The sequence below is a fragment of the Aplidium turbinatum genome, chromosome 3 (genome assembly GCF_918807975.1).
Source record: "Aplidium turbinatum chromosome 3, kaAplTurb1.1, whole genome shotgun sequence".
Taxonomy (NCBI): Eukaryota; Metazoa; Chordata; class Ascidiacea; order Aplousobranchia; family Polyclinidae; genus Aplidium; species Aplidium turbinatum.
In genome coordinates, this window is record NC_137474.1 from 9,173,239 (window position 1) to 9,317,417 (window position 144,179).

The 144,179-nt window shown below is 37.1% G+C and overlaps 9 protein-coding genes across 14 annotated transcripts; 5 read left to right on the forward strand and 4 right to left on the reverse strand.

Annotated features, from left to right (window-relative positions):
* The first annotated feature begins 682 nt into the window (after positions 1–682).
* LOC145766477 (uncharacterized) lies at positions 683–29,609 on the forward strand. Of its 4 annotated transcripts, none has more exons than XM_082578200.1 (27): positions 683–1,069; positions 3,351–3,489; positions 4,067–4,278; positions 4,740–4,836; positions 5,399–5,493; positions 6,270–6,378; positions 6,990–7,164; positions 7,435–7,526; positions 8,574–8,667; positions 10,104–10,227; positions 10,866–10,996; positions 13,188–13,239; positions 14,785–14,846; positions 15,481–15,532; positions 15,961–16,013; positions 16,329–16,541; positions 16,959–17,001; positions 17,406–17,472; positions 18,029–18,248; positions 18,724–18,873; positions 22,973–23,239; positions 23,559–23,672; positions 25,846–25,939; positions 26,723–26,874; positions 27,478–27,659; positions 28,098–28,242; positions 29,192–29,609. In XM_082578200.1, the coding sequence occupies exons 2-26, from the start codon at positions 3,368–3,370 to the stop codon at positions 28,228–28,230; spliced, it is 3,105 nt and encodes a 1,034-aa protein (XP_082434326.1). In that variant the 5' UTR covers positions 683–1,069; positions 3,351–3,367; the 3' UTR covers positions 28,231–28,242; positions 29,192–29,609. The 4 variants fall into 4 exon arrangements, with proteins under 4 accessions (XP_082434326.1, XP_082434325.1, XP_082434324.1 ...); XM_082578199.1 differs by having other exon boundaries at positions 683–1,029; XM_082578198.1 differs by lacking the exon at positions 683–1,069 and having other exon boundaries at positions 2,632–3,489.
* Positions 29,610–29,905: 296 nt separating this feature from the next.
* On the reverse strand, positions 29,906–35,079 carry LOC145766479 (E3 ubiquitin-protein ligase RNF103-like). The gene is made up of 6 exons (XM_082578202.1): positions 34,891–35,079; positions 33,776–33,932; positions 33,359–33,478; positions 32,392–32,496; positions 31,817–31,935; positions 29,906–31,550 (listed from the first exon to the last, which is right to left on the reverse strand). The coding sequence occupies exons 1-6, from the start codon at positions 34,971–34,973 to the stop codon at positions 30,185–30,187; spliced, it is 1,950 nt and encodes a 649-aa protein (XP_082434328.1). The 5' UTR covers positions 34,974–35,079; the 3' UTR covers positions 29,906–30,184.
* Positions 35,080–42,794: 7,715 nt separating this feature from the next.
* On the forward strand, positions 42,795–54,340 carry LOC145766960 (cilia- and flagella-associated protein 206-like). Its single transcript, XM_082578681.1, has 14 exons — positions 42,795–43,036; positions 45,742–45,914; positions 46,464–46,570; positions 48,085–48,243; positions 48,754–48,838; positions 49,063–49,192; positions 49,544–49,663; positions 49,816–49,919; positions 50,253–50,347; positions 50,715–50,864; positions 51,047–51,240; positions 52,742–52,882; positions 53,574–53,717; positions 54,069–54,340. The coding sequence occupies exons 1-14, from the start codon at positions 42,845–42,847 to the stop codon at positions 54,150–54,152; spliced, it is 1,878 nt and encodes a 625-aa protein (XP_082434807.1). The 5' UTR covers positions 42,795–42,844; the 3' UTR covers positions 54,153–54,340.
* A 6,580-nt stretch (positions 54,341–60,920) lies between these two features.
* LOC145766353 (zinc finger MYND domain-containing protein 12-like) lies at positions 60,921–71,141 on the forward strand. Of its 2 annotated transcripts, XM_082578047.1 has the most exons (11): positions 60,921–61,064; positions 63,344–63,467; positions 64,381–64,476; positions 65,625–65,738; positions 66,251–66,370; positions 66,749–66,825; positions 67,413–67,582; positions 68,994–69,116; positions 69,196–69,313; positions 70,010–70,155; positions 70,683–71,141. In XM_082578047.1, the coding sequence occupies exons 2-11, from the start codon at positions 63,373–63,375 to the stop codon at positions 70,806–70,808; spliced, it is 1,185 nt and encodes a 394-aa protein (XP_082434173.1). In that variant the 5' UTR covers positions 60,921–61,064; positions 63,344–63,372; the 3' UTR covers positions 70,809–71,141. The 2 variants fall into 2 exon arrangements, with proteins under 2 accessions (XP_082434173.1, XP_082434174.1); XM_082578048.1 differs by lacking the exon at positions 68,994–69,116.
* Positions 71,142–73,199: 2,058 nt separating this feature from the next.
* On the forward strand, positions 73,200–73,646 carry LOC145766522 (uncharacterized). Its single transcript, XM_082578248.1, has one exon. The coding sequence runs from the start codon at positions 73,200–73,202 to the stop codon at positions 73,644–73,646; it is 447 nt and encodes a 148-aa protein (XP_082434374.1).
* A 6,951-nt stretch (positions 73,647–80,597) lies between these two features.
* On the forward strand, positions 80,598–90,752 carry LOC145766142 (kxDL motif-containing protein 1-like). The gene is made up of 4 exons (XM_082577799.1): positions 80,598–80,772; positions 84,033–84,199; positions 84,423–84,562; positions 89,756–90,752. The coding sequence occupies exons 1-3, from the start codon at positions 80,665–80,667 to the stop codon at positions 84,556–84,558; spliced, it is 411 nt and encodes a 136-aa protein (XP_082433925.1). The 5' UTR covers positions 80,598–80,664; the 3' UTR covers positions 84,559–84,562; positions 89,756–90,752.
* A 186-nt stretch (positions 90,753–90,938) lies between these two features.
* On the reverse strand, positions 90,939–104,619 carry LOC145766140 (LIM and senescent cell antigen-like-containing domain protein 1). 2 transcript variants are annotated; one of them, XM_082577797.1, is made up of 9 exons: positions 104,460–104,619; positions 97,125–97,287; positions 96,774–96,840; positions 96,280–96,472; positions 95,975–96,052; positions 93,109–93,249; positions 92,643–92,794; positions 92,115–92,190; positions 90,939–91,762 (listed from the first exon to the last, which is right to left on the reverse strand). In XM_082577797.1, exons 2-9 carry the CDS (start codon positions 97,278–97,280, stop codon positions 91,648–91,650), a joined length of 978 nt encoding a protein of 325 aa, XP_082433923.1. In that variant the 5' UTR covers positions 97,281–97,287; positions 104,460–104,619; the 3' UTR covers positions 90,939–91,647. The 2 variants fall into 2 exon arrangements, with proteins under 2 accessions (XP_082433923.1, XP_082433924.1); XM_082577798.1 differs by lacking the exon at positions 104,460–104,619 and adding an exon at positions 98,022–98,043.
* A 22,173-nt stretch (positions 104,620–126,792) lies between these two features.
* LOC145767612 (uncharacterized) lies at positions 126,793–128,196 on the reverse strand. Its single transcript, XM_082579465.1, has 2 exons — positions 127,942–128,196; positions 126,793–127,203 (listed from the first exon to the last, which is right to left on the reverse strand). Exons 1-2 carry the CDS (start codon positions 128,191–128,193, stop codon positions 127,096–127,098), a joined length of 360 nt encoding a protein of 119 aa, XP_082435591.1. The 5' UTR covers positions 128,194–128,196; the 3' UTR covers positions 126,793–127,095.
* A 4,683-nt stretch (positions 128,197–132,879) lies between these two features.
* LOC145767387 (high affinity copper uptake protein 1-like) lies at positions 132,880–142,027 on the reverse strand. The gene is made up of 4 exons (XM_082579197.1): positions 141,781–142,027; positions 140,807–140,968; positions 136,922–137,001; positions 132,880–133,690 (listed from the first exon to the last, which is right to left on the reverse strand). The coding sequence occupies exons 1-4, from the start codon at positions 141,991–141,993 to the stop codon at positions 133,489–133,491; spliced, it is 657 nt and encodes a 218-aa protein (XP_082435323.1). The 5' UTR covers positions 141,994–142,027; the 3' UTR covers positions 132,880–133,488.
* Between the last annotated feature and the right edge of the window lie 2,152 nt (positions 142,028–144,179).

A 144,179-nucleotide genomic window follows, 5' to 3' on the forward strand; every position in this document is an offset into this window, starting at 1 on the left:
CCAGTGCTATTTTGTTCTGTTCGTCTACCAAAATGATTTGTCACGGCAAAATCAATGAGAAGTGCAGCCAAAATTATTTTCAAACTAATGAAGTTAAAGACAAAATACGCTATTTCAGGTTCAAAAGATGTATTTTTTGACATTTAGTGTACCTGATCGCAAAAACCAAGTTCTAACAGAAGTAACAAGCAGACAACTGGACTCCGTTTCGAACCTCTTCTATTGCAAAAACTAGTCAAAGACAAACTATGTGACTATGCCATTTTTCTGATTTTGCAGCTCGACATTAGTTTTTGTTGATTTTATTTTTGTGTTGAGTATTTTTTATACAAATTAAGCATAGGCCTACAAAGTTATAAACGCTTTTCAAGTAGATGCCATCCGTTTTCAGTGCACTAGTTTTGGGCCAAACTACAAAAAGCGTTTATGAGATTTTGACGTCTCATTTGGATAAAATTTCACATTTTTTAAATTTTGTCTTATGTTTCCGCTATTTTCAGTTTTATAGTAAAAACCTTTGATGGAAAAAAATCAAGAAACATCAATGCCGTGTTTCCTTTTGTTGCCTAGCAACATGTACATGATTTTTAGAGGGAAATTACCTTTTGCAAGAATCAACCTGTACTGTAATGTGAAACTGGTTTAGATTTGAGAAAATAGGCTAGATTGGCCTTCTTCTACTATGGCGTATCTTTAATTGCACCAAAATACCCATAAAGATGTGCCACACTCGTTGTTAGGTCCATTGAGGGTCTGAGAAAACTTTGTAACAAACATAAAAGGTCGTAAATCACCCTAAATGTTATTAGCATTGATATAATCAATCAAGTTAAGCAATCAGATTTAATCAAGTAAAAGCTTGTTTGTTCTTTGTGAGTACAAATACCGAAATATCATGTGCTTCATCATATATAGCCAGAACTTGCAAAGAGGACGTGTTTTATATAGGCTATAAGCTAATGCCATGAAGAAGTTTTTGCTGATCGTGCAGTATACGAAAGACTTGTCTTGAGAGTTTATCATTACATGGTAGAAAATTGGGAGCTGGTATACAAGTCCCCCCCCCTTGGTAACTCATGACAAAGAGGAATTGACCAAAACATGTAGATTGAAGTGTGTGAACAGTAAAGCATAAGGTAAAGTAGTTTCACCCAATATGTTTGGTCGAGTCCTGTCTTTGTCATGAGTTACAGGGGGAGGGGGACTTACATACCAGCTCCGAAAATTGTTACAAATAATAGAATAGCATAGTCAGAGTTAGATGTGGATAGCCTAGTGGAAAAGTAATACGGTAACAATTTTTCTATTTGACAGTCCTCAAAAAGCTTTAGACCTAACTGTTTAAATATTAATAAGCTACTAAAAAGCAGATTGTTTTAAAAGAGATAATACAATAGTCTAACTGAAATCAGTAGCCTAATTTAAAAATGCCCGAATTGCCAGAATCATAATAAAAATATTACTGCATTAAAAACTTAGACAGTTAGGACATTGACATCCACATGATTGTCCAAATATCACATTTTTGCAGCATGGTGATAATTAAAAACAAAATGAGAATTGATTAACAAAAGATTTGTGTATGTTTAACAAGACACAATTTAAAATTAAGAATAGGATTACATCTTGAAAAAGTAGAGGTAGCTATAATGCAAGTATTTAATGTTCATATTTTATAGCTGCAGATTTAAGTATATATTCAATATTCTAAAAGCTGTAAATATATTGAAAATAAATCTAATGAAGCATACTTTCTGCTACATTATATCTGGTATTTGTCTGTGTCACTTTATCTCTATATAAAAACCATCCATATTATTTTAATATTAAATCAAATATAGTTATTACTATCTGAAGCCTTTACAAATTGTTTCACCTAACGGATCATCAGAAGGTCTTATTCAAATAGATTCTATTTGAATAAGACCTTCTGATGATCCATTAGGTGAAACAAGGTCTTATTCAAATAGATTCTATTTGAATAAGACCTTCTGATGATCCATTAGGTGAAACAATTTGTAAAGGCTTCAGATAGTAATAACTATATTTGATTTAATTTGCTCTGCTTTGCTTTTTTTGCTTAGCATTGAGCACTTTTTTGTAGTATTGATAGTTTTCATTGTTTTATTTTAATATTACTGTGTATATACAATAGGCTACTGCATAAAATTTTGCATGTTCATTTTAACAACAAAAAAAAACATTTGTAAAAATTTTCCAGGATGCAACTCTTCTTTTTTTACAACATTAACCTAATAATGATTTTCACTTTTCTTCATAGGTTAAGTACTGTATTTGATAGGCCTAGGAACTAGGGCAGTTATTATAGAGTAGAGGTCAGCAACCTATGACCATGTGTCAGATCAGGCCCTCCAAGCAAAATACAGAATGTCTTGAATGCTTCTAAACAGATGGGATTAACTATTTATTCTACTTAATTTAAAACCATTGTGTAAACACCTTTTTTGTAAATAAAAATCATCAAGGACAAGTAGAGAACAGAAATTACTGATAAAATGAATTGCAAGATACTATCTGCTTGTGATTTTGCTGTAAACTTTTTAATCTGATTAAAATTTGATTGATTGAATCTTTATCCTCAGACTGGGAAAGCTTCTTGCAGAGCTTAATCCTGGCAGTTTCATGTACTTGTAGAGGCTTTGAATTACTGATGCAGGATTGCCGGCCCGGTCACCGAGATTGACAGGGTAAAGTTTCCGATTGTTGAAGTCTTGTTGCTGGGGAATTATTCCATTCATTAGATGTTGCTGAATGGAGAGCAATCTTTATTGTACTTTGATCAAGCACACAACCTGAGAGTCAAACCAGCCCCGCTTAATCTTGAAGCTTCTTTGCTCCAGAAGTCATGTGCTAACCAACTGAGCTATTTGGGCAGATCTAATCAAAATTTCATCAGTTTTAACAAGATCACAAGACACACAAGGAATTGCGAGTGGAATTTTTTTTATAATTTTGAATAGTGCTGGGATCTTGCTAATTTAGCTTTGGTCCACTGCTCGGAAAAAATTCCCAATTTGGTTTACAAGATAGGGGGAATCTGGGTTTTCTTGTTAGAAGATTGCATAGCCTAATTTTTTTCTTTTATAACAATTATAAATCCCAAATCATTGCCAATCATTTACTGAGAATACAAATAATCACATAATGCAGTCACATGCTTACTCAATGCTGGCAAGTTTACTGCGGGATCCACTAAAACATGTTTGTAGGTAGGCTACTGGCAAACACTTTTTCCTCTTGCTTGTGCATGCAGAGCTATACTTTATGCAAAACTAAATGCTTTTATGAAGTGACTGTAAGTTGATATTTTTTCCTGAATTTGTGCTCAGTTTTTTTTACGTGATTCATGACGATGGATCAAGGTTCTTCAGTATGGATGTCGTATGGATATCATGAAAAAGATGCTTGCGCCAAAAATTATCCTAATATGAAACTTAACTATGAGAAAGATTTCGAAGATTCTAAAAGGTACCTATACGTTATGTTACAGTCTTCACTTCTTGAGATGCTATTTAACAAAATTTTATACTTTACTGTTTACAAATTGCAATTTATCATTTGCATTTACTGTATTGATTTGAAGTTGATCATAAAAAAATAATACTTTATTTGTGCTTTAAGTTATATAACTTCAAAAGTTGCAATGGTACATGCTAAATTTAATGGAGAATGCTGTCGTGTCAGGGGCAAACTTCCTGTATTGCTACATTTAGTCCAGGTGCAACCCAATGTGAGATGAACTAAAATTGATATACCAACTCTTGTTGGTATTAGTGATAAAGTAGATGCTGATGTCTTCTGTTCTGGTTTCTGGATGTTATTGAGAATTAAAAGTTAAACAAGGATCCTTCATTTAGGATGCAATTGAACGATTAAGCGTAAAAAGTAAATAAAATCAGTCAGGTTTGGAAACATTTATAATTTATTAATAAAGCTTTCGCCACCATAAAGATGACTTCTTGATGATCTTACACAAGAACATGCATGATTCTAGTATACACTCTAATCACACTTCTAATGTTTATATGATTTGTTTACTTTACAGCTCCATCAAGCCACGTTTACCTTTAAGTCGAGCTGAAAAGCAAAAACGAAGGGTTTTTGATGCAAGTATGAAGCGAGTGATGTTGCAACGAGCCCAAAACCAACGTGAATTTTTACAAGATATCAATGAAGAAAGCATTGAGGGTTCTTTAAAAGAAGAGTTGCTTTTCAATGATTTGGATGACTTTGCTGCATACTATGACCAAGTCAAAGGTTTGTAGGTTACCAGGATAACATTTCGGTCAATTTCAAATCAATTTAATTGTGCGAATCTGTATCCTTGGGCTCAGATAGGCTTTGAAGCATTGACGCAAGCCCGGCCACCGAGATTGACAGAGTGAAGTTTCTGCTTGTTGTTGAAATGTTTTTTTGTAAATTATTAAATTTATTAGATGCTGCTGAATGGAGAGCTGTCCATGAAATGCGTCTTGGCATCGCATTCTGTTGAAAAATAGCATGGTAGTGCACTTGAAGAATACAGTGTTTCAGTTTCTTAGAAAACTTTTAAAACTAGTTTTATTTTACATCCAAGGAAATCTTCAAAACAGTGTAATTGCATGATCTGTAAAAGCATGTGTGGACCACATGTTCCTACATCAAGTCCAAAGGTACCATATGGCAAATAAAATGGAAAATTAGGATTCATATTAATTTGTCGTTACATTGTGATACAGGTTCTCAACAAGAGCCTAAACGATTGAACGCGAGTCATGAAACATCTTCCGTCATTTCATCTGAAATCAGAAAAATTAATTTGGGCCCACAACAGAGGTATTTTCTTCATTTTTTTCTCTCCGTTAATAGATGGACTACATTTTAACAAAAGTACTTAATAAATGTAATTTTTGCAAAGTTTACCTACAAAAAACTTCTCTTTTTTTGTTAGTTTGTATGTTGATTAATATTTTGTTGTATTCATTGTCATGGCAAAACTGTGAGTGCTGATAGGTTGCTGACTAACGTTTGCATTTCTAAGTTAAGTATTGATCAACAATCTGCTGTCTCAAAAGATTTGAGTTGAAAGTACATAGCTTTATAAAAAGATTAAATTTTTTTTAGTTGAGAAACCGAAGTTTTGAATGATGTGGTTTGCAATTATAAATGATACACAGATTGAGAATCACCGTAATAGGCCTACACAAATAAAGCACAATCAATTGTTAAATGTCGTAATTTATCAATCATGCTGCAAACTTGGAAAATTTCACGGACCTGAAAACGCTTCGCCGACCCCCGGTTGAGTTCCGCTGCTTTACACAATTTGCGTAAGTTTAAACTGACTGGACCATGAAAATACATCTGCTAGTGTTATTTTTACACTTGTTGGTTGTAGAATCCGTCCACATAGCGCTGCGAGTCGTCGACAGAGGTCACCGTTTTTTCCTGAGACAGACCCAAGCGTTGACCATGTAACCATTGTAGACGTCGGTATGATTAAACTATAGTTGTTTTATGGAAGAATGTTATTAGGCGAACAATGAACTCTTTTATACAGACTCCATCATGTAGATCGTAGCCTCATTGTACGTTAATCCATGATTAATCCTAATTTTCTTGGGCATCTGATGCGGGTCTGCTACTATTCGGTGAGTCCGATTCGGTGAGTCTGATTTGGTGAGTTCCTAACCTCTAACCCCTAACTCCTAACCCCTAACCCTAAAACGGCAATGATAATTAGGCCACGGTACCCGATATTTAAAAAAAAAAAAAAATCCCCCGTTAAGGGATCGGACTCACCGAATCGGACTCACCGAAACGGGCCATTCCGATCTGATGCAATGTGTATTGTGTAGCCATATAATTTAAGAGCATATGATAATTTTGCTCATATTTTAGAGATTCATCATATTCTATCATTAGTTCTAAAAATTGCGTAAACTTTGTGCAAAATTTCTATATCACAATCAAGAATCACCCATACCCTTCCACATCATCAATTCAACTTATGCAGCATGTTCAGTCTTTTGTAGAAAGTAAAGATGTGTTTAGAAGTGGGTTGGAGTAGAATTCGTTTTCATGTATGAATTTTGTTGTTATCCATTTTTTGCCCAAAAAGGTTAAGAAAAAAGTGTGTGATGCTGTATTTCCATTTCGACAAACTGATTAGAACATAAAATTACAATAGATACATTTAGTAGCCTACCAGTAGCCTACAGTCTCTACTTTGGTACAGTTTGTCCTCACGATCTAACTTCATTTGCAAGGGAAATCTCGTGCTCAAAGCGCCCCATCCTCGCGAAGAAAGCCTCAGAAGGTGCACATGGTTTCCAAAGCTACCCAAGACTATAGTTGCGTGGTTGAATGCGAAAGAAAGTAAATCCATGAGTTGTTGAGAATTAATTTGAACCGATAGAAATGAGAAATTTTACTTAGATATTTGCAGTAGCCCACATTGCTGTTTGCGATAAATCGCCGAAGTACGGGTACCGTACATTGTGCATTCTTGTAGTTACATGCATAGCCTATTCTAGGCTGCGTAGTCTGCAGTGTTTACTCAACCTACAGTCGGAAATTGCGTGTAGCTTACATTAAGTGCACCATCTTAACTAACTTGATGACATGGAGAGTAGTAGACCCTTGTGGGCATGAAGATAACATGACTGATCATAAATGTTTCATCATCAGCCGAAAAACATCATTGTTTTGTCGTCTAAGGTTTAGTTGAAAGCCTACTGTGGATCATACCTTAGTCATTGTCATCATAAACCAGAGAATTCATTTCTTTAATTATTGATGTTTTATGATAAATCAGTGAATTTAGTCTACAATAAAAACGGTTGTCATTTTAACCTTTTGTTGAAACCTTGCTTATATCTTTAACAACTTTCTTTTATAGTAGCTGGATTGGTGGTGGTAGGCCTACTGCAGTAGTTGTATCAATAAAACTCGAAATCAAAAGCTTTCAGCCTAATCTGAATGTTCAGACAAACAAGAGCCGGGTGTCTGTGCTGCCCTGTGGAGTGCCGACCTGTGAGCAACAGCACGTTCAATCACATGTCATCGACTGGGTTGCAGGCGACAGATGGTCCAAATCATTATCAATATTACTATTATGACAAGTATTTCCGATACCACCGCCCTCACTCGGCCATAGCTGAGGTTAGAAGCTTTAATAACTATTTCTGTCTTGTGACATTTAGACATGTTCTTGTTTCTGACAAATAACTATTGATTGATTGACCACGTAAACCTACATTTTACATAAGACATTTCAGTTTGCTGTAGCTTTCAGACCGTTTTACTGTTGAACAATCAGATTTAACCAATATATTGACTCTGACATTGCCTCATTTTTCTTTGTACTTTGCTTGCTGATAAAATACTAATTTACATTTCAACTTTCTTATCTTTTGTAATGTTATTTTGCAGAGACTAGAGTACCTTGAAGCCAATGGAAGAAAATGGATTTATCCCCCCAAATTTAAAAACATCGTTCGGTCTTGCTCAATATTTGAAAGAAGGTTTATTCTAGTTTTAAATACAATTTAGTCGCTGCAATGTGATACTAAATTAAATCACTAGTGATTCAGCCTGGTTTACCAAGCGGGATTCTCATTTGCCACAAAACCGTGTGATTTTCTTTTCTGTTCATTCTCACGAATGGTTAATTATTCCTTCCTCACAATAAACACTTCTCTAAAGATGTAGAATGGCTCAAAGTTAAAACCATAAACATTTACTTCAGGAATGAAAACTATTCATGTTTTTGTATCAATAAATGCATTGTCTCAATGTAAATTTTTTGTGTTTAACGTTGCTGGGACATTTTTAAAAACCCTACATCTACGATGGTTTAGCAAACCAGGGCAACAGTTGTAGCGAGCTTTTGTCCAATAGTGGCAATAGATGTAGAAGACTTTTGAAAAGGCTTCAGCCATACTTTTAACTCAAAAATATTTAAAAAAAAATGTTAAAGCTGACAAGTTTTTTTTATAGGCACTGCTTTTGAGAGGTGGCATAATATTTGCTTAAAATAAAATTTGTACGGCAATTGTTATCAGTAGGCTAGATAATATATTTTACTCATGAGGATACTATGGCAATCAAACGGTAGGTTTTCCGGTTTATTGTAACTAGACTGATTTTTTAATTATGGTAAAATATAGCCTATGCAAGCTAACGTACATACTTGTAGGCTGCTTGCATTTATTTATTGCCGGGTGGAATTTAGATCATTCTAGAATTGTTTGCCGGACCGGTTTTTCGGATCCTTTTCAGGTTGGAGTTTGAAAAAACATCGGGCTTGTAATTTGTAGATTTTGTCTATGTTTATATCGAATAGTTTGTTTTATTTTGTTTCATTCGGTCTGAACAGTTTACTTTCGAGCTTATTTCAGACTTTATATAAGCTCCCGAATCGAGCTTAGGCCTAAAAACCAGATCCCGCTTTGTTGTAATTATCTTATGAATCTTTAAGCGAATTTTGTTGTATGTTGTTAACGCCACCAAGCTTAAGGATTAATATATTAAAGCAAGGAAAATAGATAAGATTTTAACTTTCTTTGCAGCCACACCGATCCCCGCTCACCTAGATCACGACCACCCAAACAAGCGTGGGCTGATGGCAAGCAGAATAATTTCGGATTGGTTGTAACCTCCATGGTGAGAGTTGCTTTGAACCTTGAACAATATTCATCCGCGAGCGCATTTTGATTTAAAATTTATTGAATTAGATTTTAAGGTGATTCTTTAAACCAGCGTTTCTAAAACTGTGTTCTGCAATCCTCCTCAAAGTGCCTCGCCAGTAATAATCCTGTTGTGGCCTGGACTAATGAATAACAAATTAAATTTGTAAGAGGCAATAGTTGTACTGAAAACTGTGATAGCGCATTTTGATTTAAAATTTATTGAATTAGATTTTAAGGTGATTCTTTAAACCAGCGTTTCTAAAACTGTGTTCTGCAATCCTCCTCAAAGTGCCTCGCCAGTAATAATCCTGTTGTGGCCTGGACTAATGAATAACAAATTAAATTTGTAAGAGGCAATAGTTGTACTGAAAACTGTGATAAAAACGGCAACCCTGTTGCCTGTGGTACCCGGTAGCCACTTTAACATAACAACTTTTGTAAGCGCCGGTAAAGCATGAACCAATCAGAAGCTGCGCTGTTTGTGACGTCTCTACGTAGATGGAAGTTAGAGGTAGAACAGAGAAAAAACGCATAAAGTTCTAATGGAAAGTGAATTAAGTGAACCTTCCGCCGTAACCAGCGTGTCTTAGAGGGTTAGGGCTAGAGAATACATGGAATACATTTGAATAGCATGGGTTCGATTCCCACCCCTGTCATAACTCTTTTTTCTTCTGTAATTACCAAACAACATTCAAAGCACTGATCAACTCTGGCTGAGCGCTAGAAGGGTCACAATTGGGCGATAGTCACTTAAACTATATTCTGATTGCTTCATGCCTTACCCTTACATGCTCCCACAAAAGTTGTTGCGTTAAAGTGGCTACCGTTGCACCCGCCACTTACTCGAAGTATCGTTCCAATAAACGTGGCATTATACGCCAACATGACGATGTTTGCCTGGGCTTCGGGTTTACTTGGACACTTTCTGAAGACTATCCGATTCTTAACAAACTCGGTGTCAATTTATTTATTTTTTATTTTTCGTTTTGTTAAACGTTTCGTGAGCTAAAACGTGGTGGTCCGTGAGTACAGAAGTTTAAAAAATATTTCAAATTTATGGGATACTTGATTCAGAGTTTCCTTCCTTTTAGTTTGAATTTTCACAAACAAATTATTTTAAAGAAACATATACGTCTTCTCAATTTCCATTCCAATAAGCTCTCCGAGGCTTTAAATATAATATTTGTTGATTTTCTGTTATTTGATTTTTAACTTTATCCTTACTGGATATCTTTACGGAAATTTAAATCAAATATAGTTATTACTATCTAAAACCTTAACAGCCTGTTTCACCTAAAGGAGGATCATCAGAAAGTCCTTATTCAAATAGAATTTTTATTTTTACGGAAATTTATGTATAACTTTTTCTTTGACAAAAAAAGTGGTTGCAAATGTTTTTTTTTCAATTAGACGGGAAAGCAAGCCGATGGTGACCACCACAGAAGAAGAAGAAAAGGTTCCAGTGATAGTGGTCGGGGCAGCGATGATCAAGGCTTTGAGAAAGATATCAAAGAACAACCTGAGATTGTTGACGGTGAGTTACAGAAGTTATGTGATGCTTTCTCTATTTGTTGCTTTTAGATTGATTTACCGTCTACAAGCGTTAAAAATCAATCTAAAATGACGAATTTTGTTGGCAAGACTTTTATATGCCTTGCTCGGATTGGTTTTGGGCGTGAATTTAAAAAAAGCGTTTACTCTCAGTCTCTTATGTTAACTTTAGTTACGTGATAACATTAAACAATTATGAAATATAAAGATTTTATCAAAGTGCATTTACCTTATCCATTTGCGTCTTAAAAGTATGTATCCTAAAAATAATACAGTTCCTATTCACTAAAACCTTAACAGGCTGTTTCACGTTTCTCGGCAGCCGATCGTGATGGCTAGCGTTGAGGCTACACCGTTATAGTTAGCGAATTGCAATTGCTCGCTTTTCTAGTGAGTGCTCAGCCTTGTGCTGACAGCCAGAAGAATGCTTTTTTCTTTTCACCCTTATATGGATGAAACAGCCTGTTATGGTAATTCTATTTGACGTAATTCGTTCTATTTGGCTTTTTTGCTTGGAATTGAGCACTTTTTTGTGGTAGTAACAGTAAATATTGTTTTATTTTCAAACAATATCGCCCAACATTTCTGTATTGCAAAACGCTGAACTTTTTTCATTTGCAGAAGATGACATGCTCAATGATGACGTCAGACAACAGGCTGAGCGTACTTACGCCATAGCGGCTACGCATGACGCAAACGTTGGGGAATTGCCTGCGGACAATATACCTATCTATGTCGACATTCGAAAATCGGTGAGTGATTTCTTATACATTAATATTAAATACCCATAGAACAAATCAGTCGCTTTTCACATTGATCACATTGGTTGCATTCAACGTGTGCAGACGTTGAATGAATATAAAAAACGACTACTTTGCTGTCTGGGTAGATCATAGCCAACTTGAATAGCAAAGGTTGTTATTTTGTTATTGATTTGACTATGGCAATTGGTGACGTTGAAACGACGTAATACATTTTACCAGCTGGAAAAATTTGGTGATTTTTGTTTAATAATCGCATTTGGGACGACAGAAGTGTTCACAATTTTAAAACAATGGGCAATAAATCAATTCAATATCTTTGCAAACATGAATTTAAAAAAGTTTTCGTTATACTTCAATCGCAAATGCTTTAAATATATTAGCTTGATTTGAAAGTAAATCTGTACACAGATGGATGTATTTAGAGCAATGACAGTGAAATTAGGGTTAGGAATTTACGAAATGACAATAGTTTCAGATTTATTTGGACCAAATATTGTGCATATTAATAAATTGCTGTTAATTCTTTCTTACGACCCAAGTAGATAGATACTTTACTTGGCGACTAGATGCAGAATAGTGATGCATTTTCTCCGGGTTTTTGAAGTTGTTATCTAGGCTCTAAGCTTTTGTGATGGTAGCGCAGCATGCCGTGTGGTCACAATTTCAAACTTCATTAAATTTAAACTGCAAATTTCTGCTCATGGATGCTGTACATACTTTTAAGTAAAGACTGTGTGAAGTACGTCTTCAAAGTTACTTGCTAATTTTAGTAATCGATAAAAATCCATACAGAGAATATCCACAAGAAAAAAATCCGACTAGAATGTACTCACTGGGAAAATATTTCCTCTCTCGAAAAATAGTGATTTTTTCCAGTCGGAATATTTTCCGTATGGATTTTTTCCGTATGAGTTTTTACCTCAAGTTATTCGCTAATTTCTGACTCGTGCCACAAGTTGTTGATTTTTAGTTTATTGATCATTAAATTGACTGATCTATAGTCTTGAAAGTGTTTGAATTAAGGCTTTGCAAACACATTTTAAGACTTGCTTTTGTTTGACAAATCATTCACTTGCTGGGATAGAGCAAACATATTTTTCCTCTGTAGCGGAAACTGACATTTGTGCGTTTGTCTTTTGACGTCAAGACTACGTAAATATGGTCATTTTATCTTGAGTAAATAAGATTTTATCTTCATCTCGACTTTATATCTGTTATGGAGATTTGTGGGAATTATCGCGAGTATATTTGCTGTAGCCTACCAGCTTATGTGTGTATGTTATTCTTGGAGTCTCACAGAGCAACAACGAAAACTTCTTAGCTCTGTCGTGAAAAGTTGCAGCGAAAAGAAGCTGTATGAGATAGGTATCAAAATGTATTGAAAACAGTGTTAGAATGCGTATGAAAATAACTTCTCAAACAATTTAATGATGCTTTGCTATAAGTTTTAGTTAGCTATTGCTTGTCGTTAGTGCTTCCTGAAATAAAACAGTTGTGGCGATGTTTCAAATACAGTATGTTTAATTGGTAGCCTATGGGATGTCTTAAAGATTTGATGCAGTTTAGGTGCTTTCGAAATTTTCAGCTTTTGCGTGTATGCTGCGGTGAAGAAAATGTCAACTTCTGCTGATTTCGAAATATCTAGAATAGTCAAGTCAACTGTCGCAATTCATGTTAAGATCTCTATTGTCAATAGCTTTACTGCAGCATCACCATTAGTTGTCGATTGTGGAAGCCAGATGTTTTGGTCACTGCATATTTGTTTGAGGTATATCTGGTGCGGCATTACATTTTGAATCTGCAAACGACTCTTGATGTATGTAATTCCTCTGCGATCCTTTCAGTGTTTTTAATATAAACCTGTCTCTCTGATTTATTGGTATTCTTTACAAGTGTCATTTGATCAAATTTAGTTGTTTTTTTTACTTTAACCCAGAAATCTGATCTGGATTGATGTCACTGTTGTCGTGCAACCTTTCGAAACCGATAATTCTGTAACGAAAAATAATACGTTGTAAGCAATAGATGACCAAATACTACGGAAACTGGTTACAAAAGCTGGTGTGTTATCTTAGGTTATAGAATGATTTCGGAAATATTTTTTTTGTAAAATTTCGTTTATGCAATGTCATTTATCGTGAAAATGTTTTTTCACTGACTTTTTGTTCCACTATTCCAGGCACCGACTCCTTCTCCTGAAAGTTCCCACTCATTTTTTCAAGATAAAGAAGGTAATCAGGAAAACCACATTAATAGTTTCCGAAGAGATTTTGCTTTTTTGTACCAAAGACAGAACAATGCAACAATGTTGAGCATTATAACAATATATTTTACATATTTACAAATAGTTTTAACATTCGAACGTTTTCGGCTTAAGCCCTCATCAGGAATCTGAAAATATTTATAAAAATGCAACAAATTTCAACTTCCTGAAGGTAACTAGCTGACTAGTTATAAGCATCAAGAAATACGCAGCGATTGAAAACCAACAGTATGAAAAACAGACAGACGGAAAACAGATTGCCATTAGGAAAAAAACAACTACTTAACTACGAATTGATTTGCACAATTGCACCATAGGGTATAACGTGATACATCTAGTAAACGTTGAGGAAAATGGATGCACCTCTCACAACTAATTGTTTGTTTAAATTTGGTTTGTGCCATTTGATTAACAACGCTTCCTGAATTTTTGTATCAAATTGGGATTTGCCTTTGCGTGAAATATTAAATGAGTCAGTCGAGAATTTTTGATCTGCACAAAATGAACTTTCCATGATATGGTCTTTTGATAGTACTTTTCTTTAAGTAATAAAACATATTGTTATAATGCTCAATTCTCTTGTACTGTTGTGTCTTGACTGTCTTGGTACAAAAAATCACATTTATAATGAATTCCTCAAGGTTGTAATAGTTTTGCTATCAGTGATAACTTTGTATCCTTTGTTTTTCTGCTGGTATTTTACATACCGTCGCTATACCCAGCCAGCAAAAGTTGTCTTCTGTCGAACAAAAAAATGGGTGAAGACCTTCATGCTTGCGTAAAAAGACATTTAGAACATGAGAAAGTCCATCGTGGAACTGCAATCAGTGTAGCATAATTAGCGGTATATAGATAAAGAAAAAATCTCGGGTTCTGCGCTTAAGCAACGTATTTCAGGACAGCTCTCCATTCAGCGGCATCTAGTGCATGGAATAATTCACAAACAACAACACTTCAACAAAGGCAAACTTCACTCTGTCAAACTCAGCGACCAGGCCTTCGTTGGTGGTTCAAAGCCTCTACAAGTATGCGAAACTGCCAAGATTGAGCTTTCAAAGAAGCTTTTCTTGTCCAAGGATAAATATTCCCTTAATCAAGTGCTGAGAGCGCCCGCGTGACGGTTGAAAGGACGTTGGTTCCTCCCTCCCCAAGAGCACTTTGTTTTGGCAAAACAGTTAACGGCATGTCCAAATAAATGGGAGTAGCTGACTCGATGACTACACGTCTCTTCCATGCTCCCACCTGCCTGTTAGATTGCGTATGTGATTCGCAGCATGCCAGTGTATAGCATGGGACGTAATGTAAAAGAATGATTATTTTTACGCCTAACCATTGCTTTTGCCCATGCTAGGCTGTTACATTACGTCTACGTTACGTTGATTGGAACAGAGCGGTGTTCAGGGATATTAGCATGTCAGTTTTGTAGAATACTACTTGAGCTATACAGAATTGTAATGGCCTACTTTGAATTGATCACGATGGTTGTGTTGCCATATTTTTTGTTTTATTGCAGGCACAGGTCCCATAAGCCCCATAGATAAACCTGAACCGATTTCAACACCGCCACCCACTGACGTAAGCAGATTGTGAAAGCACTTCTTCTTTTGTTTGAACCTGTTTTCTTTGCCACTTCAAGGGTCGAGGGGCTTTACCTTTCACCCTTGAGCAGTAACGGTGACTCAGGCTAGGTATTTGGGTAGATGTCGACCTGAAGGAGTCAAATGCTTGGATCACTGCATATTTATTTCAAATACTGAGAACCATCCTGGTTGTTTCAAATACTGTGTATCTAATACAACATCACATTCAAATCTACAACGTTCATTGATGCATGGAATACCTTTACGGTCCTTTGAGTGCTTTCACATTAAGCCTGTCTCCCTTTTTTACTGGTAGCATTAATTTTGCAAGTGTCAGTTTTTATCACATTATTAAATTTAGTTTTTCTTTCCTTTGATCCAGAAATTTGATCTGAATTTATGTTACTGTTGTCGTTAAACTTTCAGAAGAGATATTGCTCTGTTCTAATGAAACGTAATCCAATGTAAGCAATAGGTTACAAAATACTTAACAGGTTGGTGAGAAAAGCTCATTTTATCTCAAGTTATAGAACTTTACATAGTTTCTGAGATATTTTAGTCTAATATTTTGTTTTATCATGTTGTTTGTGATAAAAACATTTTCACGAATCTTTTATTTACTGTCGCAGGCACCGACTCCCTCTCCTAAAAGATCCCTCTCACCTTCTCAAGATATAGAAGGTATTCATGGAAACCACATTTGTAATGAATCCCTCAAGGTTGCTATAGTATTGCTATCAGTGATAAAATCCTGCCCCTTTGTTTTTCTGCTTATAGTTTGCATAATGTCGCTATAGCCTACCCAGCTATTATATCTAAAGACGTTAAAGCAACGTGAAATGACAACTTTATATTCATCTGAGGCTCACATCGAGTACATTTGGAAAGAACGTTGCGAAACATAGTTTGAATTTTTGCCGCTCAAATGTTGGCATCTGTTTGTTTCTTTCTTGAGTCACTTGAATGGAGCGGTAGTTTGGCGATTTAGCATGCCGGTTTTGTGGAATAATGTTTTATTGACTTTTCCTTAAGCTTGTATGTGTAGAATTGTAATGGCCTACTTTAAATTGATCACAAACGAAGTGTTGTCATATTTTATTTTATTGCAGACACAGGACCCGTAGATCAGCCTGTACCGGTGTCACCACCACCACCTACTTACGTAAGCAGAGTGTAAAAATGTTATACACAAAAAAGATATATTAATTATCAAACAAGATATGTTACATGAAGACGTTTTAATTGACTTGAATAGCCTAAGTATGCTTTAATTTGCATTTAATATTTTTATCATTAAATTACCTGATTTAAACAATAAACTTCACACCTTCTAAGTGATTAAAAACTTCTTTCGTTTTCTGAACAAACTTTTCTCTCTCCTGGGCTTACTGGTGTCCACTTTGCACGATAGAGACGCATTTCTTACAGCTGTGAGTGTTGCCATCTATAAAAATTAATATTGCAATTTATTTCCTAGTCCACCGACATGCTTACCGGAAGAGTCCAGCAACCGGACAATGAAATAGACGCTCTTCCTTCACCTACAGAAGAGATGATAGACGATTTTATTCCTATGCATGTAACAGTCACTATTCCTGACCCTTTGCCCATCAAAAGAGTTTCTCATCCTGAGGTCCACGTAGTTGACGTTGTTCAACCACGAGAAGAATTGAAGCTTATGGATTCGGATGTAAGATGAAGTTGCGTTTGTTTAATCATATTATTACATTTTCCTTAGTTTTATAAAACCAGGCATCTTTGAGATTATAAATGCCCTGAACCATCTACATATGGCACAGAGTTAATGCAGTTGCTTCAATACGTGCAGTTCAGTGCATCTTCAAATATTGGAGCATTTCTTTGCACATTATATTTACGATTCTCTTTACTTGTTAATATGTACTGTTGTGTCCTAAAAGACTCTTTTTTTGAAAACGTTTAGTCGTAGTTACAATAGGGAGATGGGAAGAGATTTTTATAGCACAAGGAGCATTCGTGCAAGATTGTACACCTCTCTCTTTTATCAATTTTTGTCTGAATTTACTGCAATATTAGGGTATCATGATTTTTAACCAGTAGAAAGAATTCATTTAAATTCTTGTTTCAGCTTGAATTTGCCGAAGAAGGGTCCACTGGCGGTGTACCAACAGGTATTGTCTACTTAAATATTACTTTCCTTCCCACAAATAACAACGAACTTGGAGTAATGTTTCACTTAATGCTATTTTTATGCCTAATAAATGCTGAATGCTTGCTAAAGTTTAGTTTTTTAGAGACAGCCACGGTTGTTGAAACTGGACATAACTTATGCGAAAAGCCTTATTTTTGCCAATAGATGTGGTACAGCTTTTGTGTGGCATTCGTTTATAAAAAATTTAAGTTTAATAGCTCTTAAAATAACAACCCCATGTCAGTCAAGCACTACACTAATGAGACTTAGAAAGCCGCAACATCTGTTTGCCACTATTGGCCTTTTTACAGTCGACTGCCAACATACATGGCCAATAAATCAAGTTAGGCTACCTACGATAATCTGATAATCACCACATTTCAGACAGAACTGGGACTTACTACTCTGGGTCGGAATCTGGACTTGATGACATCAAAGAACCAGCTGACAGGTGAGAAAAATACTCGTTTGCAATCCACAAGGCACAATAACAACTTTAAGTTATATGACAACGTCCATTTTACTTGTAATATAAATGAGTCCATTAAATAATGCTGATCAAGTGACAACAGCTGCCTGAATTGTCGATGGCGGTATGGGGAAGCAAACCGCTGATCAAGTTATTCCAATGTTTTATCTATCAAGAATGCAGGGTTTGATGCCCCATACATAAAGTGCCCACCAAACAAAATGCATGACATAGCAGCACTGGGCATGGCTAGTAGCTACCCCACCTGGTTTTGTACAACGGGCATAAACTCAAGTTTGTTATATACGAGAGAAAAAGTCGACTGAAAAAGACACATTTATGAGAAGCAAATGACAAAATCTCTTTTACAACTGTAAGATTTTCATGTATTATATTTACAACAAAGATGGAGCAATATGGCTGACAAAAGTCTCCAAACCTCAAATCGGGGATGACATTGGTTGGTGTCTATCAAGAACAGTTATTGTGCCAAAAAGGACAGCACCATTTTGAATAATTTTTCTTTTCTTTGATATAGACCTCCTGTTTCTATTCTAAAGTCGGTTTCTCAAGACTTCTCCAAGGAAAGACAAGATAGTGATTCAAAGGTGACTTTTGAAATTCCTCCTACGTCGAAAGAAGAAGCAGTTGATGAAGACGAAAATGCAGCATCTTTTGTCGTTGCTTCTTTTGCAACAAACGACGATGAAAAGCAAAAGGAGGAGGAAACAAAGCAGATCGTTGTAGAGATTCCAGAGGTAGCCTCCTGCTATTTGTCATATTCCACATTTTAATAGAACAAGTCTGCATTGATTTGAACACGCGCGGTACTGATGAGAGTTGAATCGTTGAAATAATTGACTTAGATATGTGTTTGATACTATTTTTTTAATTCTAAATATTTTTTTCACATTTTAACCGGTTCAAAATGAATTGTAAAGCTTCAGTAAACTTTTGTCAGTGCGGTTAATAGTGCTGGACACAAGTATAAAGACACTTAAAGAGTCAATGGAAAATCTAGTAGGCTATGCAGGACTGTCGTGATTAAGCTGCTTCAGACGAGGTTTTCTTTACCGAAAGATAAAAATGTCAACACTGTATACTTTAATCATAAAATTTTCATTACACATAGTTTTCATTGCTATTAAAAACAAGCTGTTATCTAAATCAGGAAAAAGTGCAAAAAATGTTCCCGTAAAATTTTGTAAATTGAAACCTAGTTTGTGTTCTCAGGTTGGAGAACTTGAAGAAGATTACGTTGCGGAGGAGGAACCAGCAGAGGTTGGAGTGAAACAAGTGATACTGAAACAAACTGACAAATCAACAGATGTGACTGTGGTTCATGTCACCCAATCTGCCTTGATAAAAACACCATCAACTGAAGTAAGTATCATAATCATCCAAATTCGTTTTTGCCCTCACCAGTACGGGTGGCTGATTTTTTCCTTGCAGCCATTGTCTTCACGCCTGTTCTTCGTCTCGTTCTGTTCATCGCATCTTCTTCAGTACGAGTATTGTGTATATATAAACAGGGAAACACTTTGCAGAAATTGCGAACAAAAATGTTGATGACGTCACCTCAGCTATATCGTCGTACAATGTCAACAATAATTTAATGATCAAAATTATAGATATATGTTTCATGTGTGGCACTTATGAAGGTAATCGTATGTTCTGTTTTTATATGTTGAGTTTCCTAATCTTTTTCCAGCTAAAAATCAAGATCAACGATAGAAAGAGATTCACCTACAAATGAGCACTCAAACGATCGCCTACCGTGTTCTTTTATGCATAGTACTAAAATAATTCAATACTAATCAACTGACTTTCGCGCATTGATATTAACTATGCAAACGTTTAAAGAAACTTAAAAGTATCTACTGACTCCAGTTCGCCATCCTTGGAGAAATTTTGTTTTCTCATTAACTTTTCGAGTTGTTTATGGAATCAAATGGTAGCCTATTGACTTTCTAATTTATTTTTTATTACACTGGTTTACAAAAAAGCATTTTTTTTTCTGCAGTTTGGACTTTGAAAACTGCTTACTGAATCCGAATCTGAACTCAGACTTTTACTATCACATCGAATTTTGAGATATGATAACAAAAACACTTTATTTTTGCCAAAAGTGGAAGATTTGGCATTGCGTTCACCACCTATATATGCAGTGCCATAGCGAAAGGTTAATGTGAGACAGACCAAAATAGCTTAAATAAGGTTACTGGACAAGCATTGCCGTGGGCTTGGTTCAATCTTTGTGATTTCATGTAAAACATTGACAGAGGGTGGCCAGTTATACGTTTAGCTTCCCTTTTAGCTTGTCATTACTGCTTTGTAGGTAATGTTGCGTCGAAAACAAATAGGTATCATAACTGTAGTTTGTGGGTGGATTTCAGCTATATATTCACCCCATGGCACGGATTACTGGATATATAGCACATTGTGTATGTGCAATAAGCGAAACTTTAAATCTTCCACTTTCGACAAAAATAAAGTGTTTTTGTTATCATATCTCAAAAACCTGACGTGATAGATTAAATCTGAGGTAAGATAGGGATTCAGCATCTTAAAATTACTTTAAATCAGTTTTCAAAGTGTATACCGCGAAAATCGTGTAGACAAGTGGTATCTTTTCATTTCTTTCGGTGATGTGATAATAATCGTCTGCGGCTAGTTAAAAAAAAGTGAAATGACTTAGAGACTGTTCATTACACTTACATCCTACTATTTCAAATTTAAAGTGCGTTTAGCAGAAGCTCGTTGTAAGCCAATTTTATGTTATTTTAATCGTTTTTGTTTTTTCGGAATTTTTTGGCTTTTTGTTGGAATAGAAACACAAAATGTTTCAATTATTGACAAAATCACACCTGAAAATTTTGAACTTCGTAATCTTTCCTGTTGTTAAAATGATCATCGGTGAAGCAAATGACATTTGAAAGATATCTTTTTGGAAACGTTGAAACAATCGTCCAGCTGAACAAGTAGCTTTTTAAACAATTTACAAACTTCAATAGCTTCCCAAGGACCTGTGGCCAAATAAAGCAGCAACTTATGTGCGCCAGCTTTCACTGTTTGAGTGGTCATTGAAGGACCACCTGGGATAATATACAATTTTACATCAATTTACGGTGAACTTACGTAAAAAAGCAAATATTTTTTCCAGTACGTAATGTTGGTCTGTTAACTTATTTCTAGTTATAGTTGAACTAGAAAGAGTTGGCCATTTCTGAACAGAAGTGTGCTTCCAGTAAGAATAAAGTTGCTTCAATAATGTTCTGCATTACTGGTTCTTGAACAATTAATTGCAACTAGACAGAGCATAGCTAAAAGAATACAAACAATAAAACCAGTCTATGAAATTGAAAAAAACGTTTTTAAGATTTATTGCTAATTTTAAGCGAATTTAAGATTTATTGAAGCTCTGCATCGTTTGTCAGTTTCATGTGATGGTTTGTGATGAACTACTGTCTAGAAAGTAAAATTATTTTTTTCTTTTATGTTTTATGATTAGTCATGAGCATTTGAAAAGTAAGGCAGTTAATAAACGTAACATGGCGCACCAATGAAAGAAAATGTTGCTGCTGTTTAAAGGGATTGTAGATCATAGGGATACGAAACTACATCCGCTTTTGGCTTATCCGCAACACTAGAAGGGTCACGTTTTTTTTTATTTACAACATATTGTACTTTTTATAGGTTATGTAAGAAGAGTGAAGTTGGTTTTAAAGTAATTTAAGGCTTTTGGTTGGAAGCAAGCCACCAGCAAAGCGTAAAAAATGTCAAATTGGCAATTGACCCTTCTAATGTTAGTGGAACAACGGAGTTGCGCGTCCCGTAATGTACTGTCTTAGTTTAAGCATGCAAAAAATGAACACTTATCACGAAAAAGTCGTCTACATTTCCGCCTACTGCTTTAGCTTCCCTTTTTTTTTAAATATATTGTTTTTGATTTCTTGCTCAATATTATGAGAACGAACGATTCTATTTGAATTTGTAACTAATGAGATTCTGTATAAACCAGATTGGAAAAGGTGCAGTCTGCTTTTAGTTTGTGTATCTCTTCCATCCCTTCTTTGACATCTGCTGGGCTTTGAGTCTTTGAAGTAAGGGCAAAACAATTTTTGTAGATGTACATTGTTTTTCCGATAATATAAGTAACATTGGTTAACGTTAAATTTGTAAAATAATAAACTTAGTTTGCTGTTACACATGCATCTCTTAAACCACTTCAAATTCGGCTTTACACGTTTGAAGGTTAAAACAACTTGAAAATATTGTTTTGTTCTTCCCCAGTCAGGGTTTCTTATCTGTTGTTTTTGTCTCTTTCACCAAATCGTATCTTGTCACTAGGAAAGTCTTGTTTTCACTGAGTCCAAGCGCTTGTGTAAGCAAAAACTGTATCTTCTTCTTGTTTTTATGCTTTTTTGGATTTCTTTTTTCTAAAGTATCTTCAAAAACCTATTCATATTTTTTAAAGATTTTGCACAATATGAATGCGCAAAATTTATAGCCGAAGTCAAAAATGTTAGTTATACTGTAGCTACATTTTGCGACTGGCAGTGATTCAGGAAACTGTAAATACTCAGACAGCAAATCCGTCATTTTTACATCGATTCAACGTCTGCAGACGTTGAATCGATGTAAAAATGACGGATTTTGTTGTTTGGGACAATGTAGGGCTGCGGGGCCTAGTGTGATAAAAAAATCTAAATAAAAAAAATAGTATTGGAGCATCCCTGTCTACCAGAAGTAAAATAACATAATTTAATTTTAATGCTAATGTGTATTTTTAAATATAGCGATTCATCCGTCGCAGACGTGAATTGCTTTTAGTGTTTTACAAAGCAGACAGTTACAAGCAGCCGTTCAGAGGCGCATCCTATCAGTATCACGTTAGTTTTTTAAATTCATTCTCTCAAAACTTAAGCAGGAACGAAATTGAGTGCCACGTTTGATAACGTCTTTACCATGACCCGACAGGGCTGACTCAGAGATCACTTTTTTCTTGCCAGTGAGCCTGTTTTGGTATACTTTAAAAAAATAGTGAATAGCTTTTGCTTGGGCTACAGGGTGAGTTTTTTAAAACTAAACAACAACAGCCGATTACGGTTTTCATAATGTTACGAGTAGTGAAGAAAAAGCTTTGCTCAAGGCGCGCTACAATTGCCTTTATGTTAAAGTAGAGAATTCATACCAACTCTAAGTGTGTAAATCAGCACAGTGAAAACAATGGGTTTCATTGGTTGTTCAAAAATACCTATGATAAGTTTTAGTGGTGTGATTCTGGAAATGCTAAAACTACATTTTCTGTGAAACAATAAGGTGTTTTGACCTGAGAAGGTTCTGGAGAAATCTATGTATTAGACTTTCAAAATTGAGTTTCTATTAAAAATCAAAAAAAAAAATAACTTGAAAATATATTAAGACGTTTGGTTCTGCTCATGAAGTATTGTGAATACATGGCTGATTTATTTTATTGTAGGAACATTTTAAAAAGGAGATAATAAAACCAGATAAACCTCTATACCAAGAACCTCTTGATGAAGATTTGAAAAGATTACTTGCTCCTCCTGATCTCAATGGATTTGTGACTCCAGTATTTGATACTCCTTTGAAAACAAAGAAGGGTAAGAAGGTTAAAGGATCTTCAGGAAAGAAGAAAAAGGGAAAAAAGAAGAAAAAGAAAGCCACTGTCACCAACCCTAAGCCAGAACCCCCAGCAGAGCCCTTGTTCACATATGTGCCACGAGTGAGTACAAGAACGCTTGCGTGTTTGTCAGCTTGATGTCGTATTTTGACTCTTTTCTAGTTTTTGTCGAAATATATGCTTAATTTTTACTAATGTCTTACTTTTTCATGGTTGTCCCACATGGCATTGGACTTGCGCCACCAGTAACTGAGCACTCCACCATCATTTCTCACAATCTAAAATCGTCCCTAGGCGTACAGACTGCTGTCTCTGTCTTTAGCGATATGTCTTCATGGGTTAAAAGCTGCTCCTAAACAACTGTAATTTATCCGGCTTTGAACGTTCCTATTGGCTTAAAAACTACGTTTATATTTTCCAGTCTGCATCTGCTATTGACGTTGCGAAGAATCGTCTTGCCGCAATGAAGCCAGAAAACACAGAACTCATGTCAGTTATGGCGTCTGTGAGAAAATTTGACAAAGAATGTCAAGAGGTAACTTGGAAATAGTTAGAAAGATGTTAAATAGATATCCCTGACATTTATATTGAATGTTCTTGTGCGTTTTTGTTCATCTTGTAAAAACTTTTCCATCTTCTAAAACACTGACGAGAATAAAATAGGTTATCCCAGCCCAGTTTCTACGGCGCCCATAGCTTTCTGTTTGTAGCCAATTTCGTAAATGAGCATACCGTAAATGTACCTGCTGTATTCCTACCCGGTATACAAAAACAAAACATTTGCACGTGATAATTTGATAAGACTGTAGGCCTACGTTAGACGTGTAGGCTAAAGTTTACAAATATTTTGTTAGTCTAAATGTTCATTCAAACTGTTTTAGATCATATACAATGTTTTAATTCAAACTATATGGTATGTCGCTACAGAAGAGTAAACCAGTAATAACAATATGAAATTTTAATAAAACAAAATTTGGGTGATATTTTTTGTTGCGCACTGTAGTAGACTTACCTTTAAAGACAAGCTTTTCACATTTCTTCGCAATTCGCATTCACTCGCAGCTGTTTCTCCCCGTTTATTGATTTAGCGAAATCAACGCAACGGATTCAGGTTATTGTTGTTGTACGTGCTGGGGAAAAGAATAGAATGGCTTTTAATAGAAGGCAGCTTTTGAGGATATTATAAATGTAGGCCTACTGGCACTTGAACAGCCGTGTGACCACTCAAGCACGGTTTACGACAGAAATTTTTGTGTTATTGAGTGATTTACTGTCGGTTTTAAGAAAATGTTACTTAGAAAAATGTTCAGAAGCAGTGTATTTTAGATATAGCCTATTGCTGGAAGTAGATTTTAAATACACGACTATTGAAACTTGTTGGAAATTTTTTATCGCACTAGTAAGAAAAAATTCTTTGTTTGGTTCGCCAAAAACAGCAATGCAGACGAAAACGCAGCATACCTTAGACATGCAAAACATATAAACGAAACAGCGCACCAGGAGGCCTCGAAAAAACGCAAGGTTATCGAGCCAAGGCCCACTTCAAAACAAATTCACAAACGCGAATATAATTTGGTTTACCTTTTTTGACCATTCTTAATGATGATAATTTTGATGCTTTAATACCCGGTATTACTTTGATTTGTAGCATTTTCTGCCTTATGTTTTGCTTTCTTGATTCTGTCGACCGAAAAATAGTATCAACAGGTTTTACCTATTGGTTATCTACTTGAGCTACATCTTACTGCAATCGCTTTTTTGAGATGTTTTCTTGGTCTATGCTGTTTCATTTTCTTGTAAAATGTAAACGCAGGCCATCAGAGAAAACGAAACTGAGTCATAATAAGGGTATCAGCAAGTTATCTTTTCAGGCTTATGGTAACAAAGCGTAGGCTAAGCACTCATTTTGTAGAAATCTATTCGAGTTTCTTTTACAGCTAGCTTTTTAATGAGTCGGAAAATAGTCTAAAACTTTTATCACCACTTTTGATTTTTATTTTAATCTGACGTTGGTTCTTTTTGCAATGACGTCATTGAAGCTCCACGAAGAGGCAGGTTTTTAATTAATTTTCAGAATATGTGCAGAAGAAAAAAAAAATACTTCTTACCAATTCTGGAAACTAGACATGGTTCTGCAAAGCGCTATGGTTCAAGTTTCTAATGTTGTAGCTAAAATTTAATTGTGTGTAAATTGTAAAGTTTATTTTGATGTGTACAGCTGAATTTCAGCACCGAAGATGAAAAGGGTTTAGGTATTTTCGTCGTATGAGCTTCAGCTTCTGGGGCCGAGAGTCTATCCTTTTACCACCCCAGAGTCTCGATGTTTCCGGATTACCCTGGAAGGCTACTAGAGAACCTAGAGAACAGTCAGTCTTTGGTTTCATCATCCAAGCGCGATTATTATCAAAACGTTTACAATACTATAAATCTATACTGAAACCATGTAATGGGAAAGCAATTATTAACCTGATCCTTGGTAACCTCGTGGTCCCCAGTGAAAAGTTGGGGTGGCCCCAATAGGAATGCCAAATGTTCTTTCGCCATGTACTTACGTAGTATGTTGCGTAGACGTGAAGGTCTCAAACCCATATCGTTTGGATTATAGGGTCCAGTCTGCAGACGTTGAATCAATGTAAAAAATGACGGATTTTGCTGTCTGAGAACTTCTTTTTTATGAAATACTTTTATTACTTTTTTTATTATTCCAGAAAATGAAACACCAGCCATGGCTATTTGGAAGAATGGCTCTTTCAAAGCAAATTTGCCGATTTTGGCTTCCAATGGATCTTAGAGATCTTGAAGGTAATTAGCTAAATGAACGAATCAAATTATGACAACGAATGGGTTATCCGATTTTTAGCACTGATGATAAAAACAGGAGGCTATAGCTCGCTCTCAAACGTCTGCTGAAGATGAGATTAGTTTTATGTAACTGATTGTGAGATTTTCTTGTCAGGAAAAATCTCCCTTGAAGCTTCATCCTGGCAGTTTCACATACTTGTAGCAGACTTTGCACCACTGAAACAGGCCGGCCACCGCCAATGAGGTTTTCCCTTGTTCTTGAAATGTTGTCTTTGTATTATGCCATGAACTAGGTGCCGCTAAATGAAGATCTGTTCTAAGAATAATGTCATGGTCAAGCGCACAATCCGACAGTCGAACCGGCGCAGTTTAATCAGCTGTGATACCTGGGCTGACTAATGACTATGTAATCAGTTTATGCATTTTGGCTCTGTATTTTTCATCAGATTTTGAAACAAATTTTTCTTCTGACTTTAATCTCATTATGTTAAGTCTCAGCTGTAAATTTTCGGTTTTAATTACGCATCCTGCTCTTTTAAATTCACACTTTTTTTTATCCTCTTATATGCTGTTCCTTTACCTTCTTGCAGGATTTCCCTATCTTTTTCTTTCTTACCATCAATCGTTGAACAGTTTTACCTACCTTATCATTCTTTTTACATATTTTTTCCTAAAACACATTCATGGAATTTAAAGATATGCTAATAATTGGCAACGATTTTTCTGCCTCTATGTTGCAAGCAAGTTTACTAATCATTATGAGTGGGTATATTTTACCTTCAGGCGTGAGTCCGTCCAACTATTTGACAAACTACTGCGCTGTGTGTAAAAGAAGACTCAAGCTCTATTCCTCCACGTTTGAACGTCAACTATCAAAGCGAAAGCACACCAAGGAAATTCAAACTGATCTGGACAAGAAAACACTCGTTGGTTCTGTGAGTTGAACTTCACAAGTCACTTGCTTTTTGGTTGATTGATTGAATCTTTATCCTCGGACTGGAAGAGCGTCTTTGAGAGCTTAATCCTGGTAGTTTCGTATAGCCTATTTGTAGTGCGGTCACCGAGATTGACAGAGTGAAGTTTCCGGTTGATATCGAAGTGTTGTCTGTGAATTATTCCACCCACTAGGTTCCGCTTAATGGAGAACAGTCCTTGAAATGCGTTGCTCAAGCGCACGCTCCGAGAGTCGAACCAGAGCCGCTTGATCTTGAAGTTTCTTTGTTCATGAAGGCACGCGCTAACCAATTATCGGGGCGGGCCTGCGTTTATCTCCGCTTGCTGGTTTCCGCCAGTTTCCAGCATTTGAGGTTGATTCCACCTAGTTTCCTTGCTTCAGTGTTTTCTTTTAATCCTTAAAATATCAATCATACACAGGAATGTTAAATATACATATTAAGAACGGTCGATCTTATTTTTAAAAATCTTGTCAGTATTAGGCCTAGTAGCCTTTACTTTTTACTCTTAGTATTGATATTCTCAGTAGTTTTTTTGTTTAGTAGTAGACTAGTATTTTTGTTATTTGAAAGAATATTTTGTAGGAAGTGGAAAAAGCATTACAGACACTCCATTCAGACTCCATAGATCCACAACACATTGCTCATGTGTTTGAACTTGTTGGCATCAGTACTGAAGATATTCATCGCAGTGTTTCCAGAGTCGACTCACAACTTTTCTCTGCAGTCTGTGCGTTAACGGAAAGACTTTTTTACAGTCATTTTGTGTAAGTTGAAGTAAGTTTTATTGTTCCGATATTTGATTGGCAGATTGTTTAATGAATACTGAAAAGTTTGGGTGTTTATCAGGACAATTATCCTTTGTAGCACTAGTTGTAACGTTCAGCACTTTGTTTGTAGCACTAGTTGCAACGTTCATCTGATGAGATTGAAAGTAAAAGCAATAATAAACAGTCAGTGAAGCAATAAACCATCCTGTTTATTGTTGCTTTTACTTTCAATCTCATCAGATGAACGTTGCAACTAGTGCTACAAACGAAGATTGTTTTATAATGAACAAAATTTCTTCTTGACCACTTCGATTTTCTGTGTAATTATTGCTGTGGTAGCTTACTTTCTGGAGACACTGAGCGCAACCCATTTTCTGTAAAAACGGTTGTCACTTCAGCTTGAAGATTCTTTTTTCAATGTCATGTTATTGGCAGCACTGAGGATGCAGAAGAAACAGAAAGCTCACTTCGGCACCGAATAGAATCGGCCGATTTCGATGGCTTGAAATGGAAACTTCAAAATATAAAAATCACCCATAAATTGCGGACTCTTTTGTTCTCACTGTAGGTTGCTCTTATGGTGAGTAAATCCCAAGTTTAATTTGCAATTTTTTAGTGTGGCCAGTTCGGAACAGCTGACTAGATGACCAAATGGTCTTTTCCTGCTCTTGGCTGATCAAATTAAATTGTCAACACTGAACGTTCAACCTTTTTCTATGTTCGTGAATTGTGTGTTATTGGTTGGTTTTGAATCGTTATCCTTCGACTAACAAAGCCTCTGATATTTCTGGTAGTTTCGCATGCTTGTAGAGGCTTTTAACGCAGGACCGGTTACCGAAATTGGCAGAGTGAAGTGTTCCGATAGTTGTTGCTGGGGAATTATTCCATTCACTCGGCGCTGCTGAATGGAGAGCAGTCCTGAAATGCATTGCTCAAACGCACACCCCGAGAGCCACAGCACCGTGTGATCTTGAGTCGGGTACTCAACCACTGAGCTAACGGGTCAGGCAGCAAGCTCATTGTTTTATCATTATAAAATCTGATCAGCAATTTACCAACGTTTTGTTAAACTGCGTGGATTGTTGAAGCTTGGTTTTTTTCTCGCACTTAGCATCGATTATTCCATACTCAGATCACTAGTTTTACTCCACTGAAGCGAACAATCATACTTGCCATGACGTAGCTGGGTCTACAAGTTCGGACAGAAAACATTAAATCAGGCCAAATTTTATATGTTGTGTCTAACGGCTAGAAAATTATTTGGACATATATTTGTGCCAATGTTTAATTTCTTGTGACATCAGTGAAGTAATGGACCATAAATAGAATATTTTTTTCTTATTTGTCCCAAAATATCCGAAGTTTAGACTAATTGGCGTACTGTCCGAGTACCTCCCTGATTACCTAGCAACCCTGGCTTTGGAAAATGTACTGTTTCTTTGGTGAGAAAAGTGTCAGTTTATTTCAAAGAAAACAAACTATTTTAACTGGTGTCTTCACAAGTACTAATAAGTACACGTCTGTTTTAGATACGATTGCTTCCTGAAACTTCTTACGAACTTTCTCAACCGTTTACATCCTTCGGGCAACGCAATTACCCACAAGCTTTCTAACAACATGCAGTCGACATTTTGGTGGTCGCTGGGATATTTTATGCAGTTCTGTAACTGCAAAGTATTAGGCAAATATATCGTGTTTTTTACTTTGTTTTCTATCTGTAACATATCACAAGAAGTCGTTTCTGTTTGAATTATGTTACAGACTTCAATGCTAGTGCTGTGACACATTGAGCATACCAACAACAAAAAACTATAGCCTACGACTGACTGTAGCCCAGCTACGCAACTATTTTTTGTTTTGGTAGAAGGTATATTTTACTTTTTGTGTGTGCATACTGCATATCGTCCAAATAAAATAAATATTAGGAGAACGTGACTGCGTTCATTTGATCCCACGTCAGATCTAAATGTCGCTAATGGCCAGCAATACAATCAATAGAAGCTGACAATAATAATTATGTGTTTTTATATGCGTTGTTCTCAGCGCTTCACAAAGCAGTCAGTGTAGCCGTATAGAGGCACAGCCGAGGACGTTATTATCCATTCATTCTTTTATTCAGTTATCGATTCATTTCAAGCAGAAATAAGATTCAGTAGCCTACGGTACCGCTTTTTAAAAAGTTGGTGTTATGACTGGACAGGGCGTCGAACCCATGCCTACCGCGATTCAGAGGCGACAGGGCGTGATTTAGGCATCTTTTTATTCCTTCTACTTCAAAAAGCACTCACAAACATATGTGACTGTTAATATCACTTTAGCAAACTGAAAACGATGACACTAAGATAGCTTATCCCAAAATAAAAATAGTTTTGGTTTCTAAAGAAAATATTGTTGACTTACAGAGATAAAACAATCAGATGAGAAAAATCAACACATCTCATAAAACTTACATCAGATTAAAGTTGGACACCGTGGGAAAGGAAAAAGAATCTTGTAGAGAAAAGAAAAGAACAATATGGAATTTAAGGCTGAAATTGGTTGACTTTCACCTGGTAAGCTGGCCATCTACATATGGGACAACAATGACGGTCCCCATGCAACCAGGACAAGATACACTCGTGATGAAAGACGTGACCACATGGAAGTCCGCTCACTAAAGAGAGAGGTTTATAGTTGTCTAGACAAATCGAGCATGAAAGCTCCTCCCGCATCCCTTTTGGGGGCCCTGGAGTTTTCCTGATGCGAGGGCTCCGGCCACGAAAGCATGATCTGATGGACCACCAAAGGCCTCGATTGATGCGAGAAGACTCCCGCCTGGAAGATGAAGATAAGCAAGATCTCCCTCTAGGTACATCAGTGCAATGAGACACCCAAGTACGAAATGGAGAAGAAGATGAAGTCCTTGTGGAGTGGACACTGCATTCCATGTCAGAATCATCTGAACTTGAAACACAAACTCCAGTATATTCCCACACCGGTAAATTATCAATGTAGTCGCTAGGAACAAGCGGTTGCAGCCATAAACCAGGCGTGGCAAGCCGCTCTATCCATCTTCTTGATATGTCACTGTCACCAACAAACCTGTAGTTATCGTTCGACAGGAGAATTTCCGATAAAACTGTATCCGAGTCGGGTTCATTGTCAACTAGCTTTAACTTTTGTAACAACAAAAATACAAGGCAAACAAATATCACAAAACCTATGACCACAGCACTAGGAAAGTAGAAGATTTGCAGGAGATAATGGCGGAAGACAGCAGCGTATTCTGTAGTCGCTGACAGTTCAACATACGTAAAAATAAACTCTGATATAAGGTTTGAAACAGTGGGCTTGTAACTGGAAAAAAGAAGCCAAAAGCCAAGTAAAGCCGCGTTGTATACAACGAATGACTTCACCGCGCTAACAATTCGTGTAAAGACATTACTTGACGTCGTAAATAAAGACAAAGCTGCCAAGAGATTACAGATATATATACTCCAGGTGAACAAAAGATTTACGTCCGGACAAACATTCAATAAAAACATATACAAATTTAAATAGTGTAGCACTTCTTTTCTTTGCCGATTTCCGTAGATATACGTCTGTCGTGGCGTTATCAAACATACAAAAGTATCGGGAACATTTAACTTGGAATGCAACAGACTTTTTAACTTGGATGTGTCCTGGGTCCAATGTAAACTGCCAAGTCGAATTCCATTTTTGAACTTCATTTGTAGGGACGAGAAAATAACAGGCGTGTGAGTATTTTTCCACACATAAACCAACTGAACAGGAAACTTTTTTCTCGCATTGGGACTTAACCAGTTGTCTTGCATGCTAACAGGACCGGGAATTTTTTCTAAGGTACCTTGCAGGGAATTTGAAATCCAATTGTAAGCCGAACTTTCACTGCAACACAAAAGTTCAACTTGTACTTATTTCTGACTATCAAAGCAAAAAATGATAACAGTTGCTATGACGTAGAATAGCTCGATAAAATGCGAACTTTAAAGTGTGATTCTAACAAGGCAAAAAAATACTGTACTTAACTACGTAAAATTAACGTTTGATCTCCTTATTTTTAATTGTTTTTTTTGTGAGATTTATAGGTAAAGAATCCAATGAGCTGGCAAATTGTCCTTAACTGTTCAAACAGGCATTTCGCCAACACTTACTCTGTTGTTCTTGTGAGGTAGTGCTTCTTGTGAATTCCTTTATATTTCTTCTTGTAATGATAACTAACAAGCAGTTGCGAGGTAATGAATGAATTGCTGCGGCAAATACTCGGGCTATGCTGCAATGTAAGATCGTAATTACATTGTCGGTAAAATTTTAGCAACATAATATCTCTTCCAGCAGTAACTTTAGTTCGTCCAGTAAATTGAAAAGAAAAACAGAAAACGCATATTTCTGCTTTTACTTAAATTGGTAGAGAAGAGAATAATCTTGGTGGGCTTCCATGTTATTCAGTAATCAATATTATATTTGCCTTTTCTTGGTGTTCAATCTCAAAAATAGTCAATACATTGAATTGATACATGAGAGTTTCGACAATACAGCACAAACATACGAATCAATTTATAATAAAGAGGAAAATAACTTTAAGATTTCAGTTTGAACTTTCTGGAGCAATTTTTATGACAGTGAGTACTTAGTGACGTGGATACTTAATCTATAGAACAAGTGCTGTGCGTAGAATAGGACAAAGACATTGAAAGTAAAATTAAACAGCTCAACAAACAATAATTACTTGACAAGAAATCTGTCCGGTTTGAATTCCAGCCAAGTGCACACGTTTCACTAACTTCTTCCATTCTCCAGGACTGATGATAGGAGTACTTTGCTCAGAGACAATCTACGATAAACAAATAACATATAGCCCAAATCGAAAGCTGTTCTGGCTAAAGGCTTAATATGTAGACTGGGGTGTTGCAGCCGCCCTGACCATTTCAGATGTTACTAGACAATTTTGCTTTTTTGTTAATGCATCTATAACAGAAATCCAAAGTTTAAAATAAATTTCCTTTTTTGCCACAAGAGGACGCTGTCTGTCAATGTTTCATTAAACTAATGCTATAAATACGGAAAATGGAAAGCACCTGTCTCAACGCAGCTATGGCATACTGACAGATAATGATATTTGTCTGTTTTAATTAAGTAGTGGTGCGTTTGATTTCAGTTGATTAAATCTCGAATTAATTTGTTGTTTTCTAAGCACAGAGCTCATAAATCTCATTAAGAAAAACTCTATTAACTCTTTGACGTTCTTAGTGTCATACAATTTTACGCAAGAAAATTGCTGTAGGGCACGTAATCTTAAAATTGATATTAATTACTAAGCATATTGTACAAAATTATATGCTCCAGAAATGTTTGGTTAGCAAGGATTTATAACAATTTTTAGGGTTGTGCCAACGAGTATTTACCCACCCCTGCCTAATGTACACAGAACATAGAAATGAAATGCCATGCAATGATAACTTGACATTGGTCATAACATTATAATGTATTGTTAATTTCAAATACTAAAATGACAGTAGGTGAAGAGATCACAATATAATTATATAAATGATAGCCTACTGTTCAACCTAAATTCAAGGGCCTTGCAGGTAGTAAGGTACTTTTAGGGTATGGTGCATAGGTACTAGCCTACCACCTAAAGCCAGTACAGGACAAAACTGGAATAAAATTAGACTGTTTTGTTTTCATAAAACTACCTGGACAAGCCATATGTCTTCAGAATTGTCAATGGACTGTTTCAGATCATTCTCATTGGTAAACGTCTTTGTTTCATACATTGAGCAAGAATCGGCATCTTCAGCAGCTTTTACTTCATCCTAAATAGAAAACAGTGTTTAGATGCAAGATAATTACCATGTTAGAAAGAAGCATCAGAGCAGTGTTTAAAACGTTCATAAAGTGGTTGACATAAGTAAACAATGCATTGGATGTCTTTTTTAAATAACAATTATGTAAGAACATTAAGTGGTACAAAAAAGCACTATGCAACATCACAATTTTTTACGAAGATGTTTAGCTTCATGTCTGACAACATGTGGTCTCAATAGAATAAGGATTGGTAAATATAAGCTTAAGTGCAATAAAAGGAGTTGTTGCACTGTACTGAAGCTTACACTTGTCAACACTCCAGATGATGCCACGAGATCACTTAAGTCCTTCTTTTCTATTGCATTGTGATAATTTATTCCTCTTGCATGAAGTAACCATCGCAATTGTCGCAAGCTCAATTGAATCGGATCCACAAGTGTTACTGCACTGCTTGCATCTGACCTGATATAGAAACAAATTACAGCCAGGTCACTCAATAACAGCAGCAATGCTACAATAAACATGTTACAGCAAGCCATGATTTAATTAATTGTTATTGACATATATTCAAGTTTAACATTGTGTATTTTATTGCTGTTCATGATGTGGTCGTGTATTAAAAATAATTTTACCTGTGTCCAAAGGATTGATTTTAAATAGAACATTTTATATATTTGGATAGTAGGCTGTTTATAATATAAAAGAAAAAATCTACAATGATACATAATACATATGGCAGGAAAATGAATTATGTTTTGTTATTTTGACATATTGTATACAATGTTGTTAAAGTCTTGAAATCCCTATCAACAATAGGAATATATACAATTATACAATCATATAATTCAATTGTGCTGATTTTTTTTAAGTTGCTCATGGTTATGCATGAATGACCACTAGAGATTTTTACTTTCAATAAAGAAAATATTAAATTCTCCACAGTATAGGCTAATCAAGTTGCGTAAGCTAGATGTACAATGCTTTTACAAAATCATTTTATCATAATGCAATTTTGGAATTACGCATCAATTTTTAGCACATGCTACTTGTGTATTAATACAATGGTAGTCAATTTCTTATAATAGTGTTTAATAGATGGTGCAATAGTATACAATAGCATGTCAACGGTATGGTATGTACAATAGTATTTAATAGATGTAGATACAAGAAATTACTAAAAGGGCAATACGAGATAACTGAATAAGTCAAAAAGCGTTTAAAGGCCAATTACTTTATATTATGCTCAATTTTTTATGACTACACTATGTCATATTTTTTAAAGGTTTATATCAACTTACATACTGTGCAGTACTACTTCATATACATTTGAAGCAATATATACTCGTTTATTTTTACACTTATCAGCTACGGTACACTGATAAACTTTTGTGTTTATATATCATGTATAAAGTACTGTTACCATGAGATGAAATCCACAAGTCGAAAAATGATGGTAAGTAACAGCAGGTACACAACCAAGAGAAAAATTTTAAGAAAGATCATTCTTCTGATTAATCACCAATAAATCAGTTGCAAACTACCGGCCATAAACGTACAACCACACAACAATGACTTAAGATCAAAACATTAAGGCCACGTCCTATCTATTGTAGAAACTGTTGGATGCAAATAACCCAATATTATAGACTCACAATAATTATGCATGTCTTTAGGCTTACCGTACTAATAGTGATTTCTGTTGTATTTGTTAATTTACGTATTTTTTGAAGAACACTGGTCCTTAATATAGACAGCGTATGAGTCTATGATTAACAAATTGAATACAGGAGCTATATAACTAGTTTTTTTAGGCAGTGGCTATATTTCAACAGTGCTGCCAGATAAGGAATGCTGCTCTAATTTAAGAAAAGCTTGAAGCCGTTGAAAACAAAAACTTGTAATTTGGAAAATTTTGAAATCTTGAGATGAGAATAAAACCCTAACCTTAACTCTACCCTATACCTTAACCTTCTATTTAATTCTAACACTGGCAATAACTGCCACAATACAATGTTTTTTGAGTGCAACCATGGCAACAAGTGGGTGAAAAATAGTCACTTTGTTTTTTTCTCTTTTAGCACAGGGACTGGCCTATTTTGTTTAAAATCACTTCCCTAAAACAATCCTGATCCTGTGCATTCCACACGATGCAACCTAGTTCGTACCCTCAGTTCGTACCCTGAAAAGATCGAGAGAAAAAATTAAAATAGCTGAAGTTGCTGAACTCAGTTTCCGCAAACATTTTGAAATTTTCCCTCTGAAAAAATCGAGAGAAAAAATAGCACTAAGCCGAAGTCGCTGATTGCAGTTTCCGCAAACAAACAGAAACTCTCAGGATCATTACCAGAAATTTTAAAATGTTTGCGGAAACTCCGATCTCAACCCTAACCCTTTTAAAATGTTTATGGAAACTGCGCTCAGCGACTTCGGCAAACTCTTAGGATCATTACCGGAAATTTTAAAATGTTTGCGGAAACTGCAGAAAAACGGAAACTGCGATCAGCGACTTCGGCTTTGTTCTATTTTTTCCTATCGATCTTTTCAGTTTGTTTGTTTGCGGAAACTCCAAACACTTCCGCTTTTTTGAATTTTTTCTCTCGATCTTTTCAGGGTACAAACTGTTGAGGGTACGAACTAGGTTGCACCCCATTCCACACCCCTTTGTGCATTGTGCAATGCTACATAGTACATACTAATATCTATCACAGCAATTCTGTATTACAATTACAGACTTACAACCTTGTTATTACGGTATCCACTTGAAAATGCATTATATTTTTAATCCTTATGTGTACATACCTATATTATCCATCTCAATTACCCCTTTCTATGCAGTCTTCGAAATTAGCATATTTTTACTTCGGCAAAAACGGCAAAAGTTGAAATTGCCTCGGCAATTGCTGTGAACGTTTACTACGAAAAAAATTGTAGGCTACCACAACATGTATAACGAGAAGCGAAAAATATAATAGAGTAGTCTATCAAGACCGCATTGTTTGATTTGTTGTGATGTAATAATACCAAAAGTAGCGATAAAGCGAGCAACGCGATGCGCACGCTGTTACGATAATTCATGTTAAATAACTCACGGGGGGGGGGAGTACTATGTTAATTTTGGGTTGATTCAACGTTCGAGTCAGCACAAATCGATTGATTTTCCCGACCGGTTGTATTGCCTAACAACAATGCCCATCGACGTCGTCGTCATTTCTTAAGACGCTTGAAGCTTAAGCTTGAAGACGCAAAACTGCCCGTTCATGAACGTGCAATGTCATATGATCGGAAGCATTACTTTTCTTTACTGCCGAAGTACCATTTATCCAATTTCGTACTACTTTTTTAACTGGGCCCCGTAGCTTTTCTAATTCCGATTTGTTTCCGTCATAAAATTCTTTACAAATTTTGCAAAATACTACACTAACTTTTCCTTCTGTCCCTTCTGTTTCATAACCTATAGCAGGTAAATTCCACTTTTTAACTGTATCTTCCTTTACCATGATTTATATTGGCAATGACACTGGTAAAGAACCAGCATTCGATGAAAGAATAACTTTTGCGTAACAATTAAGCCAGTATTTATAAGGTTGCAAACTTTTTTTATAGTTCACATGAGCATTGTCAGCGCATAATATTGCACCTGTTGTTGTTACATAACCAGACATCTATCACAAACCGCCATTAACAAAGCTCACTCTAAAGGTGAACGCGTTAACTTATTATTTACATGTATTCGACGTCTGTTGATGTTGTGTGGTTCGTTGTGAAAGCGGCGCGATTGTTTCTGATAGCTGGACGAGATAACGGAAGACGAAGCGCGATAAGGAGTAAATGCTTACAATAATTTGACGTCTACTGGCATTGAATCAATGCAAATAGGGTGATATTTCTATAAAAGATTCAATTCTCCCAGCTGGGCACGTGTCTAAGCGGCGGCGAATTAGAAAGTAACCCAAATAAAAATATCAAGCAATAGTAAGATTGAATCAACCTCCTAGTCTGGTGTGGTCTAAGAAAATTAGGGTTATTTTTGTAATCTTGTGGTCCTTACAAGCGCTCGTGTGGCCTCGGCATTTTTATTGCCGAGGCTAATGTGCCATTCATGTATCTGCCTCGGCAATCACCTCGGCAATTGCCGATTGCCGAGGCTAATTTCGAAGACTGCTATGCATATTAAAAGCAGGGTTAATGTCAAACTATCCAACAATTTTTCAGTTCGCAAATTCTCCCTTTGCAATATATTGTACCACTCATCCTTCATAGAACCCTTTTATACTATCTCAAACGTCAACATATTTTGCTGTACCAAGTTTAAATTAAAGATTTGACAACAATGCTTACGTCCTACCCCCGCAATATGGGTAACAAAGGATGTAAAACTGTGCACTAACTTTGTACATGAAACTACATAAATTTACAAGTTTTCCTGTGGTATGCCATTATGATTGATTGATTGAATCTTTATCCTCGGACTGGGAAAGCTTCTTGCAGAGCTTAATCCTGGCAGTTTCGCATACTTGTAGAGGCTTTGAATCACTGACGCAGGCCCGGTCACCGAGATTGACAGAGTGAAGTTTCCGATTGTTGAAGGCTTGTTGTCGGGGAATTATTCCATCCATTAGATGCCGCTGAATGGATTCCATCATTCCATTGATGGAGTCATCATTCCATTCAGAAATGATTACCATTCCATCCATTAGATGCCGCTGAATAGTTGCTCAAGCGCACACCCCGAGAGTATGAAGAGGTTTTAAGATATGATATGAAGAGATATGAAGAGGTTTACAATGCATTGCTTTTTATTTACTCTGCTTGTTTGTTGAAATGTGGCACTATTGAAACAAAATAAATTGACTTGACTTTGTGATTGGTTGAAAAAAATTGACTGTAAGGCTGGCACTAGAAGCAAAACTAAGCCTATTGCAACATTTTACATATCCTACTTATATAGGCTAGTGGTAGCCTGGTAATTTTTTAAACATAGTCTTATTATCCTAAAGCTTTGCTCACCGAATACAAGCGTATTCACTGCTGACTTTTGCAAAAATACGTTACCCAACAATCACGTAGGCAAGAAAAATTAGACCTTGACTTGTATACGTCAGAACTGAGAACAACAAAGAGTTGCCAAATAAAAAAAAATATTTAATAACAAACTTTATTACAAAAAAATTGAGCTGAAAGTATCATCACAACGAAAAACAATATATGCCAAACATAGCAAAGATTTAGCACAAGATGACTTGGCTATTTTAGTCTTATTATATAGTTAAACTTGCGTGAAAAAACTTCAAGAAAGCTTAAGCTATTCAAAAATTACTTGTTGAATTGTTTAAATCAAAAATAAACAAGCTAAATCTTCCTTGAAATAATCCCATCTAAGTATTACATCATGCACCAAACATACTAATATATAAAAGATATATAAAAATATATATATATATAGATATATATAAATATATTTTTGATTTAAAAGATATATATATATACATATATATATATTTTTTTTTGCCCAGCAATGATAAGCCAATGTGTGTAGATTTATTAGCAAAATAGTAAGATTGTAAGTATTCCTACTGGCCTTCTGGTTCTTGTGTTTTTTTGTCCACAGAAGTTCTACAGAGTCTGCAGAAGTTTTTCCATCCTTTTTGACCAATCTCCATCTTTCGGTGAAGCGGTGGCCAGTTGTTTTATTTCAATATCTTGGACTGGATCGTCATGCTATTGTCTGATTGTTTATCTATTTTTATTTTTATTTTTTTTTAACGTAATATGCCAAATTGGATATTTTTTGTCACTTTAATATGGTTTAACGTGTAAAACATACGGTAACCCAAATTTATCATATTACTGGGACATACCACTACTACATCCCAGCTGGCGATGCCTGTCATTTTTGCATTAATACAACGTTAGCTAACGTTGGATCGGTGTGGAAGTGGCGAGTTTAGCTGACTGGGGTCTAAAATTATCGCTTTATCAACGCAACTTTTATCAAAGCACGCTTGATATCTTTAAGACATAACTTCCCTGGGTATAATTGAATTTCCGCAAGATGATGATGTTGTTTTTTGCTAGTTTGTTTTTTTGTCATTGTTTCATGTCGTCAAGTTATAGCCTATCTATTTTGTGAGTCGTGCAAGGCCTGGTGCGTTGCGCTTGAAATGGCTTTGCCCGTGGTAGGATTTCTTTGTGGGGTTTTCTTTGCCTGCCTTGCTCTTTGCTATGAGCTAAACGCATCAAGACGTGTTCCCCTTACGACCATCAGCACTCTTGATAACGCACCATGGCCGATCTTCATAGCAACTGTCCATACAAATTTTCAATATATCAGCTAAAGTTATGTAGGCTAATAAAGTTATAGCCTATAGGCTATATGTTTATTTGTTTTGTAACATTTTTTATTTTTTTAATTTTCCCTTTATATCTTAAATTTTACTGAAGGTGTTGCGACCGTGCCAAATTTTTTTCAACTCAATAACTTACTTCGATCACAAGCACGTTTTAACGTTCGCGTTTTGTCGCTTCTACCTTTTTCTTGACCTTTGCTATGTTGATGTGTATTGTGTTGATATGATGGTCAGAAATAAAAAAACAACTGAACTGAACTGAACTGAACTGATTGCACTGTTTTTACAATGATGGTCAGAAATAAAGCTAAAGGGTTTTCAACTATGTAAATGATAACCGTATGTCGTGGCGACCCAAGGAAAGAAAAGAGGAGGAACAAAACAGGCTGTTGAAGATTTTTGAGCAGTTATAGGTTTTTTGTCTTTGGCTAAAAATAAAGAAATATCCTGTTTGAAAAGTGCAATTATAGATTATTGTCAACAATACAAAAACGGCTCTGTCCAGTTTTTATATTTCAAACCTAATTGATTTACAAACGAAGCAATCAATGAGCACTTAGTTTTAGAAAAAAAGTACTAACAAAAATCGCAATGACCAAAAAACAAATCATAAGAACCAAACTCAGAGGGCTAATGCATTGAGCTCCAACCTCCAACATATATAAACTATGTGTTTGTGTGTTTTGTTTTACCAGCCGGTGAAGAAAGTGAGACTTTTCAGACCACTGTATCATTGAGTTACGAAAAATATAAGCTACCTATAAGTGGACTATCAAAACATAAAAATAGAGTCACTTGGATATTGAGAACACGTTTAAAATCTCCACAAGTATGCTAACCTGTCAAGACTGAGATCACTTTGATATTGAGAAAGGGAATATTCCAATACAACATTATTATTTACACTATTAATTACAAATTATTAGTTAATTACTTGTTAATCATTTTAAAATTTAATTATAGCACTATTAACAACATTTTTACAACAACATATTCCAAATGAGTGTTGTATTTTTCTGTTAAATTTTTTTGTATGTTTGACATGACAAAATTATCATTTCTGAAAGGTGGCAATTGATTAGTAAACCGTATTGTCGTTTAGTTGTATCCCTGTCCGTATGAGAACTTGTGCCACTTTTGCAGTGTATATACAGCTTGGATATTTTCAACATGCACAGTTCCTGTTTTTAGCAAATAAATTATTGATTGAAAAATTATCTATCAACCAGAGCCTAGTGGCTATGTATCAACACAACTAGATTCAAAAAGTTAATTGGAAAGTCGGCCTGATCAAAGATAGTTGAAATAAAATGCAATTTAAATTGCACTTTTCAAATGTTTGCTAAACCTGGGTTGATTATTTTTATTTTGGAAATTTTATTTTATGAAGTGATTGACCAGGCGTTACCTCAAGGTTACTGCTATTTTACTTTTAATTGTAGTCCTTTTTACAATGAAAAAAAAAATTGTTCACTACGGTTCAATCACCAATGGATCGGATGAGTGTTGTTTCATTTACAATCTCTATGGCAATATTGCAAGCATGAATCAATAATTATGAAAATATGTCAGTTCAAAGCAAAGAAAGTGCTACTTTTAGCACTCTGTGGGTAATTTACAATTACAGCTCACCTAAAAAAATAAAGGTCAATCATTGCAGTTGAAGTTTACTTGACTAAACTGTAACCGCTTTAATTGACTGCAAGAATTTCAATTCATCAGATAGAAAAATGTTTCTTTTATTTTTTTTACTTCATATAAATGTTTGATTGATTTAGTCAATGAAATTGCGGTTGAGATAAGCTTGAGAAACGTTTACTCTATATTTTTTGCTTACAAGCTTACTGGTAGTTCAGGTTAAGTCAATTATCTTGTTGTCTGACACTTGTTTAGTTAGTGAAAGATTTTTAAAAAGTTTCAATTACCGTACCGGTAGGCTACTTTGAGAAAAAGCTTAGGCAACCACTTTTTTCAGTAGTTGTTATGGAGCTGGTATACAAGTCCCCCCCTTGGTAACTCATGACAAAGACAGGACTCAACCAAACATATAGGGTGAAACTACTTTACCTTTGCTTTACTGTTCACACACTTCAATCCACATGTTTTGGTCAATTTTTCTTTGTCATGACTTGCCGGGGGGGGGGGGGGGACTTGTCATGACTTTGTCATGACTTGCCATCTCACCTTTTCTAAATGTTATGTGAAAAAATTGAATTTAGCATCACCCTAACTTAATTCTTTTTAGTTGAATGTATGGTAGCCTACTGTAAGTTGAGTTTGTTGTTATTTCAGTTCTAGTTTTATCAAGTTTGGGATTTCTAATCTAACTTTCCTTAAGCCTAAGTAGGTTATTTGAATTTAAGTTTAATGAGATGAATTGGTAAGTAGCGTACTGTTGATGTAATTTCTGTGTTTTTACAACTTAACACAGCTTGATAGGCTAAACACATCATTGACTATAGGTCTGTGCTATTCAACAATTGTTAAACGTATATAGTATCCAAGTTTATATTTTCTCAACCCATTAACATCAATAAATATAATAGCTATTTTGTAGGCTTTACCAACAAACTGTTCTGCTTCAACGACTGGTTCATTTTCTGTTTGTTAATTTAAAGATCCAGTTTATTTGTATCCATCACTGGATGTCATCATCATCAGCCGGTCATGCCACTGCTGGCAGATGGCCTCCACATATGTTTCCACATCATTCTATCTTTTGCTGTTCTCATCCAGGTGATGCCAATCTTTTCTTCTATGTCATCTCGCCATCTTATTTTTGGTCTCCCTCTAGTTCTTCTTGCATATCTTGGTGTCCATTCTGTGGTTATCTTGGCCCATCTGTTGTCTTTCATTCTTGCTACATGTCCCGCCCATTGCCACTTTAGGTTTGTTGCTGTTTCTATGACATCTTTGATACAAGTTTTGTTTCTGATGACTTCATTTCTGGATGCAATGATATGCAATTTATTTTCAGAATCAAGGTTTTAGAATTTGTTGCTCGTAATAGTCCCAAATCATTGCATAATGTCTCGTGCTCAAGCTGAAAGTGTGATAAAAAACATTATCCGAGAAATCGTGCAAGAATGTGCCAGTAAAGGTCATAGCTTGTCAGAAACTCTTGTAGCATTTATGGTCAAAGCAGTGGTTTTAGATCCTCAAAATGAATTCAATGTGGATAGAACACTTACAAAAGATGATGTTCGAAAACTTATAAAGGTCAGTATTGTTTGATTGTTAATAAATGTAACATTTCTCGTTATAAAAAGCAGCACTTATTAAAATTTCTGGCAGTATGAAAACATAATAGAATAACTTTGGGAGAAAAATATGGCACTATATTTTCATTTTTAATCAACTTTTTATGACACCACACAGCAAACTATGAATTTAAAGCTATAGTTTTGTTTTTTTGGATAGGCTACGGTATACTGCGCTTACCTTCATACAGGGCTGCGATTTTTTCTTTCTTGTTGAACGACCAAAAATTCTGCGTTTGTTTGTCGAATAGTAATATGACGTCACAAGAGTCAGATAAGCGTTTGGCCACGAATTACCGCACAAGTTGTGTGGATGTACGTCAGAGTCACGTAAGTTTTAATCACATGCTGATTGAGTGATTGCAAAGGAGTATCAAGCACTAAGTTGTCTACCTACCGGACGTGTATATTATTTGTTTTGCTCCGGGAAGAGAACTGTTTTAAACGCAAAACTGAGGATTGCAAAAGAAAAAAGCCCTTAGGCTATACCGCTAACGTAACCTACTGCGTGATAAAGATTTTTCTTCCTTGGCATCTTTTTAGTCTCGCTTAGTACGTAAACAGTTATGTACGTACCCGGTCCCGTACGCAAACACACTTAGGAGCAAAATATGCAAGTTACCAAGAAACACAGCGAAGATAAAGCGAAAAATGAAGTACCGGTAGGCCTACAGATAAAAGAAAACAGAACAATACTACGATAATAAGAAACAACGGCGTAATGTTACAGCATTTAAGGTGTGCCGAGATGGCGGACAAGCCTCTTCATACAACAATGCAACAAACTAAATGCAATCACGTACGAATCACGAAATTAAATGCACACAAGAACGAATTAATTAATAACAGTGAAAGGAACGAACATTTGTAACAAGACAAGCATTAATGTCAGGGCATGCTTGCTACTAGATCTTGATTTTGCTGCCTCTGCACGACTTTAGACCAAAGATTTGCGTTATTTCTTTTTTTTTAAAGATAAAAATGCCAATCGTTTTGGAACAGGCAGTCAAGTGCTTTTCGCAACAATGGTTTCGCCAGTGAATTCGGTGGGTCGCATATTCCAACGATCTTGAATAGCTTCGTCAGACAGCGGCCTTAATCGCGAGTTGTGCAGTGCGTAGCTGGAGCAGAAACAATCGACGATACATTCGTTACAACAGCGCAACAGGTACTTCAAGCAGAAGTGCATGAGCTCACTTAAATCCTGGTAAAAAAAATTCTTTGTGAAGACGTTGTACCAAAAACTTTCAATCGAAGGAAACAGCTTTTCCGATACTAGGCGCTGATGAAGCGTGCGGTAAAGCGAAATGAGGCGTTCCTGATAAAATCCGCACCCGTAGACTCTAGAAGATGGTGAAAACCAGAGAGCTCATCACTTGTAGGTGTTGAAGAGCGTGCTGACGTGCTGCTGTTGCCATAAGTATCTCACAGAGTCAATTTTGTTAATTGGCTCACACGGCGAAATGCAAACTGGAATAGACGTTCACAACTAAAAGTAGCCTACTTCGGTTATTTTATCGATAAAAGAAACCCGTTGAGTCAAAAAGCACACAACGTGTGTGGCGAAATGTTTGATGCCAGGTGTTAGAAATTCGATCAAAGCATTTTCTTGTAGTGTTCAAAATGTTCTTCTGGAAGACAACTTCTTTCCATAAAAATAGCGGCTTTTTCATCTGTATTTCTAAAAGTCTGGTTGGAAATTAGGCTGTTTTCTAGATGTGAAAAACTTTCGTAACAAGTAGGCCTATCCAACAGATTCATTTTAACAGAGCAATATTGTTTTGGCTTATACGACGAAATACAAACTGGCACAGACATTCACAACTAAAAGTAGCCTAAGTTACTTCATCTATAAAAGAAACCCGTTGTGTCGAATAACACGAAATGTGTGTGGCGAAATGTTTGATGCCAGGCGTGAGAACTTTGATCAAAGCATTCTCCCGCAGTGTTCAAAATGGCGGCGCGGACGCCTTGGGAGTTTTTTGCGTGAAGCATCGCTTTTAGGCTTTGCCTTGAATTACCTGGCGCAAGAAAATTTACGTAAGTCGGCACTCTAATGATTGCATCACGTGATGCCCCCCCCCCCCAGATTGTTGCTCGACCTGACGACGTTCAGTCCACTCTCAGTTTTTTTTTTCCGTAAGGCAAGGTGCTTGTCGAATAGTCACGGCGCGTGTCGAGCGACGTCGTCGCCGAAAAAGGCAAAAATCGTAGCCCTGCTGACGACGTTTAGTCCTCACTCAGTTTTTTTCCTTTTTATTTTCCTTTTTTTTCGTTTTTTTTTCTGTAAGGCACAGCGTTTGTCGAATAGTGATGGCTCGTGTCGAGTGACCTCGTTACCGAAAAAGGCAAAAATCGCAGCCCTGCCTTCATATTTATAAGTGTTTTGCTTTCATCTCAAAGTGGTCATACATCATAATATTGAGAAGACTTTTTGATAATATCAGTTGCACTCACTGTTTGGGGAAGAAAACAAATACTTGCATATTTATTTCAAGTCATAAAATTGCACAGGAAACTACAGTAACCTTTGTTGTCATCGTAATTGAATTATTTTCGTATTAATAAAGTTTGTTGCAGTTTTCTGTGCAATTTTATGACTTGAAATAAATGTGTTCAAAAATCCAAAAGTGCGGTGTAAATGAATTGTGCTTTGTTATTTAGCACTGTATCGAAAGGTTGGTTGATGTAAGATCTCCAAGTTTGGACACTATAAAGATGCAGGTGTATTTTGACATGAACTACACCAGCAGAAGAGAATTCCTAGAAGAACACAGAAGAGTTTTAGAGTCTCGACTTACTCCAGTAACCAGGGAAATAACGGATAGTAGAGCACGGTAAATATATGATCCTGTGACTTTTAACACTGTAGGTATGTACAGTATAGTGTATATTGCATATGTGGTCAGTTCTATGACCTGAGGTGTTAAAAGCATAGACTCTCCACCCAGAGGTTCAAACAACAATGGGAATGTATATAATGATTTTTAGTTCAAAAGGTATCATATTACTTATATCAACAATGCCATTTTTGAGGTAATTTATATTTTATTTTTTACTGTTGCTGTTTTGCTTTTAATAACTTAGTCAATATGTGCGAGGAAAAGATCCTGTTTTTTTGGAGATATGATTTTTTACAAAACATAAGAGAAAGTTCAAAGACTGAAGCAATCTTTACCACTTAATACAAACTAGCAGTCAATACCGTACATAAAATAAAAACTATGATTTTTTAAGTAAAATACCTGCCCTGGCAATTATTTAAATAGCCTACCCATTTCTGATTATCAGACCATTATACAGACTTTTTTCATGTTTCTATGATTTAAAAATTACGGTCATCTATTGTAGCTTACTTTGTTCTATTAATGTTTCTTTGTTTTTAGAACAAGAGAGGAATTAGAAAGTTTATATCGCAAGATAGTTTCTTATGTCTTACTTCGATCCGGGTTGGGTTCTCCGACTGATATTGCTGTTGTTAGAGAAGCCACAGGTAAGTCAATAAGTAACATCACGTATTTACACACTTAGGAAACTTACTGTGCATTTGTGGGAAAAATATATTTCACGATGTACTATACTATTACCAGAGATGGGCGTGATCTTGATCTTGAAGATCACTTTTTTTTTTGGTGATTTTGATCTTGATCTAAGATCACTTTTTTTTGTGTGATCTTGATCTTGAAGAACAATAAGATCAAGCTAACTTTAAAATTGAATTTTACTTCCTAAATAAAGGCATTTTTTTAGAACTCGTACTGTACAAAGCAGTTAGTGGCAACTACTAACATTAAGCCACTCTTAATATAATATGTGTCCAACAAAAAACGGTAGTCTCCGTCTAATCTGGTCAGTGTTGCCATTTCAAAATTGAAAAAGTTTTCTGTGTTGATCGTAATAAAGAAGTCAACTACCGTGTACTGTATGTTGACGTATAATAAAAAATGATTTAACTTTGTTCACAATTTCCATGTGTGAATTTTAAAAAAATGTTTTCTTTCTTTGACCCAATTTTAGATGTTTCAAAACTCTAGAATGGCGGCGTTAAAAAATCTGGACTCTAGGACGTCGACTTTGATCATGTAAAGTGGCTTATTGCAGCAAATCAACCAGACCAAGACTTGTTTAGCCAGTTTAGGGTCTGAGTATGGAGCGGTTTGTCTGACCGCAGGCCTCTGAACTTTTTTGATAGCAGACAACAGCATCAAGGTTGCCAGATAGGTAAATGGTGCAATAAACATTGATTTAATACAGTGAAAGTTAAAACTGCTTAGTAACACGAATAAAAACTCCCACATGAACCAGACAAAAATTTGGTAAAAAATGATGCAGTTCAAAGTTTATTTTTATTTATTTATTATAAATAAAACGTATAAAACTAATTGCAAATTTTGCGACTTTTTCAGAACTACTGTAATTAACCTCGGCCTTGGGTGTGACGTTGCGATTCTACGCAAACTACATCAACAATTGATAGGCCTAATAGCAACAGTCACTAACTTATCACAATTCATAGGCCAGCGATCGAGTAGTTAAAAGTAAAAGTTAGCAATACCAACTATATACCTTTACCCAGGTTGCTTATAGTAATTATTTTTTGCAACATCACTGATCAAAAACTTCATTTTTTTTTCAAGTACACAAAAAGTGATCTTGAAAGTGATCTTGATCTTCAAGATCACATAGTTTGGTGATCTTGATCTTGATCTTCAAGATCACCTATTGTTGGTGATCTTGATCTTGATCTTCAAGATCACCAATACTGGCGATCTTGCCCATCTCTGACTATTACTAGCAGGTATTGATTAGATTTATTTTTTGGTTTATCATCAATATATTATAAGATATTGAAAATAGTTACATTTTGTTGCCTTGTTTGTGTTTTGTTAATTTAAAAAAATGTTGATGTTACATTGTCGAAGCACAGCATAAAATCATGCATATATGTTAAGTTATCGCAAATCTACGCTATCCATTTTTTCCTCAGCTGCATTTGTATTTTTCCAGCTGCTTTACAAAGCGTTTTCCCTCAGACTGAACTTGGCACCTTCATGTCCTTAACAAAGCGTGATAAAGAAAGGCAACTTCAAGAGCTGACGTTCATTGTGTCGGGGATTCGCTTGTTTAACAAAGAATGTGGAAAAGGCGGTGAAGGAATTGATGACTGTAAGCGCACCTTTCTTGTCGATAATAATTAGTAATATAAATGTATCTTTCTATCAGCTCTTGTTTAATTTGCAAATCTAGAAAAATAAAACCGTTATAAAATTGTGTAGTTGTAGTTGAAATGAAAATTTTGTGCAAACGTGCATTGAGCATCAATTAAGGAAATGGCGTGAAAAAGGTTTTTCATTGCTCGAAGCTGCGGTACTTTTCGTCTGACTCTCTGCAGGAGGTTGTCGTCAGAGTAGTCGAAGAGAGTCAGACGAAAAGTAGCCTACAACTTTGAGCAATGCCAATGGCAAACCTTTGCCAAATATTCAAGATCTGTACTACAAATCTACTCCTCAATTATGTAAGTATAATACGGTACTGACACACAGTTGTTCGGCCAGTGCGCGCGCCAATACTAACCATTTGATGTCGACCACCAATTTATGTGCTTAATTATTTTATTTTCTAACTTATTAAGCTTTTATGGAGTGTTGCAGTGTGAATTTCCTTGTGTATTCGCAGTACCAGGAATCTTAAATGAAGCCATCCCCGCCACCACACAAAACGTTGATATTGAAATTCAAAACAGCCAGCAAGCCGCATTCAGGTCAGTGAAAGTCAAGATTAGCTTGCTTCTTAAAAGTATTGTCAGTGTATTTTTAACTTTGAAAACTACATAATTTGCTTTCAGCTTTGCTCTGGAAATTAGATAATTTGCTTTATGTTGAAGAAAAACATTCATTTCGATATTATATTGCAGTAGTATTTTCGTATTATGAAAAGGAATTGAAACACACCTTTTGTTGCGGTATTCTCACTAGCTCTTTTCAGGTATACGGCCTTGGTAGAGAAGTTTCAAATCTATGAGCCACCAGCCTCACCAAACGACATACCTGTGCAATTGTTAAAGGATTCTCTCATCAATGTTCGGCAACATGAGGCCTTTCTCAGGATACTATTGGTTCGTGCTAGTTTTAGCATTGTTTCTTAGGCTTCTACCGTTCCGGTAGTCTCAGTTTTTTTTGTTTTTTTTAACGCCTGTAGCTACAGGTGATGGGCTAATCTTGGTAAAGAATTATGGTAAAAAGACTTTTTTTGTTTATGCCCCTTTTTAATGAAACTTTCCTTGCATAATAACACCTTGTGATGTAAATATTACGTCTGCTTTTTGTGGTTTGTTTGTATTTTTATTGTCGTCTTTGAAATAGTATTACAACTCCTGTGAAAGTTTTCTTTGCCCTTTTCTGCCTCGAAACGCTCATTTTGAAATCATGGACCTGAGTTTTAACTGATTGTTGGGATGCTTTTGCAGAATGATATCATTGGATGCGCACAGCAAGTTGAAATGTTGGTGAACCAACTCACGGCAAGAATGGACCAATTGCAACAAACAGTTCAGTCGAAAACCGCCGTGCCTACAGCTCAAGTTTACGTAAGTGTGGTCTTTGAGTGACCTAGCCTATATCGCGGTTTCGTTTGGAAACTGCAACTTTCGGTGTAAAGCTTGTATATACTGTACAGTGCTGAAAATAGTGATTCCAATAAAATTTTTATTTATTTAAGTTGGAAAATTTTCTTTTTCAGCCCCAGTTCATCAGCATATCTCACTTGTGGACATGCTTCCAGGACGAGATGGTTCTTCTCAGTGTTCTCAGTAACATCCTCGCCAGCATTGAACCATTCACGAGGTGAATTGTATATCTTAAAACGTTATTATTCAGTTACTAGTTAGGTTGAAAACATTCAAACTAACATCTGTATTTTTAACATGAGCTTTCTGTTTCACGCAACTATCTTTGCAAACTGCAGCGAAAATAACTTTGTTTTATTCTGTCTATGCTATTTTCTTGGGACCAGTGATTTGGCTTTTATCACATTGGATCTCAGCAACGCGTCCTCTGATCACATAGCAAGTCTGTGCTGGCCACCTCCATACTCAAAAACACTTTTTCTGAACCCTTATATGAGCTTGATCTGTAGAACAGCAGCAGAACTTCATTGATTGCAATGTATTTTTAAAGAACTCAAAGAGATTTGTTCCCAGAGGATTTACTTGCGCCGCACTTAGAAGGAATGTCTGTGAAAACGGACGAGGAAAGAATATTGGAGACAATGCGTAAGAATAATTTACTTTTTATTTTTTTTTGTCAAAACATCATTTTGTTTTATGATTTGATACAGAATAGTCATCGTCAAACTAGCCTAACGTATTTTGACTCTCAGCGTGTGCAGCTAAGGCGCTTACTTCTACTTCTATCAACTCCTACCTGGTGCCTATAGCCGTCTGCAATCGAACCGCTCTAGTAGCAACTTGAGTTCTACAGTTAGCGATTGAGAACCACTGATAGTGATATTATTGCAAAAACGTCAAAATTTGCCTTTATCGGGAGAAGTTGCCTCAATTTTAGCAAAGTATTTCTAATAACAGAAGTTTATTGAATGAAAGGGAAGACTTCCATCACCTCCTATGTTTTCTTTTGCAGGAAATCGGGTAGACCCGGCTGACTTTAGTGACAAGCCAGACATCGAGTGGCTCTTCCCTGAAACTACCAAGAACTACGATCGCCTGTTGCTTCAGTACAGAGGCTGTTGTGGATACTCCATAGTAAAACATGACAGGCTGCTTCTTCCAGGTATCTTTGTTGTAAGGTAAACGTAACTCATTTTATAACTGCGCAGGTAAAATCTTACGTCACAGCATGTTGGGTCATTTACCGATTAAACAAATCGGCAGATTAAGAAGTTTAATCTGAGAATTATTTGTTTTCCTTATGCCCTAATAATCGCAATTCGCATCATATCAAATAATTTACAGGAAATCCGGACATTGGAATTTTGCAGTACCAAGAAAAGTTGTACGTGTTCAGTTCTAGAAAGGCAGCTTACGAATTTGCGAACCAGGCCAGCAGTTACATTATCCATGTTGCCGAAGCAGCCAAGAAGTCACCTGAACTGATTCAACTACTTGAACTTCACCAGCAATTTGCTGCTATTTCTCCCTACGCACAGGTAGCTTTTGCTTTCCTGAAAATGTACGTTTCATCATCAAGTTTAGTAGTTTCTTAACGAATTACATTAAAGATTCCTAATATTGCGAATTAATTTTAGGCTATTTCATTAAGGTTCACTGAAGATACCTAATTTTACTTGAATGTGATTAAGGTAATTCTTGTGCAAGTACGTTGATTTGTATCATCGCACAAGGCATGTAACCGAGTCGTTTATCGAACATTGTTGTAAGTTTGACATCTTTTAGAAGGTCTGTTTTTCTAATACATCACATAAATTTTCTGTTAAAATATGTTTTGTCAACGAAATGTATTTCATATATTGTTAAAGTATACTTTACATGTAGGCCTATAAGCCTTGTTACTCAATGCAACAAACAGTGTACCAGCACGACCTACTAGAACACGGCCAAATATGTTGCTATTTGAGGAAATTTCTAAGAGTTTGAATTGTTACAATCATAGCTATGATAAGCCTGTCATCTTCCCATTACCAGAAGTAAGTAAAATAAGCAATATTTGTACCTAGACATATGTTTGGCTTGTTTAACCGGAGATTAGGTATGTACGTTGAGCACAGTTTACACAATAATAATATAATATGTAAGACTTTTCAACTGCACCCTGGAGGTAGTATCGTTTGGTGTAATTGCATGTTCCATTTAAAATAGCAAGGATTTTTTGTGGATTCTATGTTGTAAGTTGTTCATTTCATGTGACAATTTAAATTTTAATTCGTTTCGCCAAGTTTAGTTTTGCAAGTAAAGTATGGTTATAAAACCTAACGACTGTATGATGAGACTACCTCCAGGATGCAGATTGGAAAGTCTTACATATTTTACATTATTATTGCATAAATTGTGCTTAACATACATATCTAATCTCTGGCAAAACAAGCCAAAAATATGTCTAGATGCAAATGTTGCTTGTTTTATATACTTCTGTAAGTGGAAAAATGACAGGTTTATCATGGCTATGATCGTAACAGTTCAGACTCTTTGAAATTTTCCCAAATAGCAACATGCTTGGCCGTGTTTCAGTAGGCCGTGGTACCAGCCTCATAATCATAGATAAATTTCGCTATCACAGCATCTTCATTCTTCAGTACGCTCATGTCAAGAGCAGGTTTGTTCATCATGTCAGTAGCATCAATGTCAAGAGATATGATTAAAAAATGAAGCTGGTTCACTGTTTGTTACATTGACTAACAAGGCTAGTAATGATACTATACGAGACAGTCAACCGCTTCGAGTGGACAGTTTGCTGGGTTGGTTCACAAAAAACAGAAAAGTTTTATTACTTTACATGTAAGCATAGGCTGCAGTTTGTAAAAAAAAGCTTTTAATGGAAATTGTTTCCAACGAAAATAATAATTGCTCAGTTATTTTTCAAAAGCAGAGTGACAAGTGAAGTAAGTGTCTTAACTTTGATACATTCCAATTGCATATATTTTAATGCAAGTCATCATCATCATCAACACTTGTGTTCTTCCATCACTACAGAACGATGCTGGAAAGCTGATCGAGAAGCCGATCACAAAATCCGACAGCGGAACACAAACTGACACGCACATACTTGAGTCTAATATCGTGAAAGAGTATGAATGGAATGAGTGGGAGTTCCGACGAAAAGCTTTGAAACTGGTTCGTGTTGATTGGAATTTGACTACGTTTGGTTGACTAGCTACTCTTACAGTTTGGTTTTTGATTATGGCTGCAATGAATGATTGTTATGTTTCCCATAAAAAGGAATAATCGGCTGTAAATAGCGGTGATCGCTGAACTGTAGTTAGGATGGTGCAACCGAGTAGCCTACTAGAAGTTTCATTCTTGCAGCTGAATCCGTTTCATACTCGCATTTTTCTCACCGATCGCCCTGCCAACGCAGTAGGCCTATTAATATATCGACGTTTTCACGGTCCGACGGACTGGCTATGTCACCGGTCAGAATAATTTATAGGATATTTTGGGCCCGGTACCTATAAAATCTCTAGGCCCCATAACACGACTCCTCGTGAAAGAGGAGAAAATACGAAAAAGCCGATGGTCACCAAAGAAACAGGCATTTTTCTACCAAACCAAGGATTTTCTCGAAGACAACATGGATTGGATGTAAACGCATCGACTATAGAAAATATGCTGTGTTTTAAAAGTCCAAAGAAAGGTTTCGGGCCCCAAAAAGTATCCTCTGGACACCTTGCCAAAGCTATTACCATGATTGCTCACATTATGAAAAATTGTTGCCAATAGACTTGTAAATCTATATTAAATGGCCACTGCACAGTATGTACTGTAGAGTAGACAGTTGCAAATAACATGCGTGTTATTTCCTCAGGCGAACTTGCGAACAAAACTCACTAAATCGAGTCAAACCCATCTGAGCAACTTGAGACGAGATAACGCGTCACAAGTTTACTTGCCTAAGGACAACGGCACTCAAACAAAACGGGAGGGCAGAAGCAACGTCCCGAAACCCCAGGTATGAAATTTGACATGTGCATAATAGGCTATTGTTTTCTTAACATTGGTATCGATTGAGAAGCGTAGTAGGAGGATTCACAGTTTGATCTCACTCGTCGCCAGGGCCGGGTCCAGCATGTAGCCTTAAGGGGGTGGGCGATTTCCATAAAACACAATAATGTGTAGATGTAAGTTACATTAATTAGACCTTGCAAATACGCTGTGAATAACGTTACTTTTCTGTGTTTTAACGTCCTAATCGCCTCCCCATGGATAGCCACTGCCCCCGCAGAACAAAAACCATCTTCATGAAAGTCTCCCGAAATGCCTTGAACCTGCCACCTTAACGCTTTTGTAAATCGCTTTTCAGACTTTCCTGGCGGGTCTCCGTGGAGTACGTGGTGTTCGGACTTTTGTTAAAATGGATCTCACCAGAGGTGTCGAAGAAGATTAACTTCATGTGGATTTGTTTTGTCTCATTCATTTTTTGCGCTTTTTTTCTCTGTGAAACGATTTTAATCTTGTATTAGGCTACAGACAGCCTAATTGTATTTGAAAGGTTAATTATAAACCAATTAAGACCAAAATTTGCAACAAATTTAGGCTTACCGGTACAGTAGGCCCTAAATTATATTTACGACACTTCGTGTGCATTTGAGCTCAAAGATTTCTGTTCCAAGGTTATAGGCTATTTGTCTTAGACTATTTATAGGTATATCGCTTTACTGTGGCTGTTACTCATTGTCGAATAAAATATTGTATAATTCATTTTTTTAAAACCTTCGTGAATTTTCTGTCTCTCTCCACGCCAGATTAGTTAGGCTATATCCTAAGTAATTACAGTGGTTACTTGGCCGACAGCGTGATTAAAATGAAAAGGAAAAAAAGAAATTAAGCTTACTTTAAACGATTTGTGAGTTAGTTTTGACATAATTTTTCAACGTTGTGATCCCAATCCTTTCAATTTGTTTACACGATTTTGGCGCATTGTGGATCTTTTGAGATATAGTAAAACTATAGCCTAATCGGTCTTTAAATAGCTTATGGACTACCGTTTTGTATTATTTTGTTGTTTACTTTAAACTTCCCACTTCGTGGTTAATTGAACATTAACAACCACTCATAAGTTTTTGTAATATTCTTCTTTGGGAACCTAACTGATTAACTATGGCATTAGAAAAATGGTTCGACAGGCAAAAACCTTTCTTCATCAATAACAAGACACTGAAGTACGGTAACGAGTACAAAACATGAACTGTTAAATTTGATGATGGACAGGGACAGATGTTTGGAGTAACTATATTGATGGTGTCCGGGTACACCCGAATTGATGATGTTGCAAGACGTTGCTACGAACAGAACTTCATATTTAAAATAAAAGTTTCATCTTTTTAAAAATTGGCACACAAAATTCACATGGTCATTTATCCTTCCCACAACTTCTCTTAGCCAGGGAGTTGAAAGGAGACACGACCATTAATTGAAATCGCCATAAAGTTGTACCAACAGTAGGAAATTTTACAATGTTTTCCCACTTGTAGACTAAATAAGTTTCATCTTTAAAATCATCCCTATTTAAAGTTTATTGCAGTCAGAAAATGAATTGACACCACCACAAAAAAGGAGATGACCAGTCTAACGGCAAAAACTAAATCATTATTGTAGAACAGAACGCTGATTGTGATAGAAATCAAACTTGAAAACTGAGTGATGATACCTGGATGATAGTGATAGCCTACTCATACCAAAGCATGCTAGAAAAATATAGCCAACTGTTATACGGCTGTAGCTTACTGCCGTCTAGATACGATGAGGTGTAGCCTATCCTACTTTCTGTCGGCAGCAATGGCCGAGTGGTTAGCGCGTTGGGCTCGCAGTCGAGAGCCGGCATGTTCGACTCCAGCCACCCGCACTTGCTGTTGTTTCTCTGGGCAAGAAACTTTACGATAATTGCCTCTACCCAGTGATCGATTTCGAGTAATGAGTAGTACCAAATTTAAGTCATAAATAGAGTAGACAGCCGGAAACAGACATTGCCGTCGGCTGCAGCGTGGGTCAGGTGTACGTCGGAAGCCGTACACCGATGCATAGCGCTCAAGTCCGCTTTCCCGCAATGCAGGATAAAGATAAACAAACAAAACAAACTCTGATGTATAGGCTATAATATAAGCATGATAGACTAATACTCATAGACTAGGCTACTAATAAAAGCATGATAGACTACATTTTGGTACATATTGAAACTAAATGCTCCCGCTTAATAAACTTGTCTTGGTTAAAAACGTGTGTCTGCGACACATTAATTAGGCTATAATTAGCCTATAAGCGGCAAGCAACAAACTAACAATGTATACGGACGCAAAACTATTTTATATGTAACGCAATTGGCCAAGTAGCCTATGACCTAGAGTAGCCTATGGCCAAGTACTCGCAGGAACTGCAATGACCGAGTCTGTGTTGATGGTTAAAAGACTTTAAAAGCATGCGAAACAACTAGGATTAAGGCTGCTAATAAACTTTTTCAGTGCGGAGGATAAGCTTTCTGAATTCTTTGCGTCACACGGTAATTGGACCTTTTTTAATTTTGTAAAATAATGTCCACATGCGAAGCAAGTAACCATAGCGAAGTCGCCATGTAAGCAAGCAGAGATTACCGTACTTAGAAGTATTAGGGTAAGTTTTTATTGAAGTCGAAAAAAATGACTTTATAATTTCGAAAATTGACTTTATTCACCTAACGAAAATTTAACTAAATGAACCATTGTTTCTTGCATTTTATAATTAAAATAAGACTACATTAACGATAAAAGAAATGTAAATCAGCTAAACGAATGTTTATTGAAATCTTTAAAATAGTATAAGGTATTAAGCTCATTTGAAGGCTGTATAAGCAGGTAACTAACTCCGCGACGACCATCACGTTCACCAAGAACAAGAGTTAAAATGTGACATAATGTTAAGTTTAGCATATTAACTCTAGGAAAGGATAGCGCAAATTGCCTAAAAACTTTACGGCGTAAAATACTGCGTAAGCTCGTAAAGAAATTGACGGCGTCAGCATCAGCGCTAATTTCTAGCGCTATTTTAGCCAGGGTCTCACAAAACAGAAGTATTTCAACCAAGTTTAGGCTAACAATAGCTATCATCAATCAATCATTTTATTTTTCGTCATTAGCGTGTCCAGGACGAAAAAGATACTAACTACAAAAATGGATAGGCCTATAAACCTACCAGCACGTTAACGAACGGAAAAAGGTGGCAAAACCTTGAAAGGTTTAAAACGTGCCTGAATGAAAAATTATGTAGTAGGCTATATATCAGTAAGAAATAAATAAATATTAAAAATTAATCAATTCCCGTTTATATATTTGATACGTACTTTACTGCCGCTTGGTTTAGGTTATATTCAACAATTATTTTCAATATTTACGCTCATGTTTTGGCATTATTGCGTCACTGTGTTGTTAATTTAAAACATTACGTGTAGGTTTTAACTGCCCTTCATCAGAACTGAAGATGTACTGAATAAGTGCGAAATATATTTTCTGTAACATCTACTGACAACTGATCCCTGTTACCTTAGCAATTGAGGTTTTAGCTTTTTAGATGTGGAACAGGGATCGTTTCAGAACAAGACTAGGTCAGAAAGCAAGGCAGACTCCGACGCAGCTCAGCATCAGCCTAGAGCAGTTAGCTATATATCAGTAGTTAGCACGGCCACAAAACCCAAAAAAAACAAATAGCAAAAAATAAAACAAAAACCGAGAGAAGCACACATGTTGTAATGAATGACAGCCTATTGAAAAGTGTTGTGAAATGAATTTGCCAGTTCCAGTATTGATGTGGATGAGCAGTCATAATAATAATAATAGGATGGAGACAGAAAACCGGACATAAAAGAAACCCATCCTCAGGCAAAAGCCCGTTTCAATGTGGCCCAGGAGAGCAAGTGTTGAGCTCTTTCTATGGTTAGACTGCACATCACACAGTAACCTAAGACGATTGAGGTTTGATATCCAGTTTAAGTTATTGTTTCTTGTCCTGGTGGGTGATGGAATGGATGAGCTGGAAGATGATGATGTCCTCATGGTGTTGATGAAGCTCTCATCCCCTTTTGCGACGTGTCGTGTTGATTATGGAGTATTGCGTTTTCTGTTAATATCTACAAACATAAAAGTACAGCACAAGCAATCGATATTATTGTTAGGTAAGCTTAATCTTTTGTAAATAATTTCGAATTTCCACTAAAATCTTCACAAGAATGCAAGAAAGCCTTTCTACGTTGTCTTTCTATTGTGTGTCCATTTTGCTTAAATGTTGTTTTAGTTTGTGAATAAAAAGTGACTTTGTATCAGTCTTTCTAATTGAAGAAGGAAATTCGTTCCATGTTTTCGCACCTGTGAATTCTATTGAATGTTGAGTAAGCGTTTTTGAGTAGTATGGAATGTTTAGAGAATCATTATCATGGTTTCTTGTAGACAGGCTGTGAACCTCTTTGACATATTTAAAAAGGTTGGTGAAGCAATCTGGTAGTAAATTGTTGTGAAATTTAAACACGAAAACACCAATTTCCAGTTTGAACAATTGCTCAATTGATATCGGGATCTTGCTACAACTATCATTGTTGGGACGGAAAATACGATGAAATTTGTCACAGATTTTTAGAAGTTTTTGTATAAGTCCTTCGTTGCCATATTTCCAATTCGTAATGCAATACCTCACCTCAGGTTACTTTCAATTAAAGAATGGTATAAGCAGATCAAATTTGACAAATTAAGACAGGGTCTAATCTTGGTAATTATGCCAAAATTCCTTCAAAGTTTTTGCAGCAAATGTTGCATGTGTGGTTTCAATGAAAGATTTTCATTCAGAGTCAGGCCAAGGAAACTGATATTTTGTACTCTCTCAATTGGTTGATCATTTATACTTAAGATTCGCTTACACTTATTCGCACGTAAACTGTTAGTATCAAATACCATGTATTTTGTTTTGTTTACATTGAGTGATAATTTATTTGCTACAAGCCATTTGACAACTTCTTGCATTTCTGTATTGGCCGCTTCATGCAATTCATCCACACTCTTACCTGACATCAGAAGATTTGTGTCATCCGCAAAAATGATAAAATCAGTATATACAATTTAAACAATTTGGGAAGTCGTTAATGTAAATTATGAATAATAGGGGGCCAAAAATAGAACCTTGGGGCACACCACACTTTGTCTCTAATGGGGTTGAAACACTACCAAAAATTTCTACTGTCTGAAAACGATTATTTAAGTAGCTTCGAAACCACTGGAGGGGTGTTCCTCTGATATCATAGTGATAAAGTTTTGTCAGAAGTATTTCATGATTTACTGTGTCAAAAGCCTTTGATAAATCTAGAAAGATACCAATGGTTGCTTCTTTATTTTCCATTGCTTTGTAGACCTTGTTGGTTAGCAGTGTAGTAGCCTGGTTCATGGAGTGGTTATGTCTACAACCAAACTGCTGGGTGTAAAAGAAATTACGCTGATCAAGGAAATAGTATAATCTTGAGTACATGACTTTTTGTAAGATTTTTGAGAAGCAAGACAAAAGACTAACTGGTCTATATGATAGTTACTGCAATTGCTTGGGTCTCCTTTTTTATAGATTGGCACTACTTTACCGATTTTAAATGCTTTTATGAAGTCACCATGTACCAAAGATAAGTTTAAAATATGTGTTAGTACTTTTATTATGTTATCGGGGGTATGCCTTAAAATTTTGCCTGGAATGCCATCAGTACCACAACTTAACTTTGGTTTCAAAGATTTAATAAATCCGTAAATTTCTTCAAAACTTGCAAGTAAATAAATAAAGAGCAAGTGTTATGTTTTGAGACTGTATTGTAACTATAGCTGCTTTAGCTTATTAGTTATTTACTTGTAGAAACACAAGCATTTCAAAACGTTTGTTTGACAATCTGCTGCGTTTGGAACGCATAGTGTCCTTTCCAAGTTAAAACATGCGTTCCACAGCAGCGCTGAATGGTATTGGGGTGTTGTATTTCAAAATCAAGCCTTGAAAACGTTTACTCGGAAAGGTATCACTGTTCCAAGCATGCTGTGATGGCTTAGCATATATAAATCTTTTAACGAGGTCCACTGCACCAACATCGTTCTTTTCAAGGGCATAGAACTCTTGAAATAAAGTAGGCCTACCTTCAACCACCGCGATGACATTTATTGATTTTTCGCTTTCTCTCTCTGATCCCTCGTTCTCGATACTGATCACGAGATGAGTGATCACTATTTGGCAAACTTCTTCCGTTTCTATTCCAGGTAGCTATTCCAACCAACGCAAAAGCCGGTAGTTTGGGTGAGTCGCGCTGGCCAGAATACATTGTGAAACTAGATTTTCCATGAAAACAAAAAAATGATGCTTAAAATCGGCAAAATAATTGACGGTGCTATCACTTCCGTCAACTAAAAAATAAACTGACGGCGCTAGCCTCAGCGTCAACGTATAACACTGATAATCAAGAGCTATTGTCGAAGGGGGGCCACTGCGCAATCCATGTCACCTATTTCAGTGTCTTGCCAAAGACTCCACGTCATGCTTTTGAGCGGTGTCGAACCGGTGCTTAATTGACTTTCTGGTCTTTTAGTGTTCATTATTCTAGAAATATTGTCATTGTTTGCAGTGTTTTTAATGTTAAGATGCTAAAGGAAAGTCAAATTGAGATTGATGAGAACAATTTGTTAAAATATCAGTTTTTTTCGAAATATTTGAACTGGACATGTCAATTACATAAAATTGACTTTATTGACCTAAAAATTCAAAATTGACCAAGCGATAAAAAATTGGCTGATCAAATTAAGAATTTTAAACATACTCCTTGTGTCCAGAATTCCTACTTGAAACCACACCACAATAACTTACTAAAAAAAACTTGGCTTTATTGACTTTACTTGGCCTACTTATAAGTCATCCATGATGTCAGCACAGTAATCGAGGTGTAGAGGAGCCAGAGTTTTGCAGTATTTAGAAGCTGGAGTCTTGGGTTTCGGCTAGAATCTGAAATTGTTGGCAAAAACTGGAGTCAGGGTCTAATTTTTTACCAGGTGATACTTTTAACATGCAAATATTTATACTGTATTTGGCGCAGTTATTATTTTTGTACACTTTTATAGTTTCATTTTTGAAGCAGGCTATTTTTTTTTTATTACAAAATATGCTTTTCGTTCATGACAAGGCTAAGAAAAATAAAAGTGTTATATGTAGTGGGCTATAAAAATCTGGTGTATGTTTTGTGTTTGGAGTCAATATTTTCAAAATATTTGGAGTAGAAAACTTTGAAGTAAAGCAGAAGTCCAGAAAAACTTGACTTCGTACACCTCTGGTAAGTAAACATCGAAACACATAGCGTTTGGCTTGCTTAAGAAGATTTTTAGTCTTAGGAAAACTCATAATCTTGCCACTGGAATATGCTTCCTTGACCATATAAAACATTTGACATACAACACTAAAACCTATTGTATCTTGTGTGTGAAAACATGACAAAAACAAGTATAATACAGTTAGGTACCCTGTAAAGGATGCAACCTATTCCGTCCCCTGAACACTTTGTCCCCCAATTTCATCCCCTGAAAAAATCGAGAAAAATATAACAAAGCCGATGTCGCTGATCGGAAATTTTGCAAACATTTTAAAATTTTTCCCTTGAATTAATCATTGAATTTTTATGGTGTGTGACTAACAAACTAACTGTGACTAACCCTAATTCTAACCGTAACACTAATTTTAATTCGATAACCCTAACCCAAAAGTGAGGCTCGATTTATCAACTAGCCTACTATTTCAAGATACTTAGCGTGGTCAACTGTTTCGGCAACTCCAATCAGCAACTTCAGCGCTTCTGTATTTTCTCGACCTGTTGAAAGGAAAATTTTAAAATGTTTGCGGCAACTCCGATCAGCGACTTCAGCTCTGTTGTATTTCTTTCTCAATCTTTTCAGGGGACGAAATAGGTTGCACCCCCCCTGTAAATCTGTAGAAATATAACATTGTATATACAGTAGGCTATAGCGGCTGTAGCCTGTTATCAGAGGTGGGCACCCGCTACTTTTAAAGTAGCGCGCTACCCGCTACCGCTACTTGGGCCAAAGTAGCGCGCGCTACCGCTACCCGCTACCAACTTACAAAAGTAGCGCGCTACCCGCTACCGCTACTCAGGCCAAAGTAGCGCGCGCTACCGCTACTTCTTCCGCTACTTTTGTCTAAAATGACACTAGGAAACACTCAAGTCCCTAGTGACGCAAAAATGACCTTGAAAACGAATGTTATTATTCGTTTACGCTGTCATTTTAACGTCGTTATAGAAAACACATTCTAAGGGAAATTTATTGTTACGCATCTTTCAAAAACATGAGCATTTCAAAATGAGAGTCACCAAGTCCTGCCCGCGATTTCGCTTAAGCACATCTTTTCCAATAGAGAAAAGTCTCTCCACCGCAGCACTGGAAGGAATGGGGGTGTTGTATTTAATAAACAGATGTTTTAACTCGGTATTCGAAAAGCTCAAGGACTCTTGTTCGAAAAAAAGGCGTCCACAATAATTGTTGCTTCCTTCTGCACCGACGTTTTACGGGATGGCGCAAACACTCCAAAAAATAAATTCTCGGAGTCATGACTGGTGTTGGTGTCACTCTTCTCGGTATCAACCTGGCTTGATATCTCCCGCAAGAGTCGAATTACATCTGTCTTGACTTTTTCTCGCAGTGCGTCAGCATCAACCGTGGAAACGTAGTGCAGAAATTGTAGCCACGACGTCTTGAAGGAGGGATGAAGACATGATGCCACAATGCATTTCATGCTGTTGAAGCACTTGTTGAATCGTTTCTTCACCCCTTCAAGGACTTTCACTTTCAACTCCTCACAGGTCACAAGATCACTGATCTCGGTCAACTTCTTCCCGCAAATTGTGATGGTTGGAAGCAAGACTCCGTAATATGCCTTGGACTCGCCCTGGAGAATGTCTAAAGCCTAGCAGATAGGCTTCATCACACGGAGATATTCGCCGAAGAAGTTGACGTCAGCTAGAAAAGACCAAAACTTTGCAACTAAGCCGATTATATAGCTGCTTGACCCCGCCAGTAATGCAAAAAAAACAAGCACTTTTTTCAATTTAAATTAAAAAGTAGCGGGTAGCGGAAGTGCGACTGAAAAAAAGTAGCGCCTCTCCCGCTACCGCTACTTTGGAATAAAAATAGCGCCGCTACTGCAGCCGCTACTCCAACTAAAAAGTAGCGCCGCTACCGCTACTTTTACTAAAAAAGTAGCGCCGCTAAAAAAGTAGCGCGCTACTGCCCACTTCTGCCTGTTATCAATCATTACCGATACCTATCCACTATCCAGTAGCAATTTCAGGGGGCACTTGGTCATGTGCCTCCCAAAATCAAGAAAAAATGCAATTTTGTTTTCAAGCTTAATCAAATTTTCAATCCCTTGTGGCATTAGGGAAGGTAGGGACACTTCAGGCAATTTTCCAAATTTCACTGAAAGACTATAGCTGCAGAAATCAAAGGTTGGCATCTGCTACTTTGAAAGTAGTGCACTACCGCCACAATTAATTTTAATTTTTTTTTACGTTTGTAGAATTGTCAGTTGTGTTGCTTGCAGGTAATTGTGAATGGTGTTTTTGACTGGTCATGGCACAAGATACAAAAAATTTGAATCAAACACAAGAAGAACTTGAAAGAAGTCGACAAAAAATAGCAGCAGCATTAAAATCTGCTAAAGAGATGTAAGTTTTACGAATTCAAACAAATGAAAATCAACATTAGCAAGAATTTGTCTGAATATATATGTACCGTACTTGTACACAACTTTTGGTGTAACGTTTTTTTGACCATTTTTATTACATTACATTGTTAGTTTTCATAGATGATATCGCTTACAGTATGAGGAACCATCATTTTAAACCGTTGTTTTATACATTGACCATGTACATAACAGGCCTAAAGTGCAATTAAAGCAAATAAAATAGTAACACAGTATCAAATATAGTTATTTAGTTATTACTATCTGAATCCTTAACAGCTTGTTTCACCTACACGGATCATCAGAAAGTTCTTATTCAAATAGAATACTATTTAGAATAATTTATTATTTAATAATTTATTTATTTTAAATAGATTCTATTTGAATAAGAACCTTCTGATGATCCGTGTAGGTGAAACAGGCTGTTAAGAATTCAGATAGTAATAACTATATTTGATTTAATTCGCTCTGCTTTGCTTTTTTGCTTAGCATTGAGCACTTTTTGTAGTATTAATAGTTTTCATTGTTGTAACACAGTACCATATGTCTTGCATTCTTAACAATTAACACATCATAATTCAATGTCAGACAACGTTATTTTAACGAACATCAATGGTGTTTGTATCAATCAGTTTTATTAGTGTGACCTTCGATATTGAACTCATCCCATGTTAGTTATTAATTAATGTTATACCAATGACTGCTTAAAGCAGAACAGAAACTTAACAAATGACATCAATTTATTAACATATCAATAATAATCTGAATCATTTTTAACTCGAAAAGAGGATTATACAAATTTCTAAAAAAAAGTGGAAAGATATCTCAGTAACTTTTAAAGGAACTGTATTATAAACGTATGGTCTGTCATCTTTGTTCTTAATAATTGTTATCAGATCACGAAAAAATTCCTGTAAGCGAGATGACATCGATACGAAGTTTAATGAACTTCAAGTGTTAGGAGTAAAATTGTTGGAAATTTTAAGAGATTCGTAAGTAATAAATATTGTTGTATTTCTTTTCTTGGTTTAATGTCATTTTAAATCCAATGATCAGCAATCTGTATATCATGTTCCAGGAGATATTTTTATATGTATAGTGTTTTATAAGTTTCGACCTCATCTCTGTACATGTGCACTAAAACTGTCTGCCCTATGAAGTGCTAAGAGCAACGTATATCTGTCTGTCTGTCTATACTCTATATCTGTCGTATATCTGTCTAACACACGTACACTGTTACTATATTTCCACTATTCAAGTGTATTTATATTAAATTGCTACTATGGTTACTTTACTCCACATTCTTATCATGTGGCTTTAGTTTAAAATTTTGTTATTGATTACAAATCAATGTACTAAACACACAACACACAATTCAGTTTAAATATCTTGGATCAGTAATTGGAAGACCTGGCTCAGACATTCAAGATCAACAACACAAAGCAAATACAGTAGTAGCAAATTTACATAACAAGTGGAACAGTACTTTATCATCAACTTTAAAACTCAAGCTATACCAAACACTTGTTCTGCCCGTTTTTACTATGCCTGTGAAGCATGAAAACCAACATTAATAACAATAATATGTTGGATGTTGCAAGCACCGAGGTGCTTTTTTATCTGTGTGATGTACATAATGCAGTTGCTGTCGAGTTAGGTTAACAGCTACACTTTTATAACAAATAACAATTAATGGTATCAAAACTTCAAAATATCATTTACACATTCCACACACAATCATTAAGAAGAATTTTCAAAACTTCCAAGACTGAACATATTCCCAATGACTTGAGTGTAATATGGTGCTGTAGGAAAAGCTTCCCTGCTTCAACAAATCAGCAAACGTTAACTTCTCTGGTTGGGACGTGGAATACGACATCCCGTAAAATCAGTGTATAATGAAACTCTCCTATTACGGTATCAAAAATGATCAAAGGCAAACGAAATCAAGGAAGACCAGCAGAAACATTCATGCGAAGGGTTCGATCTCTCACTAAGCACAGCCCGGAAGAACTGCAATTGTTGGCTGAAAATCGCCAATTATGGAGACTTTTTATTGACGCTATTTTGCACCCAACTGGCGCGAAATAAATTATTATCATCGTTATACATTTTTATGCATTAATTTTATGTGCTGCAGGGGGACTGATCAAACGGCCGATTGGCTGTATCTAAGTGAGCGATTGTGTCAGCTTTTACAGTCGCTAGAAAGCTCTGTCAATTTCAGAGGAGCCAATGAAGAACGGGAAATTAGGTATAACCCTAACAAAACACTTTGTAATCTTTGTAAGGATGTCACAGAAGTGTTATATGCTACAATAAATAGATATGTACCAAACTTGTTGCAGGGATACCAAACAATGTTTAGAAATCTCTGACTTGTTGAGAAGGAGCGATCTTCCTGGCGTCAGGACTACCTGACTACTCATTATAGAACAGCGAGCATTGTGTTTCGCTAACCATACCGGTGTAGCCTCCACACTAGCCATCAAGACTTTTCCAAAAACATGTGTTTCTCGGAGTTTCTGCTACAGTCGACTGCCGAGAAACAATCTCTGACTTGTTGTAACATTTTGATTTATCAATTGATCAGAATTAATGATTTCTAAACTGAGTTTTGCTCATCCCTGGTTTTGCAGAACGAAGCATTTGGATAAGTTTGCTAAGATTAAATTACAAGTGTTGCAGGGAAACAACTTAATTTTTTATTCTGATCAATGCGCCTTTTTACATTTCTCAATTTAACTTTATTTTTATGTTTCTCAGACAAAAAGACCTTCTGTATCGGCAAAAAAGCATGATAGATCTGACTAGAATCATTGGTCGAAAGTTGCTTTTTGAAGGGAAGCACCACCACGCTGTATCTGCAGCAATACAATCTCTGAGGTAGGGGATAATTTCTGATTAAAAATATTCTTTTTAACCTTGTTTTTAGCACTTTTGTTTTGGTACAACATCAAAAACTTGCTATCGATGGAAATTGATTGTTTACACATGTCGTGCGGAAGTGGTAAACAGAAAGCAAAACACGTTTCGAGCAACGCAATGTAGGTCTACAATTTCAGACCAAATGTACGTTTTTGTCATATTGAAGAGGCATCAATCTCACCTCTTAACTCTTGCTTTTTAGCAGATGTCAAACGTGCCAAATGCTGACTATGTGCGTCACTGCATGGTGTATAGCCTACAATTATGTACATTATATTGAGTCTGTGCAAGTCACTCCACAATTTTTAAGTTCTCACGTAAGCTTTTATGTTTCAGGTTTAGCATTGACATTCACGGTTTAAATTCCGTCAATCTTGTGCCATCTTATATCATCCTTGGTGAAGCTAGCATAGGTTGGCTTAGTTGTTATATTTCATGTTCAAAGGCATAGGCAAAAGCCTCATGCCGTTTGAAATAATATCCAGAAGATTTCCTAGTGGGTAACCAAATTTTGTTAAACTCTATGAACACAAATGTGGTTGCCATTTTTCACGTCAGAGGTTATTTAGTTTTGTTTCAACTATCTGCAAGAAGAACGTCTCAAGCCAACCTTTTTGATATGACAATTTTCATACTTTGTTAAAAGCTTGCCTTCAAGCTGAAGAACCAAAAACTTTACAATAAAAGCTGGTGTCGCTAGTTCGATATGTTGTATTAAAAGCAGCTTTCAACCGAATCAAAACGATTTTCTTTATAGTTAGTTAGGTAGTCAAAACGTGGTCACCCCCTACTCTAAAATCATGATGGCACCCATTTTGATCGACGGACTGCACATTTATCATGAGACAGTGGTATTTCTAAAAAAAAAAATAAAGAAACGCTCCAGCACTGGACTACATCAATACCTGCAACTTCGTATTTTTTCACAGCTTTTCAGTAAATCTACCCCAGATTTGCAGAAAAACTGCAACACCGATCCAATACTTTTTTTTGCATGCAGGTCTTGGTAAGCTGAGTCAAGCGGATGAATATTTGTCTCAGGCTGAATGGACTGTGCTTAAATCAACGGATGCAACTAACGGTATCAAGTCGACTTTATATCGCAATCTTGGGCTACTATATGCTGCCAAAGGAGATTATTCTTCCGCCCTGCGAATGTTTTCGGAAGATGTATGTAGGTTTACGTTTATTGTATTGATCTTCTTCGTTTGAACCTTCTTCGCCACTCCAAGGGTCGAGGGGCTCTGCCTTTTACCACCCTTAGGCAGTGGCGGCGACGCGGTCTAGATGTTTGGGCAGGTGTCGAGCAGCCATTCAATTGATTTGTCATCCAGTTCACGCAGACCACGCACACCATTTGGCGCATGGTAGATGGCGCAATTACAAATGGTGTGGTCTACGGTTTGTTCCTCCTTGCCACACTCACAAATCGCGGATGGAGCCATCCCCCATTTGTGCATGTTCGAGCGGAATAGTCCGACGCCAGTACGCAGGCGGTTGAGCCGCACCCAGGCTTTCCTTGGCAAATGCATTCCGGTTGGGTGGTTGCTGGTGTCGGAGATGAAACTTTGGAGTCTTGAGGAGTTCTTCTTCCACTCCGAGCTCCATTGGTGGTCCGCCCAGGTAGCCGCACTGGTGGATTGGTCTTCAGCAGTTTTCATCAGGAGTTGTGCGGCACGTACAAATGGGTGTCTCGATTTCAGTCGCTGAGGTTTCTCGTTCACAGACTCATAGAGACTTGGGATGACAAGAGCTCGGTCCTTATGAGCGAGCTGCTCGATCACATCAATCTTGCTGGATGTGATGCCCTCAGCGTTCAGCTGTAAGATGGTGGGACGACGGTACTTGTCGACAGTGGAACTGCCGCGCTCTGAAAAGAGCGGTTCTCGTGGGGTCCTGTACTGAGCGTTCCGGGTCGAGGTTCGGTTTTGACAGTCTTCGTTTCGCATTTTTTATGATGCTACTTACAGGGGGGACCGCGTGAAGGTGACTGTTCTTCCCCCCCAAGTATTGATTTACGCATCAGACGCGAAATCAATAGAAACTATTGCACAACAGCTATTACCATGTATTGTGTATATAAAATAGCCTTGATTCTACTCTTCATTCGTTCGTTGTGCATATAGATTCTATAATCTATATACACAACGAGTGAATGAAGTGATTAGCACATTGCTAGCCAAGTTCCCGATTTTACGAACGAAGAAACTTCAAGATAAAGCGACGCTAGCTCGGCTCCCGGGTGTGCGCTTGAGGACAGCTCACCATTTCAACAATCAGAAACTTTACTCTGTCAAACTCGGTGCCCGGGCCTGCTTCAGTAGTTCAAAGTATGGATGTATGTAAAACTGCCGGGATTAAGCTCTCAAAGAAACTTTCTCAATCCGAGAATGAAGATTTCCTCAGTCAATAAAGTACGTTTTCAATCATTTTACTGAACACAGTAAAAAACAACTGAACTAGTAGCTATCCCTCTATCCATAACATTTCACGTCTCATTTTATATTGAAAACAATGAGCGAATAAAGTAATTGAGTTTGGTTGACGAATCTAATGATCAAATTTGAGGTTGTTATCACAGATTTACCACTCAAGCAAGGAGTGGGGATCTGTGGATATACACACCGCCGGTGGTTACTTCCATATGGCCAACGTCTTTTTTAGGAAACATAAAAAGGATATAGCTGATTCATTGTACTCACAGGTCAGTCAAATGCTTTGTATTGCATCAACAGAGATAATGCAAAATAAAAAAAATCATAGGCCAATTCATGTTTCGCCAGGTAACAGATATATGGTTTGACTTTCTGAACGAATTTGTGAAGGAAAAACCGGAAAAATCAAAATCTCATGCTTCATTGCTTGGGTTATCCAAAGAAGAAGCTCACGTAAAAGTTCTTGGTAAATTTTTTTTATTCAATGTGGTATTTTTTTTATAGAAAGTTAATCTTTTTGAAATGGACTTTCATTGTGTGTTTAGCCTACCGTTCATGGTATGTATATTTATTGGTGATAGACAAATCTACTTATTATGGAATGTAATTTGCTCTGCTTGGCTTTTTTGCTTGGCATTGAGCACTTTTTGTAGTATTAATAGTAGGCTATTTATTGCTTATTTAGTGATAGAAATAAGCCGAAAAATTGTTTCCATTGCAGGATTTTCATAAGTCTTGATGTTACATGTTAACTAAGCAAACTTATATTTTATACTTTTTGATTAGTTTTAAAGACACAAACGCTTTGTAAATACAGAGAAAATCGATATTAGCTTACAGTAGGCCTATAGATATAAATCATAAATGTGCCGCATCAATGCAGATAAACCTAGACTTACAATGAACTGGGCTACATAAATATCCAGTAAAGTTTTATTTCTCACATTCCCAACCAGAAAAATTTGCCATTATTAAGGTAAGGGTGGCACATTAAAGTAAGTTTGGCACTGTCACAAGTCACCCTCATGTACGATTGTACGTGCACGACCTCTGCACATGAATAAACCTCTAGTTAAACTTATTGTTTAGTTAAAGGCATTACAGTGCGTAGGCTATCCCCACCAAAGTTAAATATAAATTTTCTTCTTGGTGTTTTTACCAGATGAGGTGCAAGAAGTGGAAGCTACTCACATGTTGAATGCAGTGTATGAGATAAGAGAGCAATCGGTCAAACCAAATCATGCCGCAACCTCAAAGATATGTCACACTTTAAGCATGCTTTACTTTATGCTCGACGACATGAAGAAAGTAAGATTTGATTATTTAATGAATTTATCATTTTCAGCTTGTGGTAGCCCACTGCCGAGCGAAAGCCTTCCCCTGTGTTAGCCAATCCAGTCGACCGTAGGCTATATTTTTGTATACCAGTTTGTTGTTCCGCATTCTTTGTCAATCTCGTTTCTCCATCTCATTTTTGGCTTTCGTTTAGATTTGTTTTCCCGTGGTGTCCAAGTTGTTAATTTGCTACTAAATTAGGTAGGCTACATCAAATCTTTGTGTGATAAAAATCATAGGAAGTCAGGGAAGGTATTGAATATTGCTCCCGTTTTTACAGCAAATATTCGGCCGCAATGCAGCCGAATAACTTACAGTGAGAATTAAATAATATTGTACGGTTTGAACCTGGTCTTATTACAAGACTTACCGTAACAATAACAACGCTATAGCGGCCTTGAGATAAGTGCAAATTTCAAAAATCAGGTACAAAATAATAAGAAAAATATAAAAGCTTTTAATTGTTCTCTGATGTGAACCTAATTGGGAATATTTTGAAGGCCCAGGAAATGGGGAAAAGAGCAATATTTGCCAAGGAAAAGCTACCCCCAAAATCTACAACTAAACTTTCCATCAGCTTCTTGCCTCCGATGACAGACAGCACTGCCTCAATACCAGAATCATAGTCATGTGACGTTTCAATAAGAGCGATAACTCAGAGATGGAGTTGTTTGCAGTAGCCTACAGAATCATCCAGATTTACATTATTGTTATTTGCTTGTTATTTTACTACCAGTTATCTTATTTACTGTTTTTCACACACTGCTGAATGTCGATTTTTTTAAATGACTGCTTCTCCGTGCTATTGCTGTACCAGCTAGAAATTCATAAACGAAACCGTTTGTTACACATTTAAGTTAATTTTTATTTATGCCGCTAGTAGGCTATTCATTTGCAATTTTTGGAAAAGTTCTTGTATTTATTGCACTGGATGGCGTGAATAAACTTTTACGCAGGTGTTCTGCTGCTTGTCTAGTTTAGTTTACGCTTATTGTCATTGCGGTGATTTAATACGTAGGCGGCTATTAAGCCTTTAAGTGAATTGTAGAAATATTTTTCTCGGTCTGGAACAGGGGTCACCAAACTTTTTTCTCTGAGGGCCGGATTGCTGCGAGATTAACAGCTGCGGGCCGGATGCAAATTGCGAAAAGATATACAATTTAGAATCTCCATTGACTTGAATTGAGCGTATGAATTAACAAAGTGAGCGGTGGAATAGCAAAGTTGTGATGAAAATCGAAAGGTTCCTGGAAAACTTATCCCCTGCTGTGATACGCTACAGGGCATCGTGCTCTTGAAAAAACATTACATCTTTCCAAATTTGGCCTAGGCTGTCCCCATTTGTGGTGGCCAAATGAAAAACAGCAACGTCAGTCCTTTACAAAAAGTTTGGTAACTTTTTTCCTCAACAGTTATAGTGCAGCTGTTATTTTCGCAGCACGTGGCCGGCCGGATGAAATCAGTTTGGGGGCCGATTCCGGCCCGCGGGCCGTAGTTTGGTGACCCCTGGTCTGGAATAACTGCTTAGCGGTTTTTCTTAAGCTACTTGCAAACCACATAGGCTCACAACATCTCAACAAAAATTATAGTGGATATATGAGTCAGGAAAGCATGAACAAACCGAAAGTTTAGGGTTGAATGCACCAAGAGAGGATTGTTTACTAATCGACCGATTAAAATATGCATTTCGTGAACTTTTTTGAGCATCAACCGTCACTTGCCGATTGGAGTCGCTAATTACTGATCCACACAAGAAATTCGCGCCAAGTGATTCACGATCAGCTAATGAAACGGTTAGTTTAATTAACCGCTGAACAAAGCAACTTTTTTCTTTGGCATCAATTGTAGGCCTAATCCGTTGATTTGAATCGCCGGTTAGCCTAATAATTTAAAGTTCACTAAACTTTGCGCATAGGTTAGGCCTACTGATTCTTGACTAGGCTAGTAGCCTATTTAGTCAGGCGCTGAGTTTGATCGTTCGATCGAATAAGACCTGCTGTTTGTGTTTGTTGAACAATTTAGGTTCCTTTTAAGTAGCCTACCGTACTAAGTTAAGTTGAAGGCGTCTCGGGTCACAATTAGTCTAACTCCCGGTAGGCCTACCGGGTTTTTGAAGGAGTCCTTGTCTGAACGCAAATCGTTCAGCCCACAATGGAGCAGGCATAGCCTATCCACAGAGTAGGGTGGAGTGTTTAGTGGTTGCGAACGACTTCGGGGAAATAGGTTCAACGAGCAGCCTACCATTCTTTAAAAGGTTTTTGGTAGGCTGTAATCTGAATTCCCCTCTCAAAATTTTTTTTGTGCTGGCTATGCTCCTGAGGAGGGGGTCTATAGGGATCTTACTCTCCGCACAATTTTAACTAATAGTTTATTGGTAGGCTATAGCCTACCCATCAGCGGATGTACATACGCTGAGGTTGTCATTACTCACAGTCTTTTTCTGTCAGCAATGGTGTCAAACAGGGTGGTGTCCTCAGTCCTTACATATTTGCCATGTAGGCTATAGGCCTATGGATGATCTATCGACTGTGTTAAGCAAAACCAAGGTGTAGTATACCTTAAGTGATTGTACGGCATGCAACGTGATCTTGCCTGTAGCTGCTAGCCGTTTGTTGCATTGTTACAACAAACTGTACGTGTTTCACAGTAGCCTTGTAGTCAACCTACCGTCAGGTTGTCTGTTTTCTTAGTTTATGTATCTTTGTTAAATGGAGGTTTAATTCATGTTTTGTTTTCTAGACTTTCGTTATAAGTTAGTTTAAGCTTTAATAAAGCAAATACAATGTAAAGAATAGTTTCATTTCAATTAAACTAACTTATAACTTACTATGGCAACTAGCACGCTGAAAGACATATTGAAGCCGGCAAGGTTTGATGCAGAGCCTAACGCGCAAAATGCAACAAAGGTCTAGAAGCATTGGTTGAACATCTTCAACCTATTCTTACAAAAATGCCAGATTGCAGAAGAAGACAAGCTCAGCGTGTTGTTCGCCAATATTAACCCAGATGTCTATGAAATGGTAGAAGACTCTCCTAGCTACGAAGCAGCAATCTCGAAACTAAATGGAGTGTACATAAAGACCCCAAATTCGATATTTGCAAGACATCTGTTAGCTACAAGGAGACAACAGCCAGCGGAGTCTCTCCATGATTTTAAGAGAGTATTACATTCGCTTAGTAAAGACTGCAAACTAAGGGATGTCACTGCCGAGAGGTACCGTGAGGAACTCATTCGAGATGCTTTTATAAATGGGTTGGCTGCAAACCATATCCGCCAGCGATTATTGGAAAGCACGGAACTGACTCTTGAGGCTGCCTTTAATATCGCAAACTCTTTAAGCACGGCACAGGCAAACTCTGCAGCCTATACGCCAAGAGTGGATGACCTCGCTGTACTAACTCCCGTCCATGATGAACCTAACCAAGACAGCGCTTTGGGAAATTGGAACATGTCTGCAGCCTAGGGATGCTGCAGCCATATCAAAATCTAAGTCTTGCTACTTCTGTGGTCAAAAATATCAGAATTTATCAAAGAAGAGCAGTTAAAGGACGTATTTCCATATTTGGATAATGTTACCGTGGCGGGACGTGATCAAGAACAGCATGATAAAAATGTGCAAGCTTTTCTAGAGGCGATCCGAAAACGAAAGTTTACTCTAAATGAGACCAAAACTATTTCCTCGGTATCGAGTATTCAGATTCTTGGATACGTGGTAGGAAACGATGTCATAAAACCAGACCCTGAGCGCATGCGTCCCTTACAAGATTTTCCGCCGCCAAATAGCGCTGCTTCACTAAAACGCGTGCTTGGGATGTTTGCGTATTATGCGAAGTGGATACACTGTTTTGCGGACAAAATTCGGCCTCTTGCCCACACAAAGCAATTTCCCCTTTCAAATGAAGCTATGAAAGCGTTTTTGCAGCTGAAACTGGAACTGGAAAATACAGGTCTGAAATCAATAGACGAACGTCTACCTTTTGTCGTTGAGTGTGACGCTTCTAATATTGCTTTGTCTGCTACACTTAATCAAGGTGGCCGCCCTGTTGCATTCATGTCGCGGACCTTACAAGGGAGTGAGCTAAACTATCCCGCGTACGAGAAAGAAGCTACAGCCGTAATTGAGGCCGTCAGGAAATGGTCGCATTTGTTGGCCAGAAAAACGTTCACACTGATTACTGACCAAAGGTCTGTTGCCTTTATGCTGGACAGCCGTCGCCGTTCCAAAATAAAAGCTAATAAAATTCAGCAATGGCGGTTGGAAATGGGTTCTTTTTTCTTACGAAATGAAATATCGCCCCGGCCAGAGAAATGTTGGCCCGGACACTTTCACCAGAGCATTTTGCTCATCATTGTCTTGTTCAAGCACACTTCATGACATACACGACAGCCTTTGCCACCCAGGAGTGACTAGGATGCTACACTTCGTTCGATCCAAAAATTTGCCCTTCTCGACAAACGACGTAAAGAAAATGGTCTCAGCATGTAAAATATGTGCAGAAGTTAAACCGCATTTTTTTCGCCAAAATCGTGGAACATTAATCAAGGCAACCCAGCCAATGGAACGACTAAGTATAGACTTCAAAGGCCCGGTACTGTCAGCAACGAATAATAAGTACCTGTTGGTAGTGATCGACGAATATTCACGCTTCCCTTTCGCCTTTCCCTGTAAGGACATGACAACAACTTCTGTGATACGAGCGCTTGATAGTTTATTTTCATTGTGTGGAACACCAGGATTCATTCACTCCGACAATGGATCGGCATTTACCTCGACGCAGTTCAAACAGTATCTGACACAACGCCGAATTGCATCGAGTAAATCAAGCATCTACCATCCGTCTGGAAATGGGCAAGTTGAACGAACTGTAGGCACAGTGTGGAAAACAGTCCAATTAGCTCTAAAAACTGGTCAAGTTCCGTTATCGCGCTGGGAAACTGTATTAGACAACGCCCTGCATTCTATTCGATCGCTTATTTGCACATCCACAAATGCTATTCCACATGAACGCTTTTTTAAGTTTCAGCGACGGTCATGCACTGGAGAATCGCTTCCCTCGTGGATGACTGTTCCTGGAAAAGTATATCTCAAACGTTTTGTTCGCACTGATAAGAGCGCTCCATTGGTGGACGAAGTCGAATTGCTTGGTGTTAATCCAACGTATGCGAATGTACGTTATTCCAATGGTCGGGAAGCGACTGTCTCACTTCGCGATATCGCTCCATGCCCAAGCACTCCTGATCCTCCAACTGACCATCATTCAAATAACGAAATTGAAATCTCGGAAGTAGATGCACCAACTGTAAACCCAATTGAAATAAATGATCCGCCCCTTGTATCGCCCGGCCGTCATGATGACGAAGACGATGTTGAAAAATGTTATCCGAGACGGTCATCTCGTTGCAACAAAGGGGTGCCTCCTCTACGATACGGAGATGTTTAACAACCATTGTCAATACATTGTTCTTGTATTTTGCCGATATTTTGTATTTTAAGCGAACCTTATTGTTTGGAATATTGATCACTTTAACCGTAAAATTGTAAACTACCTGTTACTCTTCGGTAGGCTATATGTGTTTGTGTTTTCTATGTGTTTGTGTTTTCTTTTAGGAGGGGTAAATGTAGTATACCTTAAGTGATTGTACGGCATGCAACGTGATCTTGCCTGTAGCTGCTAGCCGTTTGTTGCATTGTTACAACAAACTGTACGTGTTTCACAGTAGCCTTGTAGTCAACCTACCGTCAGGTTGTCTGTTTTCTTAGTTTATGTATCTTTGTTAAATGGAGGTTTAATTCATGTTTTGTTTTCTAGACTTTCGTTATAAGTTAGTTTAAGCTTTAATAAAGCAAATACAATGTAAAGAATAGTTTCATTTCACAAGGCAGGCTGTTAGCCTACATAGGTAATACACTTGTTAATCATCTCATGTTTGCTGGTGATATTTGTTGTATTTCTCCAAGTGTACATGGTCTGCAAAGTATCTTGAATGTGTGTGAAGATTATGTGCTTTTTAACGATGTCATTTTTAACTGCAAAAAGTCATTTGCTGTGTAGGCTACTTCCAAACCAATCACTTTAAAGTTAAATTTGAATCCAATTGTAGGCTACGGCTCAATGGAAGTGAGATCAAATTCGTAGACAGTGTCAAATATTTGGGTGTTTTTCTTGACACGGCAATGTGTGACGACAAGGATATAAATCGACAAGTGCGATCAATCTACTGTTCTGCCAACAAATTAAAATCAAAATTTTACAAGTGCTCCAGTGATATTAAAAATGTTCTATTCCGTTCATATTGTAGCCTACTCCAATGTATGCAATATGCATGTCATCTGTGGGAAAATTATCATCAACGTGACATCAATCGCCTGCGTGTTGCCTTCAATAATGCATTTAGAATTCAGGGATATCTAAAGCAGGGGATACGAAGGCTTTTATTACGTCTGACAATAGAAGGGCTTTTGTTTATCGTAAATAATCTGTGTTTATTGTAAATTGACAATTGACAGCGATAGTAATTTAATAAATCTTGTTATGATAACTTGCATTGCGCTATTAACATCATGCCTGGATATTCACAGCATGCTCGTGGTTGCTTGTTAATTCAACTACCCATATACTTGCTTTACATCTAGCCTCCTGCAAAGGCTTTGTTATAAAAAACAGCTTAGCCTACTGGTAACTTTTCAACTGTCTTTGCAAACAAGTATTCTTTACTCTACGTAACATTTGCTAACTGTCTTCTGTAGCTCATTGTACCAGCTGTTCAGTTCAGTTGTTTTTTTATTTCTGACCATCATATCAAAACAATACACGTCAACATAGCAAAGGTCAAGAAAAAGGTAGAAGTGACAAAACGCGAACGTTAAAACGTGCTTGTGATCGAAGTAAGTCATTGAGTTGAAAAAAATTTGGCACGGTCGCAACACCTTCTGCACTACAAAACTTTCTACGATTTTAAAAAGAACCACAAAGCACTACAAACTACCACCCTGGTAGTGTCATGAGAATAAGGCGATCGTTGCGAGCCTTCATATCCCCTTCTCTAAATATCCCTGTTAGAATTATACACAATTTGCCTAAACACTATAGCGTACGTGAACATCAAGTCTTGTGCAACATTATAACATTTGATGCATTACTTCGGAAATATGTTTTTTCTTTTGTTGGAAGATGCGAAGTATCGTCTAACTCTATTGTTGCTTCCTTGATGAGGTCCGATTGCTATTGTATATCAAATTACCGTCTTCATTATAATAATTCTATGTATGCTATTATCTAGTTTTCATGGCTGCCATGTCATCTGATTGTTTTTATCGTTATGAATAGGCTACTTTCAGTTTTTCTAACTTGTAACACTACCGTACCATTGTCTGCAAACTTGTAACAGTTGATAGCATATTTAGTGAGATTTTGTGCATTTGCAGTTTGTGTCTTATTTTGGTTTAGTTTGGTTGGTTTGGTTTGGTTTTGAATCTTTATCCTCGGACTGACAAAGCCTTGATAGGTTATTCCGGGTACTTGTTCGCATACTTGGGGGAAGGTGGGGTTAGTTGAGTCAGTGGGTTGGTTGAGTCACCATTGTTTTCTGACTAACTAAGCATGACTTCGTGAAGATTAATTGCTTGAAATAATAAGCATTATGGGTAACTGCGTCCATCTTGTTTTAGCAGCTGTGTAAGTTATACAGGTTATACAGTCAGCAAAATGCCATTTTTTGGACTAAAAAGTAAATATTTTCAGCTCAAAGTTGATTAGGATGCTGAAGCTATGATTGGCGTAAGCGAAGATAGCGTCGAAGTTTCATATAGTTTATAGCTATCTTATGCACAGTGCATTTTGTGTAAAACTGATAAAGCTTTACGTATAGATAATACTTTCAATAATTGTCACGAGGAAGGATTGGGGTTGGTTGAGTCAATAGCTGCGGGACTAGTTGAGGCAGTGACTCAACTAACCCTACCTCAAGTTGCAGGCTGCTCAAATCTTATTTCTGAATTTTATTGCTAAACGCGAATTATTAATTCAGTTACTTGGATAAAATGAGCTATTATTTGATTATTACTTTTCTGTTTAGCTTTAAAATATTTTCAAATTAAGTCTTAAAAATTATAAAAAAAAAACTGGTCGTGGACAATGGCTTATGGAGACTTTTGAAGCTGGTTTGAAGTTAGTGCAAGATGGTATGTCGTTAAGAAAGGCAGCACAAAGAGTTGGTGTGGACAAAGAAACGTTTCGTAGATGTTTGAAGAAGATAAATGAAACTGGAGCTGATGCTTCTAAAGTAAAGATGGGATGCTCAAACCACAAACAAGGCATGAAACAAGTTGGGTCTATTGTTTTTAGGGATAGAGGAGATTTAGTGACTATAATCGGCACCATCAATACTCTTGGAATTGCTCGATTCGTTATTGCTGCACTTGATGCAACTCGTGCTGCCCTATGGTGGAAGTAGTAGTTCTACATGTTTCCAATGCAACAGTTGGGCACATTTGGCGTGCACCGACAACAGTGCTGTTTTTACACGTCCACTTGTGATTAATTTAGAGGTAGGGAACTTACGGCCGGCGGGCCAAATGTGATTCGCAAAGCAATATAATGTGGCCTGTGGGAGCATGAAAAGTATTAGATTTCATGTCACTTTCGATAATACGTGTGAAATTTGGGTCTGGGCGATATGAAGACCTTTATTTTAAAAAAATGGCATGAAGTCGGGCGAAATCGAGAGAAATTTGGGCCTGGTTGCGGTGAAGACCTTTTTTTAAATTTTTTTTAGAGAAATGGCATGAAGTTGGGCAAATTCGAAGAAAATTTGTGACTGGTTGCTGTGAAAACTCTTTTTCTATGAAAAGTTTGTGGAAACGGGCGAATTTGGAGGAGCCATGTGGCCCGCCTGGTATTTTTAATATTTCTTGTGGCCCATAGTACAAAGTATAGGTTATTCCCCACTTCTGGATACAATAAACGTTCATTGATGGTATAGATCAGAGGTGCCAGTCTGCCAGATGGGGACGGTGCCCAATAGCCCTAAAAAATTATGCATCTCATGAATGCCACTGCGCCTCAACTAACCCCACCCACTGACTCAACTAACCCTGCATGCGGGGTTGGTTGAGTCAAACGGTGCTCTGTGTTCAAGGTAATAAAAATGACAATTAAACGTGAGATAGCATTTTAATAAATGGGAAGTAGCAAGCATAATTCATTACCTTTGTTTCACTTAGACTTTGATAGGTGTATCTACAATAGGTAAAAAATTATAAAGAAAAATCTGAAACCTGACTCAACTAACCCCACCTTCCCCTAGAGGCACTTGACGCAGGGCCGGTTACCGAGATTGGCAGAGTGAAGTTTTCCGATTGTTGAAGTCTTGTTGCCGAGAAATTATTCCATTCACTAGGTGCCGCTGAATGGAGAGCAGTCCTGAAATGCGTTGCTCAAACGCACACCCCGAGAGTCGAACCAGCGCCATGTGATCTTGAGCCCGGCGCGTAACCACTGAGCTATCGGGGCGGATTGTTGTTATTTCGTTGTTGTTGTTCGTTGTTTGTGCATTTGCAGTTTGTGTATTATTTCGTTGTTTTGTTTTGGATATGGACAGCTTTGTCTGATGCAAATAAATATTATCAACAAATTTACTTTTTCTTTGGTCGCTTTTTGTGCTATTTTTATGCACAAAATTTCTGTTTGTCAAAGGCGCACACACACCTTGTTTCACAGATGTGGCTTACCGGATCGTGGATGGGACTTAGATCTCGTTTTTTGTTTGAATCTGGATCCTTCATTTGCGTGAGTTTTAATTATGAATAGCCTATTCTATATAACTTTAACTTGTCATGAAGTGAGTTTTTTTCAGAAGTAAAATTAATTCGGATTTGAGATATCCAAAACAAATTGTCGGATTGAGAAATCCTGAAATTCTAAAACCAACAGACTGCAAGGTGTAGAGAGGAAAGCTTCGCTCTTGACAGACAGACAGGCCACACACTCAACATAAGGATTAATTTATGGCCTGTATAATCAAATTAGCTACAAATCTAAAACGTGTCTGGCAGCACTGGTCATAGAGAAAGGTTTGTCATTTTGCACAAAAGGTTTTGCATTTGCATTTTGCAATTATTTGAGATTGAGAGTCAGTGATTAGGCTACTGTTCTGCAGTTTGGATTCTGTGTAACAATACATTGGCAAGGCCTGTGTATATGGATCGCTATAGGTTTTACCTTTTCATATATTGCTAAATCATAGGCAGGTTTTTTGATATTTTATGATGCTTTCTGTCCAAAAAGGTACGGTATGTTGAAAGTTCAATTCCATGGCAATGTATTTTGCGTTATATGATACCATTTTTGTCATAACTTGATTTCATGGTGGAAAATCATACTGTTGACAATGTTTATATTTTCAGTACTGTGATGTTACTTTCAGTTGCTTATGAACTGAAAATAATTTTTTAAATAATGCTATAAGATAGTAGGCTAACTATGGCTGATGGTCCCACATCGTCTGAACCTGATACACCAAGTGCAGCAAAAAAGTGTGATCATGTTAGAAACTTAATTAATCAAGAAGACCTGTCAGCTATTACACAGGTAATTTATATATGTTTTAAAGTGCCAACTTCGATTGTGGTATAGAATACCATACTTTTTTGCTTGATTGTTTAACGACAATGAAGAGTTTTAGCTTCTTTAAAAGTTGTTGCTGTATGGTATGTATGTTTTAATACTAATGGGTACTAATTGTACTTACTATAGAATTTTTCAAATAACAATTTTTTGAATGGGAGTTTGTTAAAAGAAAAGTAATGTTCATCGCACCAGTGTTTGCTGTGACATCTATTTAAGAAAACTATAAACTGACTCTAAAACAATTAGTAGCTTTTTTTCTGAATCTAAGGATGTTGGACCACTTTTGTTGCAAACTCTTTTTCAATGCTTATCACAATCAAGTCTTTAAAGTGGTTGTTTGTGAGAAACTGCTTGAAGTTTGGCCCAACAGGTCCGCCCCGATAGCTCAATTGGTTAGCACGTCACTTCTGGAACGAAGAAGCTTCAAGATCAAGCGACGCTGGTTCGACTCTCGGGGTGTGCGCTTAAGCAACGCACGTTAAGGACTGCTCTCCATTCAGCGACATCTAATGGATGGAATAGTTCCCCGGCAACAAGACTTCAACAATCGGAAACTTCACTCTGTCAATCTCGGTGACCGGGCCTGCGTCAGTGATTTAAAGCCTCTACAAGTATGCAAAACTGCCAGGATTAAGCTCTGCAAGAAGCTTTCCCAGTCTGAGGATAAAGATTCAATCAATCAACATCCTTTTATTTTTCATTTATTGGCTGCCAGGTTTGATTTGTTAGGCAATTGTCATATATAAAAATCAGCAAGAATTCTTGAAAAGTAGCACTTGTAGAGTGGACGTTATTAGTAGATAGAGCTCGACCGATATATCGGCCGATATCAGGTGTAGCCGATATATTGTATCGGCTATTTTTCGCCGATAAACATCGGCCAGGAAAAGCACACTCAAAACCAGCCATACATGCCTTTAGAAGAAACACAAGCTGCTCAAACATGCTTGCATAGCACGAACAATTGTTGTGAGAATATAATTTCTCGCCCATTCTAGTGCGCGCATCTAGAAAATGTTAATCCTGTATCCCTTAGCTTCCATTCAAGCAGGAAAACTTTCGAGTTTTACGTTACTTCAACGATTGATGACATTGAATCAGTGTAACAAAGGTGAATTTTTTGCTAAGAATCGATGGGAGTACCGGTGTACTTATACACTAACCACGCGCAACTTATTTCAAGTCTTACGTCACAATGTCTGGCTTTGATCTCCGAGTGATATTGATAAGGCAAAATTCATTACAAAATTAGATTATACGAGTAGGCTATCACAGCAAGATGCAGCAAAATTTGTCAAGTTTTGGTATTACAGTAAGAAAGAAAAGGCCCATGGAAACTTAACTTTCGCTCACATAACACGCAAAAATATACCTAAAGAAAAATGCCCACATTGCCCAGTGAAACTTTGCACAGCAGAAAATAGTACGGTAGCGGTAGTGTAGAAGTTTTCCGACTCGTGCCCAAAGCATTGTGACGCAAAAATCCACACGACCTCGTTCAGTGGAAGTTAATCAGTTATGCGCCGTATTGCAGCTACACGGCGCTTTGACTCTCCAAGTGCACCTCGGTCTGATGAAAGCCTTTGCTGAAATTTTAAAAAGCCTTCCAAACCGTAGCCATAGCTCTTAAATGGCAAAGAATTCAGACCAGACAGTCGGACACGTTTGTCCGCCGTCAGTAAAAACGAATTTCGAGGCCTGGGTTGTTTCTTCGTTGTTTGATGTTTTTTTGTGATTAGTGTTGAATGATTTTTCCATTACAGCAACTAATAATGCATAAACTTTCTTGGACTGGTTTGTTGCTTAATAACTTTGTTGGTAACAAATTTTTCGTAGCTGATATATATCGGTATCGGCCTAAAAATTTCATAAATATCGGTATCGGCCTGAAAAAGTGATATCGGTCGAGCTCTATTGGTAGATCTGCATTTGTCTATAATCCATATTAAATTAAAGCAAACCAAAAACTTGATGTGCCAGTTTTCTTGACATAGACAATTTCTCATACACATGCATAGAAAAACATAAACGTTGCCTAGGGTTTGAAAAGAGCTGATTGTGATGCAAGTCATGCACTCATTTGTTGACCTTGTGTATGCTTATGTCAGCATCATGTAAAAGTTGAGTTTCAACCATGTAAGATGATTGTTAGGGGTGTTATTTTTCTCTAAAAATCAATTTTCATTTTCGGAAAATAAAAATGCTTTGAAATATTTGCTGTTTATATTTTTGCCAATCTATTTGAATGGTTTTCTGATGAACTCAAAACCTAGGGTCAACCTCAGCCAAAACATTTAAACATGTAAATCATATCTGTAAAAACATTAAGGTTGCAATCAGGGTTGAGAAAAACCTGGGTTTTTTTAAAAAAGCCCAACCCGCCCGGGTTTTTTTTAAAAAAAACAAGTTTTTTTGTTTTTTTTCAAAAAATATGCAAAAAAAGGTAGATTCATGCTTATTTCACCTCAAAACTACTTTTTACGAATGAAGTGCCTTTCACTCACAGTATATGATACATGCTTGCAGCATAACTCAATAAAATAATGCACTAGGGCTGTTGTTGCTTGAATGTTGCATCATCCATTAATTTCAAGATCAAGTTGGATGTTGCATCATCCACTGATTTTTATACCAAGTTGATGCTAGCTACCGTGGTAGAAATCACATTATTGCACCATTTGCTTTAGATTTGAAGGCAAGGAGCATTTATGCCATCATGTTTAAATATTTTTTATCATATATGTATATATTATATAGTAATGGATGAGCAATTGAGCGATTGCGTTGCCATACTTTCATCAGTTTAACTATAAGGCCTTCTTGCATAAATGAGTTTTAGTGTAGTACAAAGTGGCATTACCCGGTACTTGATTTTTGTGTACTGTACAATATCCACTGCGTTTTCAATTTATCCTTGGAAATTTCCTTCACAATCACATCCTTAAGTCCTAATTTGAAGTTTGTTTTAAGTGCCTTGTAGTGTTTTTGTTCTTTTTTTAAATTTTTTAATAAAAACTGGACAAATATGATGCTCTGGGTTTTTTTATGGGTTTTTTTTTTAACGGTTTTTTTTTTTAACGGTTTTTTTTTGGGTCGGGTAAAATACCGACAACCCTGGTTGCAATGCACAGTGCACACTTGCATGGAAAAGTAAAATATAAGCTTTTGAGAACCTAACCACAAATAAAATGACATACCAAATAAGCACACTTTTTCAAAAGGAGCAAAAATCCATGTTGGAACAATTGGAGAAGATGAATCAGATGCTGATCAATTGCAACAACATTTCAGAGCGTCAATACAACACGCTAGTGTCTCGCTTTCAACGACACACCAACATGTTGTGTGACATGAAAAAGGACCTACATTCTATCCACTCCCGAGTAAAGTATGACTACTTTTATGTTTTATTGTGCCCAAAATTCTCATACCGAGATCGCTAACACATGTTGTTGATGCGTTTGTTTATGACGTGTTTGTTATATAATACCCTAGCTATTAATCAAAACCATACAAAACGGTAACGCCGACGACATTAGCTTTTGTTGTTGTTTGATTGTGTCACCGATGGTTGGTCAAATACAATATGAACTTAAGATCCTTTATTGCAGGCGATTAAAAACCCTTGTGCACGAGAAACAACCGGAGTCAACATGGTCAGTTGTTGAACAAGATGGGAAAGTAAACACTACCGATTTACTTTCTCTTGATAATCCTTCCATTAATGACGAAACAGATGACCATTGATTATTATTAGGCGAGTAAGAAGTGACATTGGACCCGGACATTTTTGATAACAACTATTTTTGATAACAACCATTTTTTAGTTACAGGAGGCTTGTCTGGTAGTCAAACCGACGATTCTAAAATTCTGCAAAAATCGGACCTAAGGAACTGCCCCAAACCGCAGTTTAAATTTGCATAGCGCGCCAACTAGCGGTTGTAAATATCTGCTCGAAATAAAATGCAACATATGACGCATATATTCACGTAATTAACAGTCACAAGAAGATAAGTGTATTAAAATTATTTAAAAAGGTTGTGATCATAGGTGTCGCAGTAAAGAGGCACTAAACCCTCAACCGGATTTTGATTTTACATGTAACTTGCTTGCAAGAGTGCAATTTTCCAAAATCGGATTCGCCTTCCAGGCAAATACTTTCCCATCAGGTTTTCAACCAACCCTATTTTATTTTTTTGATTTCTCTAAAAAGTTTTCCGCCGTAGGCTCAACAACCACTTACACCAGAAAACGTTAACAGTAGTTTTTTTCACAATTCTCGCACCTCAACACTCAAATGTTACTTTAAATTGAGAACTTTTCTTACTTATGTTGCAACTTACAACATGAATTTGGCTTCAAAAATTGTGTCTTTGCAACCCCCGCCTCTCCCATACCCTTGCATTTTTTTATGCCGACACGCATGTTTGTGACGTATTTCGTCATTTCTTACAGTTTAATGATTTTCACGCAATTATAATCGCCTACATTAAATTGTAATTCAATGTTGGCTATATGACACTGCAACAACACTAGCAACTGAAACAAATGATGATACAACGTTGGCAGATGTAGAATCAACGTATAATAGGCTAATAAAACGATGAACATCAGCAATTTGAGCGATTAATGCTTCAAGAGAAAAAGACAATATTTAGTATACACTTTCATTAACAAATCGTTCATTGCAAAAAATATTTTACTTGCAAAAACTACCACAGTAACAATTTGAGTTCCCGTTCTAGAGATACAACTATTTTTATTAAAGTAGGCCTAAATATACTTCTACACTTACAGCTCTTGGGTATCTAACACTTTAAAAGTGATGACTTTTCACACTGAGCTTCACAAGCACAGTGAATAAGTTACTGCACTTAAAGCCTTTCTTGGAGCAACCACAAGATGTGCATAAACGTTTAGCGCTCCTGCAATTGCACCTAATTTCTTTCAGAAAGGTTTTGGGTGCACATTCATTATCTGTCATTATTGGGACCAGACCAGAAATTGTTTCCTTGTATCCATAGAAAGTAGGATTCAGCACAGTTTTTAAATGACGCCATGTTGACAATTGATGATGCACACGAAGGCTGTGAAAGTAGCATGCTCTACTTGTTGGAGGCATTCTTTCAACTGATATATGTTTGGGGATAAAGCGTAATTGTAGCGCAACAAATTCAAAGTATTCATGGAAAACTCTTGCTTGTACAGAATTTGGGCAAATTCTTTTTTAATTCTGGAAATGTCTTCTTTTAAAACTTTCTTGTTTCCGAAGGCGGCACATTTACGTTGCACTTTGTCTAGTCTAGACCTTTTAAGATTTTAAAAACTTTTACTTTTTCTATTCTGTAAAAGCAGGATGTTGTATCGCAGCCAGAGAACGCGTGGCAAAATAGCAACGTTCGGCACATATTTTCTCCGAGAGCAAGTTGCTGCAAGCAAGCTGCTCCGAGAAAGGACATCAGTTGATGAAAACCACCAAGTCGTAAGCAAACATTTTTGAAAATACGAAAATTGTCCTGTTTAATTTTGAATGCTCTGAAGTAGAGGGGTTGGTCAAACGTTAGCGGTGCACAACATATGCTCATTTTCCTTGCTTGGTCTTAAAGGAATATCATTGTACTGTGAACAGCTTCATCTGTTGCGGGATTAAGCGGTATCATAGGATTAAATGATACTGACGAAACTTGAAACTCACGTTTAACTACATTGGCCATGAACCCTTGCCATTTTACTGGCTTAGAATTGAATATATTTGAACACAGCCACAGAGTGTCAAGCAATTCATAGTGCGTAAATAACACAGCAGAGCAGGGATGGAGGAACCATTTTAAAAGTAGGTGGGCCCAGAGGCGCAGAAGTCAAAGTCAATCCAACTTCTGGGGGGCTTCGCCCCCCACACACCCCATAGCATTGTTGCATTCCTAATATTTGAAATCGTTTACACCAGGAGTCGGCAACCTACGGCCCGCCAAGAAAAATCATCCGGCCCGCCGCTCCCAAATTATAATAATATGTGGCCAGGCCATATGTGGCCAGGTCGAATGGAAGAACAAGTACTTTTCATTAATCATTTTAGTAGGTCCACGTCTTTGATTTGCAGCGTTTCTGTTTGTATAAACAAATAATTCCAGATAAAGCGCTGTGATACAAAACATATTATTTTTTCCAGATTAATGGGTCAAACAAGGAACGGCAAAGTTAATCTACTCAAAAATAGCTTTAAAACAGCAAATTTATCTATTACAAAGGAAAGGAAAACCAATGAATCAGAAAATTCTTTTGCTAGCTACAAGGTAGCACAATCAATAGCAAAAGACAAGAAATCGTATAGTGATGGAGAATTTGGGAAAAGGTGTAAGATGGATGTTATTGAAAACATATGTCCAGAGAAAAAAAAAGCAAACTACTTTTCAGATATAGGCCTAAATCTTTCAACAAGAACCGTAACTCGACGAAAAGAAGAGATATCGAAGAACGTAACATCAAGGAAAAAGTTATTGTATATCTACAGTTCTTCGCAATGGCGATAGATGAGAGCACAGATACGACAGATAGGCTATCCTAAGCCTACAGCTGAGCTGGCGTGCAGTAAACAAAGATTTTGATGTTTAAGAATTTGTTCAGCTGATTCCCGTCAAGGATATTAGTCTACTAGCCGATATTCTGAAGACATTAGGTTACGTCAACGCCTTGAAATCATGCCTCTGAATCTATCAAAACTGGTATTAATAGGCTACGGCCCGCCAAGACCATGTAAAGTTTGGCTTTGGACCGTTGTTAGAAAAAGGTTACCGACCCCTGGTTTACACATTGCGTTTTCATAATTGCCTTTCGTGCCAACAGGCAAAATTTTCCATTTTTGGGTCGGATTTGGTCAAAAAAAATTACAAAATTGTTGAATTGCTCTATAGCGCTGTACAAAATGTGGCGATGTACACATAAATAAAAAGGCAACAATACACACACAGTTATAATACCACCTGGGAGCAATGATATGCAGCATTATACAGTAGCCTACGTGCATATGTAATGATATCATTGTTCTAACCATAGAGAGCATAGAGAATAATTATATTGATTGATAGATTGCTCCACCAGTCACACGCAACCACACCTACACGTGCTGCACATCAATAATGGACTCAACAGAAACGTTTGAAGATTGGATTTCATCGTTGAGCTATCAAAGAGAATCAAACTACTGTGTATCAATTGAGTAACGACCTTTTTTTGGAACTCCCTCTCTGATTGCCGTTTTCGCTACCTTTTTAAAGAAATTTGGCTTTCAAAAGTGGGTGGGCCAGGCCCACCCAGAAAATAAAGTAGGTGGGCCCAGGCCCACGAGGCCTACGTGGTTCCTCCATCCCTGCAGCAGAGACATTCAGCTGCTTGATTCGTACGCTTTCCAAGTACCCATGTTTGCAGCAGTATACGGTTTGACTAAATTGCCAAAATTACCTAATTCCAGTAGTTCAGTTGCACTGACGTGTCGTTTTTCAATAACTAGTGGTCGAGTTGCCATTTTTAGATGAAGTTTGCCATCGCTAGATGAAAATGTCGACATATGATCGCGTAGCTCTTGCAATGTATATTGCCTACCTACTCGATTAATATCATTCATCCACAAACAGCGTTTTTTGAATGCTTCTTCCTTCAACAAATCTGAGTTGCGGAAGTTGAGCATGCTTCCACCAACCTGATGAGATTTTATAGTACGGTTACTGAGAAATCTCTGAAGACAATCTCTGTGATATGTAGCTTCTACAGCTCGTATATCTCCTGCACAAAGTATCCTAGATTTTATTTGAATTGAAATGTCATCTGTCCTGTTTTCACATTCCGCTATTAATGCATCCTGTAGCAAACTTTTCTTTTGTTTTTTGTCAACAATTTCCGCATTTCTTATCGAGAAAACTTGCTTTGGATTCTGTTTGAGTTTTTAAAGATCTATTTCTTCACCGCAAATCAAACAATGGGTTTTATAGTCGAATGTAGTTCTCCTTAATCGCGAAGCTGTAGATTGCGGTTTGTGCGCATCTGCTTGGTTTCAAGCGAAAGCTTTCGATTCGTATAATTTCTGTAGCAGATATTATGGACTGCAGTTTCCCGTTGGTCGCCAATATTCTCATTTATTTGATCACGATACTTAACAGACCACTGGGTTAGTGTTGATACTGCTTTTCAACCTAGCGTTCTGCCATCTTTTCCACAGACAACCACTTTCTGACAAATTTCGCAGATTTTACTTACATTGCTTTCCATATTGGCTCAAAAACTCAATGTTTTAAACTACTTGCTTGCACGCGTAATAGAAGTTAGAACTGAAGAATTGGTCATGCAACTTACTGTCCCATAGCTCCGGCCACGTGTCAATATGAAATCAAGTTGACCGGGCCATTTTCTAAAATCTTTTCTTTGTAAAAGTTCAAGGTATAAATGATTACCAAATTTTATGTGCCCGTAGTTTTCATGTTCGTCAAATACGTTGTAACAAACAAAATTACGTTTTCCGAAATCAATCTTAGTTAATTAGTATTTTGCATAATTTTACAACCACTGCACTATCATTGCAGCCTAGTTTCTGTTACATGAGGCACTCAGAAAACAAAATATGTTATTTTGCGTCGATTCAACGTCGCCAGACGTTGAATCAACGTAAAATAGCAAATTCTGCTGAAGGGTAATTCTAGACACTATGTTAATCATCCTTGTTTCACTTGAAATTCGCGAATTAGCAAGACGGAAAATACTTATGTTTTTCTTCCGCTAGACGGCGCGCCGTTCAATAATTGCTCCCCTCAAAAAGGCCTTTCCTTATGTCCGAATTTTGCCGAATTTTAGATTTGGGGTCTCAAACAGGTAACCTATCTTTTTATGAAGAAAAATGGTTGTTATCAAAAATGTCCGGGTCCGGCTATTTTTATGTCAATTCTTACTCGCCTATATTATACAAATTTCTCTATGATTCTGTGAGTGCACTTTTTGGTTCTCGGGAGGTTTTTGTCCACTGTTTGATCAAAAAACTAGACTTCGTCAGTTTGCTGCTATTCAAATAAATGCATCGCATCGAAAGTAATTTAATTTTGTGTTCGTTTTGTTAACCTCGACTTCATGCCAATAGATGTTATTCATGCTGTATTTTGTTACTTTTGTGCAATTATGTTTTCCCTAGTTCTGTGGTCTAATTCAGTGCTTCTCAACCATTTTTGCGATGACCAAAATATACGTTAGTTTTAATATACTGACAAAAACAGTTTTTAACGCATCGAATTGAATCGACAAGATTCTTGATTTTGTATACTTCAAGTCTCATTCTGATTATATATCACATTCGAATAAAGCGTTGCTCTGTAGTGCAAGCAAGCAATTATTATTGTTAGAAAATGGCAACACAGCTTGTGGCACGTGTCCGCTTCTTGGGTTACACGTCGCTCGCATGCAATCTTAGTTACGAACGTGACTTGTTTAACAGTATTTGCCTTACCTCCCAATGAAAGCTATTTATGATCATTTTCAATGCTGCAAAAGTTTATTGTGTTTGTGTTCTTTTGGACAACTCAGACTGTGGTAGCCTCCAACGCTACGGGGCTATCGGAGAGCAGCCAGCCTTTGGTCTCACCATTTAAGGCAAACCTTTTGCTTCATGTGAAATAAGAATAATGGTGCGACCGCCAATCTGTTCAGGACCGAATAATTAAATGATGTACTGTTTCGGAAGATTATTGTTCCGCTCCGTGTTGCAGCGACCTGGCACATTTTTTTTCTTCGAACTTATTACAGAATTGTTATTCTTGCCATACTACAGTTTCTTACGTCGTAATCGAAAGCGTGGTTTGTGCTACTGCTAGCTAAAGTCTATTATGCTTTGAAGACAAAATCATGTTTATTGGCTACCAGTAAATTTGTCAAACCGCTTACCTCTGTTGATGATTGAATAATAAGCTTACAACAAAGTGGAAGCTGATTGCACAAAAACCCAAAGGTGATTACTTATTGCAGCAGCCAGCAGCTTAAACTTCACTAATATTTGAAAAGATTATTCCGACCTGTCCAATGTGACACTCTAACCTCACCACAACTCTTATGCTCCTTCCCTTCCTGAAAGGCGTCATGACATTTGAACAGCCATTGTTATCAAAATTTATTTCAATGTGTCCGGAAAAACTGGTTATGTAATTGAGTACGTTGTTAAGAAAACTGCAACATTAAAATGAGATAGGGTTTCTCTGTACTAGTGAGTGCTCAGCCTTGTGCTGATAGCCGGGAAGAACGCCCCTTTCTTCACAATGAGATAGGGTTGTTATAAAAACACTAGAAAATGGCAATGAAATGCACACAGCCTGGTGAAATCAATTCGGTGATGAAAATTGTTAACATGACTTGAATTGCGATCACACAAATTCAAAAACGTCTATTTCGAACAGTAGCGTATTAACAATCTTGCATCATTACAATAGTGTAATGGGCGATTCCTTGTGATTAAAGAGTTCATTATTAAAATATAGTACACAAATAGCGCATGGAATACTGATTGATTATATTTGAAGTATAAACTTGCTGCCCTTCAGATTACAGCTTGTATTCACAAGAAACTAAAATGCCTGTAAACAGCAGCAGCCACTCATTAAAGGCACACGTTTTGTTACGACAGCTGAAATAATGTCGACACACAAGGTACTAATTGCCAACATTGCAGGTGGCGAACTTAATGATATCTCAGTACTATTTGTCTCTTCAATACTTCATAAAACTATTTGTACCCGGATCTTCTTAGAGCAGAAAAAGAGGAAGCTTTCTTGCAGGGCGGAACAATGATGTGTCGACTGTGATATGATTTACTTGCCTCTCTCGGTTTCAGCAGCCTTTTTTAATCTTTTTTTCAGCTCCAGCGGAAATTTTTCGTAACACTTCCTGCATACCGGCTTCATATCATATTCAACAAATTTGTTCCTGCAAAAAAAGAGACACCAAATATGAATACACAAAAAGTGCGACAACTCACTGTTGCACATCAACCAATGAACCTTTCGATCTGTAGACAACATTTAACACATAAACCGGGTTCATTTTCGTGTTTTGCTATTTTTAAGCCATTGACGGGTGTTTCGGATCGGTTTAAGTTACTTAAAAGAAAAACATTGTGTATCCGGCTATAAAAACTTGGCAGGTAGTCGCTCCGGCAATCAAGTACGCTGATGCGACGACTTCCAAGCACTCCAGAAGGTGTACAGTAGGAGGAAGTAGTTGTTTTTTTTCATCAGATTTTTAACGACAGAAAGGCATGTACAAAAGCAGATCTTACTTGAGAGTGAGCTTGGCATTGCAACTTGTACACTGAAAATGCTTCACGCACCAAGATTTGTTCAACGCAGACACAACTGAAATACAACATGATCAGTGAGTGATCACTTCACCAGAAACTGAGAGTTTTGGCAAGATCAATCATGTAAAAACGTGAGTAAACTATGTTGAAGGTTGCTTTAATGCAACCGTCAAGAAGTGCATACATTTCTACTTTGTACACTGCTCTTCCATTGATTCTAGACGTTGAATCAATGTAAAAATGACGGTTGCTACAAACTGGGTAGGAGCAGCATGCACGTGAAATTGTCGAGTCATTTGTGATCGTGCCAGTGTGACGTTTAACGAAATTAAAAATCAGCGTCTTCAGGAAATAATGCCAATTAGTAGATTGATGAAAACATTGAGCGTAAATGAAACTACCCTTCAACAAGTCGCTGTCATCTTCAGACAGCTAAACCTTCAGTGTGATCGCGCCTACCATATGAACTACAAGATATTGTCATTCGAATAAATAATACAAACATACCATCTCCATCTATGACCTCATTGCAGTGGTAGCAGACATCGCCAAACAACTGGTTGTAATGAGTCTCACAATATGCCAAGCCATTCTTTTCGTAGTGCTTTTGGCCAAGAAATGGTTTTTCACACTGAGCGCATACAAAGTGTTCTACATGCCTGTAAATGAAATTGGAATAGTGTGTTAAAAGAATAAAAGTGTTAAGCATAATGTATTTCAATTTTAACTCATCGACAAAAAAGCTATACGCGTGGAACATGTCGCTCATCAACGTGTGGCATCCTGAAAGAGACCACCAAGTTGCAAAAAATTAAAAAAACATTATGACAAGAAGAATCAATACAATAGCTGCATAGCAATCTGTCTCAGCAACTTAATGACATAAAGGCAACAACTTTCTGTGATCTACCAAGTTTCAACATTATAATCTCATTCTGCAATAATTTTCAACGTACAACCAACTGTTTCTTACCAGTGTTTTCCCATTGCACTGACCACTCTCTCCTCAATTGGTCGCCTGCAAGCTCCACAAATCGGAATACCATGTTTGTCGTGGCATGGTAGACAAAACAGTTCACCTCTTAACTCCCTGGCATCGGAAGTGAGTTCTTTCCTAAGAAATAGTTAGATATCTAAAATCATCAGCTTTGCAGAGCAGAAATTTGAAGCAAACCCCTGCGATGTTAGTCGAAAAACCGACACCCTATCGCAACTTTATGTAAAACATTAAATAATCAGCTAAAAACAAACGTGCAGCCTACATTTTCTGCGGGGATGGGGGGCAGCAAATGGTTTTCATGGTCAAAGCATTATGTTTGTTACCGATAGTGACTACAAAGTTTCAAAGCATTTTATTCAACGTTTTCAAAGCATTCATTCATTTCAAAGCATTTTTTCAAAGCATTCATTTCATAGCAAAGCACGTTTCAAAGCATTTTATTCAACTTTAGCTGTGTTCATTAGGGTGGCTCTTATTTGGCAAAAAATGAAAAAAATTTGAATTTTGTGTGGGACACCCTTTTAAAAGGTGAGGAGTGAGGTTGTCAGAAAAAATAACTCCTGCAAAAAATTTTTGAATTTGAAATTGATTTAGAGGTGGCCCTCCCCCCCTAAAGTTTTGCGCCCTCCTCCAAAATACCAAATCTGCATATCTCAAAAACTGCTTGAGCTAGAGATACGGTTTTTGTGTCAAAAGATGCAGAAAGCATGATTTCCTATCTGCTTTCTTAACAGTGATTGCGTCTATCTTGAGTAGAAAAGCAGTTATTTAGAAAAAACCTGTTTTCGGTATTCTAGCACAAAACAGTGCTAAACAAGTATTGTGGCCCAAGCTATTTAATAAACAAAGTTCATAAACTAACCTGTAAAACTGGTAAATCAATAAACAAAATAAGTATTCCTAAACTTTTATGCATTCATGCATAGCTAAAATGCCCGTTTTTTATCACATTCCTTGGAGAAACTCCTGAGCGTGGAATCCGCTTTCAAGCTTCAGGTGCTATGCATCGCACTTGTTGGATGGCGAAGGCGATTTATGCAAAAAGCTTGGTCTGCATTTATGGTATCTGTCCGAAGAAATAGTTGGACTAGCCTTGTTTGATTCTCGATTGTCTGTGGAAAGTAAAAAGCTAATGGTGGCAACCATGTTAGATGAAAAAGGAGAACGTCCACCAAGGAGACCAAGCATCAAAGTAGCTGCGTTTCTTAGCAATAAGGGTCTAGAACAGTATTGCACCTCTAATTCAAAATGGCTTCTTCGGCTGTTGGGTGAAGATGAAGTAATAATTATACTTTCAAAGGATCCTGTCATCCTGCTCATTGGACTGAAGATGGTGCATTTATTCAAGCTTTACACATGGCGAAGAGACTTTCAGTAGTGAATGACAGAGCAGAGAGAGGAGTTGCTCTAAGTCTAATCCAGGATTTTAACAAAATCTTAACTGAAGATGAGTACCAACTTCAGTTTCTTTTGCAAGTTGTTACTGAACACAGGAAACTGTTTCCAAATTCCAACAAGAACAATATTGTCGAATGTCGATTCTTCTTCATTTAAACCTTCTTTGTTACTCCAGGGGTCAAGGGCTCTGTCTTTTACCACTCTTGGGCAGTGGTGATGCCGTTTAGATGCTTGAGCAGGTGTCGAGCAGCAATCCTTTGATTCGTCCATTGATTCGTCGTCCAGTTCAAGCAGACCACGCACAGTCACACACCATTTGGCGCAGTTACAGATGGTGTGATCTGTGGTTTGTTCCTCTTTGCCACACTCACAGATTGCGGAATGCGGATGGAGCCATCCCCCATTTGTGCATGTTGGAGCGGAATAGTCTGACTCCAGTACGTAGGCGGTTGAGATGCACCCAGGCCTTCCTTGGCAAATTATGCATTCCGGTTGGATGGGGGCTGGTGTCGGAGATACAACTTTAGAGTCTTGAGGAGTTCTTCTTCTACTCTGAGCTCCATTTGTTGTCCTCCCAGGTAGCCGCGCTGATAGATTGGTCTTCAGCGGTTTTCATCAGGAGTTGTGCGTTACATACAAATGGGTGTCTCGATTTCAGTTGCCGAGGATGCTCGATTGCTCACTCACAGACTCGTAGAGACTTGAGTGGAGCAAGTGGTTGGGGTTCGTAGTGCGACGAGAAAGAGACAGGATGGTTCTTTGCGACGAAACTCAGCTGGTTGGTTGCCTGCAAGGACAGGGAAATTGTCCGATGGTGTAGGTCGCAGACATCCTGTCACGATACGCAAGGCAATATGTAAAATATTGTCGATAATATTGCTTCTTCCAGTACTGACCAGAATTACATTTTGAAATGAATATCGTTACCAGTGTTCCCTCTAAGGTGCAAAAATTAAGACAAAAAAAACAAATTTTGTAGACGGTTTCGTGGTCACAAAAAAGGTTGTAAAATCAAGATTTGGTCAAATGCGTTTTTTCTAAATAACTGCTTTTCTACTCAAGATAGATGCATTCAATGTTCAGAAAGCAGATAGAAAACCATGTTTTCTGCATCTTTTAACACAATAACTGTATCTCTAGCTCAAGTGGTTTTCGAGATACGCAGATTTGGTATTTCGAGGGAGGGCACAGAACTTTAGGGGGGGAGGGCCACCTCTAAATCAACTTCAAATTAAAAAAAAAATTGCAAAAGTTATTTTTTCTGGCAACCTCACCATTTGAAAGGGTGTCCCAAGCAAAATTCAAAAACTCAATTTTAAGAGCCACCCTAGTGTTCATAGTCCAGTGTACCATGTCTTCCATGCATACTTTGTGGCTAAATGTAACAATCGTTAATAACGCTGTATATTACAGTAAAATAAACAAACAAAAATTTACAAACCCGCAGTTGTCACAATTAAAGTGAAAAGGGTGATATGGGTCCCCTTTGAAGCGAAGAGGTTCTTCTTCAATGATGGTGCTACAAAAAAAACGTAAGTAAATACTACAGAAGAACGAAGGTTGGATCTATGCTGTATTTTACTTTTCAACGACAAACTAAACCAATTAACATACGATTTTCATCGAATGGTGTAATGTCCATTCCTTGACGAAGACAATGTTTGTTATAGTGAGCAAACTTTCTTGTTCGTATCAACGCTCAGTAATATTCAATTAATATAAATTATTCGTCGCTACTGCACTCACTGGCATTTGTTGCAAACGTATTTTCCTAATCCGAGAGCCTTCTCTCTGTTGTGGCACGGCCGACATAGACTCCGGCCTGCATTCTTCACAAAACCAACATCAGCCAGTGGTGCGTCGCATAGTTGGCAAGTGAAGCACTCGGGATGCCAGTTATTGTTCATAGCCTTAATTACTCGACCAATAATGAATTCCTCTGTGACACCACAAAAAATCATCACTTACAATGAAGGTAATCGTTAGAAAGCAATAAAGAATGATGGCTTTTAGAAATCACTTTCTGTTTTGTGGAATGTCAAGTTAAAACATACCTGCTAATGCAGTAAGTCAAGGAAACAAAGTTCGCCAAGTTTTAAAATCATAAATAACATTGAAATCCAACTTAACCAGTATTTGATTAAATCGCTTAGAATTAGATTGTAAAGTTCATGACACAAAACAAACAGTACCGTAGCGCTAAGCACAGCATTCAGAAAAAACTAGCAGCGATGACTTACCGCATTTCCCGCAGCATGGAGCAAAAAGCATGTGAAAATCATGTTCACAATATTTCACTCCCTCAAACTGAAAAAGCAACATAGTCTCTCTAAATCATGAGTAGCTCAGATGAATGTTAACTTTTATGCGATTCATTGGACAATAGTTAATTCAACACTGCGTTGTGAGAAAGCTCAACCATGAAAACACACGAAGTGATATGCAACAAATAGTTTAGGTATTTTGTTCATCTTGCAATAGGATAGCCCAAAAACACAGAATCTAAAAAAGAATTGATAAATTTGTTGAATTCTGTTTTTTCCTGCATATAAGAACACCTTCTAGGCGTAAGGTGACATAAAAGTTTGCACCTCGTAAAACAAGCCCTCCGGAAATTTTTGGAAACACTGCGCACACACAAAGCATTCCTCGTGGTAGATTTCGCCGTTGGAGTTGACCATTTGCTCGTTAGGATTGAAGCCTGCTTTGCAGCGCACGCAAGCTGCTTGAGAAAGCTGGCTAGTCATGTTGACACTGAAACAAAAATAAGTTGAATAATGAATATGCTTCCTTGCTAAACCTGGAGTGTATTGGTAAACTGGCTATGAAAGTCCATCTTTTCTGTATCAACATACGTAGGCCTATATTCAAAATTCATCCACCAGTAACCAGTATTCTACATCAGAAAGGATGGGTCTAGCTAAGAAGTGCTTTAACAAGGTGGGATAACAAGATAGGCGAAATTGCATGACGAACATCACTTGACTTTTTCTTACTTAATACACTGCGGTGCTAAAGAAAACCAAGTAGCCTACTACACTAAGGGTTGGTACACCCACAGTGGATAGTCGTGTATCGATCGTAGATTTGCGTTATCTTAAATGCCTTACAAACGACACAGTGTGTGAGTGCAGCCGTATAGAGGCACAGCCCAATGCAATATCACCCTGAACCCATTCCTTTGCTGAGCGCCAAGCAGGAATAAGGTTGGTACTTTTAAAAAGTCTTTAGTGTGACCCGACAGGGTTTCGAACCCATACCTACTGATTCATAGGCGGTCAATCTAACCACCGATTAGAAAAATGGGCCGATTAAGAGTTTTAAATTGTGGGCTGTTTTCCCCTCATGCATCAACCATAATCTGCTGATTAAAACTGCCGACTACTGATCCACACATGGACCTCGATTAACCAATCACAAGGATAGCTTAATCGGCTAACGATGAAACGTTTCGCTGTTGGTGTATTCAACTTTAATATCATACACACCCTTTTGCAACAACAGGAAGTAGTTCACACAACTCTAAAACATCATCACTACCGTTGCTTTACGTCGTTGTAGCTGATACATCATCCTGTCAAAAGCACTGTCACTGTCTGAATACATTTTGTACATCATACTGAAATCAATCACTTGATCGATATCATTCGGAAGCTGTCAATACACTACAAACGCTATCAGAAGTGAACTTCAAAAAGAATGTGCCACATCAAAGGCGAAGTTTGAAAAGTAAACTTTTATAATATAATAAAGCTACACTATATATTATATAGTGTAGCTTTACCGCATTTTCAAGCAATGATTCAACCAAAATAAGACTTGTACCTGGTTGCTGGCCCTTTACTGCCCTCGGTTCGTCTTCGAAACAAACTAGAATCACTCAACTCAAACCCCCTCCAATGAGCGTTGCTTGCCATTGCAGTGGCGAAACTTGACGTGATCTTACAAGCGAAGTAACGGAATGCCTCACTTAAGCAAATTGAATCGATCCAAAAACAAGGAAATAATTTCAGTTACAGGATTCGGTTGCTGAAGTAGGTTATTTTTCAAACGGGCTTGAAGTTTGTTACAAACCTCCTCAAAAAAGTGTGAAAAGTTAGAACTTTCATGCATGATACACCACTAGTTTCCGTGCGACAAACTACTAACATAAAATCAACTCAAAAGTGCTGTTTAAAAAACAGTAATTACAGCGCAACGCAAATGATTTGCTTGGCACGAAGAATCAAGAGGCGCCTCTACCTTTAAACTTTTACGTGTGAGACAAAATCACCATTTCATAATGGTGTTCTGCTTTTCACTTCTAAAGTAAAACAGCTGCTTTATTGCCTAAGTATTTTTATTACGAAGGAAGGCAGTAAAACTCGACCATGATTTCAAATAATTTATTAGTACAAAAAGGTCACGTTGTTTGCGGCCCACGGCTTATCCTTTGTCGTGAATTTTTAGAACTAAAAAATGTAAAAAATAACCAAAGCGAAATAAACTAACTAAACTATGAACTAGGCTGCCCGTCAACGATCAACCAAATACGTAGCCTATCATAAAACGTTTAAATCGTTGTTTCTTACCACCCTACTACAAAATTTTGTCAGCATATGAATGACCTATCAGTTTACCCTTCGACGAAACTGCCGAATACTCTGACACAGTCAGCACAAACAGTTTGTGAACTTGCCCTCGACGCAAGCTTCAATTCTAACCGCACAAAAAAAATCAATATTGGAAATCATAAATCAAACAAAACGTTTACTCTGAAGTGATAGCATTTTCTTTTCAGCACTTAAGTGACAAACCTTTTCCATTAGCGTTAAGCCGTCATGAGTTACGATCCTGTGATTGGCACACTGTATTTACAATCTCCAAGAAAGGAGTTACATCTAATACAGGGGTCGGCAACATTTTTGCACTACGGATCGGTTTCAGGCAGGCGTTATTTTGCGGACCGGTCATCAATAAAAAGCAACTGCTTGATGTATGCACACTGACAATTGCACATATATTACAACTCATTCAGTCACCGTAATGCTAAAAGTCCTGGGCTAATTTTGTAGCAACAAGCTACTTCCACCTAGTCCTAGGGATTACATTGTAGTAGTCAATGACACTCAGTGTGTTCGTTTTGCACAACCTAGGCTACTTTGCATTTTTTTTTGTCCGCTGTTGTGTTGCTATTTTAAAAGGAAACTTTAAGAAATTCTTGTTTTTTTTTGTTTGAGTATTTTTTACAGCAAACGTTTACTAATTATTAAAAATAAAAGTTATATATATTTTAAAACTAACACGGTTGATAAAAAAAATTGCAATTTTTTTATACCAATTTAGCCTTGGTTTTGCGTGATCCAATAACAAATTCCGCACGGACCGCGGCCCGATTGTTGTCGACCCCTGGTCTAATATGATGCCTGTTCTTACTCTTATCAATGTGGCAACAAATTGGATAAAATGCGTTATTTTGTTGTTGACCTGTGTGATGAGCTTCAACACCGAGAAGTGTACGACTGTACTGTACGTTTACAGTTGTCCCAGACGGCAAATCAATCGTTTTTTACCTTGGTTCATCGGCTTCAGACGTCGAATCCATGTAAAAATGACTGATTTGCTGTCTGGGGTGATAAACACACTCTTCAGTTAATATAGTTCAATCAATATGTTATGACATGTACAGTTGTACACTTCCTGTATTGTCTTTAATAAGAAATCTGAATCAATAAAATATTATCTTCTGACAGGTGCCACACCCACTACAATGCTTGATATGAACGACTCGGTAACATCTCTTGTACCGGTAATACAAACAAATTTATTTTTACACGAGTCAGTTCAATCATGAACAGTTAAAAATCGATTTTTAGCAGCTGGATCATCTTCAGTTAAGCTTATTCAAATGGCAAGGCTGAATATGCAAAGTGAAGCAATGTTGATGTAAAAACGTCTGGCAAAAAGCATTCCTTCGGAAACAAGTAAAAGTTTTCAGTTGTTAATACCTTGGAATTTTAGGTTCAAAAGAGTTGATTGGACGAATTCCGCTGTTATTCGAGTCGCTTTCCTTACTGTTTTGTCGCGATTTTTCCTGCTCATATTCGAAGTTCTCTGCAGCAACAGCTGACCCAGGCTCTTTTGCTTTGCGTATCATAAGTACAACACTATCATAGGATGAGTTGGACCCATTAGTAATTACCTCAGGTTCTCTATCTACCATTGTGGTCATCATCAATCCTATATGTTCTGTATTTCTCTCATCAATACGATACTACAACCGGTTTATACGACCAAAATTTGAGATAAAACTCTTCAACATGCAAAAGTACAGCCTTCACACTATGGATGGTCGTACTTGCAAATGCATACAAACACAGTTCCAATTATTTTTGAGTTGTCCGCCTCAGCTCAACGTGTTATCTGAACAATTCTATCAACGTACAATAATATAAAAGTTAAAACACTTTTATTTAGAAAATCTTACGTTCAACCACTAGCTAGGCGACCAAATTGTACCCTTACAATAAACTACTTGTAACAATAATTTTTTTTAAACGCAATCTGTTTGTTGCTTTGCTAAAATAACAATTTACACTTCTCTCAAAGCATGTCTCACTCATAGTAAAGCAAGCATACAGACAAGCGTAGGCATGTTAATTTTGTTGTTATTTTCGTGGTAAGGAAGTTATAGTTACCGTCTCAAATCTTCATTCCCTGCGGCAAATTTTTGCAACGTAGTTGGTGTTTGTAAGTTATTGAATTGAGAATGTCATTTCAAAAAACAATTATAGCTGCCGACTACAAAGGCATAGACACCAGACAGGGATATCTTGTTGAAATTAGTAGAAGAAAGCAACCACTAAGTGACAAAATACTCTTCTCTCGGCAATGAGATTAGTGCGCTTGGAGTGCAGCCAGCTCGCAAAGTCCAACGTTAAGTCAGGACTGCCACTAGTTGGGGGTCCACCGAAATACAGTATGTCTGTTTCACTTCAAATATCCCCAAAAGTAAAATCACTATTGTGATGTGGAAAAACTAAACAGAAACGTATTACCGGTACTGCAATGCGACAGAGGCTTCTCTTTCATAATAATTAACAACATCCCGTTTTCATTGCTTATAACGGGTCTGCTACTATTCGGTGAGTTCGATTCGGTGATTCCGATTCGGTGAGTTCCTAACCTCTAACCCCTAACCCTAAAACGGCAATAATAATTAGGCTACGGTACCCAATAATTTTAAAAAAAAATTAAAAAAATCCCCCATTAAGGGATCGGACTCACCGAAACGGGCCATTCCGGCTTATAACAAAGCAGATCGATACACACATCTGACTAAAATGACCGCATATTGTATAAAGTTGTCAAAAGCATTGTTGTAGGATGAACGTTCAAATGATAAGTAGAATGTGCAATTATTTCATGTCAAATCGAAAAAAGCAAAGCTTGTTCATAAAGCGCAAACAGTAAAAGTCCTTGTAAACTAACTAACTGAAGCTATTAGTTCAGGAACCAAAGCATTGCAAATGCCTCTGCATTTACTGAGAAAACATAAGACCGTTGAGAATAGCTTAGCAAGCTAACAAACACAAAAAAGGAAGTCAACAGCAGTTACCGGTACTAACTCATCAAAACGCCGATCTGATGGCACATAAAATTTACTGAGAGTTACATTGGTATTTCGTACCCAATATATATACCATCACTAAATTCCATGAAATGGACCTTGCCAATAATTTACCTAACTAAGGCAATACGAAATATTTCATTAACCACTCTTCTGGTAAGTCCAAATAAAAAGAAATTAATGCCAAGGCAATATTTACTTTAAAAACCTCTCACTCTGTAGACCATTCACTAAAGCTACTTCCTACGATGTAGGACTTGGGACAATTTTGGCATGTTGTTCTCTCTAATTAAGCTAAAATGTTAATTATTCTCTTTAATAATCAATAAAATCTCAACACATAATATCACACAATTAACAATAATTATATTTTAGTACATTGTGTTAACACAAAATTTTGTCAACAAATACAAACAAAAGATTTCCAACCAGACTTTTCAATTAAATCTTTAATTTCACACTCAGAGATAGTTCAACAATTAGAGTAGCCTAGGCCAACAAGATTTCAAAGTCCAAACTCGACTAAACAGCAATCATTTAGACACTGATACAGTGATAGACATTGGCGACCATAGTCTTTCAAACTTCTTTGTCATTTGACAATCACACATCAGTAACGTAGCCAGGAATTGTGAAAGGGGGAGGTGGTGACGGCAGGCGATGCCCCACGGTGTGTTTGCTGAAGGCAACACCCAACGGAGGGGGGTCTGGGGCCTCCCCCAGAAAATTTTGAAAAATTACTTTGAACTTGGTGCATTCTGAGAGCATTTTCAACAAAAATGGGTATGAATATTCCTGTAAAATGGTGCTGTCCGGTGGCGGAATGGCCCGTTTCAGTGAGTCCAATTCGGTGAGTTCCCTATTCGGTGAGAGCCCTATTTGGTGATTTTTTTTTTAATTATTGGGTACCGTAGCCTAATTACCGTTATAGGGTTAGGGGTTAAGGGTGAGGGTTAGGGATTAAGGGTTAGGGAACGTTCAAATATTACATAACGCTTTTTTTCCGAATTTTTGACCCCCCCTCCCCCATGTAACGCCAACGTAACGTTTTTTCAACTCCCCCCCTCCCCCATGTAACGCTTTTTCACTACGAAATCAGCACAAAAAACTACCATTCCGTACTCGAAAACGTTACGTTTTGCTTGAACCCCCTCCCCCCCGATGTGACGCTAACGTAACGCTTTGCATAAACCCCCCCTCCCCCTCGAAGGCGTTACGTAATATTTGAACGTTCCCTTACGGTATTATTTCTACGTTTAGCGACGTTAAAACGATGTAAAAGCGGCAATGATAATTAGACTACGGTACCGATAATTTTCAAAAAAATCACCAAATAGGGCTCTCACCGAAAAAGGCTCTCACCGAATCGGACTCACCGAATAGTAGCAGACCCGTCCGGTGGCATATCAAAAGGATAAGATCAGAATGTTTTCTTCAGCATTTTTCAAAAATAAAGCTAAGTCTCTATGTTTTCTTTGTTGCTAATTCCTGACTGAGATATTTGATATTGGCAAAACTCGCTCTTTTAATGCAGTTTCGTTTAAAATTAAGAAACCTTGTTTTTAGAGACATAAGTTGATTGCTTTTTTGCAAGATTATCACAGTTTTATTATTTTTATGTCCACCGCTCACGTAAAGCCGCTACGTAGCGTATGAGAAATTCTTTGTGTGCACATCGCACACACAGGTAGACATGCGCAAGAGCACCAAAGCGAAACGATGAGACTTTAATCTAGAAGATTCTAGATCGAACAAGCAATCTCAGCACTCAGCAGTTAACAGATGGCTTGCACAGTTTGACGTAAAATTACATCATAAACCTTTTCTTGCAAACAATGTATTAACATCTGTAAATTCAATTGTTACATTATATATCCTATATCGTACTAATTTAGTGTTGATTAGAAAATTAGAAAGCACAAAATACTGAAAGCATCATTCTCAATATCATGACATCACACACGTTCCAAAAGGAGGGGTTGAAACCCCAACCCTCCTGGCTACGTCACTGCACAAACTCATTAGTTTTAACTGTTGTGTTTTTTGGCCCATTGATTCAAGCTGTTTGATATGTTAATCTTTGTCATTCTCTGCTTCTTTTTCCTTGTATCATGCCCTATTGGTCCTTGTATCATGCGAATAGTGCAAGCCTAAATGGCAACATAAACACCCAAAATAGCCCAGTAGCACAAAATACTAATATTAAACTTGTAAATTTATAAACCTAAATAAATAATAAATCGTTTGATTACATAGAAGTAAATAACATTCACATCTTTAATTACATCTAATTAAATATATAAGAATTCAAACTTACCTAAACTATTTCTTGCAATAATGTTGTATCGTGTAATCAATAATTAATCATCAATAGAGCAGGTCTACATTGAGTTGTGTACAATTTCAAAATCCAGTAGCAAACAAAATAACATTATAAAACAATAAGCTTCATGGTACTGTATATACTACACAGTAGAACCCCTGTAAAAACAAGTTGAAATTTCTAGTTATAACACGAATTTAGGACAAAGAAAGACATTAATAAAAAATACCAAATCAATATCTTCTGAGAGGCCTAAAGTTTAATTAAAAAAGAGTTTGGTTTGCGACACTTTTTAACCTTCAAATTAACACGTACTTTAAAGGGTAGACGTTAATATCTTCAAATTGAATCAAATACTTTTTTCACTATAAAGTTTAATGCTTGAAATTTCTCCTTAAATATTCATGACTTCTAATTTGAAAAATATTTTGATTGGTTGAACCTTTATCCTCTGACAGGGAAAGCTTCTTGTAGAGCTCAATCCTGGCAGTTTCGCATACTTGTAGAGGCTTTGAATCACTGACGCAGACCCAGTCACTAAGATTGACAAAGTGAAGTTTCCGATTGTTGAAGTCTTGTTGCCGGGGAATTATTCGATCCATTAGATGCTGCTGAATGGAGAGCAGTCCTTAACGTGCGTTGCTCAAGTGCATGCCCTGAGAGTCGAACCAGCGCCGCTTGATATTGAAAAGCTCTTCTTCATTTCAGAAGTTACTCGCCAACCAACTGAGCTATGAAGGAAAGAACCTTGCCATAATCCAAATGAGCGGCACAAAAAAATCTAAAATAAAGACTGTGTGTACCGTATTTTTCTCATACTAGTGTTGCCAGATAAGGAATTCTGCCCTAAATTGAGAGAAGTTTAAAGTTGTTGAAGAAAAATACTTGTAATTTTGGATATTTTGAAGTCTTGGGCAAAAAATAAAATTTTAAACCTAACCCCAGGGTTGCAAGTATTGGTTCCATATCGCTATTCGATAGCACTATTATCTACTTTTTCAATATCGATTACCCGTACGTCCAAGTCTTTTCTTTTTTCCGCCAATATCGTTTATGGTTCTTTCTTTACTTTATTTGACTGAATCGATATTCTTTATTCGATTGTTTTGCAACTTTGTTCAAGCCTTTAATTCTACTTAATAACATACGATGGACAAAGATATCGTAGCTATCATAGCATATTTTAAAGCTTATGCGAGAAAAACGATAATTGAACAATACCAATCAAGCGGAATTGAAAGAATAAGCAATAAGCATTTTGTTTGAAGTTATGCATGATTGAGCAGAAAGAGAACACTGGTAGGCAGTATAAAATCAGATACTTGATTTGTATTTTATTAATTGCGTTTAATATCGATTACCCTATTTTTCATTCTCTACTTTTTTGGGAGGCTATTGAAATCGGATATTTCTCTACTTTTTTGGGAAGCTATCGAAATCGGATGTTTCTCTACTTTTTTGGGAGGTTATCAAAATCGGATATTTCTCTACTTTTTTGTTTGACTATCGATATCGATTTATCCCCTACTTTTTTCAATATTGACTTGCAACCCTGCCTAACCCTTATACTAATTTTAACCTTCACCCTAACCCTGGCAAAACCTGCCACAAAGCACACCTTGGCAAGCAATGGTTGGAAACAACCACTTTGAAAAAATGTGGACCTATGAGATTGAGATATGATACTGTAGATTTTGGACATGTTTTAGTAGCTTAGCCTACCAGTGCTGCATTGTTGCCATCTTATTTGCAAAGTTTTTTAAGTGGCAATTTGATTGATTGAGGAAATGTTAGGATAGTCTTTAGACTGAGAAAGCCCCTTGTGAAGCTTAATTTTACCACTTTTGCACCTTTGTTGCACAGTTTTGCTCTTGTAAATACTTCAAACCACTGACACAGGTCCAGTTGCCTTGGTTAAAAGTGTTAAACTTCTACATACATGTTGTAAGGGATTGGTGTCTATATTTTTGGCAGCATGATTTACTGCATTACAACAATCTGTCTTGACGACGACGTCTCAGCCTAACTGAAATGTTGTATTGCCACAGTCAAGGTGTATTTGCAAGTTCGCATTAATATGGACTTACATATCATCAGGTTTTGTAGAAATCGTCCACCCTAAGGCTACTTGGTAGGCTAGATCTTCCTTTTTACAGTCTGCAACAAAATCCTTTCATTTTTTAGCTTAAAAATATCGTACATATGGTAGCCTATTCTATAAGATTGTCTCCATCAGTTCAAGTACATCAACCTTCATTTGTTTTCATAAAGCAAGGCATGCTTTCACTTGACTGTCGCAGCAGTAAACAACTTTTTGTTTTCATTTTTATGGAACTTAAGCTTATCTTGTTTTCAACGTAATGCCGATGCTTTACATTTGTCACAAAAAAAACTCGATGACTAATATTGCTATTCGCTGCTTCCGTTTGTTGTTGAATATATTTGTACCGTATACTATTTTTGCAACAGACAAAATAAAAGGTTTCTCTCTCTCTCACCCAGCAACTAAAACTGGCTTAGCAATTAAGTTTCTATGACAAGAACAAGAACCAACAGAATTAGTCAGATCTTTAGATGAGAGAGAGAGATCACATTCACAACCAGGGCTCTCACAAATGAAAACCAGACAATCCCTAAAGCTATGTCAAAAAATCCCTAGATTGCATGAAAAATCCCTAAACAAAAATAGCGCGTTATATTGGATTTCAAATGAAATGTAGCCCACTGCATTTCCTTTTGTTCAATCGTTTCAACACTATTTTCAATTTGGCATGCATATGATGCACACAAATGACAAATGTATCATATGATAGCTACATTTCACTGTCACAACATCAGGATAGTCTTTCTTTAACAAAGCAACTACACTGTTGCTGCCAAACATTACTTAGTCGGCTGTATAGCCGAGTGGTGAGAGCCCTGGAACGACATTCGAAAGAGCACCGGTTCGACAAGCTCAAGAGCATGCGGCTGTGTCTTTGGCAAGACATTTGAAGGCATGCCTGAAGATGGACACGAATATTGGCTTCTTTGCCTTCTCGTCCACTTAATCTACGGTATATCTTCAACCACCAGGTGTAAGCCTGGATACGACAAACAAATTACGGTGCTGGTTTAGCATCGGCCGCCTTGGTCAGTGACGTCATTAAAATGTGTGACGTCATGCAAAAAAACGCAACTACTTTTAAAAAGGGTGCAAAAACGCGGAACAGAAGTAAAAGCGGAAAGGCTATTGACTTTTTAATATTTGTAGTGAATAGTGCCTCCTAGCTTTCTCATTTCTGCTCGGATTTTGGATTTTAACAACTTTCCTATCGTTGGAAAGCATAATGCCTCATCTACCCGAATGGATTAATTGTCAGTCTAAAGTAGGCATTACATTTATGTAGCGCTAACTTAAACTTTACTATTTTGTACCAATTCTTAGAAATTCATTTTTTACAATAAAAATACCAAACCAACACAAATTAAAAGAGTATGTCTTGGTTTATTCATATGTTAACTTTCACATTTATATCTAATCCACAAAACGAGCAATCGTTGTTCAAACGTAACCGCTCGACGAAGCTTTTTTCCAATGCATTTTTCAAGGCGATTCGATCGTGGTTCAGTAGCCTATAAGCCGCCCACAGTTTGCAGTGATCGATGAATACTGCCTCCACCAAATGTGTTGTAGCTTTCTCATTTCTGCTCGGACTTTAACAGTTTTACCATCGTTGGAAAGCACGATACTGCATCTATCCGATTAAATTGGTTGCAAGTTTAAAGTATGCATTATATTGACCTAGCACTAACTTAAACTTTACTATTTTGTACCAATTCTCAGCAATTCAATTTTTACAATAAAAATACCAAATCAACACAAATTAAAAGAGTGTGTCTTGCTTTATTCACCTAACAACTTTCACGTTTATATGTTATCTACAAAATGAAAAATCGTTGTTCAAACGTAACCGCTCGACGAAGCTTTTTTCCAATGCATTTTTCAAGGCGATTCGATCGTGGTTCAGTATAAGCCGCCCACAGTTTGCTGTGATCGATGAATACTGCCTCCACCAAATATGCTGTAGCTTTCTCATTTCTGCTCGGATTCTAACAATTTTACTATCGTTGGATGGCATTATGCTTCATCTACCCGAATGGATTAATTGCCAATCTAAAGTATGCATTGTATTTATGTAGCATTAACTTAAACTTTACTATTTTGTACCAATTCTCCGCAACTTATTTTTTACAATAAAAATACCAAACCAACACAAATTAAAAGAGTATGTCTTGGTTTAATCATATGTTAACTTTCACATTCATATTTAATCAACAAAACGAGCAATCGTTGTTCAAACGTAACCGCTCGACGAAGCTTTTTTCCAATGCATTTTTCAAGGCGATTCGATCGTGGTTCAGTATACGCCGCCCACAGTTTGCTGTGATCGATGAATACTGCCTCCACCAAATATGCTGTAGCTTTCTCATTTCTGCTCGGATTCTAACAATTTTACTATCGTTGGACGGTATTATGCTTCATCTACCCGAATAGATTAATTGCCAATCCAAAGTAGGCATTATATGTATGTAGCGTTAACTTAAACTTTACTATTTTGTACCAACTTTCCGCAATTCATTTTTTACAATAAAAATACCAAACCAACACAAATTAAAAGAGTATGTCTTGGTTTATTCATATGTTAACTTTCACATTTATATCTAATCAACAAAACGAGCAATCGTTGTTCAAACGTAACCGCTCGACGAAGCTTTTTTCCAATGCATTTTTCAAGGCGATTCGATCGTGGTTCAGTATAAGCCGCCCACAGTTTGCAGTGATCGATGAATACTGCCTCCACCAAATATGCTGTAGCTTTCTCATTTCTGCTCGGATTTTAACAATTTTCCTATCGTTGGATGGCATTATGTTTCATCTACCCGAATGGATTAATTGCCAGTCTAAAGTATGCATTATATTTATGTAGCGCTAACTTAAACTTTACTATTTTGTACCAATTCTCAGCAACTCATTTTTTACAATAAAAATACCAAATCAACACAAATTAAAAGAGTATGTCTTGCTTTATTACCCTAACAACTTTCACGTTTATATGTTATCTAAAAAACGAGAAATCGTTGTTCAAACGTAACCGCTCGACGAAGCTTTTTACCAAAACAATGCAAACACAAAGCGATCAGTTTCGAGTGTTCATTACAAGCCGCCCACAGTTTGAAGCGATCGGTGATAGTGCCTCCACCAAATATGCTGTAGCTTTCTCATTTCTGCTCGGATTCTAACAATTTTACTATCGTTGGATGGCATTATGCTTCATCTACCCGAATGGATTAATTGCCAATCTAAAGTATGCATTGTATTTATGTAGCATTAACTTAAACTTTACTATTTTGTACCAATTCTCCGCAACTTATTTTTTACAATAAAAATACCAAACCAACACAAATTAAAAGAGTATGTCTTGGTTTAATCATATGTTAACTTTCACATTTATATCTAATCAACAAAACGAGCAATCGTTGTTCAAACGTAACCGCTCGACGAAGCTTTTTTCCAATGCATTTTTCAAGGCGATTCGATCGTGGTTCAGTATACGCCGCCCACAGTTTGCTGTGATCGATGAATACTGCCTCCACCAAATATGCTGTAGCTTTCTCATTTCTGCTCGGATTTTAACAATTTTCCTATCGTTGGATGGCATTATGTTTCATCTACCCGAATGGATTAATTGCCAGTCTAAAGTATGCATTATATTTATGTAGCGCTAACTTAAACTTTACTATTTTGTACCAATTCTCAGCAACTCATTTTTTACAATAAAAATACCAAATCAACACAAATTAAAAGAGTATGTCTTGCTTTATTACCCTAACAACTTTCACGTTTATATGTTATCTAAAAAACGAGAAATCGTTGTTCAAACGTAACCGCTCGACGAAGCTTTTTACCAAAACAATGCAAACACAAAGCGATCAGTTTCGAGTGTTCATTACAAGCCGCCCACAGTTTGAAGCGATCGGTGATAGTGCCTCCACCAAATATGCTGTAGCTTTCTCATTTCTGCTCGGATTCTAACAATTTTACTATCGTTGGATGGCATTATGCTTCATCTACCCGAATGGATTAATTGCCAATCTAAAGTATGCATTGTATTTATGTAGCATTAACTTAAACTTTACTATTTTGTACCAATTCTCCGCAACTTATTTTTTACAATAAAAATACCAAACCAACACAAATTAAAAGAGTATGTCTTGGTTTAATCATATGTTAACTTTCACATTCATATTTAATCAACAAAACGAGCAATCGTTGTTCAAACGTAACCGCTCGACGAAGCTTTTTTCCAATGCATTTTTCAAGGCGATTCGATCGTGGTTCAGTATACGCCGCCCACAGTTTGCTGTGATCGATGAATACTGCCTCCACCAAATATGCTGTAGCTTTCTCATTTCTGCTCGGATTCTAACAATTTTACTATCGTTGGATGGTATTATGCTTCATCTACCCGAATAGATTAATTGCCAATCCAAAGTAGGCATTATATGTATGTAGCGTTAACTTAAACTTTACTATTTTGTACCAACTTTCCGCAATTCATTTTTTACAATAAAAATACCAAACCAACACAAATTAAAAGAGTATGTCTTGGTTTATTCATATGTTAACTTTCACATTTATATCTAATCAACAAAACGAGCAATCGTTGTTCAAACGTAACCGCTCGACGAAGCTTTTTTCCAATGCATTTTTCAAGGCGATTCGATCGTGGTTCAGTATAAGCCGCCCACAGTTTGCAGTGATCGATGAATACTGCCTCCACCAAATATGCTGTAGCTTTCTCATTTCTGCTCGGATTTTAACAATTTTCCTATCGTTGGATGGCATTATGTTTCATCTACCCGAATGGATTAATTGCCAGTCTAAAGTATGCATTATATTTATGTAGCGCTAACTTAAACTTTACTATTTTGTACCAATTCTCAGCAACTCATTTTTTACAATAAAAATACCAAATCAACACAAATTAAAAGAGTATGTCTTGCTTTATTACCCTAACAACTTTCACGTTTATATGTTATCTAAAAAACGAGAAATCGTTGTTCAAACGTAACCGCTCGACGAAGCTTTTTACCAAAACAATGCAAACACAAAGCGATCAGTTTCGAGTGTTCATTACAAGCCGCCCACAGTTTGAAGCGATCGGTGATAGTGCCTCCACCAAATATGCTGTAGCTTTCTCATTTCTGCTCGGATTCTAACAATTTTACTATCGTTGGATGGCATTATGCTTCATCTACCCGAATGGATTAATTGCCAATCTAAAGTATGCATTGTATTTATGTAGCATTAACTTAAACTTTACTATTTTGTACCAATTCTCCGCAACTTATTTTTTACAATAAAAATACCAAACCAACACAAATTAAAAGAGTATGTCTTGGTTTAATCATATGTTAACTTTCACATTCATATTTAATCAACAAAACGAGCAATCGTTGTTCAAACGTAACCGCTCGACGAAGCTTTTTTCCAATGCATTTTTCAAGGCGATTCGATCGTGGTTCAGTATACGCCGCCCACAGTTTGCTGTGATCGATGAATACTGCCTCCACCAAATATGCTGTAGCTTTCTCATTTCTGCTCGGATTCTAACAATTTTACTATCGTTGGATGGTATTATGCTTCATCTACCCGAATAGATTAATTGCCAATCCAAAGTAGGCATTATATGTATGTAGCGTTAACTTAAACTTTACTATTTTGTACCAACTTTCCGCAATTCATTTTTTACAATAAAAATACCAAACCAACACAAATTAAAAGAGTATGTCTTGGTTTATTCATATGTTAACTTTCACATTTATATCTAATCAACAAAACGAGCAATCGTTGTTCAAACGTAACCGCTCGACGAAGCTTTTTTCCAATGCATTTTTCAAGGCGATTCGATCGTGGTTCAGTATAAGCCGCCCACAGTTTGCAGTGATCGATGAATACTGCCTCCACCAAATATGCTGTAGCTTTCTCATTTCTGCTCGGATTTTAACAATTTTCCTATCGTTGGATGGCATTATGTTTCATCTACCCGAATGGATTAATTGCCAGTCTAAAGTATGCATTATATTTATGTAGCGCTAACTTAAACTTTACTATTTTGTACCAATTCTCAGCAACTCATTTTTTACAATAAAAATACCAAATCAACACAAATTAAAAGAGTATGTCTTGCTTTATTACCCTAACAACTTTCACGTTTATATGTTATCTAAAAAACGAGAAATCGTTGTTCAAACGTAACCGCTCGACGAAGCTTTTTACCAAAACAATGCAAACACAAAGCGATCAGTTTCGAGTGTTCATTACAAGCCGCCCACAGTTTGAAGCGATCGGTGATAGTGCCTCCACCAAATATGCTGTAGCTTTCTCATTTCTGCTCGGATTCTAACAATTTTACTATCGTTGGATGGCATTATGCTTCATCTACCCGAATGGATTAATTGCCAATCTAAAGTATGCATTGTATTTATGTAGCATTAACTTAAACTTTACTATTTTGTACCAATTCTCCGCAACTTATTTTTTACAATAAAAATACCAAACCAACACAAATTAAAAGAGTATGTCTTGGTTTAATCATATGTTAACTTTCACATTCATATTTAATCAACAAAACGAGCAATCGTTGTTCAAACGTAACCGCTCGACGAAGCTTTTTTCCAATGCATTTTTCAAGGCGATTCGATCGTGGTTCAGTATACGCCGCCCACAGTTTGCTGTGATCGATGAATACTGCCTCCACCAAATATGCTGTAGCTTTCTCATTTCTGCTCGGATTCTAACAATTTTACTATCGTTGGATGGTATTATGCTTCATCTACCCGAATAGATTAATTGCCAATCCAAAGTAGGCATTATATGTATGTAGCGTTAACTTAAACTTTACTATTTTGTACCAACTTTCCGCAATTCATTTTTTACAATAAAAATACCAAACCAACACAAATTAAAAGAGTATGTCTTGGTTTATTCATATGTTAACTTTCACATTTATATCTAATCAACAAAACGAGCAATCGTTGTTCAAACGTAACCGCTCGACGAAGCTTTTTTCCAATGCATTTTTCAAGGCGATTCGATCGTGGTTCAGTATAAGCCGCCCACAGTTTGCAGTGATCGATGAATACTGCCTCCACCAAATATGCTGTAGCTTTCTCATTTCTGCTCGGATTTTAACAATTTTCCTATCGTTGGATGGCATTATGTTTCATCTACCCGAATGGATTAATTGCCAGTCTAAAGTATGCATTATATTTATGTAGCGCTAACTTAAACTTTACTATTTTGTACCAATTCTCAGCAACTCATTTTTTACAATAAAAATACCAAATCAACACAAATTAAAAGAGTATGTCTTGCTTTATTACCCTAACAACTTTCACGTTTATATGTTATCTAAAAAACGAGAAATCGTTGTTCAAACGTAACCGCTCGACGAAGCTTTTTACCAAAACAATGCAAACACAAAGCGATCAGTTTCGAGTGTTCATTACAAGCCGCCCACAGTTTGAAGCGATCGGTGATAGTGCCTCCACCAAATATGCCGTAGCTTTCTCATTTCTGCTCGGATTTTAACAATTTTCCTATCGTTGGATGGCATTATGCTTCATCTACCCGAATGGATTAATTGCCAATCTAAAGTAGGCACTATATTTATGTAGCGCTAACTTAAACTTTACTATTTTGTACCAATTCTCAGCAATTCATTTTTTACAATAAAAATACCAAATCAACACAAATTAAAAGAGTAGCCTATGTCTTGCTTTATTCAAATGTTAACTTTCACATTTATATCTAATCCACAAAACGAGAAATCGTGGTTCAAACGTAGCCGCTCGATGAAGCTTTTTTGACAATTTTACTGACGTTGGAAAGCACGATACTGCATCTACCCGAATCAATTTGCTGCATGTCCATTGTCCAAGGCAGTAGCGTAGTTAGGGGGGAGGATAAAGGGCGATGGCCTCCCCCTAATGATCAGGTAAAAAAATAAAATACAAATTTTGCAAAAAAAAAAAGTTGTAGCGCAATAATTGCTTGGATGATTCATCCTAGCGCGGGGGCGGGGTATACTTTTTGCAATGTAATTTATCAACAGTTTTTCTTCCTTTTCTTGACAATTGCATGGCACAAATTCACGATAGATTCAATGAGCACTGCTCAGCTTTTAAAGTCAGCACATTTCTGCCTTCATTGATTCATGAAGATGAGGACTGCACGATCGACGAGATTTTCGACTTCTACCATGGAATGCTGGATGTTGAACCAAGCAATTGCTTTGCAGCTACTATTGAATTGCGAAGATGGAGAGCGAATTGGCTTGCAGTTTCTGTGGATAAACGACCTGCGACTCTTGTGGATGCGTATCAAGCGGCTGAACAACTCGGCACTTATCCGATTATCCATAAATCATTACTTCGAATCTTTGCTACGCTTCCAGTTACAACTGCCTCCAATGAGCGATGTTTCAGTTCACTAAAGTACCTGAAAAATTATTACCGCACGACCATGACCGAGCCACGTTTGGATGGTCTAGCTCAGATGTATTTAAATAAGGATATTGTACTCGAGCATGATGCAGTCATTGATATATTTGCCAAGCACAGCCATCGCATTAAACTGTAAATTGTCATTGCGAATCGCAGAGAATGTTCAAAAGGTATTCGAGGTCGGGAGGACTAACTTATTGTTTATGTTCTGAAGTGTTTCATATCTTTTGTTGGTTCATTGATCGGAACAGTAACTTACTTCTGCGGATTCGCTCTTGATTTTGGACCCTCTCTCCCCTTATCTGACAGTTTCAGCTAACCCCCTCCCCCCGTTCTGACGCATCATATGACATTTTGATATACCCCACCCCTATTTAAAGGCTCAAACAAGTCTAATTTCAACCCAAGTAGAATAAATTTAAACCAATTAACTGCCATTTTCATCAAGTTTGAGCTTTCTGTGTACTACCGTTGACTACCCCGTGTGTACTACCCCCAGACCCCCATTGGACTCCAGCCGCCGATTCAGCCGCTGCGCGGCTGACTGACACAATGTCTTGGCCTCCCCCTAACAAAATTTCTAAATACGCCACTGGTCCAAGGTATACAGCACATTTATCTAACGCTAATTTAAACTTTACTATTATAACATCAATTACTCCAAAAGTGATATGACATTTGGACAACACCATGAACTCCAAACAGACTTAAGCAATGATATCCATATGCAGACAATAGGCAAAAAGTGTTTACTAATTCCTTTTAATTGAATCTTGCTTGAACATTTTTAATTATTCCAGACATGTTGGATCAATGTGCTTGGCCTACGCAGTTTTTGAAGTCAAGATTCAGTTGGTCAAGCAAAAATAGTAGGCTACACATTTAGCCAAACGCAGCAGCACCACTTTTCAAGATTAAACAATAGAAACCCGTTAATGATGCAGAAATCAGTAGTCTTAACAGCATCAAATTTTACGTCTTGAAGCAGTTTAACATCGCCTGTCGTAATACGAGAAGTAGAATGGGGTGACTTTGGTCCAGTTATGAGACACCGCTTACTTTAATTTTACAATGGTTTTGGGAGAAAACTTTAATTAACTCATATTGAGGGCTATCAAGAGCCCTTACATGTTACCAAGTTTGAAGTCATTTGGTCCATGCGTAGAGTTAGAAAAAAAAAAAAACTATAAGTGGTTTTCACTCCAGTGTTTTAAAAAAACTATAAGCAGTAATCTTTTTTCAAGACATGCTCATTGCCAACCCCAAAAAGGGGTGTCACTGGCCCCTTTCAGAGTTTTTAAAATACTTTCAACAATCAGCACTCGTGATTACGTATCAAATATCAAGTTAATCGAACGAAAATGTACCACTAGTATATGGCCTGGCACCTGGTTTCCGTTTGTATTTCCTATAGGCATGTCAATTTTTGAAATATTAATCTGCACTCCATCAAGCCAAAATTGATGAAAATGGATCACTAACACAACTAAAATCCTGTAATAAACGACAAAAAGTGGATTAACATCATACAAAAGTGGCCAAAGTCACACCATATTTTCTACATGTCAAGGGGTGACTATACAAATACATAAATGACTACATAAACGACTAACGTAAACTACATAAACGACTACATAAATGTAATGCCTACTTTAGATTGGCAATTAATCCATTCGAGTAGATGAAGCATAATGCCATCCAACGATAGTAAAATTGTTAGAATCCGAGCAGAAATGAGAAAGCTACAGCATATTTGGTGGAGGCAGTATTCATCGATCACAGCAAACTGTGGGCGGCTTATACTGAACCACGATCGAATCGCCTTGAAAAATGCATTGGAAAAAAGCTTCGTCGAGCGGTTACGTTTGAACAACGATTTCTCGTTTTGTGGATAACATATAAACGTGAAAGTTGTTAGGTTAATAAAACAAGACATACTCTTTTAATTTGTGTTGATTTGGTATTTTTATTGTAAAAATTGAATTGCTGAGAATTGTTACAAAATAGTAAAATTTAAGTTAGCACTACATAAATATAGTGCCTACTTTAGATTGGCAATTAATTCATTCGGGTAGATGAAGCATAATGCCATCCAACGATAGTAACATTGTTAGAATCCGAGCAGAAATGAGAAAGCTACAGCATATTTGGTGGAGGCACTATTCACCGATCGCATCAAACTGTGGGCGGCTTGTAATGAACACTCGAAACTGATCGCTTTGTGTTTGCATTGTTTTGGTAAAAAGCTTCGTCGAGCGGTTACGTTTGAACAACGATTGCTCGTTTTGTGGATTAGATATAAATGTGAAAGTTAACATATGAATAAACCAAGACATACTCTTTTAATTTGTGTTGGTTTGGTATTTTTATTGTAATAAATGAATTGCTGAGAATTGGTACAAAATAGTAAAGTTTAAACCATCAGTTAATGGCTCCAGTGTTTATTTGTGAATTAGGGTTAACTGATTCGTATAGATGAAGCATAATGCCATCCAACGATAGTAAAATTGTTAGAATCCGAGCAGAAATGAGAAAGCTACAGCATATTTGGTGGAGGCACTATTCACCGATCACATCAAACTGTGGGCGGCTTATGCTGGACCACGATCGAATCGCCTTGAAAAATGCATTGGAAAAAAGCTTAGTCGAGCGGTTACGTTTGAACAACGATTGTTCGTTTTGTGGATTAGATATAAATGTGAAAGTTAACATATGAATAAACCAAGACATACTCTTTTAATTTGTGTTGGTTTGGTATTTTTATTGTAAAAAATGAATTGCGGAAAGTTGGTACATAATAGTAAAGTTTAAGTTAACGCTACATAAATGTAATGCCTACTTTAGATTGGCAATTAATCCATTCGGGTAGATGAAGCATAATACCATCCAACGATAGTAAAATTGTTAGAATCCGAGCAGAAATGAGAAAGCTACAGCATATTTGGTGGAGGCAGTATTCATCGATCACAGCAAACTGTGGGCGGCTCATACTGAACCACGATCGAATCGCCTTGAAAAATGCATTGGAAAAAAGCTTCGTTGGGCGGTTACGTTTGAACAACGATTTTTCATTTTGTAGATAACATATAAACGTGAAAGTTGTTAGGTTAATAAAGCAAGACACACTCTTTTAATTTGTGATGGTTTGGTATTTTTATTGTAAAAATTGAATTGCTGAGAATTGTTACAAAATAGTAAAGTTTAAGTTAGCGCTAGGTCAATATAATGCATACTTTAAACTTGCAACTAATTTAATCGGATAGATGCAGTATCGTGCTTTCCAACGATGGTAAAACTGTTAAAGTCCGAGCAGAAATGAGAAAGCTACAACACATTTGGTGGAGGCAGTATTCATCGATCACTGCAAACTGTGGGCGGCTTATAGGCTACTGAACCACGATCGAATCGCCTTGAAAAATGCATTGGAAAAAAGCTTCGTCGAGCGGTTACGTTTGAACAACGATTGCTCGTTTTGTGGATTAGATATAAATGTGAAAGTTAACATATGAATAAACCAAGACATACTCTTTTAATTTGTGTTGGTTTGGTATTTTTATTGTAAAAAATGAATTGCTGAGAATTGGTACAAAATAGTAAAGTTTAAGTTAGCGCTACATAAATGTAATGCCTACTTTAGACTGACAATTAATCCATTCGGGTAGATGAGCCATTATGCTTTCCAACGACAGGAAAGTTGTTAAAATCCAAAATCCGAGCAGAAATGAGAAAGCTAGAAGGCACTGTTCCCGACAATTTTCACCAAATCAAACGTCATATAGAAACCGTTCGAGTCTACTGAATATTACGTCATGGAAGTTGCTAGAAAATGTGCCAAAATTGCACCATCGTTCATAGACTTGTGTCAAACCTGTTTGGACTTGTTTGGGCCTGTTTAAACAGGAAATATTACATCAGCTTTAAACACCTGTTGGAATGACTTCATAATTGTCTTTCATTATTGCGTCACAGTACTGCATACGTGAATTTGAGATATTGCTATCTATTCTGGTCATTCGTAAAATGATTGTTTGAAAGTTGGCCGCACATTTAACTGTTGGCTTAGTGCTTGCTAGCTGGACAAAGGTTCCGTCTTTTATCCAAGTAATCTGTTCTGTAGTGACAGTTTTCAGTGGTGTACGCGTTGCACCCCCTCGTTTTCGGTAGCCGTGGGCTAATTTTTACAGAAATACACTTTTTGAAAAGAAGTTCAAGTGTGTGTTTCTTCGGTCATTATATGCAGACGAAAGGATCCGGGAACTTTAAGTTACCATTTTCCCACGAAGAAATTATAGTTTACCGCTGTGACCAGGCACTATTCACTACAAATATTAAAAAATCAATAGCCTTTCCGCTTTTACTTCTGTTCCGCGTTTTTGCACCCTTTTTAAAAGTAGTTGCGTTTTTTTGCATGACGTCACACATTTTAATGACGTCACTGACCAAGGCGGCCGATGCTAAACCAGCACCCAAATTACTTAGTAGTGTCAGATGAGTATCCGACAATGTTGCACATTGGGTTGCCTTTGTCATTCAGTGACTGCTTGATTGCACATTGGTATGCCTTTTGCTGTGCTGTTATTAACTTCTACAAGGTCAAGGAACTGGGTTTAACACATATAACGCACATTGTCCGCCCCGTTAGCTCAGTGGTTATGCGCAAGGCTAAAGATCACCTGGTGCCTGTTCGACTTTCAGGGTGTGCGCTTGAGCAACACATTTCGGGACTGCTTTCCAGTCAGCGGCACCTAGTGAATGGAATAATTCCCCGGCAACAACACTTCAACAATCGGAAAACTTCACTCTGCCAATCTCGGTAACCGACCCTGCGTCAAGAGCCTCTACAAGTAGGCCTTCCAGTATGCAAAACTATCAGGAATAACCAACCATGGCTTTGTCAGTCCGAGGATAAAGATTCAAAACCAACATACCTTCGACATCACAAGACTACAACGATGCCCAGTTGTTTTGTGGATGAAACATCCGTAGTTTCATCCGGCAGGATGCTGAATTTTGTCTTTATTAATGTACATATCAGTTTCTTAGCGAAAAATAAACCAGTTCCTTGCTTCACAATATTGGTGCACTTTGTGGCATTAAGGTTCACTGGCGATAAGGCAACTTAATAAACGCCTGGTATAGTGGTGCTGCTGGTCAACCCTGGGCCACTGGTCTAAAAGCAAACCTTACCGTATCTGGTGTAGTGGCGAAAAAGGAAACAAACAGGCCACTGACCACTTGCCACAAGGAAACAAGTGACGATGACGTGATTTCAAAAATCAACTTCATATCACATGAAATGAAACAAACCAGAATTTACTGATTAGCAAATTATACAATACGATTTGCAAGAAATTGCAAAAAATCCCCAAAAAATCCCTAGATCAACAAAATCCCTAGATGTGTCCCTGAAAGAGGCTAAAAGTTCCAATTTGGAACTAAATCCCTAAAAGTGAGAGCACTGTTCACAACAGCAAGTCAATCAACCAGTGTTGCCAGATGCCGGTTTTGCCATCATATAAGTGTTCCCATCATCAGTTTAAAATTTCCCAATCGCATTTTGATAGCATCGCACAATATCGTATTTTGGCAGTCCATAGCCGCAGCAAACTAAATAATTTTGTGGGAACAGAAAAAAAAAATTCTCAAATCTGCGTAATTTTATTGAAATCTCCCAAATATACATTTTAAAATAGTTTTTTGTATTAAGCTTATAATGAGTGCCTAAATGAACATATTGATTTGGATAGATTCATCGAAAGATTAATCAGATTCAGGTAATTTTATAATTTGTTGTTTCCCAAATTAACATGTTGATTTGGACAGTTTCATAGAAAGATTAATCAGATTTAGGTTATTTTGTTGGTGCCCAAATTAACATATTGATTTGAACAGTTTCATAAAAAGCTTAAGCAGGCAGTTAATAGCTTTTTATGTAACATAGTTTGCTCAAATATTTGTATATTTTTGCCCGAGTATGCGACGTTTTTTGACAACCAGGACAGCTCGTACGGCTATGTTTGTTACAGAGCTTTTCTAAATAAAATTTTAAGGATTTTTAATCAATTTTCGTGGGGCATGGTCAAACAATCTTTAAAAAACCTTCCAGTTCCGAAGAAATGCTAAAATTTTAATCAAAAAATGAAGAGCCCAAAATGTAGATACTAAACTATTGTTCAGCAAACGTTTCGTAAACCATAGCCTACTGTCTTTATCTTCGGTGTTATGAAGATGTAGGCCTAATTGTTCTGACAGCACAGTTTTCGAGACGTTTGCTGAAGATGAGTTTTTAGTAGCCTACCGTAGGCTATCTACACTGTAGGTTTTTTAATTAGATTGACCCGGCGTGTTCCAACCATTTTGTTTCTAAATTTTATTTTAAATAGGCTAGGCCAGACTGTGGCTAGGCTATGCATTAATTTTCATGATAGGCTACAAAACAAATACGAATCTTTAGTTTTGAGTTATTCGGGGTTTCTTTTTCTGAAGACGCAGTTTTTTGAAAACCTGTGTTTGAATAACACAATTCAAGGCAGGAACGCATAATAACCGTGGAGCAGGAGCCTTCAATCAAATTTTGTATTGTGTCACGTCAGTTGAAAATGAAACCTTGAAATGCATTTGTCGTAAAACCTGAGTTAGAGCTACAACTATCAATACATTCGTTTTGGTAAAACAATGTGCAAAATTAATGCTATTGCTAGCTTTTTTGATAACAAGTTAGCCAGGGCTTGGCAGACCACTGTCCAAATCTAAATCTTAAGGCTACTTGGTAGGCTAGATCTTCAGATGAAAACGCATTATTAGCTTGTAAGTTATCACAATAGGACTGCAAAGAAAACACGATATTTTCTTCCAGCTCCAGTTCATCCTGGAAAGGTTTCAAGCCCCTAAAATCAATTGGGGTGTAGATTCAAACGTAAGCTACAACTTGAACGGTTTAAGAACGCTACTACAACATTACTGTTTATCATGTAGCCTAGCCTATTGGCTTTAGCAAAGGTGTCCGGACCCAAGATTTTCTAGGATCCTGATTCAATCCTGTTTTTTTTGCTTTTTGAGATCCGATCCAGATCAGAAAATTTCTAAATAACTCAAATCCGGATCCGAAACATATTCAAAATAATTTCATGTCTGAAAATTAATTATAAAAGTATGGCACCACATGACAGATTCACACTTTTTGTAAAAGTAGTTTACAAAATGGATTCATTAACTTCAGTACGGTAGCTAATAGGCTAATAATAGCCTACTATGCTTATAGCAACTTATACTTATAGTTGCTACTACTTATATAGTTGCTTGGAGCTTGTTAAAATTTGTGTCTTTATGTAGCCTACAATTTTGTGTCTTTATGTACAAAATTTAAAAAAAACAATAAAAATTTAGGATCCAAATCCGATCCAGATTCTGTTTCTTATAACAAATATAAAAAATGAGATCCGATCCGGTGAATATCAGCAAGGTCTGGAATGGATCCGGTTCCTATAGGTAGCCACTTTAACAAGTCGAAATTCTGCCACTGAAATTGACTACAATGCAACCGCCAACCAATCAGAACGTGTTATAAGAGGCTACCGTCCAATTGTGACCCTTCTAGCACTCATCCAGAGAGTTAATGCTTGTTTTGAACTTTATTTGGTAATTACAGAAGAAAAAGAGCAATAGCAGTGGTGAGAATCGAACACGCGTCAATGAAATGACTACTTTCTAGCCCGAACCTTAACCCCTAAGCCAACCAGCTGACAAAAAATTCATCACTTAATTTGCTAGCAGTGGCATCGATGAAATACCATCCATAGTTGTAAAGTCAACCCCAAACAACATACTGCATGCTTTAACTCATATATTTAACTTATCTTTAACGAGTGGAAAATTCATAAATTCATTTAAGTTGGGGAAGGTGATACCTATCTTTAAAAAGGGTACCGGTAGCTGCAAAGATTCAAACAACTACAGACCAGTCAGCCTACTACCTGTTTTTTCAAAGATATTAGAAAGACTCATGTACAACAGATTATACTCGTTTTTAATTAGACATAAATTTTTCTATAACAATCAATTTGGTTTCAGAAAAAATCATTCCACAAGCCATGCTGCTTCAAGGCTAATAGATAGTATCACTAGTATACTCAATGACAACCACCTTGCATTAGGAATCTTTCTTGATTTATCTAAAGCGTTTGACACCATTGACCATAAAATATTGCTAGCTAAATTATATCATTTCGGAATAAGAGGCGTGGCCTATATGATTGGTTCATGAGTTACCTGAGTAATAGAAAACAAAGAGTGATTTTCAATGGCACACTATCTTCTAATGTTAACAACATATCTTTGGGTGTCCCACAAGGGTCTATCTTAAGCCCTCTTCTATTCCTGATTTATGTAAATGACTTTCCTAACTGCCTTCAACACGGAACTGCAATTATGTTTGCAGATGACACCACCATTAGCCTATATATAAAAATAAAACCGTTTCTACGGTATATGATACGGCAAATCAAGAGCTTGTATGCATAGATCAATGGCTATCAACAAATCGATTGTCTCTAAATGTCACCAAAACCAAACATATATTATTTTCAAGTCAAGGAAGCAAGACATTGCTTCCTTGACTTTTGGGTCATACCACCCACCCTTGAATATTCGAAAAAGCAACATAGAACAAGTTGCCTCAATAAAGTTTCTGGGAATAATTGTAAACGAGCATTTGCCATGGAAATCTCATATGGAAATCTTGCTTCAAAAAATAAGATCAACACTCTGCGTGACAAAAAAAATTAAACCTTTCCTAAACAAACAAGCACTTCTCTCCATTTACCATTCTCTAGTTGAGAGTCAAATATTATATTGTATCTCAACGTGGTGTCATGAAAACAAAACTACATTGCAAAAGCTACAACGTACATGCAATAACTTTCTTCGTACTGTATTTGACATTGACCGCAGAGAAAGCATAAAAGGTGTAATGGAACTCAATAATTTAAAATCAATTAACCACATGAAAACTACAGAGATTGCAACTTTCATGTTTAAATATTCAAAAAAGCTGCTTCCCACAACATTCAATGATATACTTATGTGTAAACAATCAAGTAGCCTGACAACAAGAAGTAATTCTCCTTATATTCCGATATATTGCAGAATTAACACTTGCAAACAATCAATACGGTACATGGGGCCAACAGTTTGGAACAAGCTTCCAACTACTATAAGAAATGAATGTAAAACTGTAAAAGGCTTTAAATCAAAAATAAACAAGCTAAATTTTCCTTGAAATAATCCCATCTAAGTATTACATCATGCACCAAACATACTAATATATATATATATTTTTTTTATTGCCCAGCAATGATTAGCCAATGTGTGTAGATTTATTAGCAAAATAGTAAGATTGTAAGTGCTCCTACTGGCCTTCTGGTTCTTGTGTTTTTTGTCCACAGAAGTTCTACAGAGTCTGCAGAAGTTTTTCCATCCTTTTTGACCAATCTCCATCTTTCGGTGAAGCGGTGGCCATGTGCTCCAACCAGTTGTTTTATTTCAATATCTTGGACTGGATCGTCATGCTATTGTCTGATTGTTTATCTATTTTTTTGACGTAATATGCCAAATTGGATATTTTTTGTCACTTTAATATGGTTTAACGTGTAAAACATACGGTAACCCAAATTTATCATATTACTGGGACATACCACTACTACATCCCAGCTGACGATGACTGTCATTTTTGCATTAATTCAACGTTAGCCAACGTTGGATCGGTGTGGAAGTGGCGAGTTTAGCTGACAAGGGTCTAAAATTATCGCTTTATCAACGCAACTTTTATCAAAGCACGCTTGATATCTTTAAGACATAACTTCCCTGGGTATAATTGAATTTCCGCAAGATGATGATGTTGTTTTTTGCTAGTTTGATTTATTTGTTTTTTGTCATTGTTTCATGTCGTCAAGTTATAGCCTATCCATTTTGTGAGTCGTGCTAGGCCTGGTGCGTTGCGCTTGAAATGGCTTTGCCCGTGGTAGGATTTCTTTGTGGGGTTTTCTTTGCCTGCCTTGCTCTTTGCTATGAGCTAAACGCATCAAGACGTGTTCCCCTTACGACCATCAGCACTCTTGATAACGCACCATGGCCGATCTTCATAGCAACTGTCCATACAAATCTCCAATATATCAGCTAAAGTTATGTAGGCTAATAAAGTTATAGCCTATATATGTTTATTTGTTTTGTAACATTTTTTATTTTTTTATTTTCCCTTTATATCTTAAATTTTTCTGAAGCTGTTGCGACCGTGCCAAATTTTTTTCAACTCAATAACTTACTTCGATCACAAGCACGTTTTAACGTTCGCGTTTTGTCGCTTCTACCTTTTTCTCGACCTTTGCTATGTTGACGTGTATTGTTTTGATATGATGGTCAGAAATAAAAAAACAACTGAACTGAACTGAACAACTGCTTTCTATGATCTTCTTTTCGCCGTTTTTTATGTCACTTAAACCGTAGCTAATTATGATTAGTTGAGGGTTTCATTCTAATCAATTTCAGTGGCAGAATTTCGACTTGTTAAAGTGGCTACCGTTCCTATAGACTACACCTCTACTTTAAAGGCATACTAAATGAAATTTTCAAACGAGAATTAAGCATTAAAATGCGTAAACTGAACATTCAAGAATACATTTCAAAAAAAAATTACCGAAAAAAAAAATGTTTTCAATGGCCCTGGCAAGGCCCAAAGTCCAATGTTTCATTTATTTTCATTTTTTTTCAAAATGACCATAAAGTGCAAACACTGCTCAAGAATACGTCACAAAAGACAGCAATAACAAAAGCCACGTTACCACATCTGATGTTTCAACATCTGATGTTTTAACATCAGATCTGAGGTTTTGAGCAAACTGTCTGATGTTTTGATGTTGAAATCTGATGTTTTGATGTACATAGCTTACATACATAGCTTACAGTTAAATCGCCGGCAGTAACAACTGTTGCGTGATCAGCTGATTGCTCGTCTTTTGTGACGTAGACTGTACAGTCGCACGCTTCGCTGCTCAGGCCCATTCTGGTTTTGAAAGCTCTGACAAAAGTACGCGCGGAATGCTGATCAGACCGCAATGGGGCAAAATTTTTTGAATATCGTTTTATGGTAGCAAGTTAAACACAAAGAACGTGGAAGATCGCCAAGTCAGGTTTTTTCTTTAGTACCCCTTTAAACTACCTATAGAAGCAGTGTTCCGTAATGAGCGATTTTGTTTGACGTAGGCAAGGTTAAATTTATGACAATCCTTACACGAAATCTAATGTTGACTATTAATAGCCATTATTTAATCGGTTAAGGTTAAATGTAAAGCATCTTTGTTTTAAAAAACAACAATCACCAAGTTCTGTAGCCTATACTCGTAAAGTAGTTGGTTGGTTGGTTTTGAACTTTTATCCTCGGACTGACAAAGCCTTGATTCCTGGTAGTTTCGCATAACTTACTTGTAGAGGCTCTTGACACAGGGCCGGTTACCGAGATTGGCAGAGTGAAGTTTTCCGATTGTTGAAGTGTTGTTGCCGGGGAATTATTCCATTCATTAGGTGCAGCTGAATGAAGAGCAGTCCTGAAATGCGTTGCTCAAGCGCACACCCCGAGAGTCAAACCAGCGCTGAGTGATCTTGAGCCGGGCGCGTAGCCACTGAGCTAACGGGGCGGAGTTAAAACATATAGATCATACTTTTTTAATATAATAGTAATCATAATTTTATTTTGCTCCCATTGCGACGACGTAGGCTACTGCGATCACACATTCAACACAACAGACAAATGGAGGCATCGAAGGTAGCCTACATTAAGTACGGTAAGCTAGTAAGTAGGCAGTTTGCTGTTTCCATTACTTTGGCATGCTATAGTCTTGGTGAGACACAGCCAGGTAGCCTACTCCGGAACGGAGTCGAAACGGCATTCTTTTTGAGCATTGCGCAAACGTTCTTACTGCTCGGCTACCATCTGCCAGTTTGATTTTTTTAGTACCGGTAAGTTGTAGAAATTGTTCAGAAAACTTTGCCCACTTTCAAGTCCACCTTTTCATGAAGAACAACGATGTCATATGTGCGAGCAACTGCAATGCGCTAAAGTCTTTGCTCCTAAAAGTCTAATGTGGCAACCGTCGTCTGACACAAATGGAACAATCATTCGATTTGACAGCTTGACCTAAACATATTATTTTTTACTTTTTATCAAAACTGTTCGATAATAATGTGATAGCCTACATAAGAATAAAAACTCCACATAAACTCCACATAAAAATGTTAATTAATATGTGGCCGATGCAACGAAAATGTTCAAACCCGATGTTCAATAAGTGGCTAATGTATTTGAAGTTTTTAAAACAAAACAAAAAACTATGTCTTTGACGAAAGGTCTATAATTTTTTTCGTGTTTTTTTTTTAAAAGAAGCAAATATTGTTTCATTGTGCGCTCAAAGCGATGTGCTCACCAAAGACTTGAGGCTTGTGAGTAATCAGCGCAAAAAGAGTATCTTTTAATTTTCGAAAAATCTTATTTCCTTTTTTTCAATCCGCCCCGATAGTTTTGTTGGTTAGCCCGTGGCTTCATGAATGAAGAAGCTTTAAGATCAAGCGGCGCTGGTTCGACTCTCGACCCGGGGTGTGCGTTTGAGCAACGCAGGACTGCTCTCCGTTCAGTAGCACCTAGTGAATGGAATAATTCCCGGGCAACAACACTTCAACAATCAGAAACTTCACTCTGTCAATCTCGGTAACCGGCCCTGAGTCAAAAGTCTCTACAATTATGAGAAACTACCCGGAATAACCTATCAAGGCTTTCTCAGTCCGAGGATAAAGATTCAAAAAACCAAACTTAACAAATTGTTGGAACAACCATAACCTATTATGTTTTAGGCTCCAATTTCTGTAGGCCTACTTCTACCTGTACAGTTTCAATAACGCCATTTCTTTCCAGTACACGAAACACGTACAGTCGTCGGTTGTTCTCGGTGTGCCATTCCCCGTCATTGCGATTGGAAACTGTCATCAGAGGAATGGTATTGATCAGCTTGGGATTCAAGGTTAGTTTCGCAATTGTTTGATTTAGGTCTCCAAAGTCAGAAAATCTGGACGGAATTTCTTCACATGAAAATAATATTTTACATGGTTTCATGTATTCCGTTCTTGCATCCATAAATCGTTGTATTGTTCTTATCCAAAAATTCAGCTGAAATGACTGGGACTAGTTTTATTTTTGACCTAAACACATTTTTGTATTTTTTACAATAAATTTTCAAAAGACAAAATTTATCTTGGATCAAAATTTTAAGTTCATTTATGATCAACAACAGACTTTGCCAAACTATGTGCCGCGGCACACGATTGTTGCTAGTGTGAAAGCAAGTGTATCGTGTAAGTCCGGTGTTTGAATGCTGCGGGGTTAGTACAAAGTGCCAAATCAGCTTAGAAGGAAGCCTTTGCTGTCGTATTACACGAGGCTGCGCTAAATTTAATCTGCGTAAATTTGCTCAGACCAGACCAAAGTTCACAGTTCCACATTTTTTTCATGGAATTGGGCTAGTTTTATTTGCGAGTTGCCGAAAAATTTTAACGGTCACGCTCGAGTTGTGGGCTGGTTAATTCCTTTAGTTTCGTTTTATTTCGAAACAATTTTTATAGATTATTTTTGTTTAAAAAAATTGTTTTTGATGTTTTTACTTTGCGTAAATTCTCTAATTTTGGGCTTTAAACTTGAAGATTGCTGTTGTAAGGCTATGTTAATGTCTCCGGCAGATTTCAAAACTAGTCGGCGTGTCTTCGCAATTAAAAGCTTGAAAATGAAAAGGGTTCAAAGCAATCGAAACGATTGCTAGGATTGGGATCGACTACTCTTGATGATGCAGCAACAAACAAAATCCTGAAAAAAATTGACTTATAACCTACTTTACCGAACTTAATTAACTCATGGGCAATGCCTTTTTCTTCCCTGAGAAGACAATGATTAACCTACAACTGTGGTACTCTAGTTTTGAGCAAAGTGAAACCAAATCCTTCTCTGCATATCCTGCTGTTGGTTTTTACTACCTTTCAAACACACAAACATCAAAAACATAGCCTACATCTGGATTAAAAGTATGATAGAGTTTAAATAGCTCAGCCTACTATTAAAAGTGAAACCATTAAAAAAATTTTCTGATTTGTCTTTTGCTGAACTAGCCTGCTACAAAAAAGCCCTTTATTTTATTGAACGATCAATAATAGCCTGATTTTGCCTTTTTGTTATGTGACGCAAATAGATTTCTGTTTGTTTCAGCAACAATCCGACAAAATAAACATTAATTACTAATGTCGTTGCTTTCTGATTACGTTTTTTTACATATCCTCCTTTGCTGACTTGTTTCTGGCATGTTGTCGCATCATTAGCCAAAAAGCTAAGCTCTGTCATTTTACTGAAAACAAAAGTCGCTAGAAAAAAGTCTCGTGATTGAGTTTAGCCTATGCATCTGTAAGCTTGTTGAAGCTCAAGTTAGTTCTCGTAAAAGTTGTAATCAAAGCCTCATCGAGACACAGCGAAAATTTTGATGTTACAAATATTCAGCACTAACCAAACTCATTGCGACCACTGAATTTCTTTTCTGAGTTCTCGTTTGTTTGCCCATTTTCTGTGCCTGTTCCACTCATCTCAAGCTCGATCTTGGTCAGATTAAAGATTTTTATCTCGACTGGTTTAGCGTCAAATAACTTTATTGATAAGCAACAAACATCTCTACTGTTGATTACAATCAACAAAGCATTTTAGTTATGTAGTTTCAATGTTCCGAAATCTTGACTGAACTCCGCATTTTGTGAGGCCATCTCCACCTAACAAATAGGCAGCTGATTTTCACAAGTTTTTTGTTTTTTTTACACAAGGCTGCTGTTAACAAGGCTTGATATTTATACAGCATGTTTGCAGTACTTGAATCAGTACCTCTAATTTGACGTATTGTGTACCAAAGTAATTTAGTTAAACTTTTAATGACAAACCTAGTTTCAATTAATTTTGAGCAGACATTTTGAAATTATGTAAACCAGGCTTGTAGCATTTACAACGGTAGGCTACAGCGATGCAAACAAGAAAAACTGTTTTTTGCTGCCACCATGCTGACTTTGTTTTCATGTAACCGTCCAACATAGATATTTTCAAGATAGAAAAAAATGAAACCAACAGCCTGAAAAGGTAATCGTCCAGGGAGCGTAGCCTACTGCGACATCTTATTGTTTTCAAAAGTCATGGGTGTAGGTCGGTAGTTTGCTTCTTTAAAATCATGGTAATAATTCAAAGGTTGTTTTGAACTTTAACCATCATTTAACTTTAACCAACTTGAATCATCTCGCCGTGGCCACATTGGCAGCCCTGGGGTAAATTAACTACTTTGAGCATCTGAAAGTACAGCAATATTTTTGTTTTTATTGGTGCTACTTTTAAAATTGGTCATCATCGGCGTATGAGCAGATCTTTCCGGGCTAGATTGGAGAGCAGAAAATCATCAGCCACTCAACAGTCTCGTCGTCCAGGACCCTCAGACCACGCGCACCGTGTGGGGGCCTTTGGGTTATGAAGTGGTGGATGACATGGTCTGCTGTCTGTTCAGTGGCACCACACTCACATTCTGATGAAAGAGCCAGGCCTCACTTATGCATGTCCGAACGAAAGCGGCCGACGCCAGTTCGCAGGAGGTTAAGCCTGACCAACGCAAGCCTTGCGAGGGACATCCCCGGTGAACGGGGATCGGCGTCGGTATGAAGTTACGGAGCGTGGATGTGTGTTTTGCCACTCCGTGTTCCACATGTGGTTCGTCCAGTGTTCCGCACTTAAACCAAGTTTTTTGCGTTCTTAAGTAGTTGTTGTGCGGCAGGCACAAAGGGGCATCTTGATTTCAGCCGCTGCTTTATAGGTGGTGGTCGCTTGAATGTTGCATAGGGGGATGGTCGGGGTCCAGAGCACGGCGAGCGAGAGAAATCGTGGCTTCTTTACCACGTAGCTCAGTGGGTTGGATGCCTGCTAGGATGAGTATTGGGTATAGGTAGTCCGTCGGAGTGGGACGCAGACATCCAGTCACAGTTAGCCTATGCAGTGCATCTTTGATGGCGGTATCAAGGTTAAAATAGGTAAGCTTAGATTAAAATTGGTAATCTAAACCTTGTCTGTGTAGTTGTGATTGCTGTTTGTTTGTTTGTTGAGCAATATAGGTTTCTTTCCAGGATTAACATTAAGGGCGTCTTGAATCACAATCAGCTGCTGGGTTTTTGAAGGAGTCCTCCTTGTTGTCACAACTTAATTCTTTCAGCCCGCAGAGGTGTGGGGTTATCCACCGAGAACAGAATGCTCAGCGGTTGCGAACGGCGAGAGGAAAGTACGTCAACACCCTAAACGCTCTCTTCTGCTGAGTGCAAACAGGAAAGAAGTTTAGTACCATTTTTAAAAGGTCTTTGGTATAACAAGGGAAATCAAAACCACATCTATCGACCCAGAGGTGTCATTCAAACCACTCGGCCAATGTGCCGGTTTATGGTTGCTGTAATATCAGTGGTAAGGTTTTATTTAGTGTCGATCTACAGTAGAACTGTTGTCTATTAGCGACAGGGCTCATTTCTAATTTTGAATAATCAGGTAATTACGATGTCATCACATTATTACCGAACTTATTCTCAGTGCAAGAAGCTTCAAGATGAAGCGGCGCTGGTTCGACTCTCGGGGTGTGCGCTTGAGCAATGCATTCTAAGGTCGGCTCTCTATTCAGCAGCACCTAATGGGTGGAATAATTCTCTGCCAACTCTGTCTTCACTCTGTCAAACTCTGTTAACTCGGTGACCGGGGCTGCGTTAATGGTTCAAAGCCTCTACATGCGAAACTGCCAGGATTAAATTCTCAAAGAAGCTTTCCCAGTCCGAAGATAAAGATTCAATCAAGCAATCATTATGCAAGAAAGAACACAATCAGTTCCGTTTTTGAAGTCTTTGGTATGACCCGACCTGAAATCGATCTTAGATCTACCAGTAGCCGAGCCTAAGACGAAGCCCTTCGGCCATTGAGCTGGTGAGTGGTCGCTGTTATGACGGAGTTGAGGGTTACCCATTTGAAGCCTACTCATCCTTGTGAGCACAATTTCATTAAATATCTTCACATAACCTACAGTATTAATAATGGTGTTGTAAGCACAGCAGTGCCTTTTCTCCTTAATTTTACCAATTAGTTTAATTCTCAAATTAATAAAAAAAAATTCAATTAAACAGGTGCATAATAGCCTGGTGCACAAAAAAAATCGCTTCAATTTTTTTAACATTTTAACTTTTTTGCAAAAAAAACAAAAGAGATAGACTATGTATGTTTCGTAAATGTCATTCAGGTCTTCTAGAAGCACATTTGGACTCGTTGAAGCTGTGCTCAGTTGCAACAGATGAGTGTCCTTCCATGCTAAGGAAGAGTTAAGGTTTTCATATAGACTCATTAACAGATGGCATGAAGAGGATAATCTTACCCTTCCCTGGGTTGTGGCACCACTGTATTAACACCAAGAAAATGTCGTTGATAATTCACTGAAGATGTCTAATGTGATAGAGATCGTAGCATCAACAGTAAATTAGATTCGTGCAAATGCGCTCAACCATCGCCAGTTTAAACAATCTCTGTCAGGTATTGATGCTAACTATGGAGACGTGCTCATGTTCGCTTCGGTACCGTGCAATGGTTAAGCCAGAACACCAAGCCAACGGATTATTCGAAAGTAAACTGTAGGATTTAGAGACATGATCGATGAATTTAAAAGTCGCATTAACGGTATCACATCTTTCTTGCCCCTAATAATAATATTTTCTCAAAAGGTAGGCTATTGGTATGCTACATGGCGGTCACGCTTGGCTTGTCACCAGCAGCTGACAAAAAATATTCTTATTAAGTTTCTGCATTTTATTTGAAGGCAGTTTGATTACATGAAAATATATGTTATGTTAACGTCAGCGGCATAATTAAAGGTCTGTGCTAAATGGGAACAGGCATAGCTAAAAGTGCCTAACGAACGCATTTCAATATAAACGTTGTGCAACTTATTTGACAGAGGTTAATTTTTCTCCTGCCCTTCCCCTTTTTAATTAGGCCAGCAAAAAAGGTATGTGTAGCCTTTAGCCTACAAAAATTACAAAAGATTAGCTTATAAATTTACAGTTGGTCATTGACGTGGCACAGTACAATCAATAAGTGGTCATTGTGGTTAGTTGGCTACAAGTAGTCTAACTCCAGACATAGACCAAAAATACATTGTAATAACTGCAATAATCACTATATAGAATTTTAAAGTACATAACGTCGTACACGCTAAAACACGTTGTTGTCGCTTACTGTTAGGCTATTGTTATTTACAGTACAATACAGTATTAAGTAAAGGAAATGCAAATATAGGATATGACTAATATAAACACGAAACACACCGAATCGTTCAGCATTTAGTTTCTATTGGCAATGATCTCCAAAATCGATGCTTATTGGCATTGTCCATGCAAAAAGAAGATATCCAAATCCGGAGCCAACAGAAACAGCCACCGCTAGCCAAATGTTGAATGTCATGTAAATCAGCATAAGCAGCATGCCCATTGTGGTTTGAAGGACTTGCAGTAGACTTTGTAGAAGGTGCCATCCATTGAAAATGCGGTATCTGTCAGTGAAAAAATATTTTACCTCAATATCTGGTGTTTTAAGGCATCTGTGGTCTAAAAGTTTATTTATGCCGTACAAGCTATAAATCAATTATTATCGATTAGATTACATCAAAGTGTATCCAATTTTTTAATCATATGAAACGTCATTTTTATTACATTATGTTTCTTTTCCTATTTTTTTATCGAATAGGGCTTTGTTTATTTTACATACGGCATTGATTTATTATTTACTGCTGAAAGTCTAAGAAAATGGTTTTAAAGTTCAAAATAAAACTGAACTATAGATATCTTCAATTTATTTCTTCAGTAAAAGATTACTATAGGTTTTGTAATTGGTAAAATATTCAGCTAACTGTAAGAAAGTTTGTAGCCTACCCCGAGTAAAAAAAAAAACAAAAAAACTATGTATTTTAATCGTGACAGTTTTGTAAACTTGTGAAGGTTTGAACCACTGACATCAGTTCTGTCACCAAAATAAACACTGGAAAGTTTCGGCTTGTTGGCTATTAAGTATTTCATTCACTTGGTGACGCTAAATGAAAAACTGTCTTTCAAGTGAGCTGCGCAACCGTATGTCCCCAGAGTTTCTTCTTTCAAAAAGCCTGGCGTTAATTCACTGAGCTATCTAGAAAAACAATTGATTAATTCTGTTTTCATAAAAAGAAAAAAAAATCGTTACATGAGTACAGGGCCATTGAGAGGATGATTTGGGCCCAATTCTAATCAGATTTTTGTGAAAAACGCGCTATGCCCAAAGAATAATGTTTTTTTTGTCACGGAACCCTCGGAAAAGGCCCCAGGAACATCCCGGGCCAGAGTCCAAAAGTACCGTACCCCTTGGAATCCCATATCAACGCCACTGCGTGATCTAACTGCTACTAATTTAGTTAGACCATTTCGCTCTTAACATATGAAATTCCAATTTTAAAAACTTAATATTTCAGGCACAAATCTTTTTTTTCTGTTGAGAAGGAGCAATTCAATTGACTGACAAAAGCAGCGGTTGAGAACTAACTTATGTGGCATGAATTAGTGGTGCGATCGATACTGATGAGCCCAGCCTCATGGCGAAACACGTGTCTATCGCTGAATTCATGCTACGCTCAACTGCCGAGAAATACATGATCGGTTTTTTGTCAACTTGGTTTATAAAACTGGGGCTCAATGTATATAAATTGAATTGACTTGACCAGTAATTACGCCAAGCATGGAAAGTGATCGAATTGAATCATTGTGTAACAACGCTACTCAATAGGCTACATATATTTTCCGGCTGGCCACATGGTGAACTGCTTGGTTGTCAGTATCAGTGCGCGTTTCAAAGTTTGAAAAGCACTGATAATAATTACTGCATTCTGCTTTGTCATGCTAAAACATTAAATGGCATGGCGTATTTAATTAAACAAGCATACAGCACGAAGATGACACTTTTTTTGCCTTTTCTTTATAACAATATATCATTTTTATGGCATAAATCTTACACTTCAAAACAGATGAACAGAAAACAAACCTTCAAGTAGACGCGATTTTATAAATTAACCAAAACATGAAAGCTGCTTTTTCCTAATTAAGAATTTGAGGAAGACTGACTTTCGTTATGGAAGTAAGTAAGGAACCGCTACCAGATAATGACATGACACGCGCACCATCGTGGCATTGACTAACTTCTGCAGTATTTCTATATTTGCTAGTTTCCTGCACACTCAGTAACAAGTTTTAAGATATGCACGAGAATAAAACTTTTCCTTTTTTGTCTTTTTTTATTATTCCTACTCTCAAAGTCGAAAAATAACTTATCGGTACGGTAGGCTACCACAAAGTAATAAATATGGCTCAAATCAAGTTTACTATAAGAAGTCATCCTAAAAAGAAACGTCCAAAAGTTGTAGCGCTATTTCGCGTTCATCAAATGCATTTGCACGACAATTTGCAATTGTCTCAGACTTCTGGTTTTAGAACTTGTGAGTTGAACGTCGATTTCGCTGACTTAGGGTTGGATACAACAATAGTGGGTCACTCCCAGTCACAACTGAAGCAAATCGGCCGATTAAGAAGTTTAATTTGTAGACTATTTTCTTTCCAACAACCTTAATTTGCTGATTACAATTGCCGATTACTGATCCACAGATGAACTTCGCACAAACTGATTCTCGATAAACTTACTAACAGATCAACTGTTGGTGCATCTAACCTACAGTGCCGTATTGTAATCGATTTTTTTCTTGGGATTAAGACAGTGACGCAGTGGGAAAAATAAATTTTGAGTAGCAAAAGCAACTGTTGGGAGGGCAAATATTTTTAAATTTGAAATAAAGAGTTTGCTTAAACGTATAGCTACCGAATGTAGTCAAACACGTATGAAACGTCATTCAACATGTAATACAAATTATTGGAACGTTGTAATAGCAAAACCGATTTTTTTTTTGTGAGAACAAGAGAAATTTGGGAGGGAGCGAATACGATGTATTAGTTTCCTGAAGTATAATAGAAAAAGCTTAGCACAGACGATGCTGCTTTTTCTACCAGATCATGTAGGCCTACAATCTGGTTTCTATCAGTAGTAATCTACGGATCTTTCAACTTGTAATTTGATAGACATGACTTCTAATTCTTGCAATCGTTGAAAACACACACAGCTACCATGCTTGCCTAAACACTCAACGTAGTTTTAACAGTTTCAAGAAATCTGGCTTGTTTCATTTTCAACAGTCGTGCACATCACAAGCATAATTTTTTACGTCACAAAATACAAGGAACTCTATCGAGGTATTGGAATTGTATGCAAGCTATCAGTAATCGAAGACAAATTCATAGTATGGCTTACTGCATATAAAGTTGCATCATATTTGAGTTCTGCTCAAAAATCTGTACCATTTTTGTGAAATAATGAAATCATTCCTTTTATGATGCCGTTGCTATAACGACTAGCATAGTTTGTATGATATCGATTGCGAAATACTGTACTTGCCCTATATAGGGCCTACCTATGGCCTTATGCTATTGAGACTCCAAGCCAAACGACTTGAATGACAACATGCAGCTACCATGTAAGATAGATGTAGTGCCTTGTGACATATTGTTGGTAAAATCCAAATACCACAACTGCAGCCTACCTAAATTTGGTAGACGATGCTGTAACGGGCCCTGTATAGAATGAGCTACTAGAAAAACAACGCCGACCAACGCAATTTAAATGTAAAGAATCCTACAAAGCAAAAGTAACTTACATGGCAGAGCGCTTTTCTTCAACTATTCCGAAGTCGCTGTCATTGCTCACTTTGTGTTTGCCATTTGAAGAACTAGGTTTCTGCAAATAAACATTGAAAACGTTACAAGTAGTAACCTTTGTTTTTATGAATCGTAGTTTCAAAAGTACCGTATGTTTTTGTTTTAAAAAATTATAATAAACTTGTAACCAGGCGAAAGTTCTTCAAATATACATGTAGGCCTACAGGTCACGTTAAAACGCTTTTAAATATACGTGGTACATCTTAAATTTTGAGGCCCTAGGCTTCAGCCTTTCTAGTCTAATGGTACATCCGGTACTGTCTATTGCGTAAGCTACCAAGTTTTTACTCAAGTGCAATAAACTACTTCGGCTACACAACGCTATTAGAATTACAGATAAAAGTAACTTGGAAACGATTTATCAGTCTAGGGCCCGCAAAAGCCAATAAAGTCAAATTTTTTTAAGGACCTCGTCTGTCTACGAATCAAGAAATAAAATTGTTTTCAGCACCCAGGGGACTGTTTCTAAGAAGTTTATAGGTCAAAATAAAGTCAAAATTGACAAGTCAAAAATTTTCAATAAAGTCAAAGTTTGTCAAATTGGCTTTTGACGAACTTTTTATGTTTCTTGAGAGTAATTTTTGTCAAAATCCTCGCGAAAGCATTGCAAATCAAGAACTGCGACACAATTAAACCATGTTAACCCATAAAAGCAAGAAATATGTCACAATGCCCACTTGGATCAGCAGTAACTTTTATCACAAATTGTCCATTGTTACGTATTTAAATAACTCTTATAAAACATTTCCTCTTCACAAACGTCCGTGGTCTTTTCGAAGATCAACAGTTTGGGTTTTAGGAATAGCTTAATGACATTCTGTAATACAAACATGCCAAGCAAGCTAAATCGTCTTCAGCAAAAGTTACAGATTTGTCGAAATTTCTTGGTAAATTTAATGCAACTCTCGGAGGTGGTATAGGGTGCAATTTTTGCGAGTTTATAGTGAAGTGCGATAAAAAGTATTTTGTTGAAAGCCACAGGAAAAGTAAACGCCATAAAGCTGGATTGGAGCGACAACAAGCATCGCAATCAAGGCAAACTTTTATTGTACAAGCCCCTTTTATTGAACACGTTTGGGTCTGAAATCGACAAAATATTATGTTTGGGTAACTGGTATCAATTCAAGGAAGAACTATGCCCTCTACAAATAAGCAATTTCGTTAGGTCAAAATAAAGTCAAAATTTGATAAAAATAAAGTCAAAAAAAAATTTTTTAGGTCAAAATAAAAATGGCCCTATATCACCAATGTTCATAGAATATCACGCAGTGTATCAAAATAAGTTATTTATTTTATGACTTAGAATGGCCTACTACGCTATTATCTAAGATAATAGCAATCTTTGTCACTATCGGCATCTTACAATTGCCCAGCACAAAACCATGTAGGCCAGGGGTGAGCAACGTGCGGCCCGCGAAGAAAAATTGTGCGACCCTCCGAAGATGTGCAAATTTTGAATTGTGTGTGACCCACGAAACGTGTTTATAATATAGTTTAGTCTCGTACGTGCGAACAATTTGTTGTGGAGAGGATTAGGCTATTGTAGATTTTGCACCTTTTGTTAACCATTTTAGAAATCTCCTACCGGCCACCGCTAATCCGATTGTATTTAATTACTGTATTTAGAATGGCAGTCGCCTTTTTGGCTTTATCGCCTTTCTGTTTGATCTCATGCTTAAGACCTTTTGTAGAGGAGTGGACAAAGACTTGAACGAAACGGAAGAGCTTCTGAGTTCTGTCACTACAGTCAATGAAGGGCACGACAACTGGTGCTGACATTTTTACTGAAGTAATTGCTGCTTTTGACCAGTTCGGACTGGACTTGTCCAGCTTATGCGGAATCGCAATCGATGGTGCTCGATCCATGTCCGGAACTGGCGTTGGATTCATAGGTCTATTGAAGTCTGCCTTGAGAGAGAAAAATCGATGATGACATGGCAATTTTTCATTTCACCAGCAAAACCAGTGCGCAAAATCCTTGAAGTTCAAACACGTCTTGAGCCGGTTATTAAGGCAGTAAATTTCATTCGAGCACTACGGCTCAACCATCGTCAGTTTCAGAAGTTTCTGGATGATCTCAACACAACACATAAAGATCTACTGTACTTTTCTGAGAGGTGTTGGTTCAGCAAGGGCTGCATGTTGCGACGATTTTACGAACTGCGGAAAGTCGTGAATTTTTTGAAACTAAAAGGGCACCCAATAGCTGAAATGGAAGACAAAATTTGGATATGCGATCTAGCTTTCTTGGTTGATATAACTACGCACCTGAATGAACTTACTACAAGACTGCAGCAAAAAAAACAGTATGCGAATGAAATGTATGGTCACATAAAAGGCTTTATGAACAAATTACGATTTTGGAAAGCCCACATACAAATAGGAAACCATTCCCCTTTCCAACTTTGAGAGACTATGGAATGCATCCTGAGAAGAAAACTGAACTTGCAGACCAAATTGAAAAATTGTTGTATGAACTTTTGGCTCGTTTCAAGGACTTCAAATCTCATGAATATTTGTTTGACATATTCTCTTCGCCATTCAACACAAACATTGACAAAGCACCAGCAGATATAACTTGAACTGATTGATCTTCAAGAAAAAACGGATTTGAAAGCAAAGTATTTAGAAATGAATTTTGGAGATTTTTATCGAAAACATCTCAACCAAGATGACTTTCCACAATTGAAAAAATTCATGGCTTCAAAAATGGCTCTTTTTGGCTCAATATGTTTGTGCGAACAATTTTTTTCTAAAATGGGCGTCATGAAATCTCCCTATCAATCGGTTCTGACAGACGAACACTTGGAAAATGGGCTTCGAATTGCGAGCACTTCCTTAGTAAATTTGGAAAAATTTGTCGGGAGAAGAAGCCAGCTGCGTCTTAATTGATTATTTATGCGTCTTAACATATTATTTCTGCAAGAAGATAACCTCTAATAATGCCATAAGATTAATACCAAAAAGAAACTTCTTTTTTTTTGCCTGCAACTACTAGAAAGCATATGTTAAATAAACGTGCTGCTCGCAGTTTCACCCAGTTATTTATACTTGGCCCTCCTATAGTAAAGGTTGCACACCCCTGATGTACCCCACTATATTACATTTTACAATGTCATGAATCGAGCACTTCCGGAATCGAGTTTCTTTAGTTTCATTTCTTTTTCAAACTATCGAGAATCGTGACACAAGACAAAACACTAACCTAGGGCCAAGCTATATTTGCAAGTTTACACAAGTAACAAACGGTTAAGCAAAAACATGACATTTATCTCATAGGCTCAGCGCACTCTATTCAGCAAAGCTGTTCATATGATCTTGCTTCTATGCAAATGCACAAGTTTTTATTGAAATAAAAAACCAAAGGCTTATCACATGAGCGTGAATTAATTAGGCCAAAGTTAATCCTCGATATTAAAAACCAAAACACAATCGTGAGCTTCAATTGCAATACAAAGGATTGAAATTGATGAAAGATGAATGCATGTCGATTCTGTGGCTAGAACGTAACCTTGTAACCTGTAACTGGTCAATAAGTCAATGAAATTGATCGCTAAAATATTAACTACTGTGACGAATATGGCCATTTTTTATTTCCATTTTTGATATAAGGCAAAAACATTTAAAATCCATTTTTTTTACAGAAAAATATTGAGTCAAACAGTTGAGCTTGACCAACAAAAATTGATAAATCGTCTAGTCTTTTTGTGACATTTGCAGCTTGAGCAGCCTAACTGTGATGGGGAAAAACCGTTCAGCAGTGCCCTACCACAAACAAGCTGAAAATGATGATGATGATGAAGCATGATAGTGATATGTTTTACCGTTTTCCTCATTAAGTATTGGCGTAAAACTTTCAATCCTTCGTACAATACAGCAAACAGAAACACTCCCACACAAGATGCAGCCAAGTGTCCTTGATTGAGAATATTCCATTCAAAAAACAGCACTTGAACTGGCAATGAGAAGCTGAAGTACAAGGAATGCTGCAAAATATTACAACCTTAAACATTGAACCATAATTGCTGCAAGATGAAATAAAATCTTTGCCATTATATGCTTGCGTAAAAACATTGACGGCGATGATTTTAGACTAGTCTCAAGGTGTTTTAGCCACGAAACAGGAAATAGATGTTTTGCGTATGCGGACCAGACTCCCAGGCCGCACAATACATCATCCATCACTGCCTTATCCAAAGACCTCAAGATAGAAATGATCATCTAACAGCGCTTATGGCAACACAGTCCAATACTTGCAGTACCTGGATGGAAGAACGTGACTGCTATCAATTCATACGAAAAAAGACGCCACGAGATATTACTGTTTTCAGTGAAAAGCTATTACCTACTGTACGTAATCAAATTCCCACAATTGCTTGGGGCATAATGTAAACACGTTGCATTACCGAGCATTGAAAACAATGCCCATTGTCCACTATCTACTGTAGGTTATGTGTAACGAACCAGCGACCAAAGATCTTGTTTTTATGATCTTATGAACCACTACTGTACTTTGCTACCAGCAAACTGTAAGCACAAAACAGCACTTGCAAGCAACAAGTTGCCAATACTTTTTGTTAGTTCTTCTTACTGAAAATAAAAACAAGGAACATAAAAGCTTTCAATCATTGTAGACTAGTTACTGAGAATTGTGTACTATAAAAAACTAATATGGAAGAAAGAATACCAATATTCACAATCTACAATTGCCTGGTATATAACTTCTCATTCTCAACATGAGTAAGCATTTTGGCAACGCAAAAATATAATTAGACCTATGCAGGGGTAGCCTACTTACCCCTCCTGATAAATGCGCGTTTGGGGTATGATCGTTCACGCCATGTGCTGCATCACCCATGTTATGCACGACCGAATTCTGATGGCTTGACATGTTTACGTGTGCACCCATGTCCTTCATGTGGTCGTGCATCATCATTGTTGTATTGTTACCGCCACCAATCAGGGAGCTTTGTGTACTGTTCATTCCATGCATTTGATGCACAAGTTCCATAGTGTATGTCCTAAAAAACCAGCCTACAGTCTGTTTCAGCACCTAAAATTAAACAATGTAACTGGCTAAACTTTTTAACAAACAACGAATTACAGAGGTTAGGCAATGGCAAAATAGAGCAAGGAAGCGAACCCCCAAAAGATTCAACGAAAACCAAGGAGAGCTCTTTGCTCATGGGGGGTCAAAAACAAGGAATATTTATAAAAAAATGAAGCTTAGGCTTATGATGTTGTTGAAACATTAGCTCACACCGCACAAAAGTGTCTTCGTCAACATCATCAATTCAACCATCAACATCAACTTTTTCAAAGCAAAGCACAAAATATTAAGCTGCCGGTACTGTTCTTACTAAAACATCTAGAGTTCTAGACTACTGCCTCTTTAGTAAGTTCTTAACAAAAAATTTCAGAAAAACACAATATGGTTTCAAAACGTAGTTAAGCTGTATATTACAAATAGGCCTTGAACTGAATTTGGTGTTGACTTCTAAATATGTCAAAGTAGCTTTCGAGCCAAACAATTAGTAGCTTATAAGCTACTTAGTCATCTCTTTCTCCCTTCGTTTTCAAATGCACTAAATGCTGTGCAAGGGTTCAGCTCTTTTCTGATTCAAAAGTTTGCGACCCAAGGCTACTTTTCTCGTTTGCCCTTTGCCGACTTTCTGAAAATTAATTTACGTACTGTACACACACACAAGTTATTTTGGAATAAAAATCCAAACATTTTTGCCATGCAGTTTATCCTTCCTGCTTTAGTGAATTCATTCCTGTGATAGATAAAATTTGTTTTCAAAGGATACAATATACCCGGTTGAGGGCTCCTGCTTACAGAAGATTATAGCTGGGTCTGGGCAATATAGCCTAACTAAAACGTTGTGACAGCACTATAAATCAAATTGCGTGCAAAACAATGTAAGCTTACTTGAAGAAAAGCACTGCATGATATCAAACTTTTTTCGCTTTTTGCTTCAGGCTCTATGGCAATGGTTCTCAACCTTTTCTCTTACGTGACTTGTTTTTATCACACAAAAATATGTTTTATATTGTTATAGTCTGTGGGCCAGGGGCTCTATCCACTTTTAGAATTCGGGGGGGTGATTTTTGGACAATGGGCTAAAATCGTCATAGTCATTTCAACTTCTGGGGGGCACAGCCCCCCAGACCCCCCATTGCAGCATCAGCTTCTTTCTGATCGAAGCATAGGGTTTCCAAGTAGTTTCACAAAGTATGTTTCGGAAAGGGCATTTTTGGGTAAGCAAACTGGTAGTCACTTAACAAGAAATTATTCTGGCACTGCAAATGAAAACTCGAACCAATCATAAACTACGTTTTCCGTGACGTGAAAAAGGGCGAAAAGAAGATGATACAAAGCAAATCAAGTGCTGGATTTTCTATCAGCTGTTTGTTTATTTGTTTTTCATATTTTTACCCTGCATTGCGAGAAAGCGGACTTGAGCGCTATGCATCGGTGTACGCCTTCCGACATACACCTGACCCACGCTGCAGCCGACGGCAATGTCTGTTTCCGGTTGTCTACTCTACTTATGACTTAAATTTGGTACTACCCATTACTCGAAATCGATCACTGAGTACAGGCAATTATACTCATAGTGAAGTTTCTTGCCCAGAGAAACAACAGCAAGTGCGGGGGGGTGGAGTCGAACATGCAGGCTCTCGACTGCGAGCCCAACGCGCTAACCACTCGGCCACTGCTGCTAACTAAGTTGGCAGCTGGTTGGCTTTTTAGGGGTTAGGGTTAGAAAGTAGTCATTTCATTGGCGTGGGTTCGATTCCCACAACTGCTATTGCTCTTTTTTCTTCTGTAATTAGCAAATAAAGTTCAAAACAAAGATTAACTCTCTGGCTAAGTGCGAGAAAGGTCACAATTGGACGGTAGCCTTTTATAACATGTTCTGATTGGTTGGCGGTGTCATTCTAGTCATTTGCAGTGGCAGAATTTTTTCTTGTTAAAGTGGCTACCAAGCAAACTAAGTTAAAACACAGTGTAAACGCCGGTAGGCACTTTAACATTACCCACTAGTCGAAAAGGTACGCAATCATGCGTGACATGTTCATTCGCGATTCAGCTGATTTCAGTCATGTGACTCGACACGTGATATTCTGATTGAAAATTTTTGATACAAAGAAATTTAACTGAATGCTTCACCACAACCACCGTTGCCTAAT

Excerpts from the sequence above, each read along its gene's own strand:
- LOC145766477 (XM_082578200.1), top strand. The coding sequence starts at position 3,368 with ATGACGATGGATCAAGGTTCTTCAGTATGGATGTCGTATGGATATCAT. Across the intron at positions 6,379-6,989 it reads GTGGTTGAATGCGAAAGAAA|ACAAACAAGAGCCGGGTGTC; the intron begins GTAAATCCATGA and ends CTGAATGTTCAG. Across the intron at positions 26,875-27,477 it reads AGAAAACACTCGTTGGTTCT|GAAGTGGAAAAAGCATTACA; the intron begins GTGAGTTGAACT and ends AATATTTTGTAG.
- LOC145766479 (XM_082578202.1), bottom strand. The coding sequence starts at position 34,973 with ATGATCTTTCTTAAAATTTTTCTCTTGGTTGTGTACCTGCTGTTACTT. Across the intron at positions 33,933-34,890 it reads CTTGTGGATTTCATCTCATG|GTCAGATGCAAGCAGTGCAG; the intron begins GTAACAGTACTT and ends TTTCTATATCAG. Across the intron at positions 31,551-31,816 it reads TACCTCACAAGAACAACAGA|TGAAAGTTCGGCTTACAATT; the intron begins GTAAGTGTTGGC and ends TTTGTGTTGCAG.
- LOC145766960 (XM_082578681.1), top strand. The coding sequence starts at position 42,845 with ATGTCTCGTGCTCAAGCTGAAAGTGTGATAAAAAACATTATCCGAGAA. Across the intron at positions 49,664-49,815 it reads TGCCTACAGCTCAAGTTTAC|CCCCAGTTCATCAGCATATC; the intron begins GTAAGTGTGGTC and ends TTTCTTTTTCAG. Across the intron at positions 51,241-52,741 it reads CTATTTCTCCCTACGCACAG|AACGATGCTGGAAAGCTGAT; the intron begins GTAGCTTTTGCT and ends CCATCACTACAG.
- LOC145766353 (XM_082578047.1), top strand. The coding sequence starts at position 63,373 with ATGGCACAAGATACAAAAAATTTGAATCAAACACAAGAAGAACTTGAA. Across the intron at positions 65,739-66,250 it reads AATGAAGAACGGGAAATTAG|ACAAAAAGACCTTCTGTATC; the intron begins GTATAACCCTAA and ends TATGTTTCTCAG. Across the intron at positions 70,156-70,682 it reads TGCTCGACGACATGAAGAAA|GCCCAGGAAATGGGGAAAAG; the intron begins GTAAGATTTGAT and ends AATATTTTGAAG.
- LOC145766522 (XM_082578248.1), top strand. The coding sequence starts at position 73,200 with ATGGTAGAAGACTCTCCTAGCTACGAAGCAGCAATCTCGAAACTAAAT.
- LOC145766142 (XM_082577799.1), top strand. The coding sequence starts at position 80,665 with ATGGCTGATGGTCCCACATCGTCTGAACCTGATACACCAAGTGCAGCA. Across the intron at positions 80,773-84,032 it reads ACCTGTCAGCTATTACACAG|GAGCAAAAATCCATGTTGGA; the intron begins GTAATTTATATA and ends CTTTTTCAAAAG. Across the intron at positions 84,200-84,422 it reads TCTATCCACTCCCGAGTAAA|GCGATTAAAAACCCTTGTGC; the intron begins GTATGACTACTT and ends CCTTTATTGCAG.
- LOC145766140 (XM_082577797.1), bottom strand. The coding sequence starts at position 97,280 with ATGACTAGCCAGCTTTCTCAAGCAGCTTGCGTGCGCTGCAAAGCAGGC. Across the intron at positions 93,250-95,974 it reads TTTAATTGTGACAACTGCGG|GAAAGAACTCACTTCCGATG; the intron begins GTTTGTAAATTT and ends ACTATTTCTTAG. Across the intron at positions 92,795-93,108 it reads AGTGCAATGGGAAAACACTG|GCATGTAGAACACTTTGTAT; the intron begins GTAAGAAACAGT and ends TTTCATTTACAG.
- LOC145767612 (XM_082579465.1), bottom strand. The coding sequence starts at position 128,193 with ATGGATGCAAGAACGGAATACATGAAACCATGTAAAATATTATTTTCA. Across the intron at positions 127,204-127,941 it reads GCGTTATTGAAACTGTACAG|GTCAAGCTGTCAAATCGAAT; the intron begins GTAGAAGTAGGC and ends TAATATGTTTAG.
- LOC145767387 (XM_082579197.1), bottom strand. The coding sequence starts at position 141,993 with ATGGAACTTGTGCATCAAATGCATGGAATGAACAGTACACAAAGCTCC. Across the intron at positions 140,969-141,780 it reads ACGCGCATTTATCAGGAGGG|CATTCCTTGTACTTCAGCTT; the intron begins GTAAGTAGGCTA and ends AATATTTTGCAG. Across the intron at positions 133,691-136,921 it reads GAAGAAAAGCGCTCTGCCAT|ATACCGCATTTTCAATGGAT; the intron begins GTAAGTTACTTT and ends TTTCACTGACAG.